This window comes from Leuciscus leuciscus (assembly GCF_965113295.1).
Source record: "Leuciscus leuciscus genome assembly, chromosome: 21".
NCBI lineage: Eukaryota > Metazoa > Chordata > Actinopteri > Cypriniformes > Leuciscidae > Leuciscus > Leuciscus leuciscus.
In genome coordinates, this window is record NC_138745.1 from 33698143 (window position 1) to 33842321 (window position 144179).

At 40.1% G+C, this 144179-nt stretch overlaps 3 protein-coding genes and 1 long non-coding RNA gene across 23 annotated transcripts in view; 1 reads left to right on the forward strand and 3 right to left on the reverse strand.

Moving 5' to 3' along the window:
- Nucleotides 1–18957: 18957 nt before the first annotated feature.
- LOC309485645 (dendrite extension defective protein 1-like) lies at nucleotides 18958–72968 on the reverse strand (the record flags this gene model as incomplete). The annotated part of the gene is made up of 21 exons (XM_082152577.1): nucleotides 72915–72968; nucleotides 71533–71632; nucleotides 31640–31675; nucleotides 30470–30600; nucleotides 30072–30350; nucleotides 29708–29803; nucleotides 29451–29595; nucleotides 27234–27367; nucleotides 26836–27114; nucleotides 26500–26595; nucleotides 26243–26387; nucleotides 24651–24784; nucleotides 24253–24531; nucleotides 23917–24012; nucleotides 23660–23804; nucleotides 22064–22197; nucleotides 21666–21944; nucleotides 21328–21423; nucleotides 21070–21214; nucleotides 19679–19709; nucleotides 18958–19087 (listed from the first exon to the last, which is right to left on the reverse strand). The coding sequence occupies exons 2-21, from the start codon at nucleotides 71588–71590 to the stop codon at nucleotides 18958–18960; spliced, it is 2868 nt and encodes a 955-aa protein (XP_082008703.1). The 5' UTR covers nucleotides 71591–71632; nucleotides 72915–72968.
- On the forward strand, nucleotides 66795–71408 carry LOC309485193 (uncharacterized protein). Of its 19 annotated transcripts, XM_082151939.1 has the most exons (4): nucleotides 68699–68717; nucleotides 68967–68992; nucleotides 69095–69287; nucleotides 69621–71408. In XM_082151939.1, the coding sequence occupies exons 1-4, from the start codon at nucleotides 68706–68708 to the stop codon at nucleotides 70848–70850; spliced, it is 1461 nt and encodes a 486-aa protein (XP_082008065.1). In that variant the 5' UTR covers nucleotides 68699–68705; the 3' UTR covers nucleotides 70851–71408. The 19 variants fall into 19 exon arrangements, with proteins under 19 accessions (XP_082008066.1, XP_082008065.1, XP_082008068.1 ...); XM_082151940.1 differs by having other exon boundaries at nucleotides 66795–68717; nucleotides 68967–69287; XM_082151942.1 differs by lacking the exon at nucleotides 68699–68717 and adding an exon at nucleotides 69501–69581 and having other exon boundaries at nucleotides 68728–69287; nucleotides 69726–71408.
- Nucleotides 72969–86440: 13472 nt separating the features above from the next.
- LOC309485239 lies at nucleotides 86441–88850 on the reverse strand. The gene is made up of 2 exons (XR_014201114.1): nucleotides 88053–88850; nucleotides 86441–86834 (listed from the first exon to the last, which is right to left on the reverse strand). It is a non-coding gene; the product is annotated as an uncharacterized lncRNA (long non-coding RNA).
- A 26418-nt stretch (nucleotides 88851–115268) lies between these two features.
- The window catches only part of dock1 (dedicator of cytokinesis 1), a 245900-nt gene continuing 216989 nt past the window's right edge, over nucleotides 115269–144179 (reverse strand). Inside the window, exons 41-53 of one of the 2 annotated variants that reach the window (XM_082151858.1) lie at nucleotides 143876–144017; nucleotides 143692–143773; nucleotides 139867–139951; nucleotides 139334–139420; nucleotides 138083–138259; nucleotides 137601–137684; nucleotides 128833–128970; nucleotides 124074–124219; nucleotides 123261–123293; nucleotides 121090–121288; nucleotides 119655–119820; nucleotides 118124–118275; nucleotides 115269–116195 (exon numbers count right to left, since the gene is read on the reverse strand). In XM_082151858.1, the coding sequence (XP_082007984.1) occupies nucleotides 116100–116195; nucleotides 118124–118275; nucleotides 119655–119820; nucleotides 121090–121288; nucleotides 123261–123293; nucleotides 124074–124219; nucleotides 128833–128970; nucleotides 137601–137684; nucleotides 138083–138259; nucleotides 139334–139420; nucleotides 139867–139951; nucleotides 143692–143773; nucleotides 143876–144017 (1587 nt within the window). In that variant the 3' untranslated portion in view covers nucleotides 115269–116099. The remainder of the gene's footprint in view (nucleotides 116196–118123; nucleotides 118276–119654; nucleotides 119821–121089; nucleotides 121289–123260; nucleotides 123294–124073; nucleotides 124220–128832; nucleotides 128971–137600; nucleotides 137685–138082; nucleotides 138260–139333; nucleotides 139421–139866; nucleotides 139952–143691; nucleotides 143774–143875; nucleotides 144018–144179) is intronic. The other variant, XM_082151859.1, reaches the window with a different exon arrangement.

Genomic DNA, 144179 nt, shown 5'->3' on the forward strand with positions numbered 1-144179 from the left:
GCATCTAGGTTTTGCTTGCCTGCTCTATACTGTAACCTAAAGTTATAGTTGGATAAAGCTGCAAGCCACCTGTAGCTTGTGGCATCTAATTTAGCAGAGGTCAAAATGTATGTAAGCGGGTTACTATCTGTAACTACCGTAAATTGACCGCCATACAAATAATCGTGAAACTTTTCAGTTACTGACCATTTGAGTGCTAAAAACTCCAACTTGTGTGCTGGATAACGTGCCTCACTTCTCGATAACCCACGACTGGCAAAAGCTATGGCCCTAAGCTGACCTTCCTGCTCCTGATATAGTGCTGCACCTAAGCCGGTGGTACTGGCATCGGTGTGAAGTACGTAAGGCAGCTTCGGGTCTGCAAAGCCTAGGATAGGGGCTGATGTTAGCTTTTCAATGATTGAATCGAACGCTTTTTGACAGTCTGTAGTCCATCGGCTCTCAAATGGCAGTTTGGGATCAAAGTATGCCTGGTCGGCGTCTCTGGATTTTGACTTTTTGCAGAGTGGCGGATAACCACGTGTGAGGTCATTGAGTGGGCGTACTATGGACGAGTACCCTTTGATAAAGCGTCTGTAATACCCTGAGAACCCTAGAAAGGATCTCAGTTCCTTGAGATTCTTAGGCCGTGGCCAGGTCTTGAGGGCCTGGATCTTTTCGGGATCTGTCTTGACGCCGCTTTCGGAGATAATATGGCCAAGGTACCGGACAGTAGTTTGAAAAAATTTAAATTTTTCCGGCGATAACTTAAGTCCATACTCTTTAAGACGGTGAAGTACCCGCATGAGTCGTCGCTCGTGTTCTTCTAAACTGTCCGAAAAGATGATGAGATCGTCTAGAAAAACTAGCACCTCCTGTAAGTTCATGTCGCCGACGCAGCGCTCCATGAGCCGCTGGAAGGTGCTCGGGGCATTGGTTATGCCCTGCGGCATGCGGTTGAACTCCCAAAATCCAAGTGGTGTTACAAACGCTGTCTTTTCTTTGTCTGCTTCTTCGACCTCAATCTGGTAATACCCAGACTTAAGATCGAGGACTGTAAACCACTTCGATCCTGAAAGCGCTGAGAACGTCTCTTCTAAATTTGGAAGGGCGTAAGAGTCTTTTCGTGTTTGCAAATTCAGTTTGCGGAAGTCTATACATAGACGCACATCGTTGTTTCGCTTTCTCACTACAACAATGGGAGACGAGTAGGATGACTGGGACTCTCTTATTACACCTGCAGCGAGCAGTTCTTGGAGGTGTTTGCGCACTGCCTCAATATCTTGAGGGTGGATAGGGCGTGCACGGTGCTTAAAGGGAGTTGAATCATGAAGTTTGATAGAGTGCTTCACTTTACCCGTGCACCCAAAGTCAAGATCATGAAAAGCAAATACTTCCGGGATGTCAGCGAGTTGCTTAGTTATTCTCTCTTTCCACTCCTGTGAGATCGGTGAGTCACTGAAATTGAAACTTAACTGTGTTTTGTTTTCTGTGGACTCATTTGCACTGATGACATTGTGCTGGGACAGGATACAGTGGGAAGATCCAATCTCTGCGATGACACAGGAAAACGGAATTGTGACATCTTGTTCTGTTTCGTTTGTGATCATCACAGGCACTTTGTGTGGCGCTCGCGATGGGAGAGTTATCAAGCAAGTCTTGACACAAAGGCCCCCAGGTAAGGAAGACTGAGAGGGGTGTTCAACTATAGCATAGGTGTCGGTGGAAGTGCAGTGAACGTTAGCAGATCCCTCTAACACTGCAATTTGCCTCGCTGGAACTACTGCTGCTGTCTTGGCTGACAAGGTAACTAACCCGATGTTCCCGTCTTTGTTGTGTGCATGTCTTAGTTCAAGAGTTTTTAACAGTGCTCTAAACCCATAAGGATAAGGTAAGTAATCAGGAGTCTTGATGTCTAAATACTTTTCATAAAGAACATCAAGGGTATTTGTCCCCACTAACACTGGTGTCTGACTGTTAGGGTGAGAGCTAAGGTTGGTATGTCAATCTCTTCATCTAAGAAGTCTTTTGGAAATGTAACGCACATCTCTATATAACCCAAATAAGGAACGGGCTGACCTGCGGCGCCCTCTACTTCTAACAGGTCATAGAGTGGGTTAAGGTCTTGATCTGGAAAGTTCTGTTTGTAAAATGACTCAGTGACAGTAGTCACTTGTGACCCTGAGTCAAGAAGACAATTAACACTAACGTCAGAAATGTTAACCACAGCTGTGCATTTAGAGCCAACTAACCCTTTTGGTAAACTGTACTTTTGAGGCTTAGTGACCGACTGCTTAAGGTTAGCTCGTTGCTTGTGCTTAGTGGGACACGTTTGACCGGCTACAGTCCCCATTTGCCCCGCAATAGAGACTGTTTTTAGTGTAACTGTTCTTTAGCGGCTGAGGGGTTGTCAGCTTCATTTCATTTCATTTCATTTCATTTATTAGTTCACCCCACACATAATATCAGGACAAATGGCACAAATCAAATAGCACATATATTCATGTGTGAGACAGGTCTCCCAAAGAAGCTATCCAAGCTTATAATAGGGAGCCTGAGGACATATTGACATAATACATTAAAAACAAATACTTAAACTGAACAAACAGAAAAAAAAAACAGACAAATTTAACACCAATCACACAACAGTGATATCATACCAAAATGCACAATACAACATAAAACACAAAAAAGTAAATCAGGACATTGCTTTTAGAATCTACTATGATCTGGGTAGGCTACTGAATACGGTATAGATACAAGCGTAAAAATTCCTTTTTTAATAATTTCTTAAAGATGAATACAGAGTTCAACACCTTCAGCTTGCCATCTAGCTCATTCCAAATCTTTGGACCTCTACTTGTAATGCTCAAACTTGCACGTTTGAGTCTTCTATTTTTACCAGTGATCAGGTATTTATTCCTAGTGGCATGAGCGTGAAGCGGACTACTAATTGGAATGAGCTGAGATAGCCTGCTATTTGTCACATTAACCACTTGGTGCATAATGCACGCATTGTGGTATATATTCAACTCAGTAAGCCGGAGGAGACCAAAACAGTGAAAGAGGGGTCTTGTGGGAGTGTTGTACAGAGACCACGACATGGCTCGTATTATCTTCTTTTGTAGACTTATTAATTTATTTAAGTGACTCGGATAAGTATTACACCAAATTACATTGCAGTAGGTAATGTGAGGTTCAAACAGAGTTTTGTACAGGGTGAGAAGAGCAGGTAATGTAAGATAGTGCCGTATTCTAAAGAACAGACCAACATATTTTGAGAGCTTCTGCGTCAAGTGATCAATGTGGCATTTAAAATTTAGACATTTATCAATGTAAACCCCCAAAAACTTTGTGGAGGTAACTGGTAGTATCTCCTCATCATTTACTTTGAGGCAAAACTGTTTTGTGGCTGATGCCCTTATATTTGATTGGAACACTATATAATTTGTTTTTTTAATATTAAGAGATAATTTATTGCACTTGAACCAGACAGCAATTTTTTGTAGTTCTTCACTTAAAAGAATTTGTAAGTCACCTGAATTTTTATGTGACAAGAACAAATTGGTGTCGTCTGCAAACATCACCTTTTGGAATACTTGAGAGGAATTCACAAAGTCATTTATATATATGTTGAATAGTAATGGACCTAATATTGAGCCTTGGGGAACCCCATATTTAATTTCTTTATTTTGAGATATATGGTTATTAATCATCACATATTGTTTACGACCATATAGGTAACTTTTAAACCAGTCAAGTGCTACTCCTCTAACGCCATAGTGATGTAATTTCTCTAAAAGAATATTAAAATCAATAGTGTCAAATGCCTTGGATAGGTCAAGGAAAACACCAACTCCACAATCACCCTGATCTAAAGAATCATTGATTTTTTCGATAAGGTCTAAAACAGCCATAAAGGTAGAGTTCTCTTTCCTGAAACCATACTGTGATCCTACTATAATATGAAGCTTATCCAAATAATGACTTAACCTAGTGTGTACCACTCTCTCTAATACCTTAGACAGAGATGGTAAAATAGAAATTGGACGATAGTTGCCCATATTATTTTTGTCACCTGATTTATAAATTGGCATAATTCTGGCAATTTTAGTCATACTTGGCACTACACCATACAAAAGTGATAGGTTAATGCAGTGTGTAAGTGGCTGTGCTATTATATCTGCAACAGCTATCATAATTTTACTACATATTCCATCAACCCCTCCTGTACGAGAGCTCTTTAAATTTGTAATAATTTTATGAATTTCAGTTTTATCAGTAGGTTTCATAAAAAAAGATTGTTTATAATTTCCATTGAGATAGTGTCTAAAAGAGGATCCGTTAGGAGGTCTGATTTTTTTTGCGAGATCTTCTCCCAAGGAGACAAAGTAATCATTGAAACTATCAGCTAATGAAAGTGAATTGTCATTCGAACATTCGGGTAGCACAGCTGACTTCTGGCCCCTGTTTAGAACTTTATTCAACACAGCCCAGGTCCTTTTGGAGTCACCTTGGGCTGCATTTATATGTTCGGTATAATAAATTTGTTTACTCCTCCTCATAATATGAGTGAGTTTATTTCTAAACTTAAAATATTTACTTTTATTTTCATCATTGGGATTTTTCCTGTAAACCTTATAAAGTTTATTTTTATGTTTGATAGAATTGAGAATCCCTTTAGTAAGCCAAGGGTGATGATCATCATTTCTGCATATGACAGTCTTCACTGGAATAGTATTATGAATGGACTCCGTTAATTCGTGAATTAGACTGTCATAGGCAGTCTCTGGATCACGGGTTTCATACACACTAGTCCAAACCTTGCTCTCCAAATTATTACGGAGCTGTTGTAATGTTCTATCATTCAGGACACTGATCTTTATCTTACAACGTTTAGGTGGAGGTTTGGATGCCAGGTTTAAAGATAGCACAATTGGGTAGTGATCAGATATATCAGTCACAACCACACCTGACTCCAACCTCAAGTTTTGTATGTTTGTGATAATATTATCAATGATAGACTTGGATGAGTGAGTTACTCTAGTATATCTATTAATAGTCGGTATAAAGGAGGAGGAGTGAAGAGTGTTCATGAAATCATTTTTAATAGATCCATCCCTAGAGATATCAATATTAAAATCCCCGAGGATTATACAGTTTCGATTTTTCCTGTTGATATCAAAAAGAGTTTCCTCAAATTTACTAGTAAAAGTAATAGGATTCAGATCAGGGGGGCGATACACAATGCCAACGATAAGATTACTAGTTGCATTGATACTTATATCCACAAACAATGAATCTATTTGTTCATCATCCAAGGCCAAATTGTCACAGACATTGGCCTGGAATCTTGATTTAACATAAAGACACACACCTCCACCCATTCTACCTAATCTGTTCTTGTAGTAAAGTTTATAGCCCTTAAGGTTTAGAGAATCACAGTATGACCTATCATTTAACCAGGTTTCACTACAAGCAATTACATCAAAGCGACAACCTGATACAGACAGCATTGACACTAATTGATCGTAATGTTTGGTTAGGCTTCTGATATTGATATGGACCACCGAAAAGTTATTATTCATACTTAAGTGTTTAAGATTTTCTAGGTCATACTGCTTGCAAGTGGTATATGCACCTATGTCACTACAGAGCCGAACCTCCTCATCTAGATCATCCGAATCATCCAAACCCATCAAAAAACAGTAGACCTAATCCTACATCCAGCATCCATGATAAGGCATATACACATAAAGCATTCATTCCTAAATACAACAAATAATCAAAAAAAATACAAATACACTTGCCTAGGTGTACTCTCTTTTGCACCTTGCTCCATTTACACCCACACCCACACACACCCTCACATCCACACCCACTCACAACCACAAGTTGATTTATGTAGGGCACAAACTGACACATTTGTACCATTGGATGGTGATCTCAACACCCACATTTATAAGTATAATTCATTAATCAATCATGAGTATGCATAAGTAATTTTTGTTCAAATAAGAAGCCAAAAAAAAATAAAGACAGTAGAAAATAAAAAGTAAAATAAAAAGTAAAAGGTATGCCTTATTGACAGTTCTCAAAGCCGTTTAACACAAGGACTAAGCCTTTTCAAATAACCACACAGGTCACCAGCCAGCCAGTTTAAGGCAATGTCTTAACTCTTAACGTATTGCATTGCTTCTGGAACCGAAGAAAAGTACATCCTACCTCCCTCCTTGAGTTTGATAAAAAGTCTGGCAGGGAATAGAAGCGTTGGTCTAAGTCCGCGTTTATACAACTCCGACATCACCTCTCTATATTCCTTCCGTTGCGCCACAATTTCAGGTGGATAATCCTCGTAGACTGAGATGGAATGGGATTGGAACTTCAACTGACCTCTTTTGCCCCGAGCTTCACGGATGATTTTCTCCTTTACAAGGTACTTGTGAAGCCGAATGATGACCGGCCGCGGTCTCTGACCTGGTTGTGGTTTGGCAGATGGAGTTCGATGAGCCCATTCGCACTCAGGCGGGGAGTCCAGAATATGGCCAAACACCTCGGTTAGCATTTTGGAGTAAAAAACTATCGGCTGTTGCTGTGTTTCGATGTATTCAGGTAGGCCAACCACCCTGATATGATGTCGACGATACCGGGATTCCAAGTCACTTACTTTCACAAGTAGCTTAGTGTTGCTGTCCTTTAATATAACACAGTTTGCTTCCAGTGTTGCCAAACGTGAATCTTGTTGAGTTGCATTTTCCTCAAGTTCGCCGATCGTCACCGAATGCGCTGCAACAGTATCATGAATTCGATCCAGTTTATGTTCAAGTTTTGCAAGCGTTTCTTTAAAATCCAAAGTTAGTGCTTCCCGGTTTTTTTCGAGAAGTTTAGCGATGGACGCCAAAGTCAGATCCCCGCCGTCTTCAACATGTGCTTTATCTGGGGCGTCTGATTTGTTTTTGGAAGGTTTAGGCATGTTTAAGCGTTTGGTATAATGATCTGGTAATTTAGATCATAGGTAATAAATATTCAGATCAAGTTATATGTTCTTTAGAAAAGGTTTGACTGCATAATTGCCGGTGGTAGTGAGACACCTAGTATATCGTGCACCTACACGTCAGCACTTCCCATTTCTTCTGTTTCTCTTTAAGCAATTTGCGCTTTTCAGCAACTCGGCCTGGGTTTGGTTTGTTTTCACAGTTTGATGTGGCCATCTTCTCCACATTGGAAACAGTACCATGCTCTGGGAGCGGAACTTTGAGTTTTACTTGTTCGTTCAGGTTCCTTGGTTACTTTTTCCAGCTTTGGTTTCTCTTTTTGTTTTGAGTTGAGTGCACTTCTTGAGGTCTGAGCTTTTGGTTTTGCAGCGAGTTTTACTAGTTGACTTTGGATTTCCGCAACTTGTTTTGAGAGTTCTTTGATTGAGCTTAAGGTATTTGCATTATCATTTCCTTCTGAGCAGCACGTCGCAATTTGCAAGTTGGACGTCACTTTTTGTTTTATACTGCTTAAATGTTGTCTCATGTGCATGCTTTTGGCAGCATTCTGATCTTCTTCAGCACGTAACGAAAAAAGCAGATCAGGAAAGGTTGGAGGATTTGTTCGCTTTTGCTTTAACTGGAGTGCAGTTAACAGGGAATCGTCCCAACAACCTCGACAGAACTGTGTGACAAGAAGTCTGTCAAAGTCCTTGTTCGAAACACCACCACGCTTTACAGTGTGAGTCAAAGCTACATGAAGGCGCTGTAAGTAAGACGACGCTTTTTCACCGGTGTTTTGAAAGGTGTCAAGAAACTTGGCATAAAGCTCTCCGCCATCTTGAACTGTTCCAAAGGCAGAATCTAACAGATGCAGGTACTCTGACGGTGAGCTGTTGGTGTTCAAGTGCTTAACTACATCAGCTGCCGGGGGTAAGAGAGACTCAATGATTCTGCATGATTGTTGCGGTTTGGACATTGAAGGGTCAGTCATTATAAGTTCTACACTGGAGCGCCAAGTGTCATAATCTGGCTCGTAAGTTGGTCGGGGTTCTTTGCCAGAAAAAACTCGTAGTTTTTGTGAAAACTGTTGTACAGAATAGTCTTCTCTTTTTACGATGTGCTCAACTACCATGCGCTGCACTTCTGGAGTCTTCTTACAGTCTTGCCTGATCTCCACCACTGATCTCTGGTGCCTGATCTTTAAATCAGGTGCAGAAATGGTGGGCGTCGTATTAGTTACTCGCAGGGTTATTTGTCTGGTTGGTTTGTTGTGCACTTCGGACACTAGGCTGAGACTCAACCAAGGAAGATTCAGTGGAGTTATTTGTCTCAGTTTGTTCAGTTCCTGGTTCTTTGATTGATTTAGCAATCTGTGACATCATGTCTTTTAGGACATCTACATAATCCCTTCCACTCATCTTAGCTAGGTATTGGATTTCAGTGAGATATGACTTGGTAGTGTCATTACCAACCTGTTCTGTGTAAACAATGGCAAGAGATTGTATCCTATAGCTAGCGCCACTATCGGATACATGGGTACGAGGTAATGGATCAAGTGATTCAACAGCGAGACCTGAGCTGTACTCAACAATAACACTCCGGAAAAACTCAGATTTACTGTCATTCATTTTCAGGACTCTTGAAATAGACCCATATTGTTTTAGGAACTCAATCACTTCATCAAGCTGCTCGTCTCCAGCTATTTCACTCACAATCACCGAATTTGGAACTTTTACGGATTCATTCTCAATAATCTCCATCTTAGGTACGTTATAGGGTAGAAATAACGTGAGGAAATGAAAGAAAAAGGTCTCCTGGCTGGCTCGCCAAAACTTATTGTAACCCTTGACTCACGTTAAATAGGTAAGGCGAAATTAAAAGTATAGACCAGTTTCTAGGTTCAGCAGGATTACCATAGGAACTACGGTGAATGTGCAATGAAATGGCTGGAGGCAAAGAGTAAGTAAGAAAAAGTATTATTTAGTAAACAAATAGAAATAAAAGCAGTTCAAAATAAACAATATTTAACAATAAGCATAGCCGGAATATGCAACACAAAAAAATATCCCCAGTCCCATTGAGCTCAGTTTGTCTTTCGTATGTTATAAGTCAAGTCAATTGTCTTTATAGTTCAGTTCCTTTTTTCCTTAAAAGTGGTGTTTTAAGGCGTTACCACTCGGCACGGTGGGAAAAAGTGGTTCTTCGAAGTTAAATCCAGTTCTGGGCACAGGCTCGCCATCTCCATCCGGAGAGAATCCAGGAAATCCATCCAGGGTTTTCTTAACCATGTAATACTAGCCTGCACAACAATAATGGTATTATTGTTTACAGCTAAATAAAAGTCTGTTATCCTATCTCTTCTCAATTGCTATAGCTTTGTTTATCTTTTCTCGTATTACCATACTACAAATATACAGTAATGTTTTACATGCATGTTTTTAACTCAAATATCTTTTTTATATTATTCAACCATAACATTATGATTAAATATTTTTAACCAATTAGCATATTCATTTTTAAACAAATTTTAACTTTCTGTACATCATGAAATGAATTACACTAATGAATTCAGATAATCTCCTTCAAAAATCAACATTTCTATCAGTAAAACCTTATCTGTGCTACTGGGTTTAGCATTACAGTAGAATTACTGTACACTTTAATATGATAAACCATCAAAATGTACAATCAACCTCAAAATAATAATTACATTGGACCAAAAATAGTAAAAAAAATAACTAAAAGTGCTTCTCAATATTGTTAAGAACTAAAATAGCATTTGGTATGATCCATGTCTTAACCAAAAATAGCTTTTACATTGCTTTCAAAACAAAAAAACGGCACTCGCAATTAGCATTAGCATCGTGCTTATTTTAGCATGCTCTAGCATGTTTTCCTAATTCTCACATGGCACGAACTTACCAAGATGAGGTATCGTGAGGAACCAGCAAGGCAACAACAACACAGCCAACAACAACACAGCCTCTCCAGCTCGTGCTCCTTCACAAACGACCCAAAAGTTTTAGCTCGGACCGTCTACAGCCTGTCTCGCTCATTTCCCGCGTGCAAAAGGCCGGAAACTAGTGAGTGATCCGGTCTGCAGCTTGGAAGGCGGGACTAATACCATTTCCAACAAATCAAAAGGTCATTATCACCCAACTTGACCGTGAAAAACAGGAAAATAAAGTTTGAGCGAGGGAATCACATTTCCTCTTTTCAAAATAAAAGTTTTTTCAAAATAAAAATACATATATATAAATACAGCAAAAAGGAGAGAAAATGACCAATTTTCTCTTCTGGGTTACAATAGGGACACACACACACACATACAGTGCACTTATGCACAGCCTGCATAATAAATGAAAGTGGTGTGTCGCATGTTGTAAACGCATTTTACTGAAAGCAACACAACGGCTCTGCCTACATATGCTGCATTTTAAGGCGTCAAAAACATGAACATGGTGTTGTGCCGAATTTCGACTCCCTGCCAAAATCTCAGTTGGTCGGACAGTGATTCATGTTTACTGAATCGTTAAAATATTGTCCGGGATGCCATGAGCACGGAGACTTTAGTGTACAGTACCCTAAGTTTTAATAGCTTAGGTTAAATGTGCAATAAATAATCTGTGCTCATAAACAGCTGTTGAGAGAGTATTTTTAAGTGAAACAAGCTAGAGGCTTGGTCCTGGAAACAGCATTCCTTATGTCACGACTTCCGGTTTCCAAAAGATGCGTGACATCATCATGCTGACTTATAAGATGCCTACAGGTGCACTAATATGCATTAATTCAATTCCAAAGAAATTTAAATCATTCATTATCTAAAGAAGAAAATTGGCATTTTATGCCAAAATTACTTCCAGTTGTTGAACTGACAGCAAATGTTAAAGGAATAGATTATCTAAAAATGGAAGCTGCGTTAATTGACACACCTCACCCACACAAAACCTTTATGACTTTCTTTATTCTGTGGAACATAGGAGAAATTGTGAGGAATTGACATTTCGTTTTCAAAAAGGATGCAAAAGCACTGTAAAGTTTAGAAGTGATTTGGTTCAGGAATGCGCTACCAGGATGGTGTGTGCATTAAATTAAAACACAGTGGATCCAGTACTCAATTCATACTCTTTTATTTTGTAAATAGCAGCATGGTAGTTGCATGGGAATCAGACAGAGTTGCATGGTTTAAAATAACGGTGTAAGGACAGACTGTGAGTAGTAGTGGGACGATGATGACATCTGGTGGCTGACCGGTGTAACTGTTGATGTGACAGCAAAATCACTATACATAAATATTTTTTTATACATTCCTCTAAGAATAAAATCTTACTGAAGTATATCCCCAATCATACTGTATGTTTTTAAGTTCACCTGGGTAATTAAGAACACTTACATCATAAGTCATGACTTCCAGTGTCACTGGGCTTTAATTATGAGTGGACATACAAGGTAAATTCCTACGGACCTACATCATTATGGAAAAGACCTGAGAATTCAGTAATGATGTGTGACAAAAAGCTGTTGAGCTGCAACAAATCAGGAAATGGCTAAAAAAATTGCTAAAGAGAAAATGCCCATTACTACTAGCAGGGCAATAATGAAGAAGTTGAAATCAACTGCAGGCACTAGTTGGGTTTGCACCTGCTTGCCAAACATTACTGGAACCTTCTATGACACCACAATGCCATAAGTTATTTACAATAGTATTAATAAATTATAAATCAGAAGTCAACTACATAAATGACTAATGATTATGAAATTTCATATAAAAATTAAATAACTCCAATGTATGGTTGCTTTCTTAAAGTAAAACATACAGGTTATAATTGAAAACCCTCAGATCCTTCAGTAGGGACCTGGTGGTGGTAGCTGGTATCTTTTGGGGCTGGTGGACAGAGAAGATCCAAAAAGGAGCAGGAAGGGAGCAACAAGAAAATTGGGAGCCAGCAGAGAGGGGAGCAGAAAGTAAAGGGCAGGGGGGAAACTAAACAAAAAACTAAACTAACCAAATGGGGGAGGTCAAAAACAAGGCTAGATGAACGAAAAATAATAAAATAAAAATAAATAACCAAATCACAAAACTTCAGATAAATGGCAGGAAAACAAGACAAGACTAAGATTAAAGCTGCAGAACAAGATCAAGGTTAAGACAGGTGAGAGCCAGGTAAACTCAGCAATGCAGAGATTCGATCTGACACAGGACAGAAAACAAGAGGGGAATATAAAGGCTGACAAATGACTTAAAACAGGCCAAAATGAGATAAAGTAACAAGAGGGGCGGAGTACCAATAGACAATAGAGCATATGGCATGACAACACAAACACAATGTGACAGCCTTATGGTCCAGAAAAACAAAGAAAACAACAGAAGCGAACCCTGAGCTGATCAGACCGGCCCTCTGACGTATTGATGCAGATGTTGTTGATGATGTGGATCTTGATCTTGTGGATGTTGATGTTGTGGATGTTGATGTTGTGGATGTTGATGTTGTGGATGGAGATTTTGTGGATGGAGATGTTGTGGATGGAGATGTTGGTGCAGAATAATTTGTTGGTGATGCAGGTGTTGTGGATGGAGATGTTGGTGCAGAATAATTTGTTGGTGATGCAGGTGTTGTTGATGGATATGTTGTGGATGGAGATGTTGGTGCAGAATCATTTGTTGGTGATGGAGATGTTGTGGACGGAGATGTTGTTGATGGAGATGTTGTGGATGGAGATGTTGATGCAGAATCATTTGTTGGTGATGGAGATGTTGTGGATGGAGATGTTGTTGATGGAGATGTTGTGGATGGAGATGTTGGTGCAGAATCATTTGTTGGTGATGCAGGTGTGGTTGAAGCAGGTGTTGTTGATGGAGATGTTGGTGCAGAATCATTTGTTGGTGATGTAGGTGTTGTTGATGGAGGTGTTGTTGATGGAGATGTTGTGGATGGAGATGTTGGTGAAGAATCATTTGTTGGTGATGCAGGTGTTGTTGATGGAGATGTTGGTGCAGAATCATTTGTTGGTGATGGAGATGTTGGTGCAGAATCATTTGTTGGTGATGCAGATGTTGGTGATGCAGGTGTTGTTGATGGAGATGTTGGTGCAGAATAATTTGTTGGTGATGCAGGTGTTGTGGATGGAGATGTTGGTGCAGAATCATTTGTTGGTGATGCAGGTGTTGTTGATGGAGATGTTGTGGATGGAGATGTTGGTGCAGAATAATTTGTTGGTGATGCAGATGTTGGTGATGCAGGTGTTGTTGATGGAGATGTAGGTGCAGAATCATATGTTGGTGATGCAGGTATTGTTGATGGAGATGTTGGTGCAGAATCATATGTTGGTGATGCAGGTGTTGTTGATTGTGATGTTTGTGCAGAATCAAATGTTGGTGATGCAGGTATTGTCGATGGAGATGTTGGTGCAGAATCAAATGTTGGTGATGCAGGTGTTGTTGATGGAGATGTTGGTGCAGAATCAAATGTTGGTGATGCAGGTGTTGTTGATGGAGATGTTGGTGCAGAATCATTTGTTGGCGATGCAGTTGTTATTGATGGTGATGTTGGTGCAGAATCAAATGTTGATGATGCAGGTGTTGTTGATGGAGATGTTGGTGCAGAATCAAATGTTGGTGATGCAGGTGTTGTTGATGGAGATGTTGGTGCAGAATCAAATGTTGATGATGCAGGTGTTGATGCAGGTGTTGTGGATGGAGATGTTGGTGCAGAATCATTTGTTGGTGATGCAGGTGTTGTGTATGGAGATGTTGTGGATGGAGATGTTGGTGCAGAATCATTTGTTTGTGATGCAGATGTTGGTGATGCAGGTGTTGTTGATGGAGATGTAGGTGCAGAATCATATGTTGATGATGCAGGTGTTGTTGATAAAGATGTTGGTGCAGTATCATTTGTTGGTGATGCAGGTGTTGTTGATGCAGGTGTTGTTGATGGAGATGTTGGTGCAGAATCATTTGTTGGTGATGCAGGTGTTGTTGATGCAGGTGTTGTTGATGGAGATGTTGGTGCAGAATCAAATGTTGGTGATGCAGGTGTTGGTGATCCAGGTGTTGTTGATGGAGATGTTGGTGCAGAATCAAATGTTGGTGATGCAGGCGTTGGTGATGCAGGTGTTGGTGCAGATTCAAATGTTGGTGATGCAGGCGTTGGTGATGCAGGTGTTGTTGATGGAGATGTTGGTGATGCAGGTGTTGGTGATGCAGGTGTTGTTGGAGATGTTGGTGATGCAGGGGTTGGTGATGCGGGTGTTGGTGATGCAGGTGTTGTTGATGGTGATGTTGGTGCAGAATCAAATGTTGGTGATGCAGGTGTTGGTGATGCAGGTGTTGTTGATGGAGATGTTGGTGATGCAGGTGTTGGTGATGCAGGTGTTGTTGATGGAGATGTTGGTGATGCAGGTGTTGTTGATGGAGATGTTGGTGATGCAGGTGTTGGTGATGCAGGTGTTGTTGATGCAGATGTTGGTGATGCAGGTGTTGGTGATGGAGATGTTGGTGATGCAGGTGTTGTTGATGGTGATGTTGGTGCAGACTCAAATGTTGGTGATGCAGGTGTTGTTGACGGAGATGTTGGTGCAGAATCAAATGTTGGTGATGCAGGTGTTGTTGATGGTGATGTTGGTGCAGAATCATTTGTTGGTGATGCAGTTGTTATTGATTGTGATGTTGGTGCAGAATCAAATGTTGCTGATGCAGGTGTTGTCGATAGAGATGTTGGTGCAGAATCAAATGTTGATGATGCAGGTGTTGTTGATGGTGATGTTGGTGCAGAATCAAATGTTGGTGATGCAGGTGTTGTTGATGGAGATGTTGTGGATGGAGATGTTGGTGCAGAATCATTTGTTTGTGATGCAGATGTTGGTGATGCAGGTGTTGTTGATGGAGATGTAGGTGCAGAATCATATGTTGGTGAAGCAGGTGTTGGTGATGCAGATGTTGTTGATGGTGATGGTGGTGCAGAATCAAATGTTAGTGATGCAGGTGTTGATGGAGATGTTGGTGAAGAATCAAATGTTGGTGATGCAGGTGTTGGTGATGCAGGTGTTGGTGATGGAGATGTTGGTGCAGAATCAAATGTTGGTGATGCAGGTGTTGTTGATGGAGATGTTGGTGCAGAATCAAATGTTGGTGAAGCGGATGTTGGTGATGCGGGTGTTGGTGATGCAGGTGTTGGTGATGGTGATGTTGGTGCAGAATCAAATGTTGGTGATGCAGGTGTAGGTGATGCAGGTGTTGGTGATGCAGGTGTTGTTGGAGATGTTGGTGATGCAGGGGTTGGTGATGCAGGTGTTGGTGATGGTGATGGTGATGTTGGTGCAGAATCAAACATTGATGATGCAGGTGTTGGTGATGCAGGTGTTGGTGATGCAGGTGTTGGTGATGGTGATGTTGGTGCAGAATCAAACATTGATGATGCAGGTGTTGATGATGGTGATGATGGTGCAGAATCAAACGTTGATGATGCAGGTGTTGGTGATGCAGGGGTTGGTGATGCAGGTGTTGTTGATGGAGATGTTGGTGATGCAGGTGTTGGTGATGGTGGTGCAGAATCAAACGTTGATGATGCAGGTGTTGGTGATGCAGGGGTTGGTGATGCAGGTGTTGGTGATGCAGGTGTTGGTGAAGCAGGTGTTGGTGATGCAGGTGTTGTTGATGGTGATGTTGGTGCAGAATCAAATGTTAGTGATGCAGGTGTTGATGGAGATGTTGGTGAAGAATCAAATGTTGGTGATGCAGGTGTTGGTGATGGAGATGTTGGTGCAGAATCAAATGTTGGTGATGCAGGTGTTGTTGATGGAGATGTTGGTGCAGAATCAAATGTTGGTGATGCGGATGTTGGTGATGCGGGTGTTAGTGATGGTGATGTTGGTGCAGAATCAAATGTTGGTGATGCAGGTGTAGGTGATGCAGGTGTTGGTGATGCAGGTGTTGGTGATGCAGGTGTTGTTGGAGATGTTGGTGATGCAGGGGTTGGTGATGCAGGGGTTGGTGATGCAGGTGTTGGTGATGCAGGTGTTGGTGATGGTGATGTTGGTGCAGAATCAAACATTGATGATGCAGGTGTTGGTGATGCAGGTGTTGGTGATGGTGATGTTGGTGCAGAATCAAACGTTGATGATGCAGGTGTTGGTGATGCAGGTGTTGTTGATGGAGATGTTGGTGATGCAGGTGTTGTTGATGGAGATGTTGGTGATGCAGGTGTTGGTGATGGAGATGTTGGTGATGCAGGTGTTGGTGATGCAGGTGTTGTTGATGGTGATGTTGGTGCAGACTCAAATGTTGGTGATGCAGGTGTTGTTGATGGAGATGTTGGTGCAGAATCAAATGTTGGTGATGCAGGTGTTGTTGATGGTGATGTTGGTGCAGAATCATTTGTTGGTGATGCAGTTGTTATTGATTGTGATGTTGGTGCAGAATCAAATGTTGCTGATGCAGGTGTTGTCGATAGAGATGTTGGTGCAGAATCAAATTTTGATGATGCAGGTGTTGTTGATGGTGATGTTGGTGCAGAATCAAATGTTGGTGATGCAGGTGTTGTTGATGGAGATGTTGTGGATGGAGATGTTGGTGCAGAATCATTTGTTTGTGATGCAGATGTTGGTGATGCAGGTGTTGTTGATGGAGATGTAGGTGCAGAATCATATGTTGGTGATGCAGGTGTTGTTGATGGTGATGTTGGTGCAGAATCAAATGTTAGTGATGCAGGTGTTGATGGAGATGTTGGTGAAGAATCAAATGTTGGTGATGCAGGTGTTGGTGATGCAGGTGTTGGTGATGGAGATGTTGGTGCAGAATCAAATGTTGGTGATGCAGGTGTTGTTGATGGAGATGTTGGTGCAGAATCAAATGTTGGTGATGCGGATGTTGGTGATGCGGGTGTTGGTGATGCAGGTGTTGGTGATGGTGATGTTGGTGCAGAATCAAATGTTGGTGATGCGGGTGTTGGTGATGCAGGTGTTGGTGATGCAGGTGTTGGTGATGCAGGTGTTGATGGAGATGTTGGTGATGCAGGGGTTGGTGATGCAGGGGTTGGTGATGCAGGTGTTGGTGATGCAGGTGTTGGTGATGGTGATGGTGATGTTGGTGCAGAATCAAACATTGATGATGCAGGTGTTGGTGATGGTGATGATGGTGCAGAATCAAACGTTGATGATGCAGGTGTTGGTGATGCAGGGGTTGGTGATGCAGGTGTTGTTGATGGAGATGTTGGTGATGCAGGTGTTGGTGATGGTGGTGCAGAATCAAACGTTGATGATGCAGGTGTTGGTGATGCAGGGGTTGGTGATGCAGGTGTTGGTGATGCAGGTGTTGGTGAAGCAGGTGTTGGTGATGCAGGTGTTGTTGATGGTGATGTTGGTGCAGAATCAAACGTTGATGATGGAGATGTAGGTGATGCAGGTGTTGGTGATGCAGGTGTGGTTGATGGAGATGTTGGTGATGCAGGTGTTGTTGATGGAGATGTTGGTGATGCAGGTGTTGGTGATGCTGGTGTTGGTGATGGAGATGTTGGTGATGCAGGTGTTGGTGATGCAGGTGTTGTTGATGGAGATGTTGGTGATGCAGGTGTTGGTGATGAAAGTGTTGTTGATGGAGATGTTGGTGATGCAGGTGTTGGTAATGCAGGTGTTGGTGATGCAGGTGTTGGTGATTCAGGTGTTGGTGATGGAGATGTTGGTGATGTAGGTGTTGTTGATGGAGATGTTGGTGATGCAGGTGTTGGTGATGCAGGTGTTGTGGCTGTTGTGGCTGTTAAACAACAACAACAAAAAACATTACAGAACATTATAAATCAATACATTTTTAAGTAAAATTCATTTTGGTATAATTGTATAAATGTCCACCTTCAGGCCGTGGTTCATGTTTCTTTTTGCTGTGAAAACTTTACAGAATTTATAAAGTAAACATAAGCAGAACTATATAGTGATATTTCAAGATGATCTTTTCTGAAGCAACTTAGGTTTACTTGATTATCCATACATGATTTAAAAAATAATAATAATCATGCTTTTTTGAATTCAGGAGCCCATATTATCAGTGACACCGGTGGCCATTAAGTGAACTGCAGCCAGCAACTTATTTCTCGTGTTCGCACTAGTGCACAAACCACATAGAGATGCGAGCTAGCCTCTGGCAGCTAAATCAGTCACATAAGGAACAAGAGACTGAATGTGATTCAATGCCCTGATATACTCGCGGTGAAGTTCTTGTTCGCTCTTCACTTAGAAATAAAAGTAAGTTGGAAATACCTTGCAGTGATATACTGTTCTAAGCGATATACTGAGCAACGTTGAAATGAATATCTAAATATGTGCTGCACACTTTCTCTCAATAATTTCCTGTAAAAAATGACATCAGTGAGAAACCAGCAGTTAAGCAAGCATCTGAACATAGCGATGTGGATATACACTGAACAAAATGATAAACGCTACACTTTTGTTTTTGCCCCCATTTTTCATGAGCTGAACTCAAAGATCTAAGACTTTTTCTATGTACACCAAAGGCCTATTTCTCTCAAATAATGTTCACAAATCTGTCTAAATCTGTGTTAGTGAGCACTTCTCCTTTGCCGAGATAATCCATCCACCTAACAGGTGTGGGATATCAAGATGCTGATTAGACAGCATGATTATTGCACAGGTGTGCCTTAGGCTGACCACAATAAAAGGCCACTCTAAAATGTGCAGTTTTATCACACAGCACAAAGCCATAGATGTCACAAGTTTTGAGGGAGCATGCAATTGGCATGCTGACTGCAGGAGTGTCCACCAGAGCTGTTGCCCGTGAATTGAATGTTAATTTTTCTACCATAAGCCATCTCCAAAGGCGTTTCAGAGAATTTGGCAGTACATCCAACCGGCCTCACAACCGCAGAACACGGGTAACCACACCAGCCCAGGACCTCCACACCCAGTATCTTCACCTCCAAGATCGTCTGAGACCAGCCACCCGGACAGCTGTTGCATAACCAAAGAATGTCTACACAAACTGTCAAAAGTCGTCTCAGGGAAGCTCATCTGCATGCTCGTCGTCCTCATCGGGGTCTCGACCTGACTGCAGTTCGTCGTCGTAACCGACTTGAGTGGGCAAATGCTCACATTCGATGGAGTCTGGCTCTTTGGAGAGGTGTTCTCTTCACAGATGAATCCCAGTTTTCACTGTACAGGGTAGATGGCAGGCAGCGTGTATGGCGTCGTGTGGGTGAGCGGTTTGCTGATGTCAACGTTGTGGATCGAGTGGCCCATGGTGGCGGTGGGATTATTGTATGGGCAGGCGTATGTTATGGACAACGAACACAGGTGCATTTTATTGATGGCATTTTGAATGCAAAGAGATACCGTGACTGAGGCCCATTGTTGTGCCATTCATCCATGACCATCACCTCATGTTGCAGCATGATAATGCACGGCCCCATGTTGCAAGGATCTGTACACAATTCCTGGAAGCTGAAAACATCCCAGTTCTTGCATGGCCAGCATACTCACAGGACATGTCACCCATTGAGCATGAACATTGGGCAAAAACAAAAAAGTGTTGCATTTATAATTTTGTTCAGTGTATTTGCACAAGCTCTACAATTCACCAGCATTATGACGACAGATGAGATCATTCAAATGACATTGCTGTGATAGTTTGTTGTATTTCAGCTATGGACAATATATCTTGCGATATAAAATTATAGTTTGAATTAAACGTTTTACTTTTCATGACACATTGACATTACAGTAATAGCTCTTTCTGCATTATCCTGTACACTGTGTAAGCATATGTCATCATAGAACAGAAGAGACGTTTTTGGGGAGTGCGCGTCACATGTTTTTGATTTTCCCAGCGAAAAACGTCCCAAGTCCTTGAGAGAGATGAGATCCGCCCAGAGTACCTCAAGTCTCTGGATGTTGCGGGGCTGTCTTGGCTGACACGCCTCTGCAACATCGCGTGGCGGTCGGGGACAGTACCTTTGGGCAGGCAGACTGGGGTCGTGATCCCTCTTTTTAAGAAGGGGGACCGGAGGGGGTGTTCCAACTACAGGGGGATCACACTTCTTGGCCTCCCCGGGAAAGTCTATGCCAGGGTACTGGAGAGGAGAATACGGCCGATAGTAGAACCCCAGATTCAGGAGGAACAGTGCGGTTTTCATCCCAGTCGTGGAACACTGGACCAGCTCTATACCCTCTGTGCTGGAGGGATCATGGGATTTGGCCCAACCAATCCACATGTGCTTTGTGGATTTGGAAAAGGCATTCGACTGTGTCCCTCGCGGCATCCTGTGGAGGGTGCGCTGGGAGTACGGGGTCCGGGGCCCTTTGCTAAGGGCTGTCCGGTCCCTGTACAACCGGAGCAGGAGCGTGGTTTGCATTGCTGGCAGCAAGTCATACTTGTTTCCGGTGCATGTTGGACTCCGGCAGGGCTGCCCTTTGTCACCGGTTCTGTTCATAATTTTTATGGACAGAATTTCTAGGCGCAGCCAGGGGCCGGAGGGTGTCAGGTTTAGGGACCACACATTTTCGTCTCTGCTTTTTGCGGATGATGTTGTTGTGCTGGCCCCATCAGACCAGGACCTTCAGCATGGGCTGGGACGGTTTGCAGCCGAGTGTGAAGCAGCTGGGATGAGAATAAGCACCTCCAAATCAGAGGTCATGGTTCTCAGTCGGAAAAGGGTGGTTTGCCCACTTCAGGTTGGTGGAGAGTTCCTGCCTCAAGTGGAGGAGTTCGAGTATCTTGGGGTCTTGTTCACGAGTGAGGGAAGGACGGAACGGGAGATTGACAGATGGATCGGTGCAGCTTCTGCAGTAATGTGGTCGATGTACCGGTCTACAGTAGTGTCATGTGTGTTACAGGTAATGGTGTTTTGTATTTGTGTGCATGAAACTGTGCTCCTTCTAGTATTTACTTCTGCTTGTGAAAAAGCTGTTTGTGATTACCTTTGATTCATCATGTGTCTTTCTCTTTACCAGCAGTGTTATTATGGTAAATGTCAATATGTACAAAACAGATTTACGTAGCAATATGGCCTTGCTAATCTAGCAGAAAAGGGCTACTAGACTTACAGATTTAAATTATAATTTTTTTGTCCTTTAAAGTTTTAAACTGTAAAATGTATTACAAAAATATTACATGGGATGTGTCCACTGTCCACCCTAAAGGCCCATCGACCGGGAACATGGACATTACTGGAGTTCTTGAGGTTTGAGATGGAGTTTCCACTGTTTGATCCAGGAATCACAAAGAAGTCAATGGAGTTGATTGTGTCATAACCAGCCTATACAAAAAAATGAAAAAGCAAAATATAAATTTAAACAGTACACCTAGTGTACATTGTTACATAGTGTATAGTAACATTTTGTTCTGATAAAGAAAAGAAGTTTATTTTACCTCCACCGGAAGCTTTGTTACAGATGTGTCACCATAATTCATCAGAATAAATGAAAAATAACTGCCTGAAATTAAAACCACTTGAAACGATGTTTCCTGAAAGGTTAGGGGCGAAAAATGTAGTGTTGATTATACATCTTTTTTTTTATTTATAAAATAACATTATATTGTTATTTGCATGAACATTACTCAGTGACATCATTGTTATTACTGTTTTAATTTATTACTATTTTCTCTGCCACTTTCTTTGTGTAGTATTGTGTTCACACCAATAAAGTATTTTGAAATTGAATTACTGAAGTTTAAACATTCATATTTCAGAAGTATATCAATCTTACTGTGCTGGTCAAGCTGTAGTAAGGGACTTTATCCCACGTTGCAACAAAGACCCAAGAAGCGCTGAAGGCCAGATTTGGGAAATGATTGTTTATATCCTGAGTGGCGCGTGTGAGAACACTTCCACTAGTGTACTGATGATATGAAACCACACCTCTCACACTGTTGTCAAGGTCGGTCCAGAGACCAGCAATTATATCTTGGCTTTCAATAGCAGGAAAGGGGTAGGGAACATATTTCAATAAAGCCTGGTTGAATGTGAGGTGTCCATTATTATTAACCTGAAACATGAGACATTTTGTCATTATCACAGCCACAGGTTTTACTGATCACAGATGAGATTATAAAACATCCGCCACTCACAGTTAGACTTTGAATAAAGATGGAATTAAATTCTTACATAAATCTGCTTGTATGTGCGGCCAAAGAACAGAAATGGACTCAACAGTGGAATAACTGAGGAGCTTCCATCATCAACAGCAGCGTTTCTTGTGTCTCCTGCTGCTGAGCCGAATGGGTAGAATATTCCTTGTGCTGCAAAGAAAAAAAAAGAAAAGAAAAAAAGGATTTGACTTTTAAATTGTACAATGATTTCTGAGGCTCATGTTGTTCATGTCATGTGTGAGGAATCTGGCTGCGATTAGTAGTGGGAAAATGATGACCTCTGGTGGTGGACTGGTGTAACTGTGGACTAATATTGGCACGCTTGGTAAATACAAGTAAAATGGGTTATTTATCGTCTTTCATTTAAAAAAATAGCAAAAAAATCTATATTTTAACTTAGGTAAAATTATAGAAAAAATTAAACGTGTAAAACTTGAGAAAATAACAAGAATTGACCGGGGTGGTGGTCCCTCTTTTTAAAGAAGGGGAACCGGAGGGTGTGTTCCAACTACAGGGGGATCACACTTCTCAGCCTCCCTGGGAAAGTCTATGCCAGGGTACTGGAGAGGAGAATACGGCCGATAGTAGAACCCCGGATTCAGGAGGAACAGTGCGGTTTTCGTCCCGGTCGTGGAACACTGGACCAGCTCTATACCCTCTCCAGGGTGCTGGAGGGATCATGGGAGTTTGCCCAACCAATCCACATGTGCTTTGAGAATTTGGAGAAGGCATTCGACTGTGTCCCTTGCGGTGTCCTGTGGAGGGTGCTCTGGGAGTACGGGGTCCGGGGTCCGGGGCCCTTTGCTAAGGGCTGTCCGGTCCCTGTACGACCGGAACAGGAGCTTGGTTCGCATTGCCGGCAGTAAGTCAGACTTGTTCCCGTTGCATGTTGGACTCCGGCAGGGCTGCCCTTTGTCACCGGTTCTGTTCATAATTTTTATGGACAGAATTTCTAGGCGCAATCAGGGGCCGGAGGGTGTCAGGTTTGGGGACCACACGATTTCGTCTCTGCATTTTGCGGATGATGTTGTCGTGCTGGCCCCATCAGACCAGGACCTTCAGCATGCACTGGGACGGTTTGCAGCCGAGTGTGAAGCGGCTGGGATGAGAATTAGCACCACCAAATCCAAGGCCATGGTTCTCAGTCGGAAAAGAGTGGTTTTACCCAGATCAGGTTGGTGGAGAGTTCCTGCCTCAAGTGGAGGAGTTCAAGTATCTTGGGGTCTTGTTCACGAGTGAGGGAAGGACGGAACGGGAGATTGACAGACGGATCAGTGCAGCTTCTGCAGTAATGCGGTCGATGTACCGGTCTACAGTAGTGTCATGTGTGTTACAGTGATGGTGTTTTGTATTTGTGTGCATGAGACTGTGCTCCTACTAGTATTTACTTCTGCTTGTGAAAAAGCTGTTTGTGATTACCTTTGATTCATCATGTGTCTTTCTCTTTACCAGCAGTGTTATTATGGTAAATGTCAATATGTACAAAACAGATTTACGTAGCAATATGGCCTTGCTAATTTAGCAGAAAAGGGCTACTGGACTTACAGGTTTAAATTATAATTTTTTTGTCATTTAAAGTTTTAAACTGTAAAATGTATTACAAATATATTACATGGGATGTGTCCACTGTCCACCCTAAAGGCCCATCGACCGGGAACATGGACATTACTGGAGTTCTTGAGGTTTGAGATGTAGTTTCCACTGTTTGATCCAGGAATCACAAAGAAGTCAGTGGAGTTGACTGTGTCATAACCAGCCTATACAAAAAATTAAAAAGCAAAAAATAAATTTAAACAGTACACCTAGTGTACATTGTTATATAGTGTATAGTAACATTTAGTTCTGATAAAGAAAATAAGTTTATTTTACCTCCACCGGAAGATTTGTTACAGATGTGTCACCATAATTCATCAGAATAAATGAAAAATAACTGCCTGAAATTAAAACCACTTGAAACGATGTTTCCTGAAAGGTTAGGGGGGAAAAATGTAGTGTTGATTATACATCTTTTTTATTTAATAAAATAACATTAGATTGTTATTTGCATGACCATTACTCAGTGACATCATTGTTATTATTCTTTTAATTTATTACTATTTTATCGGCCAATTTCTTTGTGTATTATTATGTTCACACCAATAAAGTATTTTGAAATTGAATAACTAAAGTGTAAACATTCATATTTCAGAAGTATATCAATCTTACTGTGCTGGTCAAGCTGTAGTAAGGGACTTTATCCCACGTTGCAACAAAGACCCAAGAAGCGTTGAAGGCCAGATTTGGGAAATTATTGTTTATATCCTGAGTGGCGCGTGTAAGAACACTTCCACTAGTGTACTGATGATATGAAACCACACCTCTCGCACTGTTGTCAAGGTCGGTCCATAGACCAGCAATTATATCTTGGCTTCCATTAGCAGGAAAGGGGTAGGGAATATATTTTAATAAAGCCTGGTTGAATGTGAGGTGTCCATTATTATTAACCTGAAACATGAGACATTTTGTCAATATCACAGCCACAGGTTTTACTGATCACAGATGAGTTTATAAACCATCCGCCACTCACAGTTAGACTTTGAATAAAGATGGAATCAAATTCTTACATAAATCTGCTGGTGTGTGCGGCCAAAGAACAGAAATGGACTCAACAGTGGAATAACTGAGGAGCTTCCATCATCAACAGCAGCGTTTCTTGTGTCTCCTGCTGCTGAGCCGAATGGGTAGAATATTCCTTGTGCTGCAAAGAAAATAAAAAAATAAAAAGGATTTGACTTTTAAATTGTTCAATGATTTCTGAGGCTCGTGTTTGTTCATGTCATGTGTGAGGAATCTGGCTGCGATTAGTAGTGGGAAAATGATGACCTCTGGTGGTGGACTGGTGTAACTGTGGACTAATATTGGCACGCTTGGTAAATACAAGTAAAATGGGTTATTTATCGTCTTTCATTTAAAAAAAATAGCAAAATAATCTATATTTTAACTTAGGTAAAATTATAGAAAAAATTTAACGTGTAAAACTTGAGAAAATAACAAGAATTGACCGGGGTGGTGGTCCCTCTTTTTAAGAAGGGGAACCGGAGGGTGTGTTCCAACTACAGGGGGATCACACTTCTCAGCCTCCCTGGGAAAGTCTATGCCAGGGTACTGGAGAGGAGAATACGGCCGATAGTAGAACCCCGGATTCAGGAGGAACAGTGCGGTTTTCGTCCCGGTCGTGGAACACTGGACCAGCTCTATACCCTCTCCAGGGTGCTGGAGGGATCATGGGAGTTTGCCCAACCAATCCACATGTGCTTTGAGAATTTGGAGAAGGCATTCGACTGTGTCCCTTGCGGTGTCCTGCGGAGGGTGCTCTGGGAGTACGGGGTCCGGGGTCCGGGGCCCTTTGCTAAGGGTTGTCTGGTCCCTGTACGACCGGAACAGGAGCTTGGTTCGCATTGCTGGCAGTAAGTCATACTTGTTTCCGGTGCATGTTGGACTCCGGCAGGGCTGCCCTTTGTCACCGGTTCTGTTCATAATTTTTATGGACAGAATTTCTAGGCGCAATCAGGGGCCGGAGGGTGTCAGGTTTGGGGACCACACGATTTCGTCTCTGCTTTTTGCAGGTGAGGTTGTCGTGCTGGCCCCGTCAGACCAGGACCTTCAGCATGCGCTGGGACGGTTTGCAGCCGAGTGTGAAGCGGCTGGGATGAGAATTAGCACCTCCAAATCCAAGGCCATGGTTCTCAGTCGGAAAAGGGTGGTTTGCCCACTTCAGGTTGGTGGAGAGTTCCTGCCTCAAGTGGAGGAGTTCAAGTATCTTGGGGTCTTGTTCACGAGTGAGGGAAGGACGGAACGGGAGATTGACAGACGGATCAGTGCAGCTTCTGCAGTAATGTGATCGATGTACCGGTCTACAGTAGTGTCATGTGTGTTACAGTGATGGTGTTTTGTATTTGTGTGCATGAGACTGTGCTCCTACTAGTATTTACATATGCTTGTGAAAAAGCTGTTTGTGATTAACTTTGATTCATCATGTGTCTTTCCCTTTACCAGCAGTGTTATTATGGTAAAGGTCAATATGTACAAAACAGATTTACGTAGCAATACGGCCTTGCTAATTTAGCAGAAAAGGGCTACTGGACTTACAGGTTTAAATTATTATTTTTTTGTCATTTAAAGTTTTAAACTGTAAAATGTATTACAAATATATTACATGGGATGTGTCCACTGTCCACCCTAAAGGCCCATCGACCGGGAACATGGACATTACTGGAGTTCTTGAGGTTTGAGATGTAGTTTCCACTGTTTGATCCAGGAATCACAAAGAAGTCAGTGGAGTTGACTGTGTCATAACCAGCCTATACAAAAAATTAAAAAGCAAAAAATAAATTTAAACAGTACACCTAGTGTACATTGTTATATAGTGTATAGTAACATTTAGTTCTGATAAAGAAAATAAGTTTATTTTACCTCCACCGGAAGATTTGTTACAGATGTGTCACCATAATTCATCAGAATAAATGAAAAATTACTGCCTGAAATTAAAACCACTTGAAACGATGTTTCCTGAAAGGTTAGGGGGGAAAAATGTAGTGTGTATTATACATCTTTTTTATTTAATAAAATAACATTAGATTGTTATTTGCATGACCATTACTCAGTGACATCATTGTTATTATTCTTTTAATTTATTACTATTTTATCGGCCAATTTCTTTGTGTATTATTATGTTCACACCAATAAAGTATTTTGAAATTGAATAACTAAAGTGTAAACATTCATATTTCAGAAGTATATCAATCTTACTGTGCTGGTCAAGCTGTAGTAAGGGACTTTATCCCACGTTGCAACAAAGACCCAAGAAGCGTTGAAGGCCAGATTTGGGAAATTATTGTTTATATCCTGAGTGGCGCGTGTGAGAACATTTCCACTAGTGTACTGATGATATGAAACCACACCTCCCACACTGTTGTCAAGGTCGGTCCATAGACCAGCAATTATATCTTGGCTTCCATTAGCAGGAAAGGGGTAGGGAATATATTTTAATAAAGCCTGGTTGAATGTGAGGTGTCCATTATTATTAACCTGAAACATGAGACATTTTGTCAATATCACAGCCACAGGTTTTACTGATCACAGATGAGTTTATAAACCATCCGCCACTCACAGTTAGACTTTGAATAAAGATGGAATCAAATTCTTACATAAATCTGCTGGTGTGTGCGGCCAAAGAACAGAAATGGACTCAACAGTGGAATAACTGAGGAGCTTCCATCATCAACAACAGCGTTTCGTGTGTCTCCTGCTGCTGAGCCGAATGGATAGAATATTCCTTGTGCTGCAAAGAAAATAAAAAAATTAAAAGGATTTGACTTTTAAATTGTACAATGATTTCTGAGGCTCGTGTTTGTTCATGTCATGTGTGAGGAATCTGGCTGCGATTAGTAGTGGGAAAATGATGACCTCTGGTGGTGGACTGGTGTAACTGTGGACTAATATTGGCACGCTTGGTAAATACAAGTAAAATGGGTTATTTATCGTCTTTCATTTAAAAAAAATAGCAAAATAATCTATATTTTAACTTAGGTAAAATTATACAAAAAATTTTACGTGTAAAACTTGAGAAAATAACAAGAATTGACCGGGGTGGTGGTCCCTCTTTTAAAGAAGGGGAACTGGAGGGTGTGTTCCAACTACAGGGGGATCACACTTCTCAGCCTCCCTGGGAAAGTCTATGCCAGGGTACTGGAGAGGAGAATACGGCCGATAGTAGAACCCCGGATTCAGGAGGAACAGTGCGGTTTTCGTCCCGGTCGTGGAACACTGGACCAGCTCTATACCCTCTCCAGGGTGCTGGAGGGATCATGGGAGTTTGCCCAACCAATCCACATGTGCTTTGAGAATTTGGAGAAGGCATTCGACTGTGTCCCTTGCGGTGTCCTGTGGAGGGTGCTCTGGGAGTACGGGGTCCGGGCCCTTTGCTAAGGGGCTGTCCGGTCCCTGTACGACCGGAACAGGAGCTTGGTTCGCATTGCCAGCAGTAAGTCAGACTTGTTCCCGGTGCATGCTGGACTCCAACAGGGCTGCCCTTTGTCACTGGTTCTGTTCATAATTTTTATGGACAGAATTTCTAGGCGCAATCAGGGGCCGGAGGGTGTCAGGTTTGGGGACCACACGATTTCATCTCTGCTTTTTGCGGATGATGTTGTCGTGCTGGCCCCATCAGACCAGGACCTTCAGCATGCGCTGGGACGGTTTGCAGCCGAGTGTGAAGCGGCTGGGATGAGAATCAGCACCTCCAAATCCGAGGCCATGGTTCTCAGTCGGAAAAGGGTGGTTTGCCCACTTCAGGTTGGTGGAGAGTTCCTGCCTCAAGTGGAGGAGTTCAAGTATCTTGTGATCTTGTTCACGAGTGAGGGAAGGATGGAACGGGAGATTGACAGACGGATCAGTGCAGCTTCTGCAGTAATGCGGTCGATGTACCGGTCTGTTGTGGTGAAGAAAGAGCTGAGCTGCAAGGTGAAGCTCTCGATTTAACGTTCAATCTACGTTCCTACTTCTCACCTATGGTCATGAGCTTTGGGTCATGACCGACAGGACAAGATCCCGGATACAGGCGGGCGAAATGAGCTTTCTCCACAGGGTGGCTGGGCGATCCCTTAGAGATAGGGTGAGGAGCTCGGTCACTCAGGAGGAGCTCAGAGTAGAGCTGCTGCTCCCCCACATCGAGAGGGGTCATCTGAGGTGGCTCGGGCATCTGTTTCGGATGCCTCCTGGATGCCTTCCCGGGAAGGTGTTCCGGGCATGTCCCACCAGGAAGAGATCCCGGGGAAGACTTAGGACACACTGGAGGGATTATGTCTCCCAATTGGCCTGGGAATGGCTCGGTGTCCCCCCGGAAGAGCTGGAAGAAGTGTCTGTGGAGAGGGAAGTCTGGGCATCTCTGCTTAGACTGCTGCTCCCGCGACCCGGCGCCGGATAAGCGGAAGATGATGATGATGATGATGATGGTGTTTCTTAGTTTGTTATCAGTTATGTTACATCTTATGTTGTTAAATTAATGTTTATTGCATTATTTTAGTGTCATGTGTGTTACAGTGATGGTGTTTTGTATTGTGTGCATGAAACTGTGCTCCTTCTAGTTTTTACTTCTGCTTGTGAAAAAGCTGTTTGTGATTAACTTTGATTCATCATGTGTCTTTCACTTTACCAGCAGTGTTATTATGGTAATTTAGCAAAAAAGAGCTACTGGACTTACCAGTTCAAATAAAAAAAATTGTCATTTAAAGTTTTAAACTGTAAAATGTACAAGTCGTTCTGTAAATATGTTAAACTTTTACTGTATTTTTAGTGAATTATTCTGACAGATTTGTTACTTTTTCTTTACAGTGTACACATTAAATAATCATACAAAATATTACATGGGATGTGTCCACTGTCCACCCTAAAGGCCCATCGACCGGGAACATGGACATTACTGGAGTTCTTGAGGTTTGAGATGGAGTTTCCGCTGTTTGATCCAGGAATCACAAAGAAGTCAGTGGAGTTGACTGTGTCATAACCAGCCTATACAAAAAATGAAAAAGCAAAAAATACATTTAAACAGTACACCTAGTGTACATTGTTATATAGTGTATAGTAACATTTTGTTCTGATAAAGAAAATAAGTTTCTTTTACCTCCACCGGAAGATTTGTTACAGATATGTCTCCATAGTTCATCAGAATAAATGAAAAATTACTGCCTGAAATTAAAACCACTTGAAACGATGTTTCCTGAAAGGTTGGGGGGGGGGGGGGGGGGGGGGGGATTTAGTGTTCATTGTAAATTTTTTCATACAGTTCATTTTTTTTAATATAAAATAACATTATATTGTTATTTGCATGAACATTACTCAATGACATCATTGTTAATACTGTTTTAATGTATTACTATTTTCTCTGCCACTTTCTTTGTGTATTATTGTGTTCACACCCATAAATTATTTTGAAACTGAATTACTAAAGTGTAAACATTCATATTTCAGAAGTATATCAAACGTACTGTGTTAGTGTTGGGAAAGTAAGCGACTTTATCCCACGTTGCAACAAAGACCCAAGAAGCGCTGAAGGCCAGATTTGGGAAATGATTGTTTATATCCTGAGTGGCGCGTGTGAGAACACTTCCACTAGTGTACTGATGATATGAAACCACACCTCTCACACGGTTGTCAAGGTCGGTCCAGAGACCAGCAATTATATCTTGGCTTCCATTAGCAGGAAAGGAGTAGGGAACATATTGTGATGAAGCCTGGTTGAATGTGAGGTGTCCATTATTATTAACCTGAAACATGAGACATTTTGTCATTATCACAGCCAAAGGTTTTACTGATCACAGATGAGTTTATAAACCATCCGCCACTCACAGTTAGACTTTGAATCAAGATGGAATCAAATTCTTACATAAATCTGCTGGTGTGTGCGGCCAAAGAACAGAAATGGACTCAACAGTGGAATAACTGAGGAGCTTCCATCATCAACAGCAGCGTTTCTTGTGTCTCCTGATGAGCTGAATGGGTAGAATATTTCTGGCTCTGCCAAGAAAAAAAAAGGATTTGACTAAAATTGTACAATGATTTCTGAGGCTCATGTTGTTCATGTCATGTGTGACGAATCTGGCTGTGATTAGTAGTGGGAAGATGATGACCTCTGGTGGTGGACTGGTGTAACTGTGGACTAATATTGGCACGCTTGGTAAATATAAGTGAAATGGGTTATTTATTTATCGTCTTTCATTTAAAAATTCCACAAAAATCTTTATTTTAACTTAAGTAAAATTATAGAAAAAACTAAATGTGTAAAACTTTAAAAAATAAAAAGAATTCTCCAAAATGTTACACAATTATTGTCAACACTAGAAATTCTTAAGAGTAACATCAAATTAAAGTATGTTCCTTATAATCCTAATCATTGTTGAATTAGACCAGAGCCAATTATTTGTCTGAGCTATGAATAAAAATGTAAAAAAAATATTGGAATTATTATTTTCTAATTTTATTTGTCTTATCTTATATTCTTTTAGTGTAGAATGAGTAAACAGTTGTATTTTTAGGCTGATTAAATATTTAGGCTGCTCTGCCTCAGTGATCTAACAGCGATCGTCAATGTCAAAATTATTGAGATGGCCAATCAAATCAGAGAAGGCGGATCTTACGGTCTCACTGTCACCATCACAGTTCTTGGAAAGATGTAAAAGATGTAAGTATTAGACAACTGTTTTACGAAAGAAATATTCAGCGATGAACAGTAATAGACTATCTAGTAATGCAAACTTTTCAACCTTTTATTAAATTTCGCCGTTTTGAATTGAAAATATGCAATCATGATTCATGTTGGCTAATTCATAAATGAATGTGATGAGACAAGAAACGTTTGTGTTTTCGACATACGATTAAGAGTGAATGTGTGCACATTTTAAAACAAAATATTAGTTGCAAATAGTTTAAATTGATCACTTCATAACTATAGAACTTTTTTACCATTGTAATTTAGTCTATTTATTCCCTTCAATCCCTTAAAATTGTTTATTTACATTTGTATTATTATTTATTAAGTAATAAAGGTCTGTTTTACCTGTCAGTGTTGTTGCAGTTGTTGTTTGTGCCCTGGCTTTTAAAGAGAAAGAGACTGAATTCAGAAACACACTGACATTTTCAATGTCTTTGCTACATTAATCAAACAGATGTTAAACTAAACCTTACTCAGTGTCAGGACTGATGTGAACGCCAGCAGAAGCTGTGAAACCAGAGACAGTCTCATGATGATGAAGTCAGATAAAACCAGAACGTCAAAGTCCTTCGTCTGTAATCAGAGAGAGCTTTATTAGAATATCATGTATTATTATAAATGCACTTAAACCAATGTTACTCTGGAATATCTCTTAATAAAAAACCCTATTAGAAAACATTCAATCAAATCTAAGTAATTTTAAAGCCAATATTTAATATCAAATTGAGTGATCAAAAAGTTACACTGTCAACTTTGGTAATAATTCATCTTAATTTTCAGCCAAATGTATATGTACCATTATAATTCAGCACTAGTATAACTTACTTTTTTGTGCCAATAGTCAAATACTCTCCAGCTACGATCATTTTACTCATGATGGATTTTGGCTGAATTTGAGTCAAAAATAACAATTTCAGCTGTTTTTTATACAAGTAAATAAATGGGATACTTGCTCTGATCAGATAATTGAACAGTGAGCAGCTTACGCAAAAACAGCTGCAAACGGATCATTCAGACCAATTCGCTTATAACCGGCATGTTGTGTCTATAGTTTCTAAATATGTAGGTTGCTATTTTTCATAACTGCTATAGATAAAAAAAGGAAAAATGTCAACATTAACCTAAGCTTGGTAATGAGGAGCCATCAATGGTCTTATCTGAATCATAGTTAAACAATTACAAGAACTGTATTACATTGCCATAGTTAGGGGCAAGTACAAGTTAAACATATTGGACCTTCTTGAATCATTGAGCAAACAATCAGTTTAACCGTGTGTAAAATGTGTTCTGTTCTAATGAGGACTGAAATTAGGAAAAATCTTGCCTTCACATATTCCAAGACATGACATAGCCGAAACCTTTGAGTCTTGTAAACCATTTTAATATAAGAAAATGTTAAGTAAAGTTAGTTTGACTTCCCATGGTACTTTGAAGTAGAAAATTCTGTCAAACTGGTAAGCTTCCAGGTGCTTAAATGATAGAAAATTCATCATATATCCCATGTAAACTTTTTCGGTTATTATGTATATGTTTTCTTTTAAATAATTTGTTGTTGTTGTTGTTGTAGTAAACAAGTAATTGTGTTTATTGCAGTTATGTTATCAACCAACTTTACATAAGATACTAAACAATAAAGAAACAAGTAAATGCATCTCACCAGGAAGCATGCCCCGGGACACCGCTAAAACGTTTCACACTTCAACGTTCAAACCCCCCCAATGTTCAAACCAAAAATCTGCACTTGGTTTATGGAGCCCAATATTAGAAAGAAAGATTTTACTTACTTCAGTCAGCTGCTCCAAAAGGCTCTTGCACCTGTTGTGGGTTACAGGATGCTTTTAAATGTGTCCCTGCCCTTTACTCGAGAGCCAGTCATCTCCTGGAATGCAAGAAAACCTATTTTCATTGGAACACCGCCAGTAATTTTTACACAGAAAATTATTTCCTATTTAATTTTACTTTTATAATGGTTTTGTAACAGTTTACACATCAAACCACTTTACTAGCACTTTACAACAGGGTCTCATTTGTTAACATTAATTAATGCATTAACTGAACATAAACGTACAATGAGCAGTTAATTAATGAGCATTAATGTTAGATCTCAGTGCATTAACCCTCTGTGGTCTGAGGTGTTTTCTGGGCCCTGGAGATGTTTTGACATGTCCTGACATTTGTGTTTACTTCTGTTATTTGTTACATTTTCATGACTAAAAGCCTGAATTACATCAAAGAAAATTATGTCAGCATTACACAATGATGGTGGTGCTGAATGATTATGCAGGTGAATGCAATAATGGAGAATGCCGTCTTCCGCATGCGTAGGCAGGAATTAGTGGAGGGAAACCCTTATGTACTGAAAAACTTTGATGCAGTGGATTGAGAAATCATTTCAAAGCATGAAAGAATCACTAGTTGAAACAGTGTGAACCACAGTAGATATATGTGACCCTGGACCACAAAACCAGTCACAGTTTGAAATTGAGATTTATACATCATATGTAAGCTGAATAAATAAGCTTTCCATTGATGTATGGTTTGTTAGGATAAGGCAATATTTGGCCGAGATAAACTATCTGAAAATCTGGAATTTGAGGGTGCAAAAAAAATCGAAACATTGAGAAAATCGCCTTTAAAGTTGTCCATTTATGTTCGCGATTGTGCTGCATTCACTCACAAAAATAAATGTTTTATATATTTACGGTAGTAAATGTACAAAATATCTTCATGGAACATGATCTTTACATAATAACCTAATGATTTTTGCCATTATAGAAAAATTGATAATTTTGACCCATTCTGTTGGCTATTGCCACAAATATACCCGTGCGACGTGTTACTGGTTTTGTGATATCCACATATGGATTTCTCATGACAGAAGTTATCTTGGGATGACCTGAACAGGAAACACTGGAGAGGAAATCAGCTGCCTTGGCATGCACAAGAGTCAGAGGATGAATCACCTATGATTTAATTGCAGGAAAAATAATAAGTGAGATTCACGCTGAATTCAACATCCAGGGTAAGGTCTGTGCCACAGTTACAGTCAATGGCAGCAATTTTGTTAAAAGTCTTCCAAGAATTCGGAAATGTGAATCCAGAAGAACACACATTTCACGATTACAGATGGTGTGCAGTTTGCAGATATTAGTGCAATTCTTCAGGAAAATTTCCAACAAGAGCTTAACTTTTTCTTGCTGCCACATCATCTGTGCTGCGCACACTAAATCTCATTTCCACGGCTGCATCACAAGTTGTCTCACAAAAATTGTATTCAAGTGTCTTGTCAAAATGTGCTGCCATTTGGAACAAGGCCCATCGCTCCCCAATAGCAGCTGAGAGAACATTGGCAACATGAGGTGCATTGTCCCATCCGTGACCCGATGGAGCTCAGAGGATCGTGCCATTGAAAAGATATTGAGTCTCTCTGAAGCCCAACTGATTGAAGTGTGTGACCATCTAATGTGGCCAAACTGCAATGACTATGTAGTCAGGGAGGGCTAATTTTCACTCAGTGTTGCTGCATGACACATGAGCACTTTGAGCACACTCTCATGCTGCATTACAATCACCCTTATTGGGCTCAAGTTGGAGAGTAAATGTTAAATGTTGGAGAGTAATTCGAAATGTTAAACGTTTAAGAGTAAAAGTGTAAATGTAATGCTTGCTTTAATTTCTTTCTGTTTTTTTGTTGTTTTGTACTACAAATTTAGCTTGCTGTTTACTAAAATTTGAAAAACGGTATGAATGAAAAGTACTTTGAGTATATTCTTGTGTTGCATTAAAATTACACTTATTGGTCTTTATTGCAGTTAATAAATGTTTAACATTTTAAATGTGTTTTTATGGGTACATTTAAATGCTTTTTTTTTTTTTTTTAGATTATCTGCATTTATTTTCTAGACATGCTGTGGAATACTGATGTTGTTAAAAACAAAATGCAGAGGAAAACCAAATCCTTTGATTGGTAGATGTCATTTTTAGGTGGTAATAACAACAACCTTTTTTGTGTTACATTCCTTAAGTATTTTAAAGTATTCCAAAGTATTTAGATTAAGTTACTAAACTTGAGTAATTTGCTTTAAGTTTATTAAAGGATGTATTTTGTAATCTGTAGTGAAATGCATTTTGAAAGTAACCTTCCTATCCCTGTTTTAGGGGTGTGATTCTCACTTTGACTCTGACGTCAATGCGCACGTCCTCTGAGCCGAAGTACAACCTCTGGAAAAAGAAAAAACAGGATTTTAACACCCTTTCATCCTCCTTCTGAAGAAGGATAGTGGCCTCAGGCCCATTCTCGATTTGAGATGTCTAAACCGCACCCTGATATGATAAACTGCCGTTCAAAATGTTAATGTTGAAATAAATCCTCTTGCAGATTTCATAATATCCAGAATATTCCTCATCATAGACCGTTCTTGAGATTTGTGTTCGAAGGGCTTACCAACATACAGTCATATGTTAATATGGTTAATCTGAAGTATTAACAGTTATTATTTGAGAGACTACATAGGATATTTGATATTTGTATTAATTTGTCATTATATCTGAAAAAAGGTTTGTCTAAATATTCTGTAAGTATGTAGTTTTAAGCCACCTTATCATAAAACAAAACTGATATGAAAAAAAAGTTGATGTTGAACTAAAAAAAATTGTTCAACATCAACTTTTTTTTCATATCAGTTTTTTTTATGATAAGGTGGCTCAAAACTACATACTTACAGAAAACTAATAAAAAAAACAAATACAAATAAACTATGTAATGGTCAATTTATTAAGATATACCTTTATATAAATAAAGTTGACTTGATAATGATAATAATAATAATAATAATAATAATAATAATAATAATAATTATTATTATTATTATTAACCATTAAATAAAATAGGTTCAGAATAAAAATAAAAAAAGAGTTAAAACCATCAGTGATTTGTGCAGCTACATTTAATTTGTTTTGAAACAGATATATATTATATATTATATCAATATTAAATACAATTAAATGGTTTATCAGATTAATAATTTAGGGAAATCTGAAGCTTCAAAGTCATCATGAAATTGACAGGATTTTTTTTAATAGAAATGCTTTTAAACATTCAACTTTCTCAAATATAAAATGATACAAATGTAAAAATAAAATAAATGTTGAAATGGTTCAAATGTTGGCTTTTATCTTACTAAGATGCAGCCTCTGAATTGGGCCACAACCTGTGCATCTGAGACAGAAAACAGCTCCACTTCCTGTTGAGTGACATAACTTCTCGACTTGAGACTGGTGTGGCACAGGTGATGCTCATGAGACACGCCAGCAGCCTCACACTCTCGGGCCGCCCTGCAATGTCAACGTTAGTTACATTCTTAACCTGACAGTTGTTAAAAGAATTTAGGTTTTTCAAACAGCATCTGCTAATTCTTTGAAGTTTGACTCATAACAATTCATTAGCCGGGATGCCAGCCGAACTTAGCCCCGCCCACAACATTTTCGGGAAGTTCATTCTGACTAGAATCTGAGTATGACGACGTCAGGCTAATAATTCATAATAATAAGTTATAATTCGTTCTCAAATGACACTCATTCACATTGATGAAAGCGTATGGATAAACTAATAGTAATATCTTAGTTGTAAGGATATCTTTTGAGCACAGTCCACCCTGAAGGTCCATCGATATTACTTGAGCTCTTCAGGTTTGAGATGAAGCTTTTGCTTGATCCAGAAATCACAAAGTTGTCACTGGAATTTACTGTTTGCGTCATAACCAGCCTTAAAACATAAAAACAATAGTGTATAAATAGAGATAGAGAGTGAGAGAGAGAGAGATGGGATGATTCAGAAAGCAAGATTTTATATTATATACATCCTGTTATAGTAATAATACAATAATTCATCAGAATAAATGAAAAATTACCACCTGAAACTACAACAAAATTTATCATGAAAAGTATATTATTCTATTTTATTCTGTTCTAATTTAAATTTGTTCTATTTTATTTTTTTTATCATTTCAAAATGAACATAATTACAAAATACAACATTTAATAAAATAAAACAGTAAATTAAGTTTGTATATTGCTGTAAGATGACGATTTCTAAAATATGTTGGTAAAACTTTATTTTAATGTGTCCTTGTTACGTTACATATTTACTATAGTAATAACTAAAACCCTAACCCTATAAGTACAGTACATGTAGTTAATTAATATTACTCAGCACTTAAATGTATAATTACACTGTAACAGGAACACATTAAAATAAAGTCAAGTCAAGTCAAGTTTATTTGTATAGCGCTTTTCACAATACAGATTGTATCAAAGCAGCTTCACAGTATTAAATTAAAATAATACAACAAAGTTTGTTTCAAGAGGAATTTATAATTAAATCGAGTGTATGATTAAGACGATGTGTTGGTCCGGTGACGTTTTGCTTGACCCCAAATGAATTTAATAAATCTGTAAACGCAGCCCCTAACGCATCATTTGGATTATCTACGTGTATGTTAAAATCTCCAACAATTAATGCTTTATCGACATTGACTAATAGGTCTGAGAGAAAATCTGCAAACTCTTTTAGGAAATCAGCGTAAGGCCCTGGCGGTCTATATACGGTAGCCAAGGCTAGAGATAATAGGGATGTTTTTCTAACATCTAAGAGCGTAACATTTAGTACAAGTACTTCAAATGAAATAAACTTATAACCCGTTTTCTGAGTAACATTTAGAATATCTCTATAAATGGTTGCAACACCTCCGCCACGACCAATCAGACGGGGCTCATGCTTATGACAGTATCCAGGAGGAGTAGACTCATTAATACCGAAATAATCATTTGGTTTAAGCCAGGTTTCAGTAAGGCAAAGTACATCGAAGCTATTATCTGTGACTATTTCATTTACAATAACTGCCTTAGGTGTGAGTGATCTAATGTTTAGAAGACCTAGCTTTAGCTAAATAGTTTTTGTCTACTAATAGCAACATTTTCTGTTTTAATAACAATTAGATTTTTCCTAGATCCTGCATTAGATTTATTATTTGATCTCACTAAACGAGGAATAGACACGGTTTCTATGCAATGTTCTACACTAGTATTTATATCAGTTAAATTGGTGCAGCAGAGACTATGATTTGGACTTTTGGTTACTAGTCAAAGGGTATTTAACATTTTGGAGATGTTATCTGACAGAAGATCCGCTCCGAATCTGCTTGGGTGTAAGCCATCAGCACGGAAAAGCCTAGGACGCTCCCAAAACAGATTCCAATTATTTACAAAGAGCAGTTTCTGCTCATTGCACCATGACATTAACCATTCATTTAGCGCAAATAATCTGCTGAACTTTTCATGCCCTAATCGGTACGTGGGAAGCGGCCCTGACACAATGATCGTTGTTTCAGGCGATGTGCTGCGTACCGTATCGATTAGATTCCTGAAGTCTTTCTTCAGAATCTCCGTCTGGCGCAGCCTGATGTCGTTCACTCTCGCGTGCAGGACCACAGTTCCGACGCGCTCGTCACCGTTCAGGATCTCGGGAACGCGAGCAGCGATTTCAGAAACACGAGCACCAGGAAAGCAGTGACTGTGCACCTTACTTTTACCTAACGTAGCGTGTACGTGCTGAACGATGGAATCGCCGCTGATCACAGCATCGCGTTCTGTTTCAAGAGCCAAACACCGGTCTCTCAGCTCGGCCTGTCTCAATAAAAGGTTGTGGATCTGTTTCTCAACAGCTTCCAGCTCAGACTGCAGTGCGTGCAGCTCAAATGTGTCCTCACCTGCACCAAAAGGTAGACTACTTACATCTGATATATTCGCCATTTTAACAGATGGACAGTGAGTTAGCAACGAAGCTACCAGTGATGCTATCAATATTAATACTAATTTATGACTGAAGTCTTGGATATAATCCGTTTGTTTTTTTGTTTTTTTGTGGTAGGGGTGTAGAGTGAGTGAGTGTGGAGAAGACGTGTTCAGCCGTGATCCACGGACGTAACCTTTAAGAGTATGCAGCGTTGGATCTCTAATAGGCTTGAGACGCGTCTGCTCAACAGTCCGCGTTGTAACTATGAGGTTTGAGCTGTAGTGCTTCTCAGTGAGGAAAAGTAGAAAATGTTCGTTGTAAGCGAGTTTAAAGAGAAAAATCAAGAATTATAAATCAAATCGATAGAGCTCCAAAAACAACAACGCATTCAGACGCGACGCATGATAATAACAGGACAAGACATTACTCACCGTGTTTGTTGAGTGTTTCTTACTCACCTGAGCTTTTATGAACTCAAAGGCGCGAGCGCGCGAGAGAAAATAAATAAATAAAAATAGCTGAGCGCTCGGGTGGCGCGTTAACAGGCTAGCGAATTACTAGCGTGTTGTGCTAGTAGTAACGGAAGCTAGCGATGTCAGGTTAATCTGAGATGTTGGGTAAGCTGTATTTAGTAGTAGTATAAACAACTAGAAATTGTAGTAAATGATGGTTCAAAACAAGGAAATACGAGGCTAAGACGGAGCTTACAGCACCGAAGCAAACACACTCACAGCAGGCAGCGAGGCAGACAGGAGCAATCTGGACCAGAGTCCTGCACGAGTCCATTTTTGGAGACCCGCCCCCGCCCGTACCCGCAAAGTTCAGCACCAGATCCGACCCGTCACCTGTGATAATATCAAAATTAAATCCGCACCCGCCCAGACCCGTTAATATTTGGCCCGTTACCCGACCCGTGCCCGCGATAAACCACACAGGTGACGCGTTCATGTAACATAAGGGTGCGCTGCCAATAACGCACCTAAAAACTGTCACAAAGAACTGGGAAAAGTAATGATTATTAATAGGCCTGTCAAATATATCAATGAGACATTTCAATTGTTTATTAATAAGCAAGTGTTTTCTGTGTCAAAGATGACGATGCTGACTCGCGATCTTCACAATAGGCTAGTGAATGCGCCAGAGAGAAATGCACATTTCATATGGATTATAAGCAGAGAACAGTCTGTTTTCATTCGTTTTGAATTGTTTTGTTTAAAAGTACACATTTCATGCTTTCTATTTCACAGGTCTGTGAGGCAAGTAGCTTATGATGAGTTTCGGTTCATTTAAGAGACGATCAGTTCACACGCGGGCGCCTCCGGCCGTGTCCTGATTATATTGCCTGCCTATATTTACTTATTTATTAAATCCATGAATTTGGTAGATGAAACATTGATTAAAATGAATACAATTAATACAAAACGAAATTCACTTTAAAGAAAGGCTTAACAAACTTAATGAAGTGGTCAAAATCATGTCTGCCCACTCCATTTGTCTCACGATATTCGGGATCATCTTATTCATGCTTTTCATTTTTCATATAATCAACATGAAAAAAAAAAAAAAAGTATATTATTTTATTTAAACATGAATATGAAACTAAATCGTTTTTTAATGACTGGGCTACAACACATAGGCCTATTAGCCTACAGTACAGAGAAATTTAATGTCGCAACTTAATTGGTCGGACTAAAAGGGGAGAAAACAATAAAACTGGGTCGGTCCTAAATTGACAGGGTCGGTCGGGTTACGGCAAACAAGAATATTTTTTAAGGATGGCCTGACTAAAACACATATTTGCGTATGTGTAATGCTGGTAATTTAGATATACAAAATATTGCACTTTTTTTCATCCGCTACCCGCCCGCAAGGAGTTCATTATCCGCCCGTGTCCCCGCCCGTGAATTTTAGGAATGTCACAATCCACCCGTTTTAGCCACTTTTATGCGGGTACCCGCGGATACCCGCAGGTACCCGACCCGTTGCAGGACTCTGATCTGGACGACAGTGTGTAAGTGTAACCAATATTTTATCTCACACAAATTCTCTGTCATTCTTTCTTTAACAATATTGTATGTATAAAACAATCATACCAATAAAGTATTTGGAACAACTAGCCACAATCTCTTCTGGCCCAAAACGTTCTTAAAAGCAAAGAAAACTGTCTGTTAGAATGACATTTTAGCTTAAGATACTGAATGGAAACAGAATGATGCTGTACTCATAGGAATAAACAGGGAACCATTGCTGAAACCAAAACCATACAAAATGAGGGCAAAACTCAAAACAAAAACAGTTTTGCCTGCCTATCTACGTAATGAATCTATAGTTATTTCCTCATAATCTATTATATGCACATCCTTATTTTCTTTAAATCAAAATGATGAAACCCCCCTGGCCTGCAAGACATTCTGGTTTTACAACAAAAACACTTCAACAAAGGCATCAGTAAACCACCATAGAAAGATTATAAATACACATTTGAATGATTCTGGGAATGATTGTTTCTCAATACGATACCGATAGTAAAAATGTCCTTATCCTTTATAATATTTCTGCTGCTGCCATTAAAAAAAATGAAAAAACAATCAATGAACCACCTTACTTTTGTTTTGCATTCTCTTGGTGACTGTTCTCAACAAAAGGCGAAGCAAGTTACAGTTTAGTATCTTTATTAAGTTATGACTCTAATGAGGGTGAATGAGATGAGCAGTTTTACTTTCAATTAAGATCTGGCTAGTTTAAACTTCTGCCGCTGACATTTGATAACACCTTTCAAGTATAAAAAAGGATGAAAAAACACCATTAAATGTATTATGTTATCCATACAACTCATGCACTATAATTAATGATGGTGATGAACAGCATTTAGTTCTTTTGTAACGTTCTTTGAAGGTCCACTTATAATTTTTACATCAAAAACAATTTAGGGACAGCAAAACCTCTTGTAATCCTCTGAGGCATCTCTATCGTTTTGTGTCTCGAGTAATGTTGGTGTCTCTCTCGTATTTACTACTACATGACATGCACGAATCGGTGGGCGGGGGGCTAAAGAGGCACTGATGTAGAAGTAGGCGTTGTTCATCTTCTGCAGAGCCATGGGTGGAGCGTGAAGTCCAGCTCTCCCTCGGTGGATGTCATTTGGGCGTAATGGGTGAAGAGTGAAGCTCCAACCACACCCTAACCCTTCCATAACTCTATCCCTCCAACCATTATCCACAGAGACTATAGTAGGGCTGCGTCCGAAATCGCATACTCTCTTCTCTCGAGTAGGTACTTTTTATGAATAAGTAATTACTTCACGGACGATAAAAAAATACATTCTATATGGTAATGTTTGTAGTTTGAATGTAATCTGGACGTACTACATTAGCTATGTTGTCATTATCATGTGACCTACCAGTATCAGTTGTGTCACTTCACTGCCAATTCATAAATCCTCTCTCGTGGCCTCATGGGATAGTCCATGATACAGCGTCTTTTCTTCTCTAAATATCTGAGTGAAACTGCTTCTAGAACAAGAACAATATAGGCCGTAAATAGAGTTAATTCAGTTTTGGGTAACAGGCGGTTTTACTGGTTTTGGATACCAGACAAACAGGATATCTTTTGGCTGGATCTGATATTTATTGACACAGAGATTCATCTGATCTAACAGGTTCGATTTTGATTTTGTCATTTTGATTAAAGGGGTGGTAAGACACCTTTTTTTCGAAGGCTTGATTGTGTTTGTGGGGTGCACTGTAACATATGTTCATGCTTCGTTTTTAAAAGTTCGCATTATTTTTTACATATTTAACCATTATTCTACACTGCTCTGTCCCTCCTTGAAAAAACGGTTGGATGATTTACGGGTTCTATGAAGATACACCCTGGAGGAATGTCTTGTAGTCCCTACCGGCCGTTTGCTCTAGTCCTTAGAAATATCTCCCTTTGTATTGAACTTTGAGCGTTGTAACTTTGCAGATGTTGTTTATGCTCAAACAGCAACATTACACACTAGCTAAAGTTAAAAAAGTGAAATCACATTCAACCACCCCTTTAAATGTACCTGCCAGTCACCAGATGGAGTCGGTGTTACTCCATATCCAAAGTGCTTGTGTTTTTTAGGCCACTTCTCCAGGCAAAGGCAGCTGGGGTCTGAGCGGGAGAAACACATCAAAGGATGATTCATGATTTCCCTTAACATTTATCCAGGGCTCTTGACTCGCGGGCCTCACCGTTTCCCTGCTTTAATCTCAGATGAGTCGGAGTCTGACTATTAGGAAATGCCCCGTGATCACAGAGGAAAAATGACAGATGAAAATGTATTGATACTTACTCTCCTGAAGGGTGTAGAGATGAAACAGAAACACATCAAGACCTTCATCACTCCTCAATATAACCAGTAAACGTTGATTTAATTGGGAACAATATTCAGAGAGACACTTCAACACATTTTTAGAGAAACGCGTCATCAGCACAATGAGAAATCCTGCCTTATCTGCAAATGGCTCTAATAAGTGAGCCACTGTCAAGAGCTTTTATCTCTCTTGCTTTTTTTAAATATTCTCATTATTTTGCAACTTTGGCCAGTAATTAACGTTAGATTAACGAATGCATGAGTCTGATGGCTGCATGGCGGGAATGTATTCTGCTCTTCAAAGGTCAATTAGATGCTGCTGAGTTCAGATATAATGTCAGATGTCCAAACGCTTGTGTCAGGAGATTCGTTACGTCCTCTCATCCGCCGAGCAAACAGTCTCTGATGGGTTTTGAAGGGGACAAGACGTCTACATTCAGGTAATAGGGGATTCTGGGGTAAGATTGGTCATGGGTAAACTGTCACCCCCTTAAACCCGCACTCACATTTAAGTACCAATACGTTTCTTTAAAGTGCTAATATGCACCCTTTATGGCTAAATAAGGTACAAACTGGTGCATCTTTTGAAATGGTGCTGCACCAGTGACAGTTTTGTACCTTTTTTTCTGAGTGCAAACTTTAAAAAAGCATCTTTAGACATCTTTTTGCATGACAACATTTATTTTATATCAAAGCTAATGTATCCAGGTCCAAAAATGTATAACACACATGTTGGTGAACTGAATTCATGTCACTTACAGTATTTGATTAAAGATTAACCACACTAAATAAAAATGGTGTAGGATTTCCTTTCAAACTATTTTCACCCAGAAAATGCTAGTAAATATCATTCATCCAAAAATTCAAGCCCCTTCTTGAACTGCCACCTTACCTTGGTGGAGGGGTTTGAGTACCCGAATGACCCTAGTAGTTATGTTATCCGGGGCTATATGCCCCTGGTGACGGGTCAGACTAAGAGCGGTTCAAAAAACCTTTATGATGGACTTAAAATCGAGGACCGTGATGTCGCCCGGCATGGTGAGCCGGGGCCCCACCCTGGAGCCAGGCCCGGGGTTGGGGCTCGTATGCGAGCACCTGGTGGCCGGGCCTCCCCCCATGGGGTCCGGCTGGGCTCAGCCCGAAGGAGCGACGTGGGGCCGCCTTCCCATGGGCTCACCACCTACAGGAGGGATCGTAAGGGGCTGTTGCTTAGTGGATCTGGCTTCAGTCGAAGGCAGGGGCCTCGACAACCCGATCCCTGGACACGGAAACTAGCTCTAGGGATGTGGAACGTCACCTCGCTGGCGGGGAAGGAGCCTGAGATTGTGCGTGAGGTTAAGAGGTACTGACTAGAGATAGTCGGGATCCCCTCCACGCACGGCTTGGGCTCTGCAACCACACTCCTTGAGAGAGGATGGACTCTTTACCACTCTGGAGTTGCCTATGGTGAGAGGCGGCGGGCTAGTGTGGGTTTGCTCATAGCCCCCCCCAGCTCAGCTGCCATGTGTTTGAGTTTACTCCGGTAAACGAGAGGGTCGCTTCCCTGCGCCTTCGGGTCAGGGGTATGGCCTCAACTAGAGATGTCGTCAGACGGTGGAAGGAATACTTCGAGGATCTCCTCAATCCCACCAACGCGTCTTCCATTGAGGAAGCAGAGGCTGAGGGCTTGGAGGTGGACTCGTCCATCACCCAAGCTGAAGTCACCGAGGTAGTCAAGAAACTCCTAGGTGGCAAGGCACCGGGGGTGGATGAGATCCGCCCTGAGTACCTCAAGTCTCTGGATGTTGTGGGGCTGTCTTGGCTGACACGCCTCTGCAGCATCGCGTGGCGGTCGGGGACAGTACCTTTGGGATGGCAGACCGGGGTGGTGATCCCTCTTTTTAAGAAGGGGGACCCGGAGGGTGTGTTCCAACTACAGGGGGATCACACTTCTCAGCCTCCCCGGAAAAGTCTATGCCAGGGTACTGGAGAGGAGAATACGGCCGATAGTAGAACCCCGGATTCAGGAGGAACAGTGCGGTTTTCGTCCTGGCCGTGGAACAATGGACCAGCTCTATCTTGGGGTCTTGTTCACGAGTGAGGGAAGGATGGAATGGGAGATTGACAGACGGATCGGTGCAGCTTCTGCAGTAATACGGTCGATGTACCGGTCTGTCGTGGTGAAGAAAGAGCTGAGCCGCAAGGCGAAGCTCTCGATTTACCGGTCAATCTACGTTACTACCCACACCTATGGTCATGAGCTTTGGGTCATGACCGAAAGGACAAGATCCCGGATACAGACGGCCGAAATGAGCTTTCTCCGCTGGGTGGCTGGGCGATCCTTTAGAGATAGGGTGAGAAGCTTGGTCACTCGGGAGGAGCTCAGAGTAGAGCTGCTGCTCCTCCACATCGAGAGGGGTCAGCTGAGGTGGCTCGGGCATCTGTTTCGGATGCCTCTTGAACCCGGGGAAGACCTAGGACACGTTGGAGGGACTATGTCTCCTGACTGGCCTGGGAATAGGGCTGGATGATTAATCGAAAAGTAATTGAAACCGAAATTCAGAGCCTATAACCGACGTAATTTTACCATGTCGGTTATTTCGGTTTTTTAATCCTATTAATATTTCCGCCCACTGTGTGTTAATGTACTTTCCCCTTAAAACATATTACCGCGTGTGTAGTCACGTGACTCCGCCCTGTCCAGTCTGCGACATTGAAGCAACATGGAGGAGAACTCAAACACAGAGTCAACTCAACAACAGCCGGAGCCGCTTGTACCAAAGAAACACGCAGTGTCCGTCGTTTGGACACATTTTGGCTTCAATAAAGACGACACTGAACAAACTCAAGTCAAATGCAAACACTGCAGAAAAACTGTTATAGCGACCAAAGGTAATACCACCAATCTGTTTCAACACTTGGAGCACCATCACATTACCAAATATGAACAGTGCATGGCTCAAAAAAAGAGAGAGACTGACAAACGCCCAGCAACAAGTGCCTCCACAAAGCAGGTGTCGATAAAACAAGCATTTACAAATGCTACACAATATGAAAAGGATTCCAGAAGATGGAAGGAAATAACTGACGCCATTTCTTACTACATCGCGAAGGACATGGCTCCCATATCTACAGTGGAGCACAGTGGGTTGAAACAACTCGTTAGAACACTTGACAGAAGATACACTGTGCCATCGCGACCATATTTTTCCCAAACTGCGCTGCCCAACATGTACCAAACATGTTGTAAAAAGGTAGCTGCTGAACTGAAGTCTGTTAAGCACTTTGCAGCCACAACTGATCTGTGGTCAAGTAGGACGATGGAACCATATTTGAGCCTTACATTGCACTACATTTACGATGAATGGAAGCTGCGCAACAGGTGCCTTGAGACAGCATATTTTCCAGTCGATCACACGTCAGAGATGATTGCACAGGGCCTGAGAGATATGCTTTCTGCGTGGGAACTAACAGAAGAGAACCTCGTGGCCATTACGACAGACAACGGCGCTAATGTTGTCAAAGCTGCACAGCTCAACAGATGGACACGGCAGCAGTGTTTTGGACACAGGCTGCACCTGGCAATCAGTAAGTGCACCAATGCTATAATATTCAGTCTAGTTGGGAATTTGTGGGATGTGACGGGCTGCTATATTCTTTTTTTTTTTAGATCATACATTTTAACGTCTAAATGTTTTTTATATGACTTGTCTTTTCTGTGCTGAATCACTTTGGTACATGTGTTTAAAAGGGTGCTATATAAATATTAATTGTCCTTCAGCACACTAAATAAATACTGTGACAACAATAAAACAATGTAAACCTCACATTACAATGTAACAAAACGCTACATTAAGTCATCATTAGAGTAGAAATTAAAAAAAGCTGTAGATGTGTTATTAAACTGCTTAAATAATATCAGATTAATAAGGCGTTTCTCCTCTTGTATACATTTTGCTAGAGCTACAGTTTGTAAATCTCTGAAAACATCAATAATTTTATATTCTTTTGTGTGTGTGTTTATTTCAGAAAATGCAATGAAAGATCAACGTGTGGTGCGAGCAGTGAGGGTGTGCAAAAACATAGTCAGTGCCTTTTCCTATAGTTGGAAAAAGAAGGCGGCACTAGGGAAGCTGCAACAAGAGCTCAACCTGCCTCAACACAAGCTAAAAACAGCCTGTGTCACCAGATGGGGATCGATGCAAATGATGACTGCAAGGGTCCTTGAGCAAAAGAAAGCCATTACACAGGTCCTCGCTAATGATAAGAAATCGAGGCACCTTATTCCATCTTAGGCTGACCTGGATGTCTTGGAGGCTGTCAACAGAGCTCTTTCCACATTGATGGAGCTCACAGATTGCCTGATCAGGAGAAGAGTATGTGACCATTTCATTCGTGAAGCCTGTCCTACACATCCTCAATTCACGAGTGCTGGCTGAGGAGGAAGATGACGTGGAGCTGACCAAAACAATCAAAACCAGCATCCTTGCATACCTTAAGGAGAAGCACTCAGACCCCATCACAGAAGAGCTACTGGACACCGCCAGTTTTGTTGATCTCAGATTTAAAACAACATACATTTTTGCGCACCATGTCGCCACCATTCAGGAGAAAGTGAAACCAGAGATGGTGTCAGCAGCTGCAGTCCGCATGGAAAGTACCACTGAGAGTACACAGCCCTCTATGTCTTCATCAGAAGCAAAGAAGCCAAAGAGGTCATTAGGAAGTTTTTTCAAAGAAAGTGAGGCAACTCCTTCAACTGTGACCACTTTGTCACTTCAGCAAAAACTAGAAGCAGAGCTGAGCAGCTACTTGGTGTTCTCCATGCTGGATAGTGAGGAAAATCCACTGGAATGGTGGGGAAAGCATCATGTACACTCCCCCAATCTAAGTAAGGTGGCAAAAAAGTATCTCTGCATACCAGCCACTAGCTCCCCATCAGAACGAGTTTTCAGTTCTGGAGGAAACATTGTTACATGCCTCAGATCCTGCCTGAAACCTGAAAATGTAAACATGCTAATGTAACTTAGTAAGAACCTGGAGTAAATGCTTATGCATAGAGAGTGACAGGACAAGATCCCTGAGAGGAAGATCACATACAGTGAGCATGAGTAAGATTCACATCTATAATGCAATGAGCACACAAGATACACAGCCTGCTGATCCATCAGTGGTGCCTTGTCCATGGGATTGTCAAAGTTTTTTTTTTTTTTTTGACCGCCGCTAGCGTAGCTAGCGAAAGCGGTCATAAAGGGATTGTCAAAGTTTTTTTTGTTTTTTTTTGTCACCTTACTGAATTTTTCGTCAACGATACCAGGGACACCGAAGCACCGGGGAACATGAAATTTGGTGGGCATGTAGCCCCACTAGACTTCTAAGGAAAAATTTCGTTTGGTCCCCGGGGGCCACTCCCCCCCCGCGCTGGGCCCCCCCAAACCCCCAAAAATGCAGTTTTTCCTAAATAACTACCTGAACCGTGGCACCGAGGATGAAGAAATTTTTATGGTATGTTGGTCTACTAGACTTTTACGGAAAAATTTCGTTTGGTCCCCGGGGGCCACTTCCCCCCCCCCCGCGCTGGGGCCCCCTTAAATTTTTCGTCAACGATACCAGGGACACCGAAACACCGGGGAACATGAAATTTGGTGGGCATGTAGCCCCACTAGACTTCTAAGGAAAAATTTCGTTTGGTCCCCGGGGGCCACTCCCCCCCCGCGCTGGGCCCCCCCAAACCCCAAAAAATGCAGTTTTTCCTAAATAACTACCTGAACCGTGGCACCGAGGATGAAGACATTTTTATGGTATGTTGGTCTACTAGACTTTTACGGAAAAATTTCGTTTGGTCCCCGGGGGCCACTTCCCCGCCCGCGCTGGGGCCCCCTTAAATTTTTCGTCAACGATACCAGGGACACCGAAACACCGGGGAACATGAAATATGGTGGGCATGTAGCCCCACTAGACTTCTAAGGAAAAATTTCGTTTGGTCCCCGGGGGCCACTCCCCCCCCGCGCTGGGCCCCCCCAAACCCAAAAAAATGCAGTTTTTCCTAAATAACTACCTGAACCGTGGCACCGAGGATGAAGAAATTTTTATGGTATGTTGGTCTACTAGACTTTTACGGAAAAATTTCGTTTGGTCCCCGGAGGCCACTTCCCCCCCCCCGCGCTGGGGCCCCCGTAAATTTTTCGTCAACGATACCAGGGACACCGAAGCACCGGGGAACATGAAATTTGGTGGGCATGTAGCCCCACTAGACTTCTAAGGAAAAATTTCGTTTGGTCCCCGGGGGCCACTCCCCCCCCGCGCTGGGCCCCCCCAAACCCCCAAAAATGCAGTTTTTCCTAAATAACTACCTGAACCGTGGCACCGAGGATGAAGAAATTTTTATGGTATGTTGGTCTACTAGACTTTTACGGAAAAATTTCGTTTGGTCCCCGGGGGCCACTTCCCCCCCCCCCGCGCTGGGGCCCCCTTAAATTTTTCGTCAACGATACCAGGGACACCGAAACACCGGGGAACATGAAATTTGGTGGGCATGTAGCCCCACTAGACTTCTAAGGAAAAATTTCGTTTGGTCCCCGGGGGCCACTCCCCCCCCGCGCTGGGCCCCCCCAAACCCCAAAAAATGCAGTTTTTCCTAAATAACTACCTGAACCGTGGCACCGAGGATGAAGACATTTTTATGGTATGTTGGTCTACTAGACTTTTACGGAAAAATTTCGTTTGGTCCCCGGGGGCCACTTCCCCGCCCGCGCTGGGGCCCCCTTAAATTTTTCGTCAACGATACCAGGGACACCGAAACACCGGGGAACATGAAATATGGTGGGCATGTAGCCCCACTAGACTTCTAAGGAAAAATTTCGTTTGGTCCCCGGGGGCCACTCCCCCCCCGCGCTGGGCCCCCCCAAACCCAAAAAAATGCAGTTTTTCCTAAATAACTACCTGAACCGTGGCACCGAGGATGAAGAAATTTTTATGGTATGTTGGTCTACTAGACTTTTACGGAAAAATTTCGTTTGGTCCCCGGAGGCCACTTCCCCCCCCCGCGCTGGGGCCCCCGTAAATTTTTCGTCAACGATACCAGGGACACCGAAACACCGGGGAACATGAAATTTGGTGGGCATGTAGCCCCACTAGACTTCTACGGAAAAATTTTGTTTGGTCCCCGGGGGCCACTCCCCCCCCCCGCGCTGGGCCCCCCTTAACCCAAAAAAATGCAGTTTTTCCTAAATAACTACCTGAACCGTGGCACCGAGGATGAAGACATTTTTATGGTATGTTCGTCTACTAGACTTTTACGGAAAAATTTCGTTTGGTCCCCGGGGGCCACTCCCCCCCCCCCCCCCCCCGCGCTGGGGCCCCCGTACATTTTTCGTCAACGGTACCAGGGACACCGAAGCACCGGGGAACATGAAATTTGGTGGGCATGTAGCCCCACTAGACTTCTACGGAAAAATTTCGTTTGGTCCCCGGGGGCCACTCCCCCCCCGCGCTGGGCCCCCCCAAAACCAAAAAAATGCAGTTTTTCCTAAATAACTACCTGAACCGTGGCACCGAGGATGAAGAAATTTTTATGGTATGTTGGTCTACTAGACTTTTACGGAAAAATTTCGTTTGGTCCCCGGGGGCCACTTCCCCCCCCTGCGCTGGGGCCCCTGTAAATTTTTCGTCAACGATACCAGGGACACCGAAACACCGGGGAACATGAAATTTGGTGGGCATGTAGCCCCACTAGACTTCTACGGAAAAATTTCGTTTGGTCCCCGGGGGCCACTCCCCCCCCCCGCGCTGGGCCCCCCCAAACCCAAAAAAATGCAGTTTTTCCTAAATAACTACCTGAACCGTGGCACCGAGGATGAAGAAATTTTTATGGTATGTTGGTCTACTAGACTTTTACGGAAAAATTTCATTTGGTCCCCGGGGGCCACTCCCCCCCCCGCGCTGGGGCCCCCGTAAATTTTTCGTCAACCATACCAGGGACACCGAAACACCGGGGAACATGAAATTTGGTGGGCATGTAGCCCCACTACACTTCTACGGAAAAATTTCGTTTGGTCCCCGGGGGCCACTCCCCCCCCGCGCTGGGCCCCCCCAAACCCCCAAAAATGCAGTTTTTCCTAAATAACTACCTGAACCGTGGCACCGAGGATGAAGAAATTTTTATGGTATGTTGGTCTACTAGACTTTTACGGAAAAATTTCGTTTGGTCCCCGGAGGCCACTTCCCCCCCCCGCGCTGGGGCCCCCGTAAATTTTTCGTCAACGATACCAGGGACACCGAAACACCGGGGAACATGAAATTTGGTGGACATGTAGCCCCACTAGACTTCTACGGAAAAATTTCGTTTGGTCCCCGGGGGCCACTCCCCCCCCCCCGCGCTGGGCCCCCCTTAACCCCAAAAAATGCAGTTTTTCCTAAATAACTACCTGAACCGTGGCACCGAGGATGAAGAAATTTTTATGGTATGTTCGTCTACTAGACTTTTACGGAAAAATTTCGTTTGGTCCCCGGGGGCCACTTCCCCCCCCTGCGCTGGGGCCCCCGTAAATTTTTCGTCAACGATACCAGGGACACCGAAACACCGGGGAACATGAAATTTGGTGGGCATGTAGCCCCACTAGACTTCTACGGAAAAATTTCGTTTGGTCCGGGGGCCACTTTCATCCATGGGGGGGTATAAAATAAATTCATTTATGTGCACATTTAGTGACTGTACACTCATCGGCCTGTAGATGGTGCTGTTGAGCGAAGGGTTGCTGGTTTAGGATGATACTGTCACACACACACATGCAGGAATACAAACAAACGCAAGCATGCACACACACTGACATCCACACGCACAGACACACACCCATACACACACATACAAATCCACATGCACAGACACACACACACAAACACACACGCGCACACATGTATGCACACATACATACACGCACAGACACACACACACACACACACAGACACACACACACACACACACACACATGCACATACTATTACTTTTTTTAGGTATATACATAAACACGCAATACAGCCAAATTACTCCACGTCATTTATTTTTGTGGAAAGCCAGTGCAGGCCTGAGCGGCGGTCATATTTTGTACCGCGATGCGGTACATCTAGTTTAACATTTGTTTACAAGAGATGCAAGTTATTTTCTACTTTTAAGATGGCAATATTTACAATAATTTATTTTGTTTACAAGAGATGCAAGTTATTTTCTACTTTTAAAATGCCAATATTTACAATAATTTATTTTGTTTACAAGAGATACAAGTTATATTTTACTTTTAAGATGGCATGGCAATATTTACAATTTTTTGACCGGGTCCAAACTCTATCAGATGCCAGAAGCAAACAACAAATGGTGTTAAAATACACTCACAATGTGATGTAATACCACCGTACAATCCATACTGAAATCTCAGTTGGTTGGACAGTGATTCATGTTTAATGAATCGTTAAAATATTGTCCGGGATGCCATGAGCACGGAGACTTTAGTGTACAGTACCCTAAGTTTTTAATAGCTTAGGTTAAATGTGCAATATAAATAATCTGTGCTCATAAACAGCTGTTGAGAGAGTATTTTTAAGTGAAACGAGCTAGAGGCTTGGTCCTGGAAACAGCATTCCTTACGTCACGACTTCCGGTTTCCAAAAGATACGTGACATCATCATGCTGACTTATAAGACGCCTACTTTTGGCCAAACTCTACAGCAGAGAAACCAATCTGGTAACACTTTATAATAACGTTCAGTTGTAAGTCATTAATAAGTGGTTAGTTATTAATGAACTAATCATTTACAGAATATTCATAAATGATTAGCAAGTGATATACTAACATTTTATGTATGTTTTGTAAATTCTGTTATAAGTCATTTACAAGTGATTAGTAAATGATTAACTAATCATTTACAAAACAAGAATATGCATTTCATAAATGCTTAATAAATAATGGTTTTTTTTATTTATTTTTTATGTAGCAATTAGAGGGTGCAGAAAGTGTTGCAAATGCATTGAATACACGTACAGATCATTTTTAACAGCTACAGTAAGTGTAACACATTTACAAGTGATGAATAGGTTACACTTTAGATTAGGGGATGCAGAAAGTGTTATAAATCATTTACAACACTTTCTGCATCCCCTAATAAACTATTGTAAACTGTAAACTATTCATCACTTGTAAACGTGTTACATATACATTCATAAATAACATTTGTAGATCTTATGCCTTTTTGATTCTTGAAGTGGTAATCTACGAATGATGTTGAAGGGTTACAAATTTAAGAATCTATTTCAGATATGCTTCCTTACATAACATCACGGTGAAGAATACTGATTTTAGCTTTTAAGGTTAATGTAGTGGCAAAAAACAATGTTGGGTTTTTCCTGTAACCCCCTGTTATTGTTTCCAACCACCTGGAGAATGCGAGCACGGGGTCAGACTCACAGCCCGAATCCAAGAAAATCCAAGAGTGTTGTCGTTGAATGTTTGTCGGTATTTATTGCAAATAAATATAAAGTACATAAACAAAAATGAAAACTGGTTTAAATGTCTTTAAACATTCCTTTGTAGCGCTCTAGTAACGCAGATCCAGGCCGAGGTCAAAGACTGTATCTGCTGGCACGCCTTCTCCTTCTGTCTCTCCTTCTGCGCTACATGCTCCAACTTATAGGATAGCGCCCTCTCTGGCTGTAGAAGGTGTACCACTCAAATGCAATAGAAAAGACAATTATAAGTAAATTATGAAACCAAAAATAAACTCAAATGCGGCTCCTACACACCGGCCCCTAATTGTTCTCTATAGAATCAATTAAAAATAAATACAAAAAAGGAGCCAGAAATCAAATAATCTCTTAACACTTTTAGAAAAATATGTATATGTATACATTACATCCCTTATTGGTGATCTTTAAGGGGCACTGGACACTCTTCATTTTCCAGAATTCGGCACAGCTTGGTAATGGGCCTATCAAGGATTGAAGTCTGTGTCTGGAGCTTCACGGATCGGACCAGCCCCTTTCGATCAGGCTTGGTCTCTAGAACTCTTCCTAATGGCCATGACCCTCTAGGAGCAGTGGGGTCAACCACCAGAACAAGATCTCCAACATTCAGGTTCTTCTTCACTACAGTCCATTTTTGCCTTTCCTGGAGTAGAAGAAGGTATTCTTTGGTCCATCTATGCCAGAAGAGATCTGCCATGTACTGGACCTGTTTCCAGCGGCGTCTAGCATAAAGGTCTGATTTCAGGAAGATTCCAGGAGGCATAATGGGCTGAGTTTTCAGCAGGAGAAGGTGGTTTGGGGTCAGCGGTTCTAGGTCATATGGGTCTGAGGACACTGTGGAGAGAGGACGGTTGTTTAGAATAGCCTCTACCTCACAGAATAGAGTTTGAAGACCCTCATCATCGATGGACTGTTGATGGAGTGTGGAGTACAGCACATAACGAACAGATCTTATAAGCCTTTCCCAGACTCCGCCATGGTGCGATGCAGCTGGTGGGTTGAAACTCCACTTGATTCCATCAGGAAGCAGGGCATCCTGGATCTTCAACTTGTCCAGTGTCATCAGAGCTTTCTTGAGCTCCACCTGAGCACCCACCAAGTTCGTTCCGTTGTCAGATCTGATGTGCTTAATCTGCCCCCTCCTGCAAACAAATCTCCTCAAAGCGTGGATGCATGAGTCAGTGTCTAATGAGAAAGCTACTTCCAAATGAACAGCTCTGCTAGACATACATGTAAACAGAACTCCATACCTTTTGATGGTGCTTCTTCCTCGCCTCACTTCAATTGGGCCAAAGTAGTCCAATCCGACATTGGTAAAGGGAGGGAGGTCAGGTAGGATTCTTTCTAGCGGCAAATCTGCCATTTTTTGCTCACCTGCTTTGCCCTTCACACGTCGACACATGACACATCTTGAGAGCACCTTTCTTGCTAAGGAGTTGGCCTTAATAATCCAATATTTCTTACGGAGCTCTGAGAGCATGTGGTTCCTGCCACTGTGACCACAACGTTCATGAATGTGTCTTAAAAGAAGAATTGAAACGTGTGAATCTTTGGGCAAGATACACGGGTGTTTAGTTTCATCAGGCATGGCAGATTTATGCATCCGGCCACCTACTCTTAACCCCCTGAGGTCTACGGTATCGCCGGCGATACCAGCTCGCTTTTTTTTTATTAGTGTAAAAGAAACTCATAAATACTCTGTTGACTTTGATTTTCCATAGGAGTTTCATACATCAATCGATTCTGTTAAATGTGTATTATTTTTGTGTATACTCACAATAAAAACAAAGTGTTGTGCTTTTTGCCAAATAAAGAAAAATAAACACGAAGCGAGTTCTGCCTTCTCTCTGCCAGTGAAGTCCATTCTGAAACGCGTCCGAAAATTAACAATAACTCAGCGAATACTCAGTCAAACAGACATACAGGCACACAGGCATGAAGCTTGAATTATCTTCTTTTAAATGAAGTAATTTATATAAAAAGCTAATATTCTCATCTTGTGAAATCTGTATTAAAAGAGAGCGATTCCAGTCGAGCTCATCTCATCTCATTACGTTATAATCGGCCCCGCCCACGGAGAGCGCGCGCTATTCAAACGCAAATGGCTGAGGCAATCCTGTGAACGCCCACATCAGCTCGAGAAAACACACAAGTTTATTTAGATCATTGTTTACACCGTCTTGCAGCGCTGTGAGGAATAATACTAATGGAAAATGTCCCTCAGAAGTGCGGGTATATCGAGGAGCGAGCTGAGGAATACTAGTAAGTTTTTTCCTTCTCACGTGAATTTCTTCACGTGGGTTTCTGTTTATGAATGAATGAACGGCACAGATGCGCGCTGTTTACCACAGCTGGCAAAGACAGTTTAAATTTAAATCGCGTGTGTGAATGAATGATGATGTTTTAGCAAACTGCATGGCTATACTGAGATAAGTAAACATCGACTGAATGTTGAAATAAAATGTAGGCTATTTGTATAAGCAACGTATTAAACTGCAAAATTAACAATATGCCCTAATATTTCATGAAAACAACGTTACAGTCAGACGAAATATGAAAGACAACATTTTGTTGACTAGATTTGGGTACAGTTTTTACTGTAGAATATACTGCCACATCAAATAAGCTTTTGTTTAGCAATTTCTATATATAAAATACTATTTTTGTCAAAAATAAAGTCATCAACTAAGATGTTAGCTGTGCCAATGTTGGTTATATTCAAACTAATGAATACATAGATAAAATGTAGGCCTATAGGCCTAATCATTTTTTTTACAAAGAAAGAGTACACTTGAAATATTGTTGAAATTGTAATTATTGTTGTAATTGTAACCGTTTTAATAAAATAGCAAAACATATTTACAAGATAGATGTAAGCAAAATCTTAAATGGTCAATATAAGTCTTCTTCTAAATATATCTTTTGTCATTGCATTGTGGCTCAGTCAGTGTCACACCTGAGTGAATGGCTAATTATGCAGAGTGGGTGTATTCTAAGGTGTAAACCACTCCTCGTTCACGCCCCCTCGCATATTGGCTTTCCAAGCAAAACCTGTTTTACATCAATTTAAATCAATGTATGGTTTTATGTGAACGATAAAGCAAGACTATTTTCACATAATTTTGAAGAAAAAACTATAGGCGAGGACATCCATTAGTCAAAAGTCTTATTGCCACATATTTAGTATGTGTTTTGTGGCCTTATTTCAAAAACTTTAATTTTTTGTTTTTTCGATGACCACGCATAAACATTATTCTCTCAAAAATGAAAACATGTACATACATGTGGCTCACATATTATTGTAGTCCTGTTTGTGCTATATAGAGTGAATTTACACCTTTGCCATTAATATGTTTATAAGCAACTGAAAAAAGCACAAATGTCAGAGCATGTCAGAACACCCCCAGGGCCCAAAAAAACGCTCAGACTCCAGAGGGTTAAGATGCCTTCATCTAGCACAGGATCAAGCCTACAGATCCTGCTGCTCCTTTTCACTTTAGGTGGGGTCATTTGCAGTGTTGTAATTTCAGCTGGGAATGCTTGCCTCTGAACATAAGAGATAACTGACCTTTCTGCCTGTAAGAGATCTTCCACTGTGAGGAGCTGTCCACCGCCCTCAAGTTTTGGGTTCACCTTTTGGCTGTGGGAGCGGGTAGTGACTTGATACGATGGGAAGCCCTTTTGTTTTTTGATTCTCAGTATCAAGGCCTTTTTTAGTTTGATGTACCATGCCACTGCTTTAAGTAGCCTAATCCAATTAGAAAAGTATGAAATAAGCTGGTCTGTGGGTGTTTCAGTGTTTACCACTGTTGTAAACACAGTAGTGTTTCTCCTGACCTCTGGATCATCCTGTAACACTGAGCCCAATGCCTCCACCTCTAACCAACTTTCCTCAGGTTTCCATAGGAACTCTGGGCCATGCATCCACCTCCTTTGTTCCATGAATTTACCTGCACTCAATCCTCTCGAGGAATCATCAGCTGGATTGTCTTTACTTCTTGCGTATCTCCATTGAGACAGCTCCGAGTTATCCCGAATCAGCGAGACCCTGTTGGCTACATACGTTTTAAATCTTGCAGTGTCACTTCTAATGTACTTAAGTACGGTTTGGCTATCAGTCCAGAAAACGGAGGGCTTTAAGGGTAGATGTAGTTCTCTCCTTAGCATTTTGTCCACCTTTACCAACAATGCTGCAGCGGCCAGCTCCAGACGTGGTACTGTGATGTTCTTTAAAGGAAGGACTCTGGACTTTCCCATGAGAAAAGTGACATGTACAATGTCCTGTTCATTAGCTTGTCTTATGTAGCTCACTGAGCCATAGCCATTCTCACTGGCGTCAGCAAAATGGTGTAGTTCTGCACACTTTGTTGTTCCATAGCCTTTTGGTTTCAAACAACGTGCAACACTGAAGCTTTTTATTCTTTCTAAACTGTTTGTCCATCCTTCCCACCTGTCTACTACAGCTTGGGGTAAAGGTTCGTCCCATCCAAAGCCTCTCTGGCAGAGCTCCTGTAGCAACTGCTTGGCTGGGAGAATGAGAGGAGCAAGAAAACCGAGGGGATCAAAAATGGAACTTACAACAGAAAGTATGCCTCTGCGGGTATGTGGCTTCTGGCTTAAATTGATGTTAAACTGGAAATGGTCAGAGTCCACGCACCACTGCAATCCCAGGGCTCTTTCCATTGGTAGGCTGTCTTTGTCAAGATCCAGTGTTTTGATTTCTTTTGCCCATTTTTCTTTTGGAATGGATGCTAGAACTGCCCGATTATTGCTGACCCATTGAGTCAGCTGAAATCCACCTTTGTAGCATAGTGCAGTGAGGTCTTTTACTAGCTGGATGGCTTCAGACTCTTCAACCACGGACTTAACACAATCATCCACATAAAAGTTGTGCCGGATTGTTTCAGCTACCTGAAGGGGAAAACAGCTTTCATTGTCATCAGCAGTTTTTCGTAATGCAAAACTTGCGCAACTTGGGGAGGACACTGCACCAAATATGTGCACAAGCATACGGTATTCCTTTGGGGTTTGACTGGTGTCACCCTGTGGCCACCACAGGAAGCGCAAGTAGTCCACACCTGATTTCTCTACTCCCACCTGATGGAACATTGACTTAACGTCAGCCATAATTCCAATGGGTTCTTTGCGGAATCTCCAAATGACTCCGACAAGAGAATTGGTCAGATCAGGACCCTGTAGTAGCTCTGTGTTGAGGGATACACCTTTGTAAGTAGCTGCACAATCAAACACCACTCTAAGTTTCTTCTTTTTGGGGTGATACACTCCGTGGTGTGGTATGTACCATACCTTTCCAGGTGCCTGTGTGAGTTCTTCCTCTGGGACCTCCTCTGCATAATGATTTTCAAAGATGTCATTGATAAAGGCAACATATTCCTGTTTGTATTGTTCATCTTTTTTCATTTTCCTTTTCAGGGTTTGGAGGCGCTGTTCTGCAACTTGGCGATTGTTAGGCATGCTGACATCAGTTTTCCTAAAGGGCAACTTCAGATAGTAATGTCCATCTTGTAAGACCGCCTCATTGGCTATCTCTAAAAACCTTCTGTCCTCAACTGACATTTCGGTCTTCTCCTCAGATGCTACCTCACTGAAATCCTGATTATACTGTGAGATCAGAAGCTGTTCTAGACTTGTAACTGATATCCTATTCACAGTCACATTCTCTGCACTGCCATCAGCACTTCTCAGTGGCCCGTTTACAACCCACCCCAATAAGGTTCTAACTGCGTAGGGGCCCCCACCTTGACTATTAACAACTTCCCATGGTTCTATGCACTTTGGAGCATTTGTGCCAATCAACAGCTCCACCTTTGAATTAATGCTGGGAAGTTTGACTCGACTTAGATACTTCCATTGTGCTAAGTCTTTCTGCTTGGGAATGCTGTTTGTGGTAACTGGCATTTCTTTTTGAGTGAAGAGATCAGGAAGAGGTAAGAAGTTATTGCTGTTCAGTGCTGAAACTTCCATTTCAGAGACGACATGAGTTGGAACAGTTTTTTCTTGATTCATTGTGCGTAGAAGAATGTGTGTTTTTCTTCCCTTCAGATTGAGCCGAAACATAAGATCCTCGGAGCAGAAGGTGGCGGAGGATCCAGGATCCAGGAGAGCATACACCTGTAAGACTTGGCTGCCCTTTGCTGCCTTAACCTGAACTGGGACAATGGACAGCACACTCTCTTGGTCTCCGGCCCCTATATGACCACATAACCCTGCTGATGCATTGCCTGTAACATCAGAGGATATTTCTGCCTTTTTGATGATACTATCCTTGACCTCAATATGTAGGACACTAGGGTGAGCTTGCTTACATACTTTACAGCTGAGACGCCTTTTGCAGTCTCTGCTAATGTGGCCTGTGGAGAGACATCCAAAACATATGCCTTTGGTCTTTATAAAACTGAGCTTGTCTCTATGTGTTATCTTTAAAAAGTCTTTACACAAGTCCAATGTGTGTCTTGAGCTACAGAAGGGGCAAGAAAGATCAAACTTCATCTGCTTTTGGGCAATAGCTATACTAGTGGCAAAACTACTGCCAGATGACTTCGAGGCCTGTGGTTTGACTGGGGATCTAGCCTTTCCTCTACTAGCTGACTGATCTTGAAGATCACCAAATACTGGATCAGCTGCTATGCGAGCTTGTCTTTCAATAAAGCAGACTAGATCTAAAATCCTTACCCTACGACTACGTTGTTCTTGCAGCTCATAAGCCTTGTTACGCCATCTCTCCCGAAGCTTGTATGGTAGCTTGAGCACAATGCTTCTCATGTTGGAAACTGTATCCAGCTCCTCCATATATTCCATTTCCTCCATAGCATTGCAGCAGCTCCTAAGGAACATGGCATAATCCTGTAGCGATTTAAAATCCTCAGATTTGATTTGGGACCAGGATAGGGCTTTTTCCAAGTAAGCACAAGAGATCTTGTATTCGTTTCCAAAATGTTCCTTTAGCAACTCCTTTGCTCTCTTGTAGCCTCTATCTTGTGACAAGTACTCACAGCTCTTGACTAGCCTTTGTGCTAGGCCTCTAGTATATTGAATAAGAAACTGCAATCTATCTTTATTGTTATCAGTTTTACTTTCAACCATACTTTCAAAGGAGTGAATGAATGACTTGTACTCAAGAACTTGTCCATCAAAGAGTGGAATGCTACCCTGCGGTAGTGTAGACAGAAGTTGCTGTTTCATAAGAATCCTTGTTAATTCACTCTGCTTTTCCAGAATTTTAATCATGTGGCTTTCTTGTGCTGAACTGTGTGTAGGAATTTGCCCTTGAGGTACAGTGGACTGAATGGCTGGGACTGACCTTGCTGGCTGGGGAATGACAGGGGGAATACTGTGAGCCGAGGTCTGCTGTAGTTGTGGCCGGATATCACTGCCAGCCATGGGCTGGCAAACAGGTCTGCTGCGAAGCGGAAATTGAACCTGAACACCTGGCCTAGTTTTAACTACTGGGGAAGTCCTGTCATGAAAATAAAGTGAGCTTTCAAGCTTTTCATCCAATGGTACATGTGTCACTGTTGATTTTGTCTTCACTTCATCTGCTTCTGCACCCAACAAAGGCATCTGAACTGTGACATCAGACTGGGCAGGTTTATACATTTCTATTTCAGCTTCTTTCAGATAATTAATTTTTGCAGTAGTGGCTTCAATTTCAGAATGCAACTCTAAAGTTTCTCTCTTTTTTCTCAGAATATGCTCCTGCTCCTCAATTGCATGCCTTTCCTGCAGCTTTGCAGCTTTAGCCATTAAAGCCACTCTTTCTGCCTCTGCACTGATGCGCAATGACACAGACGATGTATGTGATCCAAATGATTGTGCATCACTATCAGTATCAGAATCTTCTCCTTGGCTGACAGAAGAGGTGGCTTCAACTATGGCTTGGGAACCTGGGTTTTCTATGGCTGAAATCCATTTTTCAACGTTAGCCATAAAAGCCGTTATCTGTACACATCTAGGCTGATACCATGTTTCATGGTCTTCTTGATTTGCTTCCTCATCCAATACTTCACTATAGGAGGCATGCACGGCTTTGAACTCTTCAAGAAATTCATTAAACTTAATCATGTTTTGTTTAACTTCATCCAGAAATTCCGGACTAGTCATTAAATCATTCACAATGTTCATTCTCCGTGTTACATGTGACATTTTTCCTCCTCTAGATGAGCGCAATTGCGCGACAGTTTCATTCATGTCTTTAACAGGGTTTGTTTCTTCTTCGTTAGAATCAGCCATTATTCTCAAAAAAAAAAAAAAAAAAAAACTTCCCAAAATCTCAGAAAGTATTTATCTTACTTCAATCAATGCAAAAGTTCTCAAAAATGTAGAAAGCAGTTCATATTCTTTCCAAAAATCAACATATCGTTGCATTTCATTCGTTCCAATTTGGCTGTGTTTTCAACGCTCTTATTTGTTTGTCACAGTTCACCAACTCACAAAGCTGTGGTGAGATTTGTTTCTATATCCTTCAAATATTATTCACTTTGAAAGCACATACCTCCATCGAAGTGTTTCTTTGTTTGGCGTGCCACACTTAGACCAACGTTTCCTTTGTCTTCATATCGCGTAGTTTCAACATAAATCCGTTTTTGATCAATTCACAGCAAGTCTTTGACGAAATGTAGTGGCAAAAAACAATGTTGGGTTTTTCCTGTAACCCCCTGTTATTGTTTCCAACCACCTGGAGAATGCGAGCACGGGGTCAGACTCACAGCCCGAATCCAAGAAAATCCAAGAGTGTTGTCGTTGAATGTTTGTCGGTATTTATTGCAAATAAATATAAAGTACATAAACAAAAATGAAAACTGGTTTAAATGTCTTTAAACATTCCTTTGTAGCGCTCCAGTAACGCAGATCCAGGCCGAGGTCAAAGACTGTATCTGCTGGCACGCCTTCTCCTTCTGTCTCTCCTTCTGCGCTACATGCTCCAACTTATAGGATAGCGCCCTCTCTGGCTGTAGAAGGTGTACCACTCAAATGCAATAGAAAAGACAATTATAAGTAAATTATGAAACCAAAAATAAACTCAAATGCGGCTCCTACAGTTAAGATGTCAGCAAAGTTGCAATCTCTATTGTGTTTTAAATGAGTCAGATCACTGAGATTCTCACCTTTCGGAGCCCAGACATTGAATCGTTCACCTTTGTCTTTAATGGCTCTGGGATGGCCCTTGGAACCGGAGTTCCTGGCCAATATCAGCATTTGAATAGGTATGCTGATTAAATTGAGACTGCCGGTCTGGGGCGGTTCCTTAACCTGTATACTCATTTACATGCTTTGTTTGAATTTGTCTCCACCTTCAAAAGTCCCTCCTCCTAAAATGCCTATAAAGACACCATGTAAATGTATATACTTTAGATTATGTTGGACGAAACCGCAGCCGCGCTCAAATAAAGAAACTCTTCTGTTTGAACGTGATCCCAACTGTCTCCTGGTCTCTGCTTGATAAAAGAAAACTTTACAACAATGTGTAACACATTTACAAGTGATGAATAGTTTACAATTTAGATTAGGGGACACAGAAAGTGTTGTAAATGATTTATTCATGCATTTAGACATCTATAACAGGTGTTGAACACTGTAGTGTTTACTGCAGTGTAAGTGCTGACTGGTGAGGGTATAGACAGCTGTCTTCTCTGAAACACATGGATTCTTTAACCACTGTGCACCTGATGTGAGCAAAACATACAAAAAATGAACAATTTATTAAACATTTATGAAACACAGTCATGTTTTGTAAATGATTAATCATTAACTAATCAATTGTAAATGACTTATAACTGAATCTACAAAACATATCACTTATTAATCATTTATGAATGCATAGTCATGTTTCATAAATGATTAGTTAATCATTTACTAATCACTTGTAAATGACTTGCAACGAAATTTACAAAACATATATAAAATGTTAGTATATCACTTATATAATTTATGAATGTTTTGTAAATGATTAGTTCATCATTAACTAACCACTTATTAATGACTTACAACTGAGCGTTATTATAAAGTGTTACCCCTGTTTTCTCTTTATTGTCTTTAATGGCTCTTGGAGTCCCAGTTTCACTCAGACTGATGGGATTAGCGTCTATACAATTTGAATGATAAGTGTTATGCTGACTGGATTAGGACTGGTAACACTCTGGAGTCTAGGGCGAGTTCCTCAACCTGTATACTTCATTTACATGCTTTGTTCAACCTCAATGTAAATCCCTCCCCCTAAATGTATATAAAATTGCAAGGTAACGTTCCTTAGATTAGACTGTTGGACGACCTGCAGCTACGCACAGCGAAGTTCTCAATAAAAGAATAACTTCTGTTTGAACGCGATCCCAACGTCTCCTGGTCTCTGCTTTGACGAAGGAAAAGTTTCCTACACCATCTACTGACTCCACTAGGAAGTTGCTGGTGCGTCGCCCTGCTGTATCCACCACTCCTGAGCATGTCTTCAGAGTGTACCTCAACCCTGCGCCTTGAATTCCAAAATGTTCAAAGAATTCTGTTCTTCCACTTATTGCTCTGCTCGTCAAGAACAATGTAGGTCTTCATGGCTTTGTCTCTTTGGCCAGCAGGATACACTAAGGCGAGACAGATTTTGGAGCAGGATTTTGACGTGTTCACACTTCCACAGATTTCTGTGCATTTGGACGTCACAGACAGAATGGCCTCCAGCGGCTGCCGCTCCCCACTGTGATCCACGGTACTCACATAGACATCAGTTTTCCATGGGGCGGGCCCTGGATGTAGCGCTGACAGGTGTTTGTCACTGTTTTCCTTCAGATACGCTTTCCTTTCCTCGAGTTTTGTTTCTGAAGCCACGACATTTTCTCAATGGATGAGGCTTGTTATGTAGTGGGCACTGTTTGTCGGGATCCTCTTGTTTCCTGACTACTGTTGTATTATCGCTGTCGCTGCCACTTGTTGAGATTTCAGTCCTCCTCACAGCAACTGATGTTCTCACGTGATGACTGGCTGGCTGATAAACACTCTTTTCTGTCTTCGTTGCACACCATGCTCCTGTAATGCTGGCAAAGCTAGGATCGTTGCGTGTTTTTGCCTGTTCACAGACAAAGTTGATGAAGACTCCAAAGGGAGGATATGGCACCCTGTGTTGGTCCTTGTAACGTGATCCTACAATAATCCACCTCTCTTGTAGGTTGAGAGGGAAATTCTGGACTATTGGGCTTACTCCACGGGAGGTGCTGAGATAGGAGAGACCAGGTAAGTATCCATCTGCTCTGGCTGCTTCAAGTTCCATGAGAATGTCTCCCAGTTCTCTTAACTTGTGGTTTTCTTTGGCTGAGATCTTAGGAAATTCCTCAACTTTTCTCAGAAGAGCATTTTCAATCACCTCAGGTGAGCCATAAACATCTTCCAGTCTTTGCCATAACATCCTGAGGCCTGTGGGTGCATTGTGAATGTGTACCGCTCTGATCCTTCTAGCTTGCACAGATGACGAGGGCCCTAGCCATTTGCACAGCAAATCAAGTTCCTCTCTAGCGGAGAGTTTCAGGTCATCAGTAGAGCTGATAAAAGACGCCTTCCAGGCCCAGTAGTTCTCCGGCTTGTCATCAAACTTCAGTAGGCCCGAGCTCACCAGCTCTCGTCGCATCAGGTACTTCCCTAGGTCTGTTGCAGCCACTGCACTGGGTGGGCTTGTGTTGTACATAGGGAATGACTGTGTGTAGTAAGACTGGGGAGGCTTGAAATCGTCACTGGTCTGTTTCACATTGTGGGAGAGCTCTCTATAGCTGTATGATTTTCTCTGTGCAGTGCTGGATACCTGATTTGGGGTCCAGATGGCTTCTCCTCTGTACGAGTGGTGTCGAGTCCGCTCAAGAAACCTGTGTTTCACTGATTTCACTTGGTGATGTGTTGTCCTGATTGTCACATCTGTTCGCTTCACTGCTGTCCATGAAAAGATGGCGCACTGGTGAGGTTGTCTGTGGTCTTGCATCTGATTGTGAAACTGTAACCAAATTTACTGTATTGGCTGCTTTTGCACTCTGATAAGGCTGGTGACCTGGATGTATAATAGGAATCTGCACTGCAGCATTTCCACTATGAATTTCAACTGGAGTTAGAGGCATTGTGTGTTTTTTTTATTTGCTGAAGTGGATTTAACAGTTCATATTTCTCCTCAGCAGCTGCTTCAAGGCTTTCAGCTTCGGCGTTAGCAGCAGCCGCCGCGCTTGCTAATTTCAGTTCATGCAAACTGGCGTTTAGAATGGCTTGTTGTTTTATTAGCTCTGCCTCTTCTCTAGCAAATGCAAGCTCCGCACGTGCAGCTTCTGCTTTAGCCCGTGCTTTCAATGCCATAGAATTAGCCGCAGATTGTCTGCTGGTTCTTGAGCAGTTAGATATTTGTGATCTGGTTTCTAATCAATCAAAATCCTCTTCTTCTATTCTGTGTGCCATGATGGTTGCTTTAGGTGATTTTCTACTTACAGATCGACAAATGCTGGCCGTTAGAAGAGATGCCTTTTTACTGTTCTGCCCCCGCTTCTGTGTGTGTATGGCGCGGCCCAGCCTGTTACATCAGCTGGGCAGATAGCTAACAGTTTCCCAAAGACAAAGAATGAAGCTTGTTTATCCTTTCCAAACTTTACTCAGGGAGCACTGTAAAAAGGCAAACGTTTTTTTTCTGGCCAAATTAAATCCAGAGAGAAAAATATGTAACCGCTTACTTCACCGAGAGCCATTGAACTGAAGCAAGACTAGTAAAACGTAAACATTACGTTAGGTTAGGAGTCACCACAAGAGGTCTCTCTTACCCCAGATAAACAACAGAACATAACACTATTAATCATTTAGAATCTTTATTAGTTACTGATGCAGTAATCATTAATTAATTGTTTAGTTCTTCATGAGTCATACACTAACACATGATTATCTGTGCATTAGTTAAGCATGAATTAATGCATATTAGTGCACCCGTATTGTAAAGTTTTCCAAAGAAATGAAAATCATTCATTATCCAAAGAAGAAAATTGCCATTTTATGCCAAAATTAATTCCAGTTGTTAAACTGAAAGCAAATGTTAAAGGAACAGATAATCTAAAAATGGAAGCTGTGGAAGCACTTCACCCAAACAAAACCTTTATGACTTTCTTTATTCTGTGGAACATTGGAGAAATTGTGAGGAATTGACATTCCGTTTCAAAAAGGATGCAAAAGCACTGTAAAGTTTAGAAGTGATTTGGTTCAGGAATGCGCTACCAGGATGGTGTGTGCATTAAAACACAGTGGATCCAGTACTCAATTCATACTCTTTTATTTGTAAATAGCAGCATGGTAGTTGCATGGGAATCAGACAGAGTTACATGGTTTTAAATAACGGTGTAAGGACAGACTGTGAGTAGTAGTGGGACGATGATGACATCTGGTGGCTGACCAGTGTAACTGTTGATGTGACAGCAAAATCACTATACATCTTTTTTTTATATATACATTAATCTATGAGTAAAATCTAACTGAAGTATATCCCCAATCATACTGTATGTTTTTTAAGTTCACCTGGGTAATTAAGAACACTTACATCATAAGTCATGACTTCCAGTGTCACTGGGCTTTAATTATGAGTGGACATACAAGGTAAATTCCTACGGACCTACATCATTATGGAAAAGACCTGAGAATTCAGTAATGATGTGTGACAAAAAGCTGTTGAGCTGCAACAAATCAGGAAATGGCAAAAAAAAAATAGCTAAAGAGAAAATGCCCATTACTACTAGCAGGGCAATAATGAAGAAGTTGAAATCAACTGCAGGCACTAGTTGGGTTTGCACCTGCTTGCCAAACATTACTGGAACCTTCTATTGCACCACAATGCCATCATTTATTTACAATAATATTAATAAATTATAAATCAAATGACAACTACATAAATGACTAATGATTATGAAATGTAATACAAAAACAAAGAAAATTAAATAACACCAATGTATGGTTGCTTTCTTAAAGTAAAACACACAGGTTGTTATTGAAAACCCTCAGATCCTTCAGTAGGGACCTGGTGGTGGTAGCTGGTATCTTTTGGGGCTGGTGGACAGAGAAGATCCAAAAAGGAGCAGGAAGGGAGCAACAAGAAAAACGGAATCCAGCCGCCAAAGCAGAGAGGGGGGCAAAAAGTAAAGGGCAGGGGGGAAAACTAAACAAAAAACTAAACTAACCAAATGGGGGAGCTCAAAAACAAGGCTAGATGAACAGGGAAAAAATTTACAAAATAAATAAATAACCAAATTACAAAACTTCAGATAAATGGCAGGAAACCAAGACAGGACTAATAAAGCTGCAGAACAAGATCAAGGTTAACACAGGTGAGAGCCAGGTAAACTCAGCAATGCAGAGATTCGATCTGACACAGGACAGAAAACAAGAGGGGAATATAAAGGCTGAGAAATTACTTAAAACAGGCCACAATGAGATAAAGTAACAAGAGGGGCAGAGTACCAATAGACAATAGAGCATATGGCATGACAACACAAACACAATGTGACAGCCTTATGGTCCAGAAAAACAAAGAAAACAAAAGAAGCGAACCCTGAGCTGATCAGACCGGCCCTCTGACGTATTGATGCAGATGTTGTTGATGCAGGGGTTGGTGATGCAGGTGTTGGTGATGGAGATGTTGGTGATGCAGGTGTTGTTGATGGAGATGTTGGTGATGCAGGTGTTGTTGATGGAGATGTTGGTGATGCAGGTGTTGGTGATGCAGGTGTTGGTGATGGAGATGTTGGTGATGGAGATGTTGGTGATGGAGATGTTGGTGATGGAGATGTTGGTGATGCAGGTGTTGTTGATGGAGATGTTGGTGATGCAGGTGTTGGTGATGCAGGTGTTGGTGATGCAGGTGTTGGTGATGGAGATGTTGGTGATGCAGGTGTTGGTGATGCAGGTGTTGGTGATGCAGGTGTTGGTGATGCAGGTGTTGGTGATGGAGATGTTGGCGATGCAGGTGTTGGTGATGCAGGTGTTGTTGATGGAGATGTTGGTGATGCAGGTGTTGTTGATGGAGATGTTGGTGATGCAGGTGTTGTTGGAGATGTTGGTGATGCAGGTGTTGTTAATGGTGATGTTGGTGCAGAATCAAATGTTGGCGATGCAGGTGTTGGTGATGGAGATGTTGGTGATGCAGGTGTTGTTGATGGAGATGTTGGTGATGCAGGTGTTGTTGGAGATGTTGGTGATGCAGGTGTTGTTGATGGAGATGTTGGTGATGGAGATGGAGATGTTAGTGATGCAGGTGTCGGTGATGGAGATGTTGGTGATGCAGGTGTTGTTGATGGAGATGTTGGTGATGCAGGTGTTGTTGATGGAGATGTTGGTGCAGAATCAAATGTTGGCGATGCAGGTGTTGGTGATGGAGATGTTGGTGATGCAGGTGTTGTTGATGGAGATGTTGGTGATGCAGGTGTTGTTGATGGAGATGTTGGTGATGCAGGTGTTGTTGATGGAGATGTTGGTGATGCAGGTGTTGTTGATGGAGATGTTGGTGATGCCGGTGTTGTTGATTGTGTTGTTGGTGCAGAATCAAATGTTGGTGATGCAGGTGTTGGTGATAGAGATGTTGGTGATGCAGGTGTTGGTGATGCAGGTGTTGGTGATGCAGGTGTTGGTGATGGAGATGTTGGTGATGGAGATGTTGGTGATGCAGGTGTTGTTGATGGAGATGTTGGTGATGCAGGTGTTGGTGATGCAGGTGTTGGTGATGGAGATGTTGGTGATGCAGGTGTTGTTGATGGAGATGTTGGTGATGCAGGTGTTGTTGATGGAGATGTTGGTGATGCAGGTGTTGTTGGAGATGTTGGTGATGCAGGTGTTGTTAATGGTGATGTTGGTGCAGAAACAAATGTTGGCGATGCAGGTGTTGGTGATGCAGGTGTTGGTGATGGAGATGTTGGTGATGCAGGTGTTGTTGATGGAGATGTTGGTGATGGAGATGGAGATGTTAGTGATGCAGGTGTTGGTGATGGAGATGTTGGTGATGCAGGTGTTGTTGATGGAGATGTTGGTGATGCAGGTGTCTTTGATGGAGATGTTGGTGCAGAATCAAATGTTGGCGATGCAGGTGTTGGTGATGCAGGTGTTGGTGATGGAGATGTTGGTGATGCAGGTGTTGTTGATGGAGATGTTGGTGATGCAGGTGTTGTTGATGGAGATGTTGGTGATGCAGGTGTTGTTGATGGAGATGTTGGTGATGCAGGTGTTGTTGATTGTGATGTTGGTGCAGAATCAAATGTTGGTGATGCAGGTGTTGGTGATAGAGATGATGGTGATGCAGGTGTTGGTGATGCAGGTGTTGTTGATGGAGATGTTGGTGATGCAGCTGTTGGTGATGGAGATGCTGGTGATGCAGGTGTTGGTGATGCAGGGGTTGGTGATGCAGGTGTTGTTGATGGTGACGTTGGTGCAAAATCAAATATTGGTGAAGCAGGTGTTGGTGATGCAGGTGTTGGTGATGCAGGTGTTGTTGATGGTGATGTTGGTGCAAAATCAAATATTGGTGATGCAGGTGTTGGTGATGCAGATGTTAGTGCAGAATCAAATATTGGTGATGCAGGTGTTGGTGATGCAGGTGTTGTTGATGGAGATGTTGGTGATGCAGGTGTTGGTGATGCAGGTGTTGTTGATGGAGATGTTGGTGATGCAGGTGTTGTTGATGGAGATGTTGGTGATGCAGGTGTTGTTGATGGAGATGTTGGTGATGCAGGTGTTGGTGATGCAGGTGTTGTTGATGGAGATGTTGGTGATGCAGGTGTTGTTGATGGAGATGTTGGTGATGCAGGTGTTGTTGATGGAGATGTTGGTGATGCAGGTGTTGTTGATGGAGATGTTGGTGATGCAGGTGTTGGTGATGCAGGTGTTGTGGCTGTTGTGGCTGTTAAACAAAAAAAAACATTACAGAACATTATAAATCAATTAATTTTTAAGTAAGTAAAATGCATTTTGGTATAATTGTATAATTGTCCACCTTCAGGTCGTGGTTCATGTGTCTTTTTGCTGTGAAAACTTTACAGAATTTATAAAGTAAACATAAGCAGAACTATATATAGTGATATTTCAAGATGATCTTTTCTGAAGCAACTTAGGTTTACTTGATTATCCATCTGAACATAGCGATGTGGATATAAACTGAACAAAATTATAAACACTACACTTTTGTTTTTGCCCCCATTTTTCATGAGCTGAACTCAAAGATCTAAGACTTTTTCTATGTACACAAAAAGCCTATTTCTCTCAAATAATGTTCACAAATCTGTCTAAATCTGTGTTAGTGAGCACTTCTCCTTTGCCGAGATAATCCATCCACCTAACAGGTGTGGGATATCAAGATGCTGATTAGACAGCATGATTGTTGCTCAGGTGTGCCTTAGTGCCTTTAAATCGTTTATTTAAAAAAACTTTTTTATTATTATTTATTAAGTAATAAAGGTCTGTTTACCTGTCAGTGTTGTTGCAGTTGTTGTTTGTACCCTGGCTTTTAAAGAGAAAGAGACTGAATTCAGAAACACACTGACATTTTCAATGTCTTACATCAATGTCTTACATTACATAATGTGCTACATTAATCAAACAGATGTTAAACTAAACCTTACTCAGTGTCAGGACTGATGTGAACACCAGCAGAAGCTGTGAAACCATAGACAATCTCATGATGATGAAGTCAGATAAAACCAGAACGTCAAAGTCCTTCTTCTGTAATCAGAGAGAGTTTTATTAGAATATCATGTATTATTATAAATGCACTTAAACCAATGTTACTCTGGAATATCTCTTAATAAAACCTTAAAATATATCTTATTAGAAAACCGATCATTCAATCAAATCTAAGTAATGTTAAAGCCAATATTTAATATCAAACTGAGTGATCAAAAAGTTACACTGTCAACTTTGGTAATAATTAATCTTAATTTTCACCCAAATGTATATGTACCATTATAATTCAGCACTAGTATAACTTACTTTTTTGTGCCAATAGTCAAATACTCTCCAGCTACGATCATTTTACTCATGATGGATTTTGGCTGAATTTGAGTCAAAAATAACAATTTCAGTAAATAATAAGTAAAGTAAATAAATGGGATACTTGCTCTGATCAGATAATTGAACAGTGAGCAGCTTACGCAAAAACAGCTGCAAACGGATCATTCAGACCAATTCGCTTATAACCGGCATTTTGTGTCTATAGTTTCTAAATATGTAGGTTGCTATTTTTCATAACTGCTATAGATAAAAAAAGGAAAAATGTCAACATTAACCTAAGCTTGGTAATGATGAGCCATCAATGGTCTTATCTGAATCATAGTTAAATAATTACAAGAACTATATTACATTTCCATAGTTAGGGGCAAGTACAAGTTAAAATCAAGATCTTGGACCTTCTTGAATCATTGAGCAAACAATCAGTTTAACCGTGTGTAAAATGTGTTCTGTTCTAATGAGGACTGAAATTAGGAAAAATCTTGCCTTCACATATTCCAAGACATGACATAGGCGAAACCTTTAAGTCTTGTAAACCATTTTAATATAAGAAAATGTTAAGTAAAGTTAGTTTGACTTCCCATGGTACTTTGAATTAGAAAATTCTGTCAAACTGGTAAGCTTCCAGGTGCTTAAATGATAGAAAATTCATCATATATCCTATGTAAACTTTTTCGGTTATTATTTATATTTTTTTCTTTACTATGGAACATATCTGTGAGGACCAAAATAAATTGTTGTTGTTGTTGTAAACAAGTAGTTGTGTTTATTGCAGTTATGTTATCAACCAACTTTACATGTGTGGATGATATAAGATACTAAACAATAAAGAAACAAGTAAATGCATCTCACCAGGAAAGCATGCCCCGGGACACCGCTAAAACGTTTCACACTTCAACGTTCAAACCCCCCCAATGTTCAAACCCCCCCAATGTTCAAACCAAAAATCTGCACTTGGTTTATGGAGCCCAATATTAGAAAGAAAGATTTTACTTACTTCAGTCAGCTGCTCCAAAAGGCTCTTGCACCTGTTGTGGGTTACAGGATGCTTTTAAATGTGTCCCTGCCCTTTACTCGAGAGCCAGTCATCTCCTGGAATGCAAGAAAACATATTTTCATTGGAACACCGCCAGTAATTTTTACACAGAAAATTATTTCCTATTTAATTTTATATTTAGAAATTTTTTTTGTAACAGTTTACACATCAAACCACTTTACTAGCACTTTACAACAGGGTCTCATTTGTTAACATTAATTAATGCATTAACTAACATAAACGTACAATGAGCAATTAATTAATGAGCATTAATGTTAGATCTCAGTGCATTAACCCTCTGTGGTCTGAGGTGTTTTCTGGGCCCTGGAGATGTTTTGACATGTCCTGACATTTGTGTTTACTTCTGTTACTTATTACATTTTCATGACTAAAGTCTGATTACACTGTATTTCACACAGACTCTGCTACAAAAATATGTGAGCAGCATGTATGTAAAAGTTTGTAAGTTTGAGAAAATGATGTTTATGCGTGGTAAGTGATTGAAATAAGGTCATAAAACCTATACTGAATATTTGTTCTCAATACTTTTGAGAACTGGATCTTGTAGCCTAGAATTTTTTTGCTTCAAAACAATGTGAAAATCTGACTGCAGTGTGGTTCATATTATACCAGTCTAGCATTTAGATCCCTTTACAATATGTATTTATATATATCTTTTCATATATTCTTTCTGAGAATTCACCCAAGTGCCATGCAGATTACATCAAGGAAAAGGATGTCAGCATTACACAATGATGGTGGTGACGAATTATTATGCAGGTGAATGCATTAGTGGAGAATGACGTCTTCTGCATGCGTATGCAGGAATTAGTGGATGCAGTGGATTGAGAAATCATTTCAAAGCATGAAAGAATCATTGTTTGAACAACGCATTCTCATCCCAAGTCGTCATATACGAGATCGGGCTGGTTTGAAACAGTGTGAACCACAGTAGATATATGTGACCCTGGACCACAAAACCAGTCACATGGTTACATTTTTTGAAATTGAGATTTATACATCATATGTAAGCTGAATAAATAAGCTTTCCATTGATGTATGGATTGTTAGGACATTTGGCCGAGATAAAACTATCTGAAAATCTGGAATCTGAGGGTGCAAAAAAATTGAAACATTGAGAAAATCTCCTTTAAAGTTGTCCATTTATGTTCGCGATTGTGCTGCATTCACTCACAAAAATAAATGTTTTATATATTTACGGTAGGAAATGTACAAAATATCTTCATGGAACATGATCTTTACTTAATATCCTGATGATTTTTGGCATTATAGAAAAATCGATAATTTTGACCCATTCTGTTGGCTATTGCCACAAATATACCCGTGCGACTTGTGACTGGTTTTGTGATCCAGGGTCACATATGGATTTCTCATGACAGAAGTTATCTTGGGATGACCTGAACAGGAATCACTGGAGAGGAAATCAGCTGCCTTGGCATGCACAAGAGTCCGAGGATGAATCATCTATGATTTAATTGCAGGAAAAATAATAAGTGAGATTCACGCTGAATTCAACATCCAGGGTAAGGTCTGTGCCACAGTTACATTCAATGGCAGCAATTTTGTTAAAAGCCTTCCAAGAATTTGAAAATATGAATCCAGAAGAACACACATTTTTTCAAGATTACAGATGATGTGCAGTTTGCAGATATTAGTGCAATTCTTCAGGAAAATTTCCAACAAGAGCTTAACTTTTTCTTGCTGCCACATCATCTGTGCTGCGCACACTAAATCTCATTTCCACGGCTGCATCACAAGTTGTCTCAAGAATTGTAATTCAATTGTCTAGTCAAAATGTGCTGCCATTTGGAACAAGGCCCATCGCTCCCCAATAGCAGCTGAGAGAACATTGGCAACATGAGGTGCATTGTCCCATCCGTGACCCGATGGAGCTCAGAGGATCGTGCCATTGAAAAGATATTGAGTCTCTCTGAAGCCCAACTGATTGAAGAGTGTGACCATCTAATGTGGCCACACTGCACCCTCAAGACGAATATAGAACGACTATGTAGTCAGGGAGGGCTAATTTTCACCTGGGCGGCGTTCCAGTCCAAAATTGTCATGCCCTTCCCTCGCTAACTTCCCTCCGTCTCGTTCACTCGGATGTACGTCATTGCTTACGTTGCACGAGTGCCCACTACTGGCGGAAACTGCGGTGGGCTGAATAGCAACATCCTAAGCCCTTGATCACTTGGAATCAGCTATGGAGCTTATTTATTATTTAAATGTTGTTTCCCTTTAAGAATTTGTTTAATGCAGCATCCAAATGTATATAGGTGTGTTTGGGTTGTTTTAAATAAATAAAAAAATAATTAATATATCATAGAGTTGTTTGTTGTGGTGATGATTAGACGAGATATGTGGTGATGTCACAGTCATACTGCATTGTGGGACATATAGGTGCCTGAAGTGTACATATGAAGTAGAGTCGCTCCCTCTGTCAAAATCGAGGGAATGAGGGTCTGTCCATATAAACTTGCCTCATCCACTTCAGGAAGTGGAATGCACTTCAAAATTATGGCAGGGATTCCCCTGAGGGGAAGTGCTTAGGGAAGTTCGCAAGTGCGTGTCTAAAAGTGGACTGGAACGCAGTGTAGCATGAGGACAGATGACAGATAAGCACTTTGAGCACACTCTCCTGCTGCATTACAATCACCCTTATTGGGCTCAAGTTGGAGAGTAAATGTTAAATGTTGGAGAGTAATTCTAAATGTTAAACGTTTAAGAGTAAAAGTGTAAATGTAATGCTTGCTTTAATTTCTTTGTAGTGTTTTTTGTTTTTGTTTTTTTTACTACACATTTAGCTTGCCGTTTACTAAAATGTGAAAAACGGTTTGAATGAAAAGTACTTTGAGTATATTCTTGTGTTGCATTAAAATTACACTTATTGGTCTTTATTGGCAGTTAATCAATATTTAATACTTAATACTTTCAATATTTAGACATGCTGTGGAATACTGATGTTGTTACTGAATGCAGAGGAAAACCAAATCCTATGATTGGTAGATGTCATTTTTAGGTTTTTTTTTGTGTTACATAGGCTACCTTAAATATTTCAAAGTATTCCAAAGTATTTAGATTAAGTTACTAAACTTGAGTAATTTGCTTTAAGTTTATTAAAGCATGTATTTTGTAATCTGTAGTGAAATGCATTTTGAAAGTAAATTCCTAACCCTGCTCGCAGGCCCCGTTTTAGGGGTGTGATTCTCACTTTGACTCTGACGTCGATGCGCACGTCCTCTGAGCCGAAGTGCAACCTCTGGTAGCGAAGGGCACTGATGGCCCACGGCAATTTCTCGATTTGAGATGTCTAAACCGCACCCTGATATGATGTACTGTCGTTCAAAATGTTAATGTTGAAATAAATCCTCTTGCAGATTTCATATCCAGATAGCCCCTCATCATAGACCGTTCTTGAGATTTGTGTTCGAAGGGGTGGCTTACCAATTTACAGTCATATGTAAATATGGTTAATCTGAAGTATTAACAGTTATTATTTGAGAGACTACATAGGATATTTGATATTTGTATTAACTAGTGCAAAGTGCCCGTGCAAAATCAGTTTTTGTGTGTGTTTTTAGTAATTGTTGGTCCGGTGTGTTTGAGTGCTCATTACAATTACACAGCAAAAGTTCAGTGACATTTTTATTTGTGCATGGTAGAAAGCAAATACTGATACTGACATAATGACATACAGTAAATATGGAAAATTTAACTACACAATTAAGGGAGCAGGCTACACAGTGAACTCCGAGAAAACGCAACGCTTGAGCAAACAGTTTGTGAATAAGCTACTACAAATGATGGCTGTGAAAGAGACTGAATGCATTGAATAGGATATGTTTAGTTGGTGAATAGCATAAGCTACTATTACACAGTAGCGATAGCGTTAAGCGCACCAGAATAAAATATAATATTCAGAAGTAAACAGTGTAGCTGACTTTGTTTAGCTGACAGAGTGTTTATATCAGAATGTTTATTTTTAAACCACAACCCTTCTAAGTGCTTCTTTTACCGATATATTTACCGATATCTTTTGCATTTCTAATCCAAACAACATCAAACTTGGCACTGCACTTACTCGTGCCCGTAGCAAGACACCTGTCAAGTTTGAAATTCATCGGACTAACGTTCGAGAGATATGCGAATAACAGACAGGCAGACAGACACACAGACAGACACACAGACTGTCAGGGTTCTGTCACTTCTGTCTGATTAATATCTTGGTTTGGTGACAGAGCTCTGACACTCCCAGTTTGTCATGAGTTTGTGTATAGTCTGGTTTGTTGTGAGCACATGGCTTGTCATGTATTTCCTTGTGCCATGTGCTCTCCTGTCTATTGTCTAGCCCTTCCAATCTTGTTACCTGATTATTGATTAATTTACCCCACCTGCTTTCCTCGTTATCTTCTTTTGTTTGCTTCCCTATTTAGTTTCTCTGTTTTTACAGTCCTGTGCTGGTTTGTTGTCTATGTTCCCTCGTGTTTCCTGCTCCTGCCAGATGCCTGTCTTGTTTTCCCCCAGGAGGAGTATTTGTTTGTAGTTTTGTTTTTTATTACTTAATAAATATCCTTATTCCTGCACTGGAATCCTCGCTTCACTATTTCACCATTCCGTGACACAGACGTTTCTGTAATATATAATATCTGAAAAAAAGTGTGTCTAAATATTGATGTTGAACAATTGTTTTTTAGTTCAACATCAAACAAATTAATATCAGCTTTTTTTTATGATAAGGTGGCTCAAAACTATATATTTACAGAAAACTAATTAAAAAAACAAAACAAATACAAAAACTATATAATAGTCAATTTATTAAGGTATACCTTATACCATATAAATAAAGGTAACTTGAATAATAATAAACCATTAAATAAAATAGGTTCACATTAGAATGAAAAAAAAAGTTAAACAGAAATAAGAAAAAAAATCTAATATTATATATAATATCAATATTAAATACAATTAAATGGTTTATCCGGTTAATAATTTAGGGAAATCTGAAGCTTCAAAGTCATCATGAAATTGACAGGATTTGTTTTAATAGAAATGCTTTTAAACATTCAACTTTCTCAAATATAAAACGATACAAATGTAAAAATAAAATAAATGTTGAAATGGTTCAAATGTTGGCTTTTATGATGCAGCCTCTGAATTGGGCCACAACCTGTGTATCTATGAGACAGAAAACAGCTCCACTTCCTGTTGAGTGACATAACTTGACTTGAGACTGGTGTGGCACAGGTGATGCTCATGAGACACGCCAGCAGCCTCACATGACTCTCGGGCCGCCCTGCAACATCAATGTGTTGCAATGTCAACGTTAGTTACATTCTTAACCTGACAGCAATGTTGAAAGAATTTAGGTTTTTCAAACAGCATCTGCTAATTCTTTGAAGTTTGACTTCTTATAATAATTCATAATAATAAGTTATAATTCGTTCTCAAATGACACTCGTTCACATTGATGAAAGCGTATGGATAAACTAATAGTAATATCTGAGATGTAAGGATATCTTTTGAGCACAGTCCACCCTGAAGGTCCATCGATATTACTTGAGCTCTTCAGGTTTGAGATGAAGCTTTTGCTTGATCCAGAAATCACAATGTTGTCACTGGAATTTACTGTTTGCGTCATAACCAGCCTTAAAACATAAAAACAATAGTGTATAAATAGAGATAGAGAGTGAGAGAGAGAGAGAGATGGGATGATTCAGAAAGCAAGCATTTATACTATATACATCCTGTTATAGTAATAATACAATAATTCATCAGAATAAATGAAAAATTACCACCTGAAAAGTATATTATTCTATTTTATTCTGTTCTAATTTAAATGTATGTATTATTATTTTTTTTGTATCATTTAAAAATGAACATAATTACAGAATACAACATTTTATAAAATAAAACAGTAAATTAATTTAGTATATTGCTATAAGATGACGATTTCTAAAATATGTTGGTAAAACTTTATTTTAATGTGTTCTTGTTACACGTTACATATTTACTATAGTAATAACTATAAATTATGTATAATTACAGTACATGCAACTAACCCTAAACTAAACCCTAACCCTATAAGTACAGTACATGTACAGTAGTTAATTAATATTACTCAGCACTTAAATGTAGAATTACACTGTAACAGGGACACATTAAAATAAAGTGTAACCAATATTTTATCTCACACAAATTCTCTGTAGGCATTCTTTCTTTAACAATATTGTGTGTATAAAACAATGATACCAATAAAGTACTTGGAACAACTAGCCACGATCTCTTCTGGCCCAAAAAGCGAAGAAAACTGTCTGTTAGAATGACATTTTAGCTTAAGATACTGAATAGAAACAGAATGATGCTGTACTCATAGGAATAAACAGGGAACCATTGCTGAAAAGCAAAACCATACAAAATGAGGGCAAAACTCAAAACAAAAACTGCCTATCTACGTAATGAATCTATAGTTATTTCCTCATAATTTATAAGCATTCACTTCCTTATTTTCTTTAAATCAAAATGATGAAGCAGTTTTACTTTCAATTAAGATCTGGCTAGTTTAAACTTCTGCCGCTGACATTTGATAACACCTTTCAAGTATAAAAAAAAGGATAAAAAAAAACACCATTAAAATGTAATGGTGTTTTTTAAAGTTTTAAATGTATTATGTTATCCATACAACTCCTGCACTATATTTAATGATGGTGATGAACAGCATTTAGTTCTTTTATAATGTTCTTTGAAGGTCCACTTATCATTTTTACATCAAAAGCAATTTAGGGACAGCAAAACCTCTTGTAATCCTCTGAGGCATCTCTATCGTTTTGTGTCTCGAGTAATGTTGGTGTCTCTCTCGTATTTACTACTACATGACATGCACGAATCGGTGGGCGGGGGGCTAAAGAGGCACTGATGTAGAAGTAGGCGTTGTTCATCTTCTGCAGAGCCATGGGTGGAGCGTGAAGTCCAGCTCTCCCTCGGTGGATGTCATTTGGGCGTAATGGGTGAAGAGTGAAGCTCCAACCACACCCTAACCCTTCCATAACTCTATCCCTCCAACCATTATCCACAGAGACTAGGGCTGCGTCCGAAATCGCATACTCTCTTCTCTCGAGTAGGTACTTTTTTTGAATAAGTAATTACTTCACGGACGATAAAAAAATACATTCTATATGGTAATGTTTGTAGTTTGAATGGAATTTGGATGTACTACATTCGCCATGTTGTCATTATCATGTGACCTACCAGCATCAGTTGTGTCACTTCACTGCCAATTCATAAATCCTCTCTCGTGGCCTCATGAGATAGTAAAATGTCCATCGTATGCACAATTCAGAATCTCAACGGAAGTAGTAGGTCATCCGGGTACTTGCTGTGAATTCGGACATACTTCTTTTGTCATATACTGTTTTTCACCTACTATATAATAGGGAAGTATGTGATTTCGGATGCAGCCTAGGTCAAGCTCAGCCCATGACATCCAGAGAGGTGGAGCCGGATGTAATTTGGTTCTGCAGTGATTACCACTTGTGCAGAGAAAGTCTTCCGTCACACTATGGCGTCATTCTGAGACATGAAGTCGTTATTGGAGCTTGGTTTCAAAATACTAATTTTTATAGTGCAATGACATCTTATATGTCAAAATGCATGACCCATAAGTCATACAATAGCTTTGTGTGAAGAAAAGACATCACTGATAATCTTCTCTAGAGACCGGAACATTGAATGATGATCATTCATCGTTAATGAATCATTCAGACCAGTTCTGTGAACTGCATCATCAATGTATTGAAAAGATTCAACGTAAAAGAATGATTTGCTCACAAAAGTTTGTCGGATTGAAGAAATCTCATAAACATGCCAAGAAACCTAGAGCAGGAGATTTAATGAAGCTATTGTAAAATTTGTAAAACTTTAGCTTATTCACCGTATCCCCCAGAGTTAGATAAGTCCATACATACCCTTCTCATCTCCGTGCGTGCCGTAACTCTGTCTGACGCACCCACCGCTAGCCTAGCTTAGCACAAAGACTGGAGGTAAATGGCTCCAGCTAGCATACTGCTCCCAATAAGTGACAAAATAACGCCAGCATTTTCCTATTTACATGTTGTGATTTGTATAGTCACAGCGTGTACAAATAACAAGGTCACATGAGACACAGCCATCTTCTAACCGGATACATACTGGGAACTATATTCTCAGAAGGCGAAGTGCGGAGTGATTTACTCCAACTCTGAGCGAACTCTCTGCTCCGCACCACAGGGCTTCTCAGGTGCTACGAGCAAATCACTCCGCCCAAGTAGCAGAGCTTGTAGAGCAGCTAGCTCCACAACATGTTCTCCCTCCCCTATGAGGTCAGAACCAGATGGAGTAATCTTTCAAAAGCAAATGCTAGTTTAAATATGGCTACTTTCCATGTGGTAAGTGAGAGGTGCACCAGAAGATGTGTTTGAAATGCATTGAAGTTAGCATTATAACTGAATGAAATTAAATTAACTCTAATTGTGTAAAGTTCTTTTCTGTGTAATGCTATTGGATCAGCATGCGTCACTGAACATTAAACGTTTAAAACACATCACAGCATTGAACAGAGTTCAGTCCCTTCAAAATAAAAGTCATGGGTCACAGTCAATCTGAGACAGGCCTCTTTTTATAAAACTTTTATAATGATTTGTGTCCTTTTTTATCCTTCAAATAAAACCAAATAAAACTTTACAAACTTCACGATCAATGAGATATTAGCGGTCAGACAATAAGCGAACTTACTAGTACAAATTAAATTACAAAGCTCTCTAATTCAGTTCTTACTAGAAGCTACCAACTATTAGAGAGGTAAAAACTTGTATTCATTAGATGCAAAACCGATTTGTGATTACACCCATTTCTCTCCCCAAAGCACGCATCCGGAGCTACACTTCAAAATAAAAGCCCTTAGAATGAATTAATAGAATTATCATTGTGTCAGAATGACCACAAGACTGAGGTAACAACTTGAATATGTTTTACTATTGAAAAATAATATTTAATCACTACATTAATTCACATCTTTATACTCTAGAAAATATTAAAGAGCAAAGAAAGCATCAGAGTTTCGTCAATTTTTTCTTTATTTTACATTTTATTTTGCCATTTGTTTTACATTACATACGCACGGGCAAGTGATGTATTCACGCAATTTTCTGCGAAAACCATCTCACCAGGTCTAAAATATAAACGCTTATAAAAGGCTTACCATAGTGAATCACGGTAAGAAAAAAACAAAACATGTTTTTGAAGAAGGATTGGTGATGTATTGATTTTAATAAAAAAAATTACAGTGTTGCTTTAAATTTCCAAGCATTTCCCACATACATGTGCCCATCTCCCGGCAAGCACTAGGAAATGAATAATTAATACGGTTGCATTGACTGACCGTTTGCCAGTTTTATTTACTGTTTAGAGTTTTTGACTTTTATGTCCACAATTGCTTTCTTATTATGTCACAGTGAATTTGTTCCTCTAACCTGTAATCTGTTGCCATCATTTTATATGACTTAGCTAAATAATTGTTTATGCCTGTTTGTAATTTTAATAAATGCAAAGATCTTTTACCATAATTATGCTACTGCCATTTTAATAAAAATCAATAAACCGCCTGAAGCCTTGTGTTACACTGATTTTACAGTTGTTCAAGGGTTTTCCCACTTTGTACCATGCCTAAATGCATCATCATAACACAGCCTTTCATGGTTTACTGCTTTAATACATTCAGACAGACTGGCACATAAAAGACTGAGATCCAATTTTCTTCATCAAAGCATTTTCATCAATTTTTTTTTTTTTTTTTTTTGTGCATGTATAGCAATTATTGGTTGTTGTTGTTTTTTATCAAAACATGCATATTTAGTACTTCCTGTCGTTCACTCAAAATATTAACTTCTGCTAACTCTTTAAACTACATTAATTCGAGCTAGTTTATGGCAAATTAGTCATCATTTTGTATGAATAATTGCCCTGAATATATCCCAATCTTTGTAATATTTAACATAAATTAATCAATAATGATGTACTGTATTAGTTGAGCATCAACATGGTATATTCAATTTGCAATTTTTGTAAGCACCTTCTTGCCATTTAAAGTCGGCATGAAACAAAGTTACGCTAGTCTTTTCTTCTCTATAGTGACAAATATCTGAGTGAAACTGCTTCTAGAACAAGAACAAATGTAGGCCGTAAATAGAGTTAATTGAGTTTTGGGTACCAGGCGGTTTTACTGGTTTTGGACACCAGACAAACAGGATATAAACAGGATATCTTTTGGCCGGATCTGATATTTGTGACGCAGAGATTCATCTGATCTAACAGGCGGAACTTATTTTTATTTTTTTTATTTTTTTTTTATTACAGGGACAGTGCATATTAATAAACATTTCGTTCAAAATGCCAGAATTAGCCAAAACGCTATTTTTCATCTGCAGTCCCTAGACAGATGGTAAAAAGTTACCCTAAAAAGGAGTAAAATTACATATTTACATAACAATATAAAAATTACAATACATTTAGTAAGAAATACTATTATGTTAAAATGTACAATCGAAACACAGCAAACCAACAATCAAACAAACATCAGACAAAAACATGACGCATACACACACACAAGGCAAGAAGCCAGCAGTGGGCAGTGAGAGCAGGTCTAGAAGTAAGTTAATGTTGACAGCTCAATGAACCATTTCTTTAACTGGATCTTAAATGTACTATATGTGTTTAGATTTCTGATGAACAGAAAAAGCAGTTTGACCAAATACACTTTTCCTAAAGGGAATGACACAATCTCCCCTCGCTACACCTCTGGTTCTGCTGTGATCAGCTGTTCGGATGTTAACAAACTGATGGAGAGGAGGGGATGATAAACCATGAATAATTTTATACAGAAGACATAGATTTGGGACAATGATGAGAAATACATGGTTTCTTATCTAGAATTTTAACAGTTTGTTTGTAAAGTGATTGCAGAGGTTTCAAAGATGTAACACTAGCTTGCGACCAAATGGGTAAACAGTAAGTGATATGTAAGAAGATCATAGAATGCATGTACATTTTTGCTGCCTGTGTGGACATTTGATGACGAATGTGTCTAAAGTTACTGAGGGTAAATTTAATTCGATTACAGACCCTTTTTACATGTGATGTAAATGACAACTTTGAATCAATTAAAACTCCCAGATATTTGTATTCTGACACGATCTGCAGCCTTTCCCCTGAAACAAAAATATCTGGCTCAACACTGACGTTTTTGTGAGACTTGGTGAAGAACATTGCTACTGTTTTTGATGTATTCAGCTGCAGGCAGGAGTGTTTCAACCAAGCTGTTATATTATCTATGGCGTTAGTGAGTTTCTCAGCCACCTGGGAGATATTCCTACCATGAACATAGACTACGGTGTCATCAGAATACATCTGCACAGAAACATCAGCACAGACGGATGGGAGGTCATTTATATAAATTGAGAACAACAAAGGCCCTAAATTAGATCCTTGAGGAAGACCAGCAGGAACACAGCACCAACAACCCCACCTCGGTCCAACAGAGCTCTGATGTTAAGAAGCAAGTTGCAGTCTCGGTGGAGTAATTGGCTCTAAAGCCAAACTGCATAGGGTTGAGAGCATAGGGTGTGGTATTTAGATGGTTAAAGGAACACGCCGACTTTTTGGGACTTTAGCTTATTCACCGTATCCCCCAGAGTTAGATAAGTCCATACCCTTCTCATCTCCGTGCGTGCCGTAACTCTGTCTGACGCACCCACCGCTAGCCTAGCTTAGCACAAACACTGGAGGTAAACGGCTCCAGCTAGCATACTGCTCACAATAAGTGACAAAATAACACCAACATTTTCCTATTCACATGTTGTGATTTGTATAGTCACAGCGTGTACGAATAACAAGGTCACATGAGACACAGCCATCTTCTAACCGTATACATACTGGAGACTATATTCTCAGAAGATGAAGCACTGCTACTTCTGCGGAGTGATTTACTCCAACTCTGAGTGAACTCTGTGCTCCTCACCACGGGGCTTCTCAGGCGCTGCGAGCAAATCACTCCGCCCAAGTAGCAGTGCTTCGCCTTCTGAGAATATGTGACCATGTTATTTGTACACGCTGTGACTATACAAATCGCAACATGTAAATAGGAAAATGTTGGCGTTATTTTGTCACTTATTGGAAGCAGTCGGGTCAATTTTTATTTTTTTTTACAGATTGGGCTTTGGTCGGACTCGGGCTCATTGAGCTTTTCTCCTTTCATCGTGCCCATAATATACGTGCAGAGCGCAGGCTACTGTATGAAATATTGTTATATTGATAATATTATGCAACGCAACATGCGATCACGCGATTAACTCGACGCGCTTGCTATGCATTAGGTGACAGTTGACCATGCAGAGCATCAGGGAGAAGTTGGAGCGTAAGGAGTTACTAAAAGTTCCCAATACTTCAGGAAAAGCTGCATTTTGAAAGAGTTTTGATTTGATTACCGAGCCTGAAGCCTTCAACAGTGGATGCTATTCTTTTTCTTCACAACGATCGCGAGTAAACAGTGAATGAGCCTACTAAGTTCAACGGATTTTTTTTTTCTTTATTAGCCTATATTTTTATTATTATTTAACGTTAGCCAGTTGGCGAAGAGTTCTTTGAAACGTTGAAACTTTGTTGTATTATTTAAATTTAATACTGTGAAGCTGCTTTGATACAATCTGTATTGTGAAAAGCGCTATACAAATAAACTTGACTTGACTTCTTAAGTAAAGTTACTTAACATCAAAAAAGGTAGGCCATAAATCTTTATTTAGCCTACTGCTGGATCACATTTGACTATATAATATTCTCTACTGCATGCTTATGCTTCTCTGTAATGGACAGTCTGTATTAATATTTGTGGGCATAATTGTCGGTGGTGGTAGTTATGTTTGAGGCCTATAATAAAATGTTACCTAGTAGCGTGTGTGTGTGTGTGTGTGTGTGTGTGTGTGTGTGTGTGTGTGTGTGTGTGTGTGTGTGTGTGTGTGTGTGTGTGTGTGTGTGTGTGTGTGTGTGTGTGTGTTTATCTGTGTGCGTCTAGCAGTACAGCGCGCGTCAGAGAAAGCTCAAAGTGATATTGATGTTGGGGTCGAGTTCGGGCTGAAAAATTGCAGACGTTTTTGGGCTGGGGCCGGATTAAGGCTTGAACACCACGGGCCAGGTCTCGGTTAGGGCTGGATGTTTTGCCCCATGCAGGGCTCTAGGCAGTATGCTAGCTGGAGCCATTTACCTCCAGTCTTTGTGCTAAGCTAGGCTAGCTGTGGGTGCGTCAGACAGAGTTACGGCACGCACGGAGATGAAAATGGTATGTATGGACTTATCTAACTCTGTGGGATACGGTGAATAAGCCAAAGTCCCAAACAGTGTTAATTTCGTTGACGAATAATTTTCGTCATTATTTTCGTCAACGACATTTTTTCACAGACGAAAACGAGACGATAACTAAATAAAAACTAGTTTTGAATGACAAAAACTATGACGAAAATCTATTGACATTTTCGTCAACGAATAAAAACTAGACGAAAATGTTAGATAGTGACGATTTGGGAAGCGATCCAGTCTGATGTCCTGCATTTGTGGTAGATGCGCACAATTGTACTGTAACGTGATCTACCCGCCAGCGGCACACGAGTTGGCATGCGCTGCATGTCTCACAAAACGTTAAAACATGTAAACGTCTGGGAGAATGAGTAGAGCAGACATGAAGATCTGAATAAGAGTGACGACGCAAAAAAAGAGCTATATTCGGTACGGTTTTCTGTGCGCACACACCCGACCCGAAGCGTGCAGCCATTCACACCTAGCCTAATAGAGCATCACAGTCCCGCCCACAGCCGGTGCCGGAAGTAAAAATGCAATACAATTTCTCCATTGACAGTTGGGGTATAAGCCATAAAAACGTAACCATACATGGTAGACTTAAAACCAGCTACGGCTGTACTAAGCGATTGTATATGCTCATATAACCGCCAAAAGTTCATGGGGCACTAACCTTGTTTTGAGATAAATGCCTTTTATTCGCGATGTCTTGGAGAAGTACTTCATTACCCACAATCCTAAACAATCCCACAATCCCACAGTGATGCATCTGATTGGTGGAGCTCGTGTAAACCCCGCGAAAGTTCGTGAAGACTCAAGATAAATAGAAAAAAAAAAAAAAAACTGTTGCGTTTTTTTGCACTGTATCACTGATGTGACATTTGAACCGAGGAGTCTTCATATATGGTATGAGTCATATCAAGCATTTTATGATGCCACTGTCAAAACAATATTTAGCTTAGGCATACCCAGAGCCATAGAGAGCTCTTCATGCATTTACTGAACATTTGTGTAATAATTTATGGCAAGTTAATAAACTGAATATGATGCACTTTCTGGTTTGCTGACCTTCACTTTTTAATTTTCACTTGTTGTTATTAAGAAAATACATTAAATGTTATTAAAATTAAGGATGAACTATAACTTCATGAATAAAATGAGCATGGATCACAAGTGGGAAATTGTTGAGGCATTTGTCAGCAACCTGCCCGTGGGCCGCTGAAACTGATGAGCAGAACGCCGCGCGGACTGCCAGATCTGCACCCGTGAGCCGCGGACCACCAGCCATGCTTTCCAGTCTATTTACACAATTACTACTGAAAGAACTGCTATAAACGGCACAAGAAAAAGTTCGCGTGGCTGTCGTCAGATTTTAAAGTCGCTCTAAAGGCTCTTTCGCGGTTGTGGCTTCAGTCGACTTCAGTGAGGCGCGGTGGTTTATGGGATGAGTAGTTCCTTCGCTCGGAAATGAAAATATGTACACAGTCTTGTACCTTTGACTTTTTTTGGATTTTCTCGCCGTTTTTTCACTCGAAATGATATGTTGTATGCCTATGAGTTCAGCCGTAGCTGGTTATCCTCAGACATGCTCTAAAACTCTTTAGATACGGATTTTCGAAAACGTCAATGGGAGAAATGAATGGGAAATTTACTTCCGGCACCGAAGCGCTCTCGGGCTGTGGGCGGGACTGTGATGCTCTATACAGCGCGCGAGTACAGAATTGAGCTCTCTTTCGTGTCTGAATGGACAAATACACACAAATATTATGTCTAAATGTCCGTGTTGGAGAGTATTCACGTAAATGATGTCGGTTATGTCTTAAACAGTTGTGAGTGTATCTATGTGCATCAGTGCAATTCTGGATCCGCATGTCATTGGACATGATCCGATGTCTTAAAGTGACAGTGGGTAATAAACCTAATGGGGTCTGTGTCCTTAATATTGATCAAGCAACAAAAGAAAAAGAGAAAAGCATTCACTGCTCGTTAATAGCTTTAATAAGGATTAATTATATTTAATTCATACAAATAAATATGTCTGCTTGAAAGAATAGAGAATGATGTATGCAAGTAGTTATAAAGAATTCATATATCATTCATTGAAAAAAAGACTGTCTTCTACTTTAGGAAAAGTGGTTTTATTTAATTTTAAGATATTTTTTAAGTTATAGTAGTTAAATCTGTATCTGTATTGCACGTTCAAACTTTAAAATCATTCATATTAGCAGGTTAATATATGTTTTCTCCGGGGGTATATGGATTTGGAAATTTTTGAGAAATTCTAAAGAAATGCATTTAAATTGAAACCCATTATATTTTAGTCGACTAAATCTACTGTAGATTTAGTCGACTAAAATCTTATTGTATTTCGTCGACTAAAACTAGACTAAAACTAAAACAATTCAGATGACTAAAATATGACTAAAACTAAATGGCATTTTAGTCAAAAGACTATGACTAAAACTAAATCAAAATTTGCTGTCAAAATTAACACTGGTCCCAAAAAGTCGGCGTGTTCCTTTAATAATTAGTTTTGCAATCAGTTTCTCTGCAATCTTAGACACTGTGGGCAATATACTGATGGGTCTGTAGTTTGACATGGAATGAGGATCTCCACTTTTGAAAATTGGAGCAACAACAGCTGGTTTCCACATGCTTAGGAACATATTTTGAGAAATGGACAGATTGATAATTTTGGTGATGGGAGGTGTGACTGATGTACTTAGCCCCTTGAGCATCACCGTATCCATATCAAAAATATATTTACATCTGGATGGTCTGAGTGATTTAATGGTCTGTGATACCTCTGATTCTGTGACGGCAATTAAACTGAAAACTGATTGACTTTGTGTCTATTGACGGAGTGTATACGTTCTCAGGTGTAAAACTGCTGCTATTTTAGCCACATAATCAATAAAATATTAGTACTTAAGTACTATAAGGTACTATAAAGTACAATACTATAATTTGATTTTGTCATTTTGATTAAATGTACCTGCAATGAGTCACCAGATGGAGTCGGTGTTACTCCATATCCAAAGTGCTTGTGTTTTTTAGGCCACTTCTCCAGGCAAAGGCAGCTGGGGTCTGAGCAGGAGAAACACATCAAAGGATGATTCATGATTTCCCTTAACATTTATCCAGGGCTCTTGACTCGCGGGCCTCACCGTTTCCCTGCTTTAAGCTCAGATGAGTCGGAGTCTTACTATTAGGAAATGCCCCGTGATCACAGAGGAAAAATGACAGATGAGAGTTTATTGATACTTACTCTCCTGAAGGGTGTAGAGATGAAACAGAAACACATCAAGACCTTCATCACTCCTCAATATAACCAGTAAACGTTGATTTAATTGGGAACAATATTCAGAGAGACACTTCAACACATTTTTAGAGAAACGTGTCATCAGCACAATGAGAAATCCTGCCTTATCTGCAAATGGCTCTAATAAGTGAGCCACTGTCAAGAGCTTTTATCTCTCATCCTTTTTTTAAATATTCTCATTATTTTGCAACTTTGGCCAGTAATTAACGTTAGATTAACGAATGCATGAGTCTGATGGCTGCATGGCGGGAATGTATTCTGCTCTTCAAAGGTCAATTAGATGCTGCTGAGTTCAGATTGGTATAATGTCAGATGTCCAAACGCTTGTGTCAGGAGATTCGTTACGTCCTCTCATCCGCCGAGCAAACAGTCTCTGATGGGTTTTGGAGGGGACAAGACGTCTACATTCAGGTAATAGGGGATTCTGGGCTAAGATTGGTCATGGGTAAACTGTGTCACCCCCTTAAACCCACACTCACATTTAAGAACTAATATGTTTCTTTAGAGTGCTAATATGCACCCTTTAGGGCTAAATAAGGTACAAAGGTGCATCTTTTGAAATGGTGCTGCACCAGTGACAGCTTTTGTACCTTTTTTTCTGAGTGCAAACTTTTAAAAAAGCATCTTTAGACATATTTTTGGATGACAAAATTAATTTTATATCAAAGCAAATGTATCCAGGTCCATGTTGGTGAACTGAATTCATGTCACTTACAGCATCTGATTAAAGATTAACCACACTGAATAAAAACGGTGTAGGATTTCCTCTGAAACTATTTTCACCCAGAAAATGCTAGTAAATATCATTGACTTAAATGTGAAATTTTGAAGGAGAAAATGTCTGAAACAGATGGTAAAATACATCAATAATCTTTTTTTACAGTGCATGAATTATTAATAAAGTATTTTGCACAACATCGTAGCCAGTGCTATGCCACTATTATAACAAATACTATTGAAAATGCTGAAAAAGAAGTAAAATACATACTTATTATGAACATTAAACTTTTTTCTGGCTGGTTTATGAAAATATTAATAATCTGCAGCTAATTAAACTATGGAGAGGGTTGTGCATTAGTCTGACTTATGTTCACATTTATTTGAAACATAAATAATGCACATATTCCGTAATGATTTAACTTACCCATCAAAAGGACACAGTTTAGGTGTTTCAGAACCAAATTTAATCATTGGCCAGATGATGAAGATTTTTTCCTCCCATTTCGTTTGATGGCAAACATCCTGAAATGCATTTAGGGAGCGTTAATTTTACATTAGCATTAATTTTAGTCTCATTTCCTCTCCGTAGAGGACAACTACAGTACAAACTGGCACAATTTACCCCGTATTACATCAGCATCTAAATGATCAAACCTTTGCTGTGTAATTTTCTCAGCAGCACAAACAGCTGTAAAAGTTAGGCTACAATAAATTGTGCCACAGTCAACATTTTAACTAAGATTTCTAACTACTGTGGAGTGCAGGAGGACAGAGTGTGTGTGTGTGTGTGTGTGTGTGTGTGTGTGTGTGTGTGTGTGTGTGTGTGTGTGTGAGAGAGAGAGAGAGAGAGAGAGAGAGAGAGAGAGAGAGAGAGAGAGAGAGAGAGGACAGTTATTTTGAGTTGTGCCAGTGCTGTATCTCAGCTCTCATCTTTACGTCTTGTGTCTACGTCAGTCACCATAGCAACGCTCAACGGTGTGTTAATTGCTCTGGAAGAACCTGTGGTTTCTAATGATGCAAATGTGGGATTCCTTTAATCAGCCGGTGGAGGAATGAGCATCTCTATCCTGGTGTCTGCAGTCAGAGAGAGACTGTGTGTGAATAGGTGATGTTATACAGCACTGCACAGACGGATGTAACAAACACACCGAATACTTGAAAAAACCCTTTGAAGAGCAAATCAAACTGGACCCTATTAACTTTAATACATGATTGTATTGTAATGCATGATTCATCAGTGCACGTTTTGTCAAAGAAAATCATTTATTTTATCTATATGTAATGACTTAATCCATATCTGAAATGACTTCCCAACTATTTTTTAAGCTCTTCCTTCAAGCTCACTCTTGAACAGAAGATCCACTTTTCATCATCCAGCCAGTTTTAAGGGCATGAGTCGTTGATTTCAGAGTTTGTACAGCAGAGGAAATGTTTAAAATCTTTTAAAATACTATTAGTATTTACTTTTTTTTTTTATTAATTCATCCAAAAATTCACTTCCACCTTAGCGTGGTGGAGGGGTTTGAGTACCCGAATGACCCTAGTAGCTATGTTGTCCGGGGCTATATGCCCCTGGTAGGGTCTCCCAAGGCAAACAGGTCCTAGGTGACGCGTCAGACTAAGACCGGTTCCCTTTATGATGGACTTAAAATCGAGGACCGTGACGTCGCCCGGCATGGCGCAGCCGGGACCCCACCCTGGAGCCAGGCCCCGGGGTTGGGCCTCCCCCCATGGGGTCCGGCCGTGCTCAGCCCGGAGGAGCGATGTGGGGCCGCCTTCCTGTGGGCTCACCACCTACAGGAGGGACCGTAAGTGGCCTGTGCTTAGTGGATCGGGCGGCAGTCGAAGGCGGGGGCCAAATGGCAGTGCAGATTACCCGGCCTTCTTGGGGTCTCTGGAAGGGGTGCTGGAAAGTACTCTGACTTGTCGTTATACTGGGGGACTTCAACGCCCATGTGGGCAGCGACAGTGACACCTGGAGGGGCATGATTGGGAGGAACGGACCCCCTGATCTGAACCCGAGCGGTGTTCTGTTATTGGACTTCTGTGCTAGTTATAGCTTGTCCATAACGAACACCATGTTCAAGTATAAGGGTGTCCATCAGTGCACGTGGTATCAGGACGCCCTAGGCTGGAGATCAATGATTGACTTTGTGGTCATTTCATCTGACCTCCGGCCATATGTCTTGGACACTCGGGTGAAGAGAGGGGCGGAGCTGTCAACTGATCACCACCTGGTGGTGAGTTGGATCCTATGGTGGGGGACAGACTCGGCAGACCCAAACGTACTGTAAGGGTCTGCTGGGAACATTTGGCTGAGTCTCCGAGAGCTCTTCAACTCCCTCCTCCGGCTGAGCTTCGACCGGATCCCGAGGGAGGCTGGAGATATTGAGTCCGAGTGGACCATGTTCTCCACCTCCATTGTCGACGCAGCCGTAAGGTCTCTGGTGCCTGTCGAGGCTGCAATCCCCGAACCCGGTGGTGGACACCGGAAGTAAGGGATGCCGTCAAGCTAAAGGAGGAGTCCTATCGGGCCTGGCTGGCTTGTGGGACACCTGAGGCAGCTGACGGGTACCGGCAGGCCAAGCGGACTGCAGCCCGGGTGGTTGTGGAGGCAAAAAATCGGCCCTGGGAGGAGTTCGGTGAGACCATGGAGAAGGACTACCGGCTGGCCTCGAAGAGATTCTGGCAAACCATCCGGCACCTCAGGAGGGGGAAGCAGTGCCCTACCAACGCTGTTTACAGTGGAGATGGGCAGCTGTTGACCTCAACTAGGGATGTCGTCAGACGGTGGAAGGAATACTTCGAGGATCTCCTCAATCCCACCGACGCATCTTCCATTGAGGAAGCAGAGGCTGAGGGCTCGGAGGTGGACTCGTCCATCACCCAAGCTGAAGTCACTGAGGTAGTCAAGAAACTCCTCGGTGGCAAGGCACCAGGGGTGGATGAGATCCGCCCTGAGTACCTCAAGTCTCTGGATGTTGTGGGGCTGTCTTGGCTGACACGCCTCTGCAGCATCGCGTGGCGGTCGGGGACAGTATCTTTGGGATGGCAGACTGGGGTGGTGGTCCCTCTTGTTAAGAAGGGGGACCGGAGGGTGTGTTCCAACTACAGGGGGATCACACTTCTCGGCCTCCCCGGGAAAGTCTATGCCAGGGTACTGGAGAGGAGAATATGGCCGATAGTAGAACCCCGGATTCAAGAGGAACAGTGCGGTTTTCGTCCCGGTCGTGGAACACTGGACCAGCTCTATACTCTCTCCAGGGTGCTGGAGGGTTCATGGGAGTTTGCCCAACCAATCCACATGTGCTTTGTGGATTTGGAGAAGGCATTCGACTGTGTCCCTCGCAGCATCCTGTGGAGGGTGCTCCAGGAGTATGGGGTCCGGGGCCCTTTGCTAAGGGCTGTCCGGTCCCTGTACGACCGGAGCAGGAGCTTGGTTCGCATTGCCAGCAGTAAGTCAGACTTATTCCCAGTGCGTGTTGGACTCCGGCAGGGCTGCCCTTTGTCACCGGTTCTGTTCATAATTTTTATGGACGAATTTCTAGGCGCAGCCAGGGGCCGGAGGGTGTCAGGTTTGGGGACCACACGATTTCGTCTCTGCTCTTTGCGGATGATGTTGTCGTGCTGCATCATTGCATAAACCTCTAAGACTAGTCTTACAAGTTAGACATCAATTTATATTCTTTAAGACGGTTCATAGCTTTTTAAATCAGTTACATAAAAACGTAGATAAGCCTACTTTGATACCGAAAATTAAGACTGACTGCCCCTGACTAAGTGCTAGTAGGTCATACTAGAACTTAAGACACTGTCTTAACATTATGGCTATGTTTATGCAACCGGCCGCAGGACCTTCAGCATGGGCTGGGACGGTTTGCAGCCGAGTGTGAAGCGGCTGGGATGAGAATCAGCGCCTCCAAATCCGAGGCCATGGTTCTCAGTCTGAAAAGGGTGGCTTGCCCACTTCACGTTGGTGGAGAGTTCCTGCCTCAAGTGGAGGAGTTCAAGCATCTTGGGGTCTTGTTCACGAGTGAGGGAAGGACAGAACGGGAGATTGACAGACGGATCGGTGCAGCTTCTGCAGTAATGCGGTCGATGTACCGGTCTGTCGTGGTGAAGAAAGAGCTGAGCTGCAAGGTGAAGCTCTCGATTTACCGGTCAATCTACGATCCTACTCTCACCTATGGTCATGAGCTGTGGGTCAATGACCGAAAGGACAAGATCCCAGATACAGGCGGCCGAAATGAGCTTTCTCCGCAGGGTGGCTGGGCGATCCCTTAGAGATAGGTTGAGGAGCTCGGTCTCTCAGGAGGAGCTCAGAGTAGAGCCGCTGCTCCTCCACATAGAGAGGGGTCAGCTGAGGTGGATCGGGCATCTGTTTTGGATGCCTCCTGGACGCCTTCCCGGGAAGGTGTTCCAGGCATGTCCCACCGGGAGGAGACCCCAAGGAAGACCTAGGACACGCTGGAGGGACTATGTCTCCCGGCTGGCCTGGGAACGCCTCGGTGTCCCCGCGGAAGAGCTGGAAGAAGTGTCTAGGGAGAGGGAAGTCTGGGCATCTTTTCTTAGACTGCTGCCCCCGCGACCCGGCCCCGGATAAGCGGAAGAAGATGGATGGCATCCAAAAATATCTTGTAAAATATAAATATACTATGTCCTTTGTTAAATTAAATTTAAATAAATATAACTAATTTAAATATAATTTTTTATATTTTTTAATAAAGATAATGGATGGATTCTAACATGAATCCATCAACAAGCAAAACAATATAACCTATTAATTAAAAACAATATCACGGTAACTTTAAATAAAGCCTTTATATATAGTAAATTAGAAAAGTATGTTTAATGCATTAATTATGTAATGCACCTTATAATGCATTGAATTGTCTCATGAATAAGTATAACCACATAATACATTATAATACTTATCTATTTATTGAATACACCTTTAGGAAGTATAATACATTAAAACAAATGACAAACAACCAATTTCAGAATCTGCAAATATTATAATGCATTTTAACTTTGGTTACAAATTATTTATGAAAAGATATAATGCATTATAACGTACATTATGAATATCTTTATAATGCATTAAACAAAGGTTTTAAAAATAGTTTTACCAAAATCTTGTCCTCTTCTTTTTGAAATTTACAATACAAATTATGAAATTTGAAAGCCTTGTGTTCTTTAAAACAATATGCTGCTAGCAATCTAAAACGACTGTCCGATTCGTCAAGCATGCAAACTCACATCCTTGTGATTGTAGTTATGTAGTAAAACAAGCCCTCTTAAAAGTAATAAAAAGAGCAAACTTTGATTTTTCAGATGTAGAAATGTGAATGATTAATGCTTAATTTGATAGTTTCTTCTCTTCTGGGACGGGAGCCACAGAGCATGCCGTGTAAAATGAGAAATCTTTCAGCTTCTAAATTCCTTTAATATCATGTGCAACGGATTCAAAATCATCTCATTTTGGAGATGCTTTAAGCAAAGAGGCACTGAAGTGCATTGAAAGTGCGGTCCGCTATATACAAGTCTCTGGCTCAAGGACGCAATGGAGACACAAGCTCAGCACTCGCCTCCATCCCCTGTCCCAGAGGACCAGTAATCTTCAACAGGGCTCTCTCATACACATATGATCACATTATAAAGACCTGCGCTGTCCAGTAAATACTCTCCCAGATTCAGATTTGCATCCCTAATCACTAACCTGGAGTGGTTGGATGTGCTGATGGTTGCCTTGGTAACACCTCTCAGAAAGGAAGTGGAAGAGGAGAGATTAAAAGGGCCGACCCGCATCCTCCACCCAGACTGCACTCGAGTGGCTTTTGTTTGTTTGTTTGTTCTTTAAAGTCTTTGTGTCCTCCTCAAGGACTGGGAATGACTTCACCTTCTTCATTAGTCTCTGAATATCGAGAGAGAGAAACAAACAAACATGGAGACTGTCATAGAGTCAACTAAAATATAATATAAAACCTTTCAGATCTGGAGTGATAGCAGACGCATACAAGAGGCCAAATACATCTGTATTCAAGAAATGATGAACAAACAAATAAACACTATTTCCATAGTCCACTTCAGACATTCTACTATGAGTAACTTTGCAACTACATGCAACAAACTCTCAGTAGAGTATCAGTAGACTGTTAGGTTAGTAGTTGTATTTGCTAAGTTACATATAGTCAGCAGAGTGTCTGTTGAGGATCATCAGAATAACGTGTTTGCAGATATTAAGCACACAGTCTTCAGATTCCCAATACTCTAATGACTGCGATCGACATGCAAATGCAAAGTTACTTATAGTTGGTAGAATGTCTAAAGTGGACCATCAAAATAAAGTATTAGCAACAAATATATTCGATTTTAATCATATTTCATGCTACACATGTATGTGGTTTGGATCTGATTTGTAAACATTCGATTTTATGTGTTTTCAGTCAGCTATAGCAGAACAAATAAAGAAATTGTATGTTTGCCGCCTATCTGAACAAAGCAGAAAAGTTTCACATTCTCATGCATATAAACAGGCTATTTCCATGAAACATCCGGTATCGCTGAATAATGTACGAAAGATCTTTAGTGAATTTTTCAACTGTAACATCTCTGAACTAGGAAAGCTTGTGCAGCAAGAGCGAATTTAAATGTCTGGCAAATAATTCATGTCAGTCAGTGTGTGCTTATGTGAAGAGAGGCATTAATAGATGAAACCCTGTTCACTTCACAGTCACACAAGACAAAACGTATAGATAGGAACACACACACACACACACACACACACACACTGCACTTATGCACAGCCTGCATGATAAATGAAAGTGGCGTGCTGTAAACACATTTTACTGAAAGCAACACAACGACTCTGCCTACATATGCTGCATTTTAAGGTGTCAAAAACATGAACCTGGTGTTGTGCCGAATTTCCACTCCCTGCCAAATTATTACCACCCTGCCAAATTATTACCACCCCCCTTTTTTTTTTTACTTACTATTAATTACTATAGCTAAATACTCAATAAGTTTAATAACGATAGACTATTTAATATTTGTGTACTGTGCATTTTAATACTTATTAGGGACTTGTAATGCTAAACTCTATTGGAATCATTTGTGAAGTGTCTGCTGTGTGGATCGCATAAGGAGTGATATGAACAGCATATCAATGGGCCTGTGAGTTACAGAAACTCTTCGGTTTTAATAAAGTCAAGTATTTCTGTGCATGCTAAGATGGGTTGAGAGAGAACAAGTGGAAAGACAAGAGAACAAAACATGAACAAAGTCTTTTCAAGCAGGCAAAGATTTGACAGATCTAACATGAGCTCTCCAACATCACTAATCGCTTTCTAGACTCACAGAAAAATACTTTTGACAATCACCTTAAAGTCTGGCCCACTTTACTGCTTATTATGGCTAAAATACACCACTTCAACAGGAAGACAGGCTTGCGATGTTTAAGTGATTTTAAAGATGTCATTAAATCCAGGTTTTGTGGCTTTTAGAGAAGTAAAATTGTGAAATATTATTACAATTTAACATAAATGTTTTCTATTTTAACATATTTTAAAATGTAATTTATTCCTGTGATCAAAGCTGAATTTTCAGCTTCATTACTCCAGTCTTCAGTGTCATGCATGACCCTTCAGAAATCATTCTAATATGATGATTTGCTACTCAAGAAACATTTCATAATGGTAAAACAGCATTTATTTGAAACAGAAATCTTTTATAACATTATACAAGTCTTTACTGTCCCTTTGACCAATTTAACCCATTTAATCCAAAATTTTTCACAGACACAAAAATATCCAAATCATGTGTCATTACTATCCCTTTGAAACAATCAATCATAATTTTTAGAAATTTTCATGGAAAAGTGTGTGAAAAAGTGTGTTTTATGATCGGTCACAATTGTGACCGGTGGGATACTGTGTTGTATCAACCATTGGACAGACTGAATATAGGTCTATTTGACCTGTGCAGTGTGTGTGTGTGTGTGGAGATCAGACATCAGAGGAGACGTGACCGTGTGTGTGTGTGTGTGTGTGTGTGTGTGTGTGTGTGTGTGTGTGTGTGTGTGTGTGTGTGTGTGTGTGTGTGTGTGTGTGAGATCAGACATCAGAGGAGACGTGACCGTGTGTGTGTGGAGATCAGACATCAGAGGAGACGTGACTGTGTGTGTGTGTGAGTTTCTGTGTGTGTGTGTGTGTGTGTGTGTGTGTGTGTGTGTGTGTGTGTGTGTGTGTGTGTGTGTGTGTGTGTGTGTGTGTGTGTGTGTGTGTGTGTGTGTGTGTGTGTGTGTGTGTGTGTGTGTGTGGAGATCAGACATCAGAGGAGACGTGACCGTGTGTGTGTGTGTGTGTGTGTGTGGAGATCGGACATCAGAGGAGACGTGACTGCGTGTGTGTGTGTGAGTTTCTGTGTGTGTGTGTGTGTGGAGATCAGACATCAGAGGAGACGTGACCATGTGTGTCTGTGTGTGTGTGTGGAGATCAGACATCATAAGAGACGTGACCGTGTGTGTGTGTGTGTGTGTGTGTGTGTGTGTGTGTGTGTGTGTGTGTGTGTGTGGAGATCAGACATCAGAAGAGACGTGACCGTGTGTGTGTGTGTCTGTGTGTAAAATTAGGTAGAAAGTTAGGTAGCAGCAGAAAGTAAGGTAGAACAGTTAGCCTATGTGTATTAGCATGTAGATACAATGGGTTATCCCACCGGTCACTATTGTTGCCGTTGACATGTTTGTGAGTTCTATGACCACATTAAACAAAGTTGAGTAATTGCAAATGCATATATCAATACTAGACACCTTAAACATGATGTGTACCAAAAATCTATGTCCTATCTTTATGTTAACATACTTTACCACCCTTTTCTTTGGGAGCTTTCTTGCTGCCATCCTCTTGTCTTGGCGCAAACAGGAAGTAAACAGCTCTGGTCATGTGACAATTTACAGTAAACATGCGACACTGCACATATTTCATTGAGACCCTTTATTATTTCAATATCTGCTGGAAATGCATTGATAGATCATTCAGTAACATTTTTATAGCCTTAGAAATGAAAAAAAAAATGACGTCACTATTGTGACCGGCATCATTGCTGAAGTCAAGTATTCATTTCTGTGGTTGTGACGTACAACTAAAGGCATTGTAAAATTACCCCACTACCTGTTTCAATAAGAAATAAATGCATCAACACAAGGACAACTGACTACTGTTGATACAGAAACCCTATAGAGCGGGTAAGAGAGACTGATCACCCGGTTGTGTTTGTTGACTGTGTCGGATGAGTCTCCTGATCGATGTGTTCAAGCGTGACCATAGATTACTGATTATATGAGCCAGGATCAATAGGACAAGGACGATTTTCTTCCGTATATTTGTCTCACTGGCAGGTTTGCCCGATGGGACGCCACCACATTTACATAAAATCAATCTGAAACATATACCTGGTTTAGGATGGTAATGGGACGACTCTATATAACGCAGCAAATCGATTCAATTCTAGCAGTTTCCACATATACAATGTTTTCACAGAATTACCTGATTCAGGCACAGCAGGATCTATAATTGAAATTTGTCGGAGAAATAAAAGTGTGATGCAATTATGCGTGAAAATGTGACGCCAAGATTCAGTGATGTGAAAAAGCAACAAAAGTCAGAAATGCTTCTCTTTTGCCAATATATGTGGGCAAACTGACAGTGGATCTTCAGTAGGACAGCATTGACAGAAAAATGTGATTTAATTTTATGTATTAACTGCAACAACAACAACAACAACAACAACGACAAAAATCTTAAACCTGATGGTTTGCTTGTTTAAGGCTGGTCTTCAAGTTTAAAAGTGTCCAAAACCCCCATAAAACCAGCCAACAGACCAGTCTGACCAAGACAGGGGACCAGCTTAGACCAGCAAACACAGTATTATTGTTAAAATTACGAGTCTTACATACACTCTTAAAAATAAAGACTCTTTATTTGCATCTATGGTTCCAAAAGGAACCTTTAACATCCATGGAAACTTTCCTTTCCATTGCAGAGGTTCTTTATAGTGGAAAAAGGTTCTTTAGATTTTTTAGATGTTCTTTACACTAAGGGAAAAATAGTTATTTTAAGAGCTGATGAATGAGAGGTTCTTTGGGGAACCAAAAATGGTTCTTATATGGCATCACTGCGAAAAAAAAAAACAAGAAAAAAAACCTTTGAGAGCCTTTAGTTTTAGAGTGAATGTTGAAAAATACTACCATTTTCATGAGGTGAATTTTTCCAAGGCACTTTATCCAGGCGTCATGCATCTCAAACCTTGATGATCCTGGATCACCTGGACCTACAAGACCCAAAAAGAGTTGCAATGGATTGACTTATGCTAATTTCATTGTAGTATTACATAGAAATAGAATATCAAATAGAATCAGTAAATAAAATACGAGCTCAAATTGTTCATTTAAAAACCATTCAATATGCATTTTTGACCAGTGTTGTTATTGTTAACTAAAACTGAATCTCAACCCAAGCGGAATTGCAACTGAGATTTGCTTCCTATTCAGAAATCACCATGTACTCTTGCATACAAAAAATAAAAATCATTGCAAACTTATAGAAAAGATAGTGAACCTGCTGCTACAACAGAAGCCTGACATCAGCACAGACGTCCAGTATAGAAGTTTCCAGACAGCTGATGTCCTTCTGGCCTCGGGCCTCTGGACACACAATAAAACACTCTCAGATGGATCCGTAACAAACTCAAAGGTCTGTAGACGTCTGAGCCTTGAGCGAAAGCCTTTCTGGAGGTGAGTTTGAGAAGTGTGTGTTTGTTTAATAAACTGCATTTAAGCACAAGAGCATGAAGTTTTGCTCCTCTGCAGCCGGAAAAGAAATATGTACTGCATATATTGATTAAAACATTAAGTTTGTTCTTGAATTTTGTGGGATGAGTGTTTGCTTTAAGCTATTAATCACTGCAATAGAACTACCCAGAACATTCTGCTAAATAAACACAATCCCTTTAAATGCCACAAAAATAAAAACAGCATTAATAACCCTGAGAATAAAATCACACTATAAATAAACCATCATTGCTCTGTTCCAAACCTAGTCAGCTTTAAGTCGTCAGCGTAGGCATCTTAATCATGCTTGCTCCCATTTCTTCACCTGCATTGATGCCAGTGTTCGTGCTGCCAATAAAAAGCATTGCAAATCACTCATTTATGAGGTTACATTCATAATGTCATCTAAGGGGCCGTTCACACAGAATGCCTTTTTCCATTCCACTGCACTTCTTTCCCACTGCTTTTCACTGTAAACACGCGCTAGACAGACGTCTTTAAGTTGCTTTTTTTAATGCATTATGTGTGAATGCAGCTGTCTATCTAGGGCACTATGCAGTGAGGATTGCTCACTAGGTATTGCCGCAACAAAACACAGACAATAAGATGCATTTTGTAGGATAAATTCCACAAACGATTGTGTGGGAGTGTTTTGGTTGGTTTCTCTGAATCCTGGGATCTTCAGGCACTCCAAACCTCAGTCTCAACCGCTGGAAACGGTTTTCACACTGGAATGAGACAGATAAGAAGGAGACAGGCCTCGGTTCTCCAAGGACTCCGTCCGTCCGCCAGCTGAGACAGTGAGATCCTCAGTGAAAACCATAGAGTCTGTCTTCATTTCTCTCTCTGATCTGCTGCTGAAAGTGGGACCTGCAATAAAACACCACCAGGAGATCGATACCAGCAAGACAAAGTCAAATCCACAGTCACACACTCATAACCCAGCACTGACGCAGAGGAAACAGCAGAAAACTCATATCAAATCAAAATTTGGATATTACCGCAGACGGACTCAAATTAAAGTTTGTGCATTTTTTTTGCACTACATATCTTCTGGTTAAAAATAAATTTTGAACCAAAATGTTTTAAGTTTGTCAATGTTTACTTATGTTGTTCCAAGACTGTAATGATGACAACGGCACTATATTTGGGACATTATAACCAAACCCAACCAAAAATAAATGTGTATTCGTGAACATTTCTTGACAACTTGTAGAGATCACATTTCATCTCTAAATGAGCAGGGGAAATAGAAAACACCTTAAGGTAAAACAGAAAACGGAAAATGTACTGACATTTTCTTTGCCATTGACTACAGCTTAACTGTAACTTGCCATGCTTTTTTATTGCTTCCCCCCCCCCCAATTTTAGAGTCCACATTGTTTTAAAAAAAAAACATAGCCTATTTTTTTTGTATCTAATTAAAAGTGTTAAATTCAGAACATTTGCTTTACATTATATTCAATTTCTATAACTTTTTTTACACTAAGCTGCTTTCACTTCTGCAATAATCTGTGCAGTCTCTTCTTTAAAAAGAGACAAACCTTATGTCCAAAAGCATTTATGAATTTCAACCATTTAAGTTCAGATCTGCTTGGAAAGGGGTGTGAAAGTTAACAGGTTAACCCTAAAACACAACACAAAATACAGGTAAAACTGTTAATTATTATTTTTTACAGTGTACGGGCAAAATATAATAATGATAATAAATAAGTCATTAAATAAACGCTTGATTTCAGACAGAAATGTGAGCTGGACAGAATTGGATTGAAGTACAAATGTGAATTTGGGTCAATTTTTGTCTGAGATGGATGGGCAAAAGCAGGCTCGTTGATCTGAGTTCACCCCAGATTTTCATAAGTGACACACACGTTCCTGCATTTGTCCAGACAGTCACGGTAGTGTTTATGAGAAGGCTTCAGATTAGGTTCAATGGAGGTTCTCCTCCAATCAGAGGCGGTGTGATAGACCGCACCGCCGAGACCAAACACAATCACACTGAAATATGGATTCAATTTAGCCTTCGGCCCCTCCTGCATGAATATATATCAGTTATATTAAAATCAGAACAGCACAAAGTGATTCACAGAAAACAGCAAAAGTATTTCAATGGAGGAGAATGGAAGCATCTGCCGGTAACAAGATGTTTATACGGGTCGCCGTCTGAGACTGTTAGCGAGCAGCTTTAGCCTGAGCTTTGCATTACAATCATTGTTTATTGTCAATCAAAAGTGAAGGCAATGCATATTCAATCTGCCGTGGCAGGACATCATTTCACACTGACTTATGGCCTGTTATTGATTTCCTGATCTTATTTCAGCACATAAATGACACTGGGCTTGTTCTCGCCGTTTATTTCGCTCCTGGCCTTGTAAATTGCTTAAGCGAATGTAATCATATTTTCCTGCGAGGAAAGCCTGTGATCTGCCACTCAACACACTTAAAACGAGTGGCAAAAGATCTCTGAGGTGACTGGAAATGGATGTCAGGCACAAGATTTGGTCACATTTGAGCCTGAATGATCTAAAAAGAGTTGCTGATGTATTTTATAGCGAGTGGTGAACTGTAAATGACGTGACCAGAGCGGTTTAATTCCTCTGAAAGATAATGTCCTTCTCAAAGCGACATAAATCAAGGCAGATCCTGTCAAAACACAGATGCAGTCACCAGTACAAGAACACAAGATCACTTTGATTGATTTAAATCACAAACTGTGACCCGTAAAAACATTATAATATTGTAGTAGCCTATAATTACATTTACAGTAACCTATATTAAATTGTTTCATTAACGTAAAATAAATATGCATTTATTCTTGATTTACCATTTCTGCAAAATAAATGTTACTTTATTCTATAGTGGGTCTTAGCAATGTTACTTTAGTTCTATTAATATTTTGAATTTCATGTTCATTTTAGTTAGCCTATATTTTTAGTTTACATTTTTGCCATTTTAATAGATAAAAAAAAAAAAAAATGTATCATTGCTATTTAGGTTTAATTTATTTTTAACGTAAGTTTTATTTATTTATTTATATCCAGTTAATAAATTTAGTGCTTAAACTTAAACTTTTCAGTTTATTGCAAAGGCAACATTTCTACAGATTTTTAGTTAAAGACAATAACATTGGGTTTTAGTGACCAACTTAAACTTTTTGATGAATAGATTTCGATATTTTCTACCGCTGGTTTAAATAGAAAGTTAAATTCAATTTGCTGCCACTTTTATATTAAGCCTCAATAAGTCTGAGAGTAATTAACATGAAGAAAAAACATCTGACAGTCCAGCAGGATATTTTTCCCAGCATCCTCTAATAAATAAAGTCATTTGTCTCATGGAAAACATATTTTGCTAAATGAATGCTGCTGCACAATGAAGCATAAAACATAACTCTGTGTTTATTCCATTTCTGACAGCAGTGTGACTAAAGCGAGACTAACTAAAATAGAACATTTCTTTTGAAGGAAAAAACTAAGGTACTTATCTGAAGCTCAGCCTGGAGACTCTGACTGAATGTGATCATGAAATGGCGGAATATGACCTTTCCTCTCAGAGGGAATCTTCAGCTGGATGAATCAGGTCAGATGTTGATAGCGTACCGTGGGAAACTGGCTCAGACGGGTATTATGTCATGACGTTTCTGTGACAGTTTATCTCGTTCACACGTTCTTCAGTCCCGCTGACCCAGCAGCAGAAACACCTCAAACACATTCACATTAACTCACACGGCTCATTCACTATACAGACTCATGAAAGCAATGATCTGTGTCTCATTCCATCCTGTTTGATCAAATTACACAAATCAGTGTGATATCAACATGTTTAAAGATGGTTAAAAATACCAAGAAATACAGTAGTGGCTAAAAGTTATATCTGGAGGGTGTATTTGTTTGAAATAATTAAACCATCAAAACATGAGGTGCATATATAGCCTATATATATATATATATATATACATTATATATATATACATTATATACATTATACATATATATACATTATATACATACATATATATATATATATATATATATGTATATATATATATATGTGTGTGTATATATATATATATATATATATATAATGTATATATATGTATATATATGTATATATATAATGTATAATGTATATAATGTATATATATATATATACATATATATATACATATACATATATATATATATATATTATATATATATATATATATATATATATATATATATATATATATATATATATATATATATATATATATACATACATACATACATACATACATACATACATACATACATACATACACACACACACACACACACACACACTCACCTAAAGGATTATTAGGAACACCATACTAATACTGTGTTTGACCCCCTTTCGCCTTCAGAACTGCCTTAATTCTACGTGGCATTGATTCAAAAAGGTGCTGAAAGCATTCTTTAGAAATGTTGGCCCATATTGACAGGATAGCATCTTGCAGTTGATGGAGATTTGTGGGATGCACATCCAGGGCACGAAGCTCCCGTTCCACCACATCCCAAAGATGCTCTATTGGGTTGAGATCTGGTGACTGTGGGGGCCATTTTAGTACAGTGAACTCATTGTCATGTTCAAGAAACCAATTTGAAATGATTCGAGCTTTGTGACATGGTGCATTATCCTGCTGGAAGTAGCCATCAGAGGATGGGTACATGGTGGTCATAAAGGGATGGACATGGTCAGAAACAATGCTCAGGTAGGCCGTGGCATTTAAACGATGCCCAATTGGCACTAAGGGGCCTAAAGTGTGCCAAGAAAACATCCCCCACACCATTTCACCACCACCACCAGCCTGCACAGTGGTAACAAGGCATGATGGATTCATGTTCTCATTCTGTTTACGCCAAATTCTGACTCTACCATCTGAATGTCTCAACAGAAATCGAGACTCACCAGACCAGGCAACATTTTTCCAGTCTTCAACTGTCCAATTTTGGTGAGCTTGTGCAAATTGTAGCCTCTTTATCCTATTTGTAGTGGAGATGAGTGGTACCCGGTGGGGTCTTCTGCTGTTGTAGCCCATCCGCCTCAAGGTTGTGCGTGTTGTGGCTTCACAAATGCTTTGCTGCATACCTTGGTTGTAACGAGTGGTTATTTCAGTCAAAGTTGCTCTTCTATCAGCTTGAATCAGTCGGCCCATTGTCCTCTGACCTCTAGCATCAACAAGGCATTTTCGCCCACAGGACTGCCGCATACTGGATGTTTTTCCCTTTTCACACCATTCTTTGTAAACCCTAGAAATGGTTGTGTGTGAAAATCCCAGTAACTGAGCAGATTGTGAAATACTCAGACCGGCCCGTCTGGCACCAACAACCATGCCACGCTCAAAATTGCTTAAATCACCTTTCTTTCCCATTCTGACATTCAGTTTGGAGTTCAGGAGATTGTCTTGACCAGGACCACACCCCTAAATGCATTGAAGCAACTGCCATGTGATTGGTTGATTAGATAATTGCATTAATGAGAAATTGAACAGGTGTTCCTAATAATCCTTTAGGTGAGTGTATATATATATATATGAGGAAAGAACAAAACACTAAACTTGGTTTATTATAAATAATAAATCTGACAAATTATTTGGCAAAAAAAAAAAAAAAAAAAAAGTGTCAAACAACAGCTATATGTTTTATTGTACTATGCAATAAATAAATAAATAAAAGCGTAGGGAAAAACAATGAGCTCACAGAAAAAAAGCATACATTGACTTAATCAGTTAAGTCATTAACATAATTTTCACGGTTCTCTCGTTTTTGTATGCAATCAAAATTTCTTTGCATGACACCCATGGCCAAAATGTACAACTACGCAATATGCTTACAAAAGTGCCCCATTATGCAATTTTAAAGGTTCCTAATTTTGTTTTAGAGTCTCCTACAATAGGTTTACATGCATCCAAGGTAAAAAAATGCTTTCTTTTTTTCATATCCACATTGCACATCACCTCATTTCTCAGAGTCTAAAAATGGTTCATTTGAAGATTCGGTCTCTCTAGCCCAGGGATGGGCAACTTCGGTCCTGGAGGGCCACGGTCCTACAGAGTTTAGCTCCAACCCTGAAAAAAAATCGCCTGCCTGTAATTTTCTAGTAATCCTGAGCAGAGACATAGAGAGAAAGAGTTGCGACACTCTTTGATGTCGCCGCTATGGCTGTCACGTGGTTCATGTAAGCCCCAATAGTTCCAAAACGTACGCTGGCTGTCATGTTCTTCTATGGGGCAGACAGCAGCGATTGCATTATTGAACGGTAAATATAAAATAAAACACACACCCAAGTACTTTTTCAGCTGTTATTGCATTATTGCATTTTGTTAATGTCAGTTTTGCATTTGGAGACAAGTTTTAGGCTATATTTTTGGAGGGAAAAGCTTAGTGTTCACGTTCGCATGGGTAGTAGCACTGGCTTTAGTGGCTCTAACTTAACTTTTCCATATCATTCATCTGATGATGGACGTCTCATGATATTTATTTTAGCACAACTGGGCTGTATTAGGCTATTGATTCCCGTGATTTTGCTTATAAATTTTGATTCAGCCATTAGCCTACCTTCGTGATCACGCAAAGAGGTCTGCCGTGGCGGTCCGTTCAGAATTCGCTTAGAAGCTAGCTCACTTCTTCTGATGAAAGTGGCCACCCCCAGGACCACAACGTGAAACATGATCATGTTAAGACTAAGAATATTATTTTAAGATTAAGCCATACACATTATCAAAACTATAACAGATTAAAAACGAATTTAAGCATGGCTGATACAAATGAAGGTTTTCAAATAAAATATTTTTTATTAAACAATGACAGACAACAAAAATGTGTGCTTGTGTGTGTGAACAAGAAAACCAAAAACCAGGGGCAGGTGATCCATGAAACAGACAGGACTGGTGATGGCCATAACAATCCTAGAGGTCCAGCATTGTTCTCACAAGCCGCTTCACTCAAGACAATAAAACATAATGAAAAGTTAGTATATCCCAAAAAATTTAATTAAATAAAAGGGTCATTATACGAAAACGTGCCATTTCCCACTTTTAATGTTTGATTTTCAAAGTACTGTTTTGAAAATCTTTAAGCCCCTTTTTGGATGAAGTAGATCCTTACCTCTCAGGAAAATGTGCCGTGCCATCTCAGGCTATCTTATTTTTTATTTTATTTTTATTTAACCAACGTAAATGTGTGTGTTTGGTCAACCCTGTTACCGACATATTAATAACTTTTTGAAAAGGTTTTAAATACATATATAGAACAAATCTGATATACTGTGAAAGATAAACCCCCCCTTGTTACATTAAGAGTATTTGTGAATTGAGAATATTGTAAGTTTTATTTTTTTTAGTGGATGAATACGTTCATTTCCAAATGACACTCTCCCAGCATCTTCTGTTTTAAGAAAAATGTATGGAAACAAAAATAAAACACCTCAATTCAACTTTGAGTGGATTATTAGCCTCTCTTACTAAACATTTACAATTAGTTGATTGCATTTTTATTTTCATTTTTTTAATTATATTAGAATATTATACAAGTAACAGGGTTGACACATCAGTAACAGGGTTGACAACAGTTACCGTATTGGTTATACTGCTTGTTTGAGTTAGAGTTATGGGTGTAATGGAGTCTTAATTGGACATTTAATTCAACATGACTAATCAGCATATTTTGGAGACAGCTCTATTGAGATATTTTAGCATAAAAATTATAATATACAGTGGGGAGAACAAGTATTTGATACACTGCTGATTTTGCAGGTTTTCCTACTTACAAAGCATGTAGAGGTCTGTAATTTATATCATAGGTACACTTCAACTGTGAGAGACGGAATCTAAAACAAAAATCCAGTAAATCACATTGTATGATTTTTAAATAATTAATTTACATTGTATTGCATGACATAAGTATTTGATCACCTACCAACCAGTAAGAATTCCGGCTCTCACAGACCTGTTAGTTTTTCTTTAAGAAGCCCTCCTGTTCTCCACTCATTACCTGTATTAACTGCACCTGTTTGAACTCGTTACCTGTATAAAAGACACCTGTCCACACAACTCAATCAAACAGACTCCAACCTCTCCACAATGGCCAAGACCAGAGAGCTGTGTAAGGACATCAGGGATAAAACTGTAGACCTGCACAAGGCTGGGATGAGCTACAGGACAATAGGCAAGCAGCTTGGTGAGAAGGCAACCACTGTTGGCGCAATTATTAGAAAATGGAAGAAGTTCAAAATGATGGTCAATGTCCCTCGGTCTGGGGCACCATGCAAGATCTCACCTCGTGGGGCATCAATGATCATGAGGAAGGTGAGGGATCAGCCCAGAACTACACGGCAGGACCTGGTCAATGACCTGAAAAGAACTGGGACACAGTCTCAAAGAAAACCATTATTAACACACTATGCCGTCATGGATTAAAATCCTTCAGCGCACGCAAGGTCCCCCTGCTCAAGCCAGCGCATGTCCAGGCCCGTCCGAAGTTTGCCAATGACCATCTGGATGATCCAGAGGAGGAATGGGAGAAGGTCATGTGGTCTGATGAGACAAAAATAGAGCTTTTTGGTCTAAACTTTACTCGCCGTGTTTGGAGGAAGAAGAAGGATGAGTACAACCCCAAGAACACCATCCCAACCGTGAAGCATGGAGGTGGAAACATCATTCTTTGGGGATGCTTTTCTGCAAAGGGGACAGGACAACTGCACCGTATTGAGGGGAGGATGGATGGGGCCATGTATCGCGAGATCTTAGCCAACAACCTCCTTCCCTCAGTAAGAGCATTGAAGATGGGTCGTGGCTGGGTCTTCTAGCATGACAACGACCCGAAACACACTGCCAGGGCAACTAAGGAGTGGCTCCGTAAGAAGCATCTCAAGCTCCTGGAGTGGCCTAGCCAGTCTCCAGACCTGAACCCAATAGAAAATATTTGGAGGGAGCTGAAAGTCCATATTGCCCAGCGACAGCCCCGAAACCTGAAGAATCTGGAGAAAGTCTGTATGGAGGAGTCGGCCAGAATCCCTGCTGCAGTGTGTGCAAACCTGGTCAAGAACTACAGGAAACGTATGATCTCTGTAATGGCAAACAAAGGTTTCTGTACCAGATATTAAGTTCTGCTTTTCTGATGTATCAAATACTTATGTCATGTCCTGTAGCTCATCCCAGCCTTGTGCAGGTTTATCCCTGATGTCCTTACACAGCTCTCTGGTCTCGCCATTGTGGAGAGGTTGGAGTCTGTTTGACTGAGTGTGTGGACAGGTGTCTTTTATACAGGTAACGAGTTCAAACAGGTGCAGGTAATACAGGTAATGAGTGGAGAACAGGAGGGCTTCTTAAAGAAAAACTAACAGGTCTGTGAGAGCCGGAATTCTTACTGGTTGGTAGGTGATCAAATACTTATTTCATGCAATAAAATACAAATTAACTACTTAAAAATCATACAATGTGATTTTCTGGATTTTTGTTTTAGATTCCGTCACTCACAGTTGAAGTGTACCTATGATAAAAATTACAGACTTCGACATGCTTTGTAAGTGGAAAAACCTGCAAAATCAGCAGTGTGTCAAATACTTGTTCTCCCCACTGTATATTATGTAAATACTATTAGTAAGAAAAGTACGTCTGTGAAAATTCTCAGTCATCCAGGTCATAGTTATCCAAGAAGGGTTGGCTCAGGGGTGACAACTCCACAGAGGTTAAATACCTGGCACTCCCCATCAGTCATTTAGAACTGAAGAAACCCCTTGGATGAGAGGCAAAACATCTTCAAATATGAAAGTACCAAGTCCAGTTGCCCTTGATTTAACCTTTCTTGGGTATACAACATGGGTAAGACACACAAAAGCATACTTTCGTCAACCCTGTTACCCTGGAATGGTAACAGGGTTTACGAAAAATGTTATTGGCGGCCATTACTAGCCATGAGGTATAGGTAATGGCACCACATAATGTGCCTTAATGAGAGGCTTAAATGTTGTTATATATGTACATTTTTAAATATGTACAAATCACTTTTTAACGTATGCTTTTCTGGTAACAGGACTGACACAATGAGCGTGTTCCTGTCTTTCAGACATTACATAAACTCAAAGAAAATTCATTAAAAGAAGAGAACACTTACTTGTCTTCTACCATCAACCTCATGAAAGGCAGATGATGTCACTTCCTGGAACTGATGCAACTTTTGGAACAGTCCATTATCTTTAAAGAGGTGTTTTCATAAAAAGTAACAGGGTTGACGAGAACCTAGGGACCCGACTAAATTGTGTTTTTTTTCAATATTTGACACATGTTAAGAATAAAATCCATTCATGACTAATGAACTGACACTTAAGGCTTTATACAAGTATGTGTTTTTTTATGATAGTTTGACTTTTTTGGCCTCGATAGCAAGTAGAAGTAGAAAAATCATACTGAGGGACAGGCCATTTTCAACATTTCTGCAAGATGCTTTGCACAAAAATGTGATTAAAATCCTTTAAAAACAAAAGAAACAGAAATTAATTTATTCTTATATTATGAGACATATTATGGAAACTAAATTATAAAATATTTTATTTGCTTTATGGTTTATTAAGATTTACAGAGCTTTTTTTTTCTGAGGGACACAAAATGGCACGTTTTCGTATAATGACCCAAAAGTTGCTATAAAGGTGGCAGCGATTCATTACCGAACTCTTAGCTGACGAAGTCGCGCTAGCTAACTAGCTAGCAGGCAGTGCTTGAAAATTGGTTGAAACAACCAACATAAAATATAAATAATTACGCTGTGCATGTACAAATGAAGACCAGTATAAGCATCGCAAAGGGCCTCTGATACAATATAGAAAGTTGACAATTCAAAAGAGGTCGATATTTCAGCAACTTAACTCTGGAACAACTCGACGCGCAGCAATGTAAGTGAATGGTGTCCAACGCCCAAATGACAGTGTTTGGAACTATTCCGATCTTCAAATCCCGGAAGTAGGCGGTTAAAAGCGCCGCCATTATTTACAACGGAGGTCTATGGGAGTGTCGCAACTCTCTCTCTCTATGGCTCTGATCCTGAGGACCTTGATTAGCTTGTTCAGGTGTGTTTGATTAGGGTTGAAGCTAAACTCTGTAGGACAGTGGCCCTCCAGGACCGAAGTTGCCCATCCCTGCTCTAGCCCCTCCTTTCTGAGAGATTGCTCTGCTCTGATTGGTCAGATGGGCCAGTCTGTTGTGAACATGTTGGAAACTAAATGCCTGTTTGTTACCATATCTGAATTTAGCTCTGGATCTCCCGCAGCACTTTATACACAGTGATATGAACATTAACGGTCTTCTATTTCAATCCTCATCCTTTTGAAAACTTCTCAACATGAGTTACAACTACAGTGTTTGAGGGTGGGGCAAATAAGAAGTTTTTTGCAAGAAGCCAATGAAGACCACAGCACAGACGGGAATTATGCAATTTCTTTACATTGTTATGCATGTATGAGACACAAAGTCAGACTGGAATTGTTGAAGACTCTTTTCATGCAGTTCAGAATCACTTCTTTCTTTCGGGAAACAATAACTCCATTTATCTGCACTTTCATCTTTAAAACTGTGCAAAACTTTTACCTTCACAAACAAATACAGTGGAGAGAACAAGTATTTGATACACTGCCGATTTTGCAGGTTTTCCTACTTACAAAGCATGTAGAGGTCTGTAATTTTTATCATAGGTACACTTCAACTGTGAGAGATGGAATCTAAAACAAAAATCACATTGTATGATTTTTAAATAATTAATTTGCATTTTATTGCATGACATAAGTATTTGATCACATACCAACCAGTAAGAATTCCGGCTCTCACAGACCTGTTAGTTTTTCTTTAAGAAGCCCTCCTGTTCTCCACTCGTTACCTGTATTAACTGCACCTGTTTGAACTCGTTACATGTATAAAATACACCTGTCCACACACTCAATCAAACAGACTCCAACCTCTCCACAATGGCCAAGACCAGAGAGCTGTGTAAGGACATTAGGGATAAAATTGTAGACCTGCACAAAGCTGGGATGGGCTACAGGACAATAGGCAAGCAGCTTGGTGAGAAGGCAACAACTGTTGGCACAATTATTAGAAAATGGAAGAAGTTCAAGATGACGGTCAATCTCCCTCGGTCTGGGGCACCATGCAAGATCTCACCTCGTGAGGCATCAATGATCATGAGGAAGGTTAGGGATCAGCCCAGAACTACACGGCAGGACCTGGTCAATGACCTGAAGAGAGCTGGGACCACAGTCTCAAAAATGGACTGCATTTATATCACCATTAGTAACACACTACGCCGTCATGGATTAAAATCCAGCAGCGCACGCAAGGTCCCCCTGCTCAAGCCAGCGCATGTCCCGGCCCATCTGAAGTTTGCCAATTACCATCTGGATGATCCAGAGGAGGAATGGGAGAAGGTCATGTGGTCTGATGAGAAAAAAATAAGAGCTTTTTGGTCTAAACTCCACTTGCCGTGTTTGGAGGAAGAAGAAGAAGGATGAGTACAACCCCAACCGTGAAGCATGGAGGTGGAAACATCATTCTTTGGGGATGCTTTTCTGCAAAGGGGACAGGACGACTGCACCGTATTGAGGGGAGGATGGATGGGGCCATGTATCGCGAGATCTTGGCCAACAACCTCCTTCCCTCAGTAAGAGCATTGAAGATGGGTCGTGGCTGGGTCTTCCAGCATGACAACGACCCGAAACACACAGCCAGGCCAACTAAGGAGTGGCTCCATAAGAAGCATCTCAAGGTCCCGGAGGGGCCTAGCCAGTCTCCAGACCTGAACCCAATAGAAAATCTTTGGAGGGAGCTGAAAGTCTGTATTGCCCAGCGACAGCCCCGAAACCTTAAGGATCTGGAGAAGGTCTGTATGGAGGAGTGGGCCAAAATCCCTCCTGCAGTGTGTGCAAACCTGGTCAAGAACTACAGGAAACGTATGATCTCTGTAATTGCAAACAAAGGTTTCTGTACCAGATATTAAGTTATGCTTTTCTGATGTATCAAATACTTATGTCATGCAATAAAATGCAAATTAATTACTTAAAAATCATACAATGTAATTTCTGGATTTTTGTTTTAGATTCCGTCACTCACAGTTGAAGTGTACCTATGATAAAAATGGCAGACTTCTACATGCTTTGTAAGTGGGAAAACCTGCAAAATCAGCAGTGTATCAAATACTTGTTCTCCCCACTGTATGCAGGAATGGTAATATGCCAAAAAAGCATAATGGGGCACTTTTTAAAATAATATTTGAATAAAGGGTGATTTTCCTTGGCCAGACCAATTTTGGCCACAGTATAATTGTCTTAAACAGCAGTTAAAAACACAACCATATTTATTGCAGTACAGAATATTCTTCAGGACAGGAATGACCCATGTAACAAACACCAACACTGAACCGATTTTCTGTTTTTAGATGTTGAATTTTGGATGTTTAAGACCAATTACTACATAATGAACATCAGAATTACACACTTAATCAGACTAGAGCAGTGGTTCTGACTGGATGTGCTGCAACAGTGACCTTGAACATACGAAACGTCCTCCATCATATTTGCTCTCAGTGCATTAAAGATGCTGCATTGATTACGTTGATGCAATGCTTTGCTGTTTTCAAAATATTTGAGTAAAGTGAAAGCTGGCAGTGTTTATGATGCAAAAATTCCATTGAAATTCCTCTCCACACGTCATACTGAAAAGATGAATAGAAATCGAAGTGCAGCTTTTCAGGTTTCAAGGACTTGACTGATTGATAAACTTTTGAGTCCTTTTCAATTTGCAATGAATTAATACTGTGAACACAAACTGCAAAGACCTCACCTCAGACTCAACTTACCTCACTTTCCAGAGAGCGTTGACTTATTTCACAGTAACCTGGAGTAACATCACAAACAGCAGACAGGCTTACTGCATCATGCCATTTCAGCTAAACAAAAAACTAACTATATATACACACCTTTTCTGCTCAATTAAATAATATAAAATGTATCGCTGCTTGTGGTTTATAAAATAATACAATAAAAATAAATGAAATGTTACTTTATTTTCTATTGGGTCTTGAATGGCTACATTGCTCTGGATTAGCATGAATCAAACAAGAGCCACTTTACAAATACATACATTGAGTTTATTCAGAAGTCAGTAGTGGATTTGGAGCAGTCAATGTTATCGATATGCACACTGTTGCTTTTATGTGGTTTATACGCTTGATTGGTACAATGACTTTTAGTTGTTTTCACTCCAAATGAGAAAGAACAACAACAACAAATTCAATAAAAGATATATGTAAGAATAACTTTACGGTCCCTCTCATTAGAAAATCAACCCTTTTTGGATAAAAATGCCAATTATTTATATAAACTGCATATAAAAAAAACAACATAACATGTACTTTCAAGAAAAGCAATAAAATAAAATCATATATACAAACCTCTGTACATAAATGTGTATATAGTGAGGATAAAAATATCATGTAAAAATGAGAGAAAGAGGAATCTTTGATTATGAACTGGTCATGTGTCTCGATGATAATGTGCATAAAAAGCATCTTCCCGACTACGTTCCTGCCTAAAGAGAGAAAAACCAGAATTCATCTTTAGTTTTAGCTAAACATGCACCATCTGCCAAAAATCCCCAGAATTCCCTGACTCCAGTTCCACTGCATCTATATTTGCTGTTGTCTGGAGTGATTTGAGATCTCGGCTTGGAGCGCTGATCCGGCAGTGGACACACAGAGACGTTATGAGAAGGACTGAGGTGAGCGATTCATCATGCCATACTGTCAGGGATACTGACGTAAAATCATTGGATGAGGGCCGATGTGGATGTCTCCGTTTGACACTGCCGTCTTCTCTCTTACTGGACGATCCCCGAGTCGATGGAGGTCTGCTTTCTCGTGGTCTTTGGAGGTGGAGGTGGAGGGGTCTTGCTGGGTAAGGGGGGCGGAAGGTGCTGGAACAATGAACAAAAGAAGAGTTTTTAAGACAAATGCAATTCTTCATTATAAGAGTCACTGATCTGCATCCTGAAATCAAATAGTGCAGCTTGTCTCTAATAAACTCGCCATTACATTAATAAAGCCGTTCCTTTCTAGAGTCAAGACATGATAATCTGGTCTCTTGATATGAAGATGTTTGAAAGGAATTAATGAATCAATGATTGAATAAATAAATAGTAATTTTATATTTTGTTAATTTTCACATAAAATAACAAAATATTTATATTTTAAAATTTCTAACCTTAAGTAACTATGAGTAATAATAATAAAGTGATAGAGAGAAAATTAAACAAAGAAAAAAGAAAACCGAAGCATTTTATATACACTTCCATTCAAAAGTTTGAGGGCAATTTTTTAAAGAAATTAATACTTTAAACCCGCCAAGATGCATTCAATTGATCAAAAGTGACAGTACTTTTATTATGTTACACAAGATTTCTAAGATAAGGTCCAAATAAATGCTGTTCATCTAAGAATCCTAAAAAAAAATGTATCATGATTTCCACAAAAATATTAAGCAGTTTTCAACATTGATAATAATCAGAAATGTTTCTTGAGCATCAAATCATCATATTAGAATGATTTCTGAAGGATCATGTGACTCTGAAGACTGGAGTAATGATGCTGAAAATTCAGCTTTGATCACAGGAATCAATTACAGTTTACAATATATTCACAATATTACTGTTTTTAGATAAAATAAATGCAGTCTTGGTAAGCAGAAGGTACTTTTAAAAAACATTTTGAGAAATCTTACCAACCCCAAACTTATCAATTTATAAAATAATATATTTTCAGACTGCAGAACTTCAAACGGTTTCAACCTTTAACAGTAATTTCCCAATACTTCCAGCAGCTGCAGAGAAGTGCAGGTTCTTCTGGGTTAATTAAAGGGTGTCGGATTTAGAAGTAAAACCCCTGCAGAGGCAGAGAGAAAGAGAGATAGAGAGAGAGAGAGAGAGAGAGAGAGAGAGAGAGAGAGAGAGAGAGAGAGAGAGAGAGAGAGAGAGAGAGAGAGAGAGAGAGAGAGAGAGAGAGAGAGAGAGAGACAGAGAGAGAGAGAGAGAGAGAGAGAGAGAGAGAGAGAGAGAGAGAGATGGAGAGAGAGAGAGAGGGAGAGAGGGAGAGAGGGAGAGAGAGAGAGAGAGAGAGAGAGACAGAGAGAGAGAGAGAGAGAGAGAGAGAGAGACAGAGAGAGAGAGAGAGAGAGAGAGAGAGAGAGACGAGCGCTGGTGATCAACGCCACGTCGAGTCGCTCTGGTCAGCGACAGCACACACATCTTCATTCACACAGTCGTGTGGACAGTGTTGATCATGACGAGAAGCGTCAGCATTCCCATCAGCACTGTGTGGCACACTGACATTCAGTGACGCTGCAGCCACACACACGCACGACCGCGGATACATTACTGCACTTTACAAATACACTTTAATATACGTAATGCTGTCATAAATTATAGTCATTTTAGAAAAGACAGGTATTAAAGTTAGTACATATTCTGAACCGTATCCTTAAATGTCCGTCTAGTTTGAACTTGCCGCTTGCTTGCAACTGCTTTCTCCGAGGAAGCTTTGCATTTAAAGAGCTAATAAAATATTTCGACTCAGATCAATATTTCATGTCTAATTATTTACTTATGTGGCGAGTAGCCGTGCAATAAGCAGGATAATGTACATCCAACTGGTTGTTATCTCAGAATAAACCCCTTCAGGTTCAAGATGCAAGACCTGATCACCCTGTCAGGGTTTATTCTGCAATAACAACCAGCTGGATGTACATTATCCCTTACATGATCATGTAAAAATAATGGAAATGATGATCATGCAATAAACGTCTTTATAAACATGCAAGTCTTTGACGGATGTTGATGATGCGTTATACCCGCGGGTGTGGCGGTGGTGGAGGGGGTGTGGTCGGACTGGCCAGGTCTGAGTTGTCCATTAGGTTTCCATAGTCACCCATGCTGCTCTTGACAGGAAGTGGGGGCGGGGTTTCCCCCTTATCTCCATAACCCGTCCCATTCAGCTCTAGATCTGCACAGAAACAAGACAAGAGTGCTGTTCAGATCCACATCATGATGCATGAAACTATATATCTGCAAAAACATCAAATGTGTCTACCAAAACTAGCCAATGTGTAAATATCATTGCATTCGATAGCAAAATATTAAATCAATCAGAATTTACTCTAAAGAAAGGTACAAAAGCAGTTTTCAAGCAAAACATTTTTACTAAAAGATGAAAAAAATGAAAAAAGTTAGTAAAGTGCACAAAAGTAAAGTGCAGTTTCATGCAATAACATTCAGAGATTTTGACTTGTGATTCTTATGAAGTATTAAACGCAATGCAAATGTGATATCTGCGGTTTGAGGAGGACTGCGTGCTCATTTTCCACTGAATAATCTAACACAGAGATGACGACACACAGTGCAAACTCAGGATTCAGACAGTGGGCTGAACCCATGGGAGAGTAAACGCCTCGCAAAGCCTGAATCCATTACACATCTTCACAAGCGGCGAGTGGGAGACTGGATCAGACTGGCTTTCATGTGAGGGATTGAACACTTCTGCAGAGTTTCACATCACAACATTACGTGTGTGTGTCATCACACTACAGCATGTTAGGGAGCATATGATGTCAGCAAACATGTCATATATTGGGGGTGTGGCTTTAAGTTCACCCAAAAATGACTAATCCCAGTTACCACAGTCATTCATTTCCATGAGGAAAATGAAGGAAAAAAGAAGTTATTCATAAAAAGATCTGGATGTTTTTTTCTGCTTTGAATAAAGCCAAACAACATAACTTAAAAGATTTGTATTCATCTTTTAACAGCGAATATTCAAATAAATGAAAATGAAAATGTCACTGCCATTCAAAAGTTCAAAAGTCTTACCAAATGCAAACATTTGAATGATAATGTAAAACAGACTGAATGACTTGGATAGTTTTCAGCAATTTCAACTTCTAAAATATAATTATGATTTATGTTCATCAGAGGACAATATGTGATGCCAAAACTAGTGCTGCTATATTTCAGTAGATCAAGGTCATTGCACTTTTATTTAATATTTAAAATATGTAACAAAGTCTGCTGGTGTTCAGATGTGTGATTATGATATCTTGCTGCTGAATTTATTCTATTTGTCTTTCAGCTTGTTTTAGGATTGGCAAAAAAAAAAAAAAAAAAGAATGTTCAATTAAATGTTTTAGGGTGTTTTTTCCCCAAAATAGCTCAACCTTTTGTAAAATTAAGTTACTTAAAACTTTTTTTTTATCTCCCACAGGTTGGCAGGGCTTCCTTGCCAAATATCTATACTAGCTTGCTTTAGAAAAACGTGCCTAATTTCATCATAATTCAGAATAAAACTTCTAGGGGAAATGTCAGATCAGTGTGATGTATGACACGTACTGGATCCAGTCAGTAAGCTGAAGTGTAGTTTGACCCGGGGGGTGATGGGAGGCGGGACGCTGGGCACAGACGGGTTGGCAGGGGCTCCTGGGGACACGGACAGTCTTTTCTCACCCAGTAAGTTGATCACCTGACTCTTCGGCCTCTGGGGCCTCAACGGACTGATCTGGAGAGATGAAAAGATGACAGATAAATACAAGAGAGTGAACCGCTGTTTCTAGGAATCGCTATTTAAGGGATTCCATAAATCAGGACTAAAAAAGACGACCATAAAAAACTGTGACCATGAAAACAGCACTGAGAGGATATATAGACAATGATAACAGTGGAAGAAAAAAAAAAAAGTAACAGAGTAAAGAACAGCAATTCAAACAGCTCAGGTCCATTTACATGAGCATACAGGTTTATTTCATGCATAATTCAGCAGGCTTATGAATTATTCCAGTTATAAATGCCCATCATTAATGTACGATCAGTAGAAGTTCACACACAGGATTCAGGCAGCAGAATAAGTCACTCTGAACATGCCGACATGTTTAAACCTGCGTTTATTGAACACTTTTTGTATTGTGGCAACTGTTTTTTACATTCTTCTCTGACCAAAATGGATTTCAATTGAGTGAAATAACATTTATGGTAATGTGCAAATTTATGAAAATGTGCATCAAAATGTAACATCGAAATCAACAAAATTACTATAAATATATTCAAAATGAAAATGTTTAGCAGGAAGATATTATTTGGCATCAGACGAGGACATTAACAATAACGCTTAAAGGTAAAACTAAATAGAAAATAAAAATAACCAGGCGGGCTTGTTGTCAACATGACAGATTAATTAAGCAGCAAATCAGATTTTTCAGCTCTCTCTTTATCAGTTGAACTGCAGAGGTCAGCGGCCTTATGAAAGGGTCAAGGTCATTATGATGTATAAAAGACAAACGATCCAGAAGGTCCAGGGCAGAGTAATTACATGCGCTAGTTTTCTTTATTCAGAAGCGTAAGGTGATGTGCTTCTACAATGAAGTCTGTGAGGCCTGTGAATGGGTCAATTTGAACCGCTCGGGTTCATTTGGTGTTCATACTCAAAGAGATTGAAGAAACTTGTGAGAGCAGATTCTGATTCAGCCTCAAAAAGAGATGAAAAAGACAGCTTTAGGAACGACTGATTAAATGGAAAGCAGGCAAAAGAAAGTCTTTCGGTTTACAAATGTTGTCCTCGGTTTCTATTTCTATCGTGTCACAATAGGTATCTCTGTTCACAATAAAATCCCACTTCTCCTGCTTCTCATAGCTGTGTATTAAACATCAGATGATTGCCTGTGATTTGATGCTGCATGTTGTAAGTTTGATCCTGGAAACGTGTCGTGGCAGTGAATGATCTGTATTTGTGCATGGATTTGGCACGGTTGTGTCTGTATGAACAGATACTCACAGTCTCGGACAGTATGACCGCCTCACTGGGCTGCAGGGGAATATCAGCGGTCTTCAGTTCCTTATCAAACAGCTCCTGGTGTTTACTGTTCCTCTTCTCCTTCTTTTTCTCCTTCCTGTCTTTCTCAGGTTCATCTCGATCCAGTTTATCCTGGGACTTACAGTGCTGCTTCTTTGGTAAAAGAGGCTCCAAGGCAAATCTACCCGATGAAAGAGAAGAGGAATCAAATGAAAAGAGGAGGACAGAGATAATTGAGCGGCGGGTACGTTTTATTGGATAAGACGGCTGGGCTGTTTAATATTAGAGAGAAGCCTCTTATGAAGTCTTGAGCAAATATTAGCACTCATCTGACATTTAGCTCCAAAAAGCACATTTCTGGTGTACAGTATCTAGTGTCATGGCAACCAACCATATTAGCTGATTGAAAATAATACATTATTTTTATTTCTGATATCAGGATTCAAACTATTTTCTTTTACAGCTGGCCCTGTTCTTACTTGTACTTCCCTATATTTTCACAGGCCTCACCACAAATGTTTCACAGGCATTCCCACAGGTTTTGTGCTCAAACTCAAAGTGTGCACACATAAACTCGCCTCTCTGTACTAAATTAAGTTATTTGAGCTGCTTATTGCACGTAAACAATCAAATACACACAAAATAAATGTAAAAATACCGGTCTTCAAATAATCAAAGTCAGTTATGTTTTTTAAGTGAATGTTTACAGTTGAGAGAAAACGCAAGTTTAACAGTATAACGGATCAATGCGTCAGGTCTTAAAGTGACAGCAGCCTAATAAACCTGCTGCCAAATTATGAGATATTATTACAAATATCTATATGGCAGTTTCCCCCCATGGTATCGATGTCAAAATTGTGGCCAGTAAAAATGCTGATTGGCTGGTAACGTTTGGAAAACCACTAGGTTTTTAAACTTTTATAAATTTGCAATGGTAGCTGGAATATAATATTTAACAATATTCAGCTATAATACAACTATGTGGGCTATAAATTACTCTGTGAAAGAATAACATACAGTGACCTGTGTATGATTTAACACAGCCAAACTGATGCATGAAAATATAGGTAACCAACGATATCTAAATACCAAATAAATCAACAAAAAATCTGCAATAACAGTGTTTAATAACTCAAAGAAAAGCAAATGTTTAAGTTTGCAAAGCCCAAAAGCACATGACTGATGAATGAATGTAAGATGCAGCAGCACCAACTCGAAGCGCTCTCACACCGGCTTCATACTGATCTGCAGTTTCACAGACTAAATGAAAACTACAGTACGTGAACCTAGACGGCTCAACTCTGCAAAGAACAACTGTGTCATCACTATTGGATTTCAGATTCAAAGCTCAGAACAAACTAGTTTCTTAAAAATGCAGTGATGCTGGAGAGAAATCATACACCATCCATGCAAAAGCGAATATCTCCACTTTAAAGCGTGTGTGTGCATCATGTCCGCTGACCTGCCCGATAATGAGACTCACAGGCAGTTTTGTAAAGCGGAAAGCAAGGAAAAAGGGAAGCAGAATGTCTGGCTCTCATAATCAGAATCTTGGGCTCAAGCGAATCAAAGAGCTTTAATGAGATGGATTAACTAATCAAATGAAAGCTCTTGTGAAGTGGTGCCCTTCACAATTAAATACCAGCGGAGGGCATCGCTGATAGAATCACTCTCTTCAAACACGCACTAATTAATCCTTAAGGTTGGCATCTGTGTGCCTGCCACGCTAGACTGGCACCAACCTTTCAGGGTATCAGGGTAAAAGAGACCGAATAAAGCACTGAGACCACATGCATTACAGTGATTTTAACACAGGTAAAAGGTTGACTTGGACACACAGGCAAAGTGGTGTACTTAAAACCCTTAAATGCTATAAAATCACTGAAACGCATACTGTCCTCAGATCAGTTTATGTCTGTTTTACACATATAAACCCATCTGATCTGATCAGCTGATTCTGTATATGAACTGATGGAACTTCTTAAAGCGCAGTAAAATGATCTGGGAGGCACAGCCGGAGCTGGACATGTGACGTGATTCAGGTGCATCTGTAAGCGTGTGGATGAGAACAGACCGCCCACAGAGAGACAAGATGGAAATGACAAAGAGCGGGAAAGAAAGATTACGGGAAAGAAAAAAACACACACTCCAACCTATGAAGTGTTCCTGTACTAGTCCTCCAACCGCTGAAAGAAGAAAATAAATCATTGTCAAGAATCCAGCCAGTTCAATAGAGGTCTGAATCAATGGTCTAGTAATAAGGGTTTTTCCAATGCCTGATTCTGATATCTAGCGTAGAGAGAGATTTATATTCTTCAATTTTGTGCTTATTTAAAATTAATAATCCAACAATATGTCTGTGTGTGTTGGAAATAAGAAGTAAAAGGTTTAATCTCAGACACTGATCCAGACCTATGATAAATGCATTCATTTTTTTGGTTATTTTGTAAATACTGCGTTCAAAAATACAGTAAAACCAGTAATATTGTGCAATACTATTAACATTTAAGATATCTGAATATATTTTAAAATGTAATTTATTCCTGTGATCAAAGCTGAATGTTCAGCATCATTACTCCAGTCTTCAGTGTCACATGATCCTTCAGAAATCATTCTAATATGATGATTTGATGCTCAAGAAACATTTCTGATTATTATCAATGTTGAAAACAGCTGTGCTGCTTCATATTTTCTTTACAGGATTTTTTACAACATTTATTCAAAATAGAAATATTTAGTAAAATTACAATTGTCACTTTTGATAAAAGTTTTGATTTTTGATCAATAATATTTACTATATACAGAATATATAAATCTCTTTTTCTTCCGGCGGCTCCCATGATGGGGTCGCCACAGCAGAATTATCTGAGGTTTTATGATGCAACCCAGCACTGAGAGTGCACTATATTAGTATAAATAAAGGCAAAATATCTGGATCATGTTTGTGCGTGTGTGTGTGTGTTTACCCGTCTGATCCCGGTCTGGAGGGTGAGTTGTCTGATGATATGGAGGTCACAGAGGCGACAGACAGTGGCCTCTGAGACGATGGCATGGTGAATGACCGAACCATTGAACGCGGCCGACTGCCCCGCCGCTCGTCTGACATGGGAGGCTGAAACACACAGTTCAAACATATGACATGAGAACATCACGGCATTTCAATAGTCCTTTTTAAAGAAGCCATGTAGCATTTACAAAGCCAATACTTGCACCAAAAAAGTCAATTTAGTTTATGATCATTTTTAAATTTTTCCCTAAATTAATTCTTTTGTGACTGGTAACATCTATGAGAGTATAAATATGCCAATATACAAATTTTTCGGACCATTTTTGTGTGCATTTTGGGATATCGCATAAAAACATATGCTCTAAATTGAGGAGGATCATTTTATCCGTTAAGAAGACATGCGCATAAACTACGATGGATGCACATTTACAGATTAAATACCTCGATGTGCAACAAAAACAGAGGGCATGATTGGATAACCGGACTAACCAGCGGACCAATCACATCGCACAGCATCCCAAATATTGGTTTGGTCATTCTGAAACACCCGAGCCAATGTCTGCCATCAGAACGGTTGAGTATAAGCAGCTCTCTTTGTGTTCCCAAACACCAGGCACTCTGATCGCAAGACTGCATGACAGTGTTTATTTCAGTCATTTATGAAGTAGGAAAAGAGCAACGTCTTCCCTGATTGTAGAAACTTCAATTATTATTACAGAAACTTCAGTTATTATTACAGAATACACATATTTTGAGCCAATTTCCGAGGGAGTGACAATTTTTCTTTCTTGAGTACATGGAATGGAAACGGTGCTTTATTCGCAAACCTTTTAATGCAATATCCCAATTTTGCACATAAGTTTGGATAAAAACACGGACAGACAAACTTCGATTCCCGCGGCACATGGGCCAAACTCAGTGAGTGTGTGTCTGCGCATCCTCAGGTTTCGTTTCCCCTGACCTTTTTCTATGTGTGAATCTGCACATTTCTGTGCGAGTATGAACCACTCATACCTTCCTTATCTTCCTCCTCTCGGTCACGTTCGCCCTGCGCTGCCCTTGAAACAGATATGTAGCGCAGCAGATCACGTTCTCAGACTTCCACACACTGTATAGGAGGCATCGCTGCTAATTCTAGCACTTTCCCAGGGCGCAGTGATCAATATCTGCCAGCTACAGTAACTATCTGTCTCTCTCTCTCTCATGCTTTAGATCTCTTTATCTACCTGTCTTCCATACTCTTTTGTCCCCGTCTCTCATTCCCTCCTATAGACTCCCAGCATTCTCTTTTCAGCTCGTCTGTCCAGACTGGAGGAAAGTAGCGATTCTTTAGAGTGTGTTTAGAAATGTCTTTGTCACAGTTACAAACACACACATTCACTCAGTGTGTCTCAAAATACAGCTGTGTGGGAACTTTCCGATCTCTCGCTCTACTTTTCCTCACTGAAGACAATGTAATGTCAGGCTGCATTCATCTAAGGTAAGGTTCCTGGCACCAAATACTGTAAAAATGCCACAGCCAAGTTGCTGAAGGCTGAAGAGTATACATGTAAAAGTTGATATGTAATATTTGCCAGTCATATGGTTATGACATCAAATAACATGAAGAGCATGCTCGGCATTGTTTATGTCTAGTACATCAAACATAATTTCTGAAGAGCAATACTATTTAAGTGATCATATCATGGAAAACAATATTTAATGTAAATACTAAACTAAGTTTTGCTACATAACTGATTTTCTATAGCATCAGGATGTGAATATAAATACTACTCTGTAAAAGGAAGAAGGTAAGATGTTCAAATTCATTACACAAATTGCAATGGCATTTCAATCTGAAGTGTTTTTTTAAAGAGACTCATCAATCATACATTAAAACTACTATGCTATATTAAGTAATTTATTTTCTTTATAATAATAATAGTTTTTTTTAAAGTAAAATTAATGTACCATTGACTGACATGCTCTTGTGTCAGTGCTGTCACACTTAAGTTAATGACTCTCAATAACACCACTGATGAACTACATGATTAAGTTGGAGGAAGGTATTACAAAAATTACCAGTCTGAAGACAATTTTGATGATAAAGCTATCTTAATGTGATTAACAACATACTGATTAAACCACTGGAATAAATCTAAATATATAAATATTTAAGCATGTACACAGATATTTTCTTACTTCAAATAACCATTTAAAAGATTTCCCGTTTTCCTAAAAAACGTTCCTCACCAAAATAGTAATGTTTTTCCATATTAATAATAATACTTAATGAATTCATTTTAAACACAAAATGGTTAAATACTAGCCTGGGAAAACCCAGACAAACTTCCAGCAAATTTAGATTTGCTCTGCAAGTAGTCTGGCAAAGAGCTCATTCAAGCCCATTTCTAATCCGTCCAAATCGAGGCACCAATCAGAAACGATGAGGCGGGCTTTACACGATGACAATCGCTCTGATTGGTTTTAGGTCGATCCAATTGCGCCCAGAGGCATTTGAGCGTCGTCCGTTGGTGAAGCGCAGCAACTTTTAAATGCATTATTATATTAACATTGCAAACACATGAGGACAGTCTCCATGAAAGACCCACTGGCAGGTGAACGTGCTGCTACATTTCTCTCCGAAACAGTAGGAAATTAAATTAGATTTAAGAGAGGATTTGAACTGTGACAAGATGATTGACAGGGCAGTTTACGTGACAGGACGCACGCGACAGATCCGTCCGATAAAGATGACGAAGTAGTATGTCCCAAAGCGTGCCTACTTTTTTGCTACACATTCAGAAAGTAAATAACTTTTCTTCACAAAAAGAGTACATACTTTTATGGCGTAGTGCAGGGGTGTCAAACTCATTTTCACTGAGGGCCACTTCAGCATTATGGCTGCCCTCAAAGGGCCGGTTGTAACTGTAAGACTTTTAAAATGTTAATATATTGTCTCTTTATTTGATTATTACTTATTTAAGTTACAAATATTGTATATGCATTTGCAGGGGTGTTTCTAGGTTTTAAAAACATCAGGGGATGAGCCCGAAACATCAGGAGCTGGGTAATAATGATTTGATACAGATAATATTATATTATATATGCAGGGGCAAACTGGCTCAAAATTCAGCCCTGGCACTGTACTAGCCACACCAGCACACATTACCACACAGTCATGCGCATTCAAATGTGAGGTAGTTAGGGGGGTTCGGGGGCATGCTCCCCTGATAAAATTTGGATTTCTCTGACCTACATATGTGCATTTTAAGGTGTTTAAAGGCCAAATTTGTTTGGGATAACAATAACTTTAAAAGCATGTCAGTGGGCAGTAGCATAAATTATTTGTCAAGATAACAGATTCTTAAAAATGAGAATGAGGATAAATGTTGCAATGAATGATCCACACTACAAAATGGAAATGCAGAATGTTTCTGCTTATTGTTGACAATACACATATTCCAAACGGGAATGGCCTTAAATGAGAAATCTTTCAAGGATTACTTTGCAAATTTCATGTCGGCACGTTTTTTAAGCGGACTTTGCCTTTCCAATGAGCGTGAGCAGAACTCGCAACACTCACACACACACACGGAGGTTGCTTGCGGAACATTGAGCAGAACGCGCTGTGGACACGGAGCGGAGAGCACAGCGCAGTGAGCGCACACACACAGCGGAACCGAGGGGAACGGAACGAAGTTATGCATCTTCGGAAGCGGACTCGCACGCAAAGTCGGAGGGGCGCGGCGGCTTTTTAGTATATTTCGGCCAAAAAACGAAAATGTTATTTTCGGCCGAAAATTTTCGGCAGCCTAAATTTTATTGCATTCCTAATTTTAAGACACCCATATGCTCTCGCGGGCCACATAAAATAATGTGGCGGGCCGGATTTGGCCCGCGGGCCTTGAGTTTGACACATGTGGCGTAGTGTAACTTAGGGACGCAGCATATGGCTTTACACGATGATGATCGCTCTGAGGCATTTGAGCGATGTCCGTTGGTGACGCCCCTTTGGAAATGAGTTATTAATGAAGCTTTGCCAGACCATAACTCAGTTACTACTGAGAATGGTCTGGTTTTAACCAGGCTGGATAAATACTAGTTTAACTGTACTAGTTTTTACATGCATATATTGTAATGCTGTAGAATTATGAAGTACATTATCTTTTTTTACAGATTTTTAAAATTAGCAACACTTACAGCTCTATTAAAGCAACTCGCAGCATTTAACACTGCAATTGCACAATGACCCATAATCATCTAATAGCTGCCATGACTTTATTCAATTCAAAATTTATATAGAGCTTTTCACAATACATTTCATTATAAAGCAGCTTATCATTATAAAGCAGCATATTTCAATAACAATGCCTTATTATCCCCAGTGAGCAAGTCAAAACGGGGTCATAAGATAGTAAGGAAGAAACCATGAGTGGAAACCAAGTCCCAACACCGGCTGGATGACAAACGCAGACAAACATGCAACACATAAATCAGACACAGAATATGTAGTTCAATTAAATCAATGATTACTGAATATGATCTGCTTGTGTTGTGAGGTAAGAGTCAATGCTGTGATGAGGAACGTCCATGTTTTGATGATTATTGCTGAATGCATGAATGATGAGCGATGACTACATAATGGATGATGATTATGGCTGAATGAATGATGAAGACATGATGCATGATGTTTCTGGCTCGAATGGTTTGGAAAGCGAGTGTCTGTTTGGACTCACTAGTGTTCTGACGCCGTACTGTTTCTCCACCTTCTCTTTGAGCTGTTTGAAACACGCCTCCAAGCGCTCGTGAAACGGTCGAAGGGCCTCCGTCACCTTCTCGCCGTGGATACGAACTCCTTCAGCCAGGTTCGGGATCTGAATGAGATGCGCGCACACACACACGCACACGCACACACACACACACACAAAGCAAAGATGTTAACATGTTCATCTTTCTTTAGTGTTTGATGTTGCTGTTTGAGCATGAAAAAGGTCTGTAAAGTTCCAAAGCACAAAGTCACTCCACAAAGGAAGTTATTCTCTATATCAGTGTCATTGAACTCCCTGAAACGCCTCCATTGTAGTCTTGAGTTTTCTTCCCGGAACGAACACGTCACAAAAATCCTCATTTAAATAATTTAATACGCAGAATAAAGGGGCGGGGCCTGGTTTATGGAGTTAACATTGTGCCATAATTAAACAAATCCAGCATTTTGCAAACAAACTCGATCTGCTTTGCAAAGGAAAACTTGCAAAGGAAAACACTTGGCTTTTTATGAGATCTCTCGGCTCGATTTTCTCATTTATTTATATTTAATCAGAGTCGAGTTTTCCTTTGCAAAGCAGATCGAGTTTGTTTGCAAAATGCTGGATTTGTTTGTTTAATTATGGCACAATATTAACTCCATACTGGTTGAGTTAGTAGTGTGTTGAAACTCACGGTTATGGTAAGGGACGGGACATTTTCCAAACACGCTCAAAGCACTTGGCCAATCAGAGCACAGTGTGCTTTTCAAGGAGGGGCTTCATAGCGACAGGAACTAAACAGAGCGTTACTGACAGACTGGGAAGAGAGGAGCTGCAACAATGGAAAATATGTGGAAAAAACAAGTGGTTTTTTTTTTTTTTTACATTCAAGCATGAAAACCTATTCTAGTCGAGCCCAAAAACAACATCATGACTGTAAAAGTGCATAATGGGTCCCCTTTAAGAAAAATCACAGCATTCACCCCAAAAGTCAACCTTACTAATCAACTAGTAGTTTATTATGCCTGACTCACCCCTACTACCCATGATGGAGTGAGACATAACCTGCGGGTCTTCTGGACTGATTTACCGAAGCCTCTCAGTTGCCTGTGAATCAAGCGCAGTGATTCACCTCGGCCTGAAATATCACTTTGAGGTTCAATTTTCTGTCTTCTACATAAAATCTCTGGTCTGACAGACACATAAAACAGGAAAACAGCCACTAAAATACCAATGCTGGGTTTATTTGCAAGCCACATTAAAAGTCGGATCATATTACACAGGATTTAAAACAAACCTTTGTGCACAAGCATTCATCACACAAAGCATTGCGTTCTCTCGTCTACGACTCAAAGAGTCTCCTGCTAGTCTGAATAAAAAGAGAGAAGTATAATACACCACCATCAGACGGATACACACACACACACACACACACACACACACACACACACACACACACACACACACACACACACACACACACACACACACACACACACACACACACACACACACACACACACACACACACACACACACACACACACACACACACACACACACACACACACACACACACACACACACACACACACACACACACACACACACAGAACTGCTCAGCTAATTGCAAGGAGAAGTGTTGCTGTCTCCAGACATTAGGAGAGCATGAAGTCAGAGTAAATCAGAGAGCTATAAAGATGAGATATTTCTGAATTAAGTCCAACAAGGTTCACGTTCAACTGATGCAATGCAGTGCAATGGAAAAAAGCACTTTCTCTGACATGTTCATCAACCATGAAAGTAAAGACATCAAGCTTCTCTTCAAACTTTTGAAATGACATCTCAAAAGAAAAGTATAATAATTGTTTGCTTTACCTTTGAAAGTACAGAAACATACTCTGCACAACTGATGAGGTGTTTACACTGCGAAAAGGGATTTTCTACCTCTAATTCAGTTCGTTTTTTTGCTTAAAACAAGAACAAACACCGGTTTAATTCTAAGGGAAAACACATTTATTGTTCTGACCAGATTCTGGCAGATATTTGTTAATGTTTTAAGCAAAAACGCACTGAACTTTGAAAGTAATTGTATCTCATTGTTGTATCAACTGTATCTTATGAATATATTTTAATATTGCTACGGTGCTCTGGATGGTTGCCAAGTTGTTACTATGCGGTTGCTGAGGTGTTTGCATTGACTAGATTAGTTCCGCCACTAGTAAACATGTTTGACGGCCTGCGTTGACTGACAGTTAACTAACATGACCATAACTGCCGTGAAAGAAAAAAACAATTGCAGACGAAGACAGTTTATGCTAATTCATTCGAAGGCGCCCTTTAGCCCTGATTAGATTCACAATATAAAACAACCTCTTCAAATTTACTGCGCAATTATATGGATGTAAAATTCATATAGAGACGCACAGTTTGTTCAGACACAAAGTGCATTGAGCCTCCTGCAGTCCAACAGTCATGACATTACAGGAGAGAGACAGAGGATTCCCACTTTAATAAGGGTTGTTAGCACCGCAGGGAATTTCTGAAGGAGACAGAGATATAGACAGATAGAGCGAGAGAGAGAGACAGAGCAGCGCTTGTGTCTCCAGGGAAACCTAGACCTTTATAAAATGATCACAGTGACGGAATTCTGGGTAGGCGGCATAGCAACAAAACTGCTTTAAAAGGAGGCTGCCAAATCACACAAACACAACTACAAATGCACCTCATCCACTAACTTTGACTGAAAATAAAACAGATCAGCACATATGGACACAGAATGAATAATTCAACACTCAAAGGTAGAGCACATCAATGCTTTCCTTCAGTTGCAACATTTGCCTGTAAGAAATTATAGAACAAGGTGCTGAAAAACACCCAAGGTCATGAGTAAAATATATAGCTTGAATGGCTTGAAGTTTTTAGTAATCCTAAAGACCTTGCTGATCTTACTGTATATAGGTGTCTTTGGTTAGGATTGGCTTCTAACCAATACATCTTACTAAATGTTCTTTTAAACTTGAGCTATCTGGTTGTAATGGCATTGCTAAGTGGTTGTTAAAGCGATACTCTACACAAAAATGAAGCTTCTATCTTTTACCTACTGTACCTTCAAGTTGTTCCAATACTGACTGTCTTCTCATTTAAGAAGATATATGTTTTTCTCCATACAATGAAAGTCACTGGGCTTCAATGCTGTTTGGTTCCCAATGTTTTTCAAAATATATTTGCATGTATAGATTCAAGCTTGTAGTCTATTATATCTTTATTCTATATAAAAAAAAAATATATTTTTTAAGTCATATATAAGTCTATACACTGTATATAAAATTTGTTCTGAGGAGGTTGCAACTAGTTCAGTTGTACTTGTTCTATTCATGACGATAGCAGACACATCTGCATATTAAGATTATTGTGTAGGACTCTGTGAAAGAAAAATATATTTATGCAAAAGTGAAATTGGAGCATTTATGCACTTATTATGAGTGAAGTGCTCTGGGATTGTCTGAGTTCATCTGGAGCTCGTGTGCAAGACTAAATTCTTCTGAAAGTGTCGACACATTTACATTACTTGGTTCAAGTGACCCAATTCTGATTTTTTCCTCCAATGTGGCACAGATGGGATATGACCCACGGATGTGTAAGCAGGAAAAAAGCACATAGATTCTGATATTCTCAGATCGGTTTCAGGCCCCATGTGGAAATAATCGGATACGTGCATTACATCTGTCATGTAAGTGGACAGATTAGATATTTCCAAAGTTGTACGTCATTAAAAAAGCGATGGTGGTGAATGTCAGCACATCAGGTGGACACCAACCACGATCACATGACTCTTCTCAATGGCGCAATGGAGGACGAAGGCTCAGCCGAATGTTTTGCCGATCTTTAAGGATGAAGAGGAAAGCAAAAGCTTGTATTATCATTTAATCTGCGTCCATTGCAAATCGCACAGTTTTTACTTCCTTTTCGGCCTTAGCTTTTCCGGGTCAGTGCGTCTACCTTAGCTTGTTTCGCCAAGTGTCTAGTGTTTGCAGATATCGGATATGGGTCACTTTTAAAAGCAGATGTAAGCTGGACATCAAAAAGATGTATATAGTCCAACAACAAACAAAAAAACTCAACAAATCGGAATTGGGCATCAAGACCTGCAGTGTAAATGTGGCCTAAGTAAGTGGGACGTGATTGTTTTTGCACTGTTTATGACAATGCAAGCCGCACATATCTGGCAATGGAGAAATGCGTGCTTTCATTTGTCACATGCATCACCGCACAATCCTTCAACACAGCGCTGGACTCCCACTGTGAATTGCTTGTCATTAACATTCTAAACTCACCAGGTCCTCATGTTACCTTACCAGCTGAAGTTCCCGCACCTGCTACAGTAAAGTGTGTTTACTCAGTGCAAAGGACACAGGCTAACATGAATGGAGAAGAACAAACAACAGCACCTGACATCTGTGAATAACAGCTCTGGCTCTGTGAGAGGGCAGCACATTCACACAGATTAGCAGAGCCTCCAATAAAAGAGACCAGGGCAGTCGGCCCAAACGGCACAAAGAAGTGCAAGTAAGCTTAATCAAAAGCTCAAATCTGCAAGAGGATTGTCCTGCCTTTTCACCGCTGTTTACATGACTTCTGTGTCAGCCGGTTTGACAGAGCATCGATAGCGGTGTGTGAAAAATGTACGCAAGGCCCATTTTACCTTCAGGACAGGCCGTATTGATTGCCATATGGCTTTCGGTCCCTCATGTGCTGTCAAACACAAACTCTACAGTTAAAGTATTTGTTTTTTAATTAATGTCTGCTGCATAAACTCTACATCATTAATGTTCATCATCTGTATAATTCAATATCTATATATCTATAACAATTCAAATTTATACTGTAAATAATGATATTTGTGGTAAGATGGCATCAACGCATGTCTGAGAAAACGGAGGATAAGATAAAAACTGTTTCATGCCGTCTCAACAATTGATTTGTGCAACTCAGCTTGACGCCCTCTTTGTGGAGGAACACGGCACACGCGCAGATCTGCGTCTTTAAAACACATCTCAGGTAAGACAAAGGAAGAGAGACATATTTCATTCTCTGACAGGATGACAGCTGCTGTAACTCATCAGATGCAAATGTCCTGACCTGACATGAATCCGTGAGAAAAATAAAGTGTTATTATAGTCAAAAACAACAAGACTGATACATTCAACAAATATCATCAAACTACCTTTATCATGTGAGAAATACATTTGAGTTGCTCTACAAAATGGTCCCTTTATGTCTCTCTTTAATGTGTAAATAATGACTTTTACTGTGTCATTGCAAGCATTTTTCTAAACAATATCAAAAATGCCTTGTTTTATTTTAAAATGTATTTTTCTCCAGCTTCTGTTGCTTTATTAACAAATCTGTTATAAACAAATATAGAAAAATAAAAGCTTGTAGTCTATGATGTCTTTATTCTCTATAAGTGCATTTTTAAATACTATAATGACAAATAAAAAATAGGGGTAAATGCTGACATAAAAAGGAAAATCTATTACAAACACAAATTAACATTGATCAACTGCATAAATTAACATTGACCTAAATTATCTTTTGTTCACTGTTAGTTTATGATACTTAATGTAATGTTAACAAACTGAACCTTAATGTGAAGTATTGCCTAATATTTATTTATTTAGCTTGAGATGTCAAACACATTGTACTTGGTCTCATAGAATATTTGAACTCTTCCTAGGTGTTTAACAACTAATCAAAAGCTTCAAAAGCTTGCTGTCATCTCCTGCAAGATGAGACAGTGTTATTGAATCTCTACACACATTATCGACATTACAGGAAGCTACAGAATCAAGTTTGTCCAGCACACACACACACACACACACACACACACACACACACACACACACACACACACACACACACACACACACACACACACACACACACACACACACACACACACACACACACACACACACACACACACACACACACACACACACACACACACACACAGACACAAGCAGTGTTGAAAGTATATAAGAGAGAGTTTGACAGGTTTGTTTTCTGTCCCATGGGCCTCCTGGTACAAACTATCTGTAGAATTACATCAGTACCTCACATCTGTTCTGCTCATAGAAAAGCTCTTCAGATGTGTGTCATCAACGGCCGTCTTTCTTTTCATCTAGCTGAAAATACATCCACAAACCAGCCTCTGTGTCGTTACATTTCTGTCCACGTCCCTAAAGCAAACAAGCCTTCAATAACCATTATGCAACAGAAGCGTTTATGTACTGAGAGTAACTATATACGACACGCGCCTGAATGCTGGGACAGCTGGTCAGACTGATGACTATTCATCATACACAGGACAGTCAAACAAGTGAAAGTCAAACAGAAGACACAACACTGCTCTCTGGTAAAATCTGTGTTCCCACACCATTTGACCAATGCATTTCCAGCCCTCTAAAATCAATACATTAGAGGCCAAAATATCTCTATTAATACGATAAAAGTGGTGTGAAGAGGAGAATAATATGTGAAAATCTGTTTAATTCAGAAAAAAAATGTCAAAAAGAGGAACCAGTGAGTGCTGTCATTGTGCTTTATGTTAGGGGGCTGTTGAAAGCTTGATTCTGATTGGATGCCAAACATTCTAAGGTGAGCAATTATTTTCCAGTAAACACACAGCTAAAGTAGTTCCAGTCAGGTCTTGACCGCATTACAGTTCCATATCATGTCGCCAACTGGTTTCGGTTATTTCAAAGGTCTTTACAGCCTACAACGACAAAAGAACAAAAACCTGACAATGACACTGACCAACAAGCCAATAAATATAGCGAACAATATGATACAAATGCAAACTATTTACACGTTTTCACCACAAAATTGCATTTCATTATCAATGGAAAGCACACTCCTTTTCTCCCGTTCTCTCTTCCATATAGATGCACACTTAGGGGCTGTTTACACCTGGCCACTTCATGCGTTGTCTCAGATCGGATTGCTATCTGATTCATCAAAACAATTCCATTTACACCTGGTCACATAAATGTGTTTTTGCGAAACGGATTCAAATCCGTTTAAATGGAGTGCAAGTCACCGAAAGCAACAGATATGAGCTGCATTTTATTGATCATCAGCTAAAATTTCAAAATCAAAGCCCGCAATAAGAGACAGCGGCAACAGCCCAGGTAAGATCATTTCGTTTCTTTACTTTTAATGATGATGATTGTGTGTTAAGCGTCTGCGACTTACTTTCACTCTGATTTGCGATAGTTTGCACGTTGGCTTAATGAATAGATGCTCAGCTTCTCATCTGCGATGATGCGTGTTCCAGTAGCGTCGTCATATCTGGCTATAACACTACATTTAGCCTATAACACGCTTTCACATGTTTATATATTTTTTTTGCATTTTTGGGAGAAGTACAATTTACATATGTGGTTTCAACAACCAGATGCATTTACACTTGTCTAGTTTTGTCTGGAAAGTGGCCCAGACCTCCTCCTGAAGTGGTTTGAGTGATCGGATTCAAATCCGTCTCGAATGCGTTTCGGAGGGCATTTACACCTGGTCTTTTCACGATCGAATAGCTATCCGATCTGAGAAAACGCATGAAGTGGCCAGATGTAAACAGCCCCTTAATGTCGAGGTAGTGACTTTGCTGTTTTTGAAGCAGTTAAACTTACAGCTTTGCGATTAGTAGAGACTCTGCTTCCTAACACTGTTGAGAGACACTATCAATCTATCAATCACTCTCCATTAGTCTGTTTATCAATGGCTCAGGCCCTTTGTTACTATCTCTAAAATTACATTTTGGAATTAGCATCGGAGGCTTGTGATGAAATGCGTAAGAAATTAGTCCTACACACAAGAGCGTTTTAAAGGACAAAAACCTGACAAATGTCTTGAAATAAAACATCTGAACAATGTCTTGACGCATGGTAATAGTAGTATAAGCAGATTAATTGACTCCGGGTCATTTATTATTAGATAAATAATGCACACATGAATTATTCCTTAGGCATTACAGATGTTGTTTCGGAGAGATGAAAATCATCGGAATGCATTCCCCATTAAACAGCTACAAATGAAACTTCATCAGCGTCAAGATCATCTTCAGTAGATCTCTATCTCACACATACACAATACACAATCTCACGGACAAGGCGACAGGAGGATTTGATGTGTTCCTCTGCCCTGTAACCATTACCACTGTTTTAACTGAGTGAAGAGAGATAAAAGACTTTAGATGTGATGATAAAGTCAGTTTGCAGCACCAGACACGTGCTGCTTCAACCCAACATGTGGAAGTACATCAGTATATCCCCGGGAGACTTTCCTTTAAATAAAAACTCACGCTTGATATTTATACTGCATGACAGATGCTTTAAGATCTTCTGAAGAACTGTGATCTCACATTGTGCATGCTAGTTATGAAAACTTGTGAAAAAAGTTATGGTTATGAAAAAAAAAAAATATATATATACAGCATTCTTTGAAAAGGATAGCTTGAATTGATCAAAGAAAATACATCAAATATACCAATGGTAACGGGATTCTACAACTGAACTTTAAATCAGACATGTTATTAAAATAATAAAACGCAACACTCTTATACTTCACATGACAAGAAAGCTGTCGGAGAACTTAATGGTCAAATAAAAAAATGCATAAAAAATTTGCTTTATATTATAATCACCAGCAAAATCATGGCAAACACCTTAAGATTTGAGCCCATTATATATCATTACCTGCCAGGCAATCAAATCCTTCAGCCTTTCAATCTTCTCCTGGTCACTGGGATGATCCTGTATGTATTTCTCCGTGAAAAAGGCCTATAGATCATAAAACAATAACTATAAGTATAAACAAACAAACAAAACACCTAAAACCCATTAACTACTGTACAAAATTTACATTGATAATAATCAGAAATGCTTCTTGAGCATCAAATCATCATATTATAATGATTTCTAAAGGAAGTAATGATGCTGAAAATTCAGCTTTGATCACAGGAATAAATTACATTGTAAAATATATTACAATAGAAAACACTTATTTTAAACTATAAATAATATTTCACAATATTGCAGAATTTACTGATCCACAAAAATTTGAATGGCAGTGTATGATATGGAATGGTTAAAATAGTTTTCACAATCAAGTTGATTCACTGTGTTTAATCTTTGTGCCGTCACACAATTTGGCAATAATTACCAGAATAATCTCATACCTTCTCATAATTAGTAAAGCCGCCCATGACAGCTGGGTCCACGATGCCGTTGAGGAGCATAGAGAGGGGGTTGATGGGAAGGCTGGGGTCGTTAAGGTGGCGCTGGACCATGTTGCTGATTTTCTCATTGGTCAGTTGCATGGTCTCCATAGCATTTTCAAGAGGACTGATTTCCTCCTGCAGACAGAAACATAAAAATATCATTTTCAGAGAATAGTTACCAACAAAGGGTGATTTACAAAAAAATTACTTTGACTAAAAATGACACTAAACAGGCAGAACGAATTTACACAAATGCCAAGCAGAAAACATTCACTAGGCAGAGCAGCAAACGATGACTCTTACTTTAACCAGCTGTCGAACACATTATTGTTATGCAACAACCAAAGTTGAAATCCAACAAGCAAACTCCACTAATGAGCAGTGAAACAACACGAGCAGGTTTTCAAGTCAAATTATGCCTCATATTCCACACTGAACTGTTTACCGATGTACTAATGAATGGGTTAACACGTTCTCTTCGGCAATAAAGGAATTTCTGGCTCCAGATCCGTCACACATAATGCATCTGTGACAGGATCCGAAATCAATCTGCGAGAGACAGATGCTCTGATGTGTCTATCTCGGGAAACTCGTGCCAGGGAGGCTAATGAGAACGAAAGCACACGTGAAGCGCCAGAAAAAAGTGTGCGGTGAGATGGTGAGAAGAAGAGCTAAAAAGAGACAGTGCAAATTTGAACGGATAAACACCAGGGCATCCAATCTGGGTATCACATGATGCCAGAGCCGCTCTCCTGCCAGGCACTATACTGCAAAATATTTGCATGGAGCGAGTCAGCACACATAACCATGATTCCCTCAGCGCTGGACAGATTGAGGACGACCTCATCAGAATAGCATGATGGAAAGAGAAAGAGAGACAGGTCACGTCTTGCTGTAATGGAGTGTGGTGAGTGTGAGACGCGTCTACTTTATCAGATTGTTGACTGATGAGGCCCAGATTCATAAATCGTAAGACATGTGAGGTCTTTCATACTCAAATATGGCGAGAGTAAGACAGGTAAGGTCTACTTTAGAATATATTGTACAGGTATATGTTGTGCAAGAGCGCAGTGAGAGTGAGACAGGTCAAATCTACTGTATCAGAGTTCATTCAAGGTAAAGTGAGACAGGCACCTTTTCTTTCAAACCATCAAAAAACCAAGAAGTGTGATTTTATGAAACACTGGATGCTAAACCTGGCGTACTCACCGGTGAGGCAGACACCACTTCAAACCAGCGCAGGATGCCAGGCAGCTTATAGGCGGTTACGTAAGTCGTTCTTTCAATCCACATGTTCTTTTGGAGGAATGGGGAAAAAAAGAAAAAAAAAAACATTAAGTGAACATTTAACAAAATGAAAGCTTTTAGCAAAAGGCCACATTTCAGGTAAAGAGTGGCCGCAACTCATTCCTACATTCTTACAGACGCTGTTTTTTTCCTTCAATTTAATCCTCCATTTACTGGATTTTAATGGATGTTTACCAATAGCAGATGTAAGTGGGGTGGAGGTGGGACAGACTTTATGTTTTAGCATAATGGTGCAGTGTTCTCAGGTTTGATATCTTGCTGTACTATCTCAGCGTGAGCTCTCCTGAATCCATCTTAAAAAGGGTTTTTAGAAAACTGGCCATTAGAAAAACAGTTCTTCTAAATTAAGGAACCGCAGAGCACTTTTCACATGCATTGAGTGGAATAACAAAAGGAGAAATGTTTCAGGCATAGAAAAGCAAAGAGAATCTCACTGCAAACTCATTGTCGGGATCTTTCTCTCCTTTCCGGACCGGCCGCGAATACTGGAACTTTTGGACCTCATTCACGGTGTAAAAGCTGAAAGGTAAAACGAGAACCAAGGTCAGTGATTCATTTTCAGAGCACCTGGGGCTTTTGAGAGGGTTGCATTGGATCAAGAGGCTTGTAAGAGGGTCTGACAACGATACAAACACTAAAATCAACAACTGTGCACCATCAAGGACGTCGTTGAAGAGTCGTGTTGGAAAGTCGTATTTTGGTCTTGAATGATGAGTGTTTTTGAATTCATCTTTAACCTGAGTAAATCTTTCTTGTTTACTTCCATGACCCATCATTCACAAAGGTCTCTCCCATCTGTGTTGACTACATACTTTGGGCTAATTTGACTACAAAGTGTAGTAGAGCCTTAACTCAGTTTAACAAATGTTACCATCTACATGCATTATGCAGAATTCAGCAGATTTCCACCCCCCCCCCCACAAAAAAAAATATCTGCCATGAAAATGCTATTTAAAAGTCCTCTGATTCTGTTGGGACCTGCAAGTTCACCCTTTGTAAAGCGTGTGTCAGCTTTGGTTGGGATTTTCTGCATTAACAGACTGACTGTAACAGGAATAAACAGCATTATAGAGCTGCCTGTGAAAGAGCATAGCATTGATTGGACAAACCTACTGAACAAATACGCCTGACAGTGAATGAAATGATGTTTTGAGTCTGAACAAAACACTGAGAGATGAACGAGCGGTAAATGACTGATGACTGTACACAATTAACATGACTTCAGTTGTGAGTAGCCTGTTGGAAATGCAGTGCTTTTGTGCACATTGATCAAAACGGATAAGTAGTTTTCCCAGCAGTGGAAGTGAAACTCATAATTAATTTATCTTGGCTATTACCGATGTCTGAAAAATGAAGCTCAGCAGTTGACAAAACAGAGAAAAGGAAAAGAGCTCTGCATTGTCATTCGTGGAGAAAATGCTTAAAAACACTATTTTTCAGTCTCTCAATAGATTTCCCGACATTTAAATTATATCAAAGGGTAATATGACTAATTTCACTGATGTATCTGTTGAGAAAATGATTCAATAGTACAGCCTACATGCTATTTCTGATTTCTGAAAGCACAACTGCATAACAATATTAAAAGTCACTTACTGTTCACCACCTACAGAAAGAGTCAATGAACGAATCAATGGATGGATCATTAAAGTAACAGTTCACACCCATGAAAAATGAAACATGAAAAATGTTCTTTGGAACATAAAAACAGATATTTTGAGAATATTTCAGAATTGTGATTGTTTTCACCAATATAAGGGTAGCCAAATGGTAACCAAAAAAAAAAAGTAGACAATTTGACCTTCCCAGTTCACAAATACACTGAAATACAGCAGATTGTCCAAGTCTGAATATTCCAGTTGCATTGAGACATGTGCAGCGCACCTTAAATTAGCATGGTGACGCTAACATGCCTAGAGTCCTGCCTCTGGACTGGGCTATGAACAGATTCAAATTGGATTTAAAAGGACACAGATAACCAGTTAAAATATTTACAAATGTATTAGCTGTAGGGGAGAGATCCATCCCTGGGCATGAGAGCAGAGACATGGCTGGAAGAGGAGAAACAGACAAATAAACGTCAATTGTAACACGGGAGAAGTCACCCCCCCTTAAGCTCCTCTTTATGTTCACACTCCAGTAAGCTCATAGAAATCACACCCTGTCATGTGATCTTTGGCTCTGATGCATATTTACTCAGAATTGTGGGTAAATAGTGAGTTTTAATTACTTTTCATGCTCAGTGGCGGCTCTGATTGGCTGCGGTAAGCTGCCTCCGGCGCTTTATCGAGATCAGTGATAACGCCACTGTTTACCCCGTGGCACTGATTCAGCCTGAAACAGACTTATGCTTCCACTGCAGGTGTGTGTGTGTGTGTGTGTGTGTGATTTATTAAAGCACAGAGGAGTGTAGTAAGGTCAAGCACGGTTTGCTCACTGCACATTTCCATTTTAATCAGCTGGGTGAGTCGCTCTGAAACACACAAACCCCAGAGATCTGCCCGCCGGTTTACTGACCCGTCTATACACACACACACACACACACACGCACACACGCACACACGCACACACGCACACACGTGCACACACGTGCACACACGTGCACACACGCGCACACACATGCACGCACGCGCGCGCACACACGCACACACGCGCACACGCGCACACACACACACGCACACACGCGCACACGTGCACACGCGCACACAGGTCAGTAGTTAGGCAGACAGATGAAAAATAATGTGACAGACAGAAAAAAAAAGAAAAAAAAACTATGTGACAGACAGACAAATTGCATGTAAATATGCAGACAGAAATAGAACATTACAGACAGACAGAGAGACAGACAGATAAATAAGAAAACAATACAGACGAACAGTCAGATTAAATCTGAATATGCAGACAGACATTTAGAACATTGTTACAGTCAGACAGACAGATATATAGACAGATAGAGAGAGATAGACAGACAGACATATAGAGATAGACAGACATATAGACAGACAAACAGATAGAGATAGACAGACAGACATATATATATACAGACAGACAGGTAGAGAGAGATTATAGATCGATCGATAGATAGACAGAGAGATAGATAGAATGATAGATAGACAGACAGATAGAGATAGACAGACAGACAGTCAGATAGAGAGAGATTATAGATAGATAGAGAGATACATAGATAGACAGAGAGAGAGATAGATAGAACGATAGATAGACATATACATGTTCTAATTTATTACAAATTTTATTTTAATTTAAGTTATGTTATAATATTTTCTTCTATTATTTTAATGTTTTTATTATTATTCTATGTACTCCAAGCTTTGGCAATATTATATTATTTACAGTCATGCCAATAAAGCAATTTTGAATTTAATTGATAGATAGATAGATAGATAGATAGATAGATAGATAGATAGATAGATAGATAGATAGATAGATAGATAGATAGATAGATAGATAGATAGATAGACAGACAGATAGATAGACAGATAGAAAGTCAGACAGACAGATAGGTAGGTAGATAGATAGATAGATGATAGATAGATAGATAGACAGACAGATAGATAGATAGAGAGAGACATAGAGAGAGATAGAGAGACAGACAGACACAGACAGACAGACAGATAGATAGAGAGATAGAGAGAGAGATAGAGAGACAGACAGACAGACAGATAGATAGAAAGATAGAGAGAGAGAGAGATAGAGAGACAGACAGACAGACAGATAGATAGAGACAGACACAGACAGACAGACAGACAGATAGATAGATAGATAGACAGATAGACAGATAGATAGATAGATAGACAGATAGAAAGTCAGACAGACAGATAGGTAGGTAGGTAGATAGATAGATAGATAGATAGACAGACAGATAGATAGAGAGATAGATAGAGAGAGAGATAGAGAGAGATAGAGAGACAGACAGACAGACACAGACAGACAGATAGATAGAGAGAGAGAGATAGAGAGACAGACAGACAGACAGATATATAGAAAGATAGATAGAGATCGAGAGACAGACAGACAGATAGATAGAGACAGACACAGACAGATAGATAGATAGATAGATAGATAGATAGATAGATAGATAGATAGACAGACAAAATGATAAGACAGACAAAACAATATAGACAATATAGATGGACAGATTAATCTGAATATGCAGACAAACAGATAGAACAGAGTGTTACAGATAGACAGACAGACAAACTAATAGACAGACAGACAGACAGACAGACAGACTGTCTCACCTCACAATCTGCTCTGATACGGGTTTGTTCTGAAACTTGGGTGGTAGTTCAAGGATGGGTTTCACTGTGAAACACTGAATGTCTGTTGGAATCAAACTAAGAAACAATACAATGGACAGTTTGGAGATTTGAAGTAAAACAGGAGGAATGTGTTGAGTGCGCTGTGAGTGACGGTCAAGGATACACTGTCCTGAGGAGCTCCTGATGTCCTCGCTGGGGGGGCTGGTGGTCTTCATCTTCTCAGCATTGGGGAACTGAGTCAGCAGTCTCGCCACAAAATCCTCCCACCGCTCATACTCCTTCCCCCGATAGATGAACATCTTATTCTGAAAAACAATACACATTTTGATCTCCACATGAAACATTCCTTTCCTGATTGATTTTGACGACCTGATTTATTTTTCTGTCCTTGCCGTACTAATCTATGAATATTATTAGCATGGTATGAATTTCAAAGCATCACATTTTCTAAAAAAGTACAATTTAAT

Bases quoted from the DNA above. Each gene is read 5' to 3' on its own strand.
- LOC309485193 (XM_082151929.1), top strand. From the start codon at position 68,736: ATGGAGATGTTGGTGATGCAGGTGTTGGTGATGCAGGTGTTGGTGATG. The intron at 69,288-69,620 runs GTGTTGGTGATG...TTGGTGATGCAG, and splicing joins ATCAAATGTTGGCGATGCAG to GTGTTGGTGATGCAGGTGTT.